This window comes from Phyllobates terribilis, unplaced genomic scaffold, assembly GCF_046119375.1.
Source record: "Phyllobates terribilis strain yellow unplaced genomic scaffold, ASM4611937v1 Scaffold_4__5_contigs__length_816908805, whole genome shotgun sequence".
Lineage (NCBI taxonomy): Eukaryota > Metazoa > Chordata > Amphibia > Anura > Dendrobatidae > Phyllobates > Phyllobates terribilis.
The window spans coordinates 708,152,113-708,296,291 of record NW_027362764.1 but is presented as its reverse complement, the minus strand read 5'-3'; the positions used below and the strand labels follow the sequence as shown (position 1 = coordinate 708,296,291).

At 44.4% G+C, this 144,179-nt stretch overlaps 1 protein-coding gene across 1 annotated transcript; it reads left to right on the top strand.

Annotated features, from left to right (window-relative positions):
• Positions 1-40,167: 40,167 nt before the first annotated feature.
• Positions 40,168-130,289, top strand: SDC2 (syndecan 2). Its single transcript, XM_073679640.1, has 5 exons — positions 40,168-40,602; positions 123,507-123,618; positions 125,690-125,832; positions 126,217-126,325; positions 128,701-130,289. Exons 1-5 carry the CDS (start codon positions 40,543-40,545, stop codon positions 128,862-128,864), a joined length of 588 nt encoding a protein of 195 aa, XP_073535741.1. The 5' UTR covers positions 40,168-40,542; the 3' UTR covers positions 128,865-130,289.
• Positions 130,290-144,179: the final 13,890 nt, after the last annotated feature.

Here is a 144,179-nt window from a genome sequence, read left to right as displayed (position 1 = left end):
CTGACCCGAAGAATAAAGCTGCCTTATCAATTTTACCACACGCGGAACAGAATAAAAAAAAAACAAAAAAAACAATTCCTGAATTGTTGGTTTTGTTTATTCTGCCTCCCAAAAATCGGAATAGAAAGCGATCAAAAAATGTCACGTGCCTGAAAATGGCACCAATAACAACGTCAACTCATCCCTCAAAAACAAGCCGTCACATGACTGTCTGCCAAAATCTGGAAAAATTATAGCTCTCAAAATATGGCGATGCAAAAACTAGATTTTACAAAAAATGCGTCTTTTAGTGTGTGACAGCTGTCAGTCGTAAAAGCCCCATATGATTCTGGTATCGCTGTAGTCTCACTGACCCAAAGAATAAGGTTGTCTAATCACTTATACCGCATGAGTAACGGCGTAAAAAATAAACTCTCAGGTTAGGGTTGTGGGGATTGCCTGCCATGCACGAGCGACCCCGCATGTTTTTTTATGGGTGTCTAATAACCTTGAAACATCCGGACGGGGACTCGAGCATGTCACTCGAGCACACGCAGTACATGGTGCATACCTGAGTACCCGATGCAAACTCAAGTAGCGAGCACTTGCGCTCAAGACTAATGACAACTTATTCAATATGATGACCTAATGTTATCAAATTCTGTGTCATACCTCTGGGTGCAAAATGTTCACTATACACCTTAATAAAAACCTTGAGGGGTATAGTTTCTAAAATGGGGTCACTTGTGGGGGAGCTCCACTGTTTAGGCACATCAGGGGCACTCCAAACGCGACATGGTGTCCGCTAACAAATTGAATGGAAAATCGGCTCAAATTGTTATCGGACGCCATGTTGCGTTTGGAGAGCCCCTGTGTGCCCAAACATTGGAGCTCCCCCACAAATTACCCAATTTTGGAAACTAGACCCCCAAAGGCACCTATCTAGATGCATAGTGAGCACTTGGAACCCCCAGGTGCTTCACAAATTGATTCATAAAAATGAAAAAGTGTTTTTTTTTCACTTTTTCATTTTTACGAATCAATTTGTGAAGCACCTAGGGGTTCCAACTGTTCACTATGCATCTAGATAGGGGTCTAGTTTCCAAAATGGGGTCACTTGTGGGGTAGCTCCAATGTTTGGGCACACAGGGGCTCTCCAAATGCAACATGGCATCCGCTAATTATTCAAGCAAATTTTACAAGCAAAAGGTCAAATGGCGCTCATTCCAGCGATTTCTCATTTTTCCAACAAAATTTACAAAACCATTTTTTTAGGGACCACATCACATTTGAAGTCACTTTGAGGGGCCTTTATGACAGAAAACACCCAAAATTGATACTATTCTAAAAACTAAACCCCTCAGGTTACGCAAAACCACATTCAAGAAGTTTATTAACCCTTCAGGTGCTTCACAGGAATCTTTGGAATGTAGAAGAAAAAAATTAACATTTAACTTTTTTCACAAAAATTTTATTTTAGACCCAATTTTTTATTTTTGCAAGGGTAACAGGAAAAGATGGACTCCAAAATGTGTTGTACAATTTCTCCTGAGCACGCCAACACCCCATATGTGGGGGAAAACCACTGTTTTGGCACACAGCAGGGCTCGGAAGGAAAGGAGCGCATTTGACATTTTGAATGTAAAATTTGCTTGAATAATTAGCGGACACCATGTTGCATTTTGGGAGCCCCTGATGTGCCTAAACAGTGGAAAGCCCCCACAAGTGACACCATTTTGGAAACTAGACCCCTCAGGGAACTTATCTAGATGTGTGGTGAGCACCTTGAACTCCCAGGTGCTTCACAGAAGTTTATAACATTGAGCCGTAAAAATAAAATTTTCACATTTTTGCCACAAAAATGTTTTTCAGCCTCTAATTTTGCATTTTTATAAGGGTAACAGGAGAATTTGCACCATACCATTTGTTGTGCAATTTCTCCTGAGTAAGCCAATATGCGGGAGAAAACCACTGTTTTGGCACACAGCAGGGCTCGGGAGGGAAAGAGTGCCATTTGACATTTTGAATGGAAAATTTGCTTGAATAATTAACGGACACCATGTTGAGTTTTACGGAGCCCCTGATGTGCCTAAACAGTGGAAAGCCCCCACAAGTGACACCATTTTGGTAACTAGACCCCTCAGGGAACTTATCTAGATGTGTGGTGAGCACCTTGAACCCCAAGGTGCTTCACAGAAGTTTAAAACATTGAGCCGTAAAAATAAAAAAATCTAACTTTTTCCACAAAAATGATCTTTTAGCCCCAATTTTTTTATTTTCACACTGGTAAGGGAGAAAATGGACCCCAAAAACTGTTGTGCAATTTCTCTTGAGTATGCCGATACCCCATATGGTGGGAAAATACACTGGGCACACGGCAGGGTTCAGAAGAGAATAAGCACTGTGTGACTTTTTGAACGCAAAATTGGCTGGAATCGAGAGCAGACGCCATGTCGCGTTTGGAAAGCCCCTGATGTGCCTAAATAGTGGAAACCCCCTACAAATGATCCCATTTTGGAAACTAGACCCCTCAAGGATTTTATCAAGGGGAATAGTGAACATTGTGAACTCAGAGGTACGACACAGAATTTGAAAACATTAGGTCATCATATTGAATAAGTTGTCATCAGTCTTGAGTGCAAGTGCTCGCTACTTGAGTTTGCATCGAGTACTCGTGTGTGCACCATGTATTGCGGGTGCTCGAGTAACATGCTTGAGTCCCCGCCCCTCATGTTTCATGGTTGTTAGACTCCCCAAAAAAAACATTGCTCGTGCATGGCAGGCAATCCCCGCAAGTTTTTTTTGGCCGTGAAGCATATGAGGCGGAGTCTCGAGCATGTCACTCAAGCACCCGTGATACTCGGTGCATACCCAAGCACCCGATGCAAACTCAAGTAGCGAGCACTTGTGCTTAACACTAGTCGCCATATCATTTTTTTCTTTACTTTTGAAAAAATCCCAACCCCAACACAACTCTAACCCTAGCACAACCCTAACCGTAGCACAACCCTAACCCTAACCCTAACCCTAGCACAACCCTAACCCTAGAACAACCCTAACCCTAACACAACCCTGACCCTAGCACAACCCTAACCCTAGCACAATCCTAACCCTAGCACAGCCCTAACCCTAACACAACCCTAACCCTAACACAACCCTAACTCTAGAGTTTATTTTTTACACCGTTCCTCGTGCAGTATAAGTAATTAGACGACTTTATTTTTCGGGTTGGTGCTATTACAGCAATGCCAGATTCATATCGAGTTTTTAAGTTTGGCAGCTGTCATACACTAAAAGACGCTTTTTTTTGCAAAGACTAGTTTTTGCAATCAGTTTTTTCCATATTTCCGCCGTCAGAGTCATGTAAGGGCTTATTTTGCGGGACAAGTTGACGTTTTTATTGGCACCATTTTCAGACATGTGACATTTTTTGATTGCTTTCTATTCCGATTTTTGGGAGGTAGAATAAAGAAAAAACAGCAATTCAGGAATTGTTTTTTTTTTAATGCCGTTCCACGTGTGGTAAAATTGATAAGGTAGCTTTATTCTTTGGTTCAGTACGTTTATAGCGGTACCACATTTATATCGTTTATATATATTTTCTTACGCGGCGATACCAAATATGTGTACTTTTATTGTTTTTTTGTTTTTTTTCATAATCATTGTCATGAACTCCAACACACACAGAGAGACGACACCGGGGAGATCACGCAATATCTCGCCGTTGCCTTCACGCCATCTGTCTTTCGTCCGGAGTCGTGAGCACGCGATCCAGACTATTCGTTACGTGGATATCGGCAAGCGACCAGTGAGCGTATGGTGCCACACCTCAGGGATTCCAAAGCCTAAAATCCGTGTTTAACGCCCTCCGTACGGTCACTGTCAGCTTCACGATAGCCCAATTATTAATATTCTCTGCCACCACCAGCCGAGTTTGAAATATAATACAGGCCTGGCCGGACGCCTGCGTTTTGGTAGCGTATATGGCTTTGGGGAAGGGAACGATTACAGAACAAAAGAAACAGAACTATTCCATTTTTATGCTTAATCCAAAAGGGAGGTAGTGTTTAGGAAAAATATATACATAAGGATGTTAGATGTTACAAAGGAGGCATTAAAATACATACGCAGTTACATAAAATAAACGGGAGCAAAGAAGATAACTTACTTACACTATACGATCGCTGAGACGATTCAATATAGGTGGAGGAGGGGCTCCCCAGTTAGATTATGCTGTTATTGAACAGGACCCATTGTGTAGCATCGGCGTCTCTGCCCCCTGCCAGGCAGAGACGCCGTCCCTCTCACCTCCTCGCTCCCCGCGCGGCGTCCTCCAGCGCTCCTTTTCCTGCTGCTGCTGTCGGCGCGCGCTGCTTCCCGGGCACTGTGCTTAGGGCGCGCGCGCTCCCTCTCTCTTAAAGGGGCCGCCGTCCTAAGGAGTCCCCGGCCAATAGCCGGAGGACCTCCCATATATAGGGCACCTCCTCCAAAATGGAGGCGCCCGAGCAATAGTTGTTGCACAGTATACTTACCTCTGCTTCAGCCATCAGGTCCAGTTGCCAGCCTGACTTCTGTTCCAGTCCGCCAGCCTGACTACTCTCCAGCCCGACAGTCTGTCTTCCGTTCTACCCACCAGTCTGTCTATGGGCAAGTCCGCCTGCTTACCAGGAAGCACCTGCCAGTTACCTGCCTGTTACCTGCCGAGCCTGCTAGCCCGCTCACCTGGGAGCACTCGCCTGTTACCTGCCTGCTATCTGCCGTGCCTGCTAGCCCGCTCACCTGGGAGCACTCACCTGTTAGCTGCTTGTTACCTGCTAGCCTACCAGGAGGCTCGGCCGTCACTTGCCGTGACCACCTGATAGCCTACCTGGAGGCTCCTGCTGTCACTTGCCGTGACCACCTGATAGCCTACCTGGAGGCTCCTGCTGTCACTTGCCGTGACCACCTGTCTGCTAACCTAGAGACTTCTGCCTGCTCTGCTGTCACTTGCCGTGACTACCTGTCTGCTAACCTAGAGACTTCTGCCTGCTCTGCCATCACGTGCCGTGACCACCTGTCAGCTAACCCAGAGACTTCTGCCTGCTTGTTGTGCCCATCCGCTATATAGGTCAGCCCCAGTCATCTGACCCGTGGGAGCCACCTGCTCTCTTACAAGGTCGTCCCCAGAGTAGCACCTGATCCCTCTGCTCGGTCCCTCCCTGGTCACAGAGTCGTTAGCCGCCGTACGACCAGGGTCGGTCTGAGTTGATACTTAGTTACGCCCCTCTGGGTGTCTCCTTGCACCGCGGTGCAGAGGTTCCACCTCCCGGACCCGTAACAGTTTGCTCGGGCCATGGAACCCGGTGGCACCCAAGCTCCCTCGCTCTCTGACCTATACCAGGAGGTGTCCCATCAGAAATCTCATCAGGAAACCATCCTGAACTTCCTGCGGAGTGTCAACTCCCTCCTGGACACACGGCCTGTTCCTCCTGCGTCCACCTCGAGTCGTACGACTCCCGCTCTGGCAGCGCCGCTGCCCACCAATACTATGGCATCCAGCCCCGATCCCCGGCTTTCTGCACCTCCTCGTTTTGGTGGCAACCCCGCCTTAGCTCTAGGTTTCATAAATCAGTGCACCCTGCACTTTGAACTCTTGGCACATCTGTTCATCTCCGACCGGGCCAAAGTGGCATTCATCATGTCCCATCTCACTGGGGAGGCACTGGCATGGCTAAATCCCCTGTGGGAGAGAGGGGATCCCCTGGGGTCCGACCTGTCGTCTTTCCTCACTGCTTTCCCGAAAGTCTTCGATGAACCAGGACGAAAAACCTCCTCAGCCTCCTCTCTGCTACGTCTCCGCCAAGAGAATCTCACCGTGGGCCAAAATGCCATACGGTTCCGTACCCTCACTTCTGAGCTTGCCTGGGATAACGAGGCTCTGGTGTCCGTCTTCTGGGAGGGCCTTTCTGGTCGAATTAAGGATGAGCTAGCTGGTCGGGACATTCCTACCACCCTGGATGACCTGGTGTCACTAGCCACCCGGATTGACATCCGGTTCCAGGAACGCACCAAAGAGACCACCCGGGAGAGAAAGTTCCCCGTCTTGCTCCCACTTTCCAGAGACCTGCCTCTCAACCAGTCACTCCCCGGGCACACTTGCCCGAACCCATGCAGATCGACCAGACCAAGATGGTCAAATCTTGCCAAGAGTTACGCCGAGCAGAGGGGAGCTGTTTCTATTGTGGTAGTAAGGAGCACCTGATACGTTCCTGCCCGGAGAAGCCGGGAAACTCCAGTGTCTAGGACCGCTCGGAGAGGTCATCCTAGGCAAAAGTAAGCCCTCTCCATCCCTGACTTTGTCCGTCTCTATCTCCTGGGGTGAAAAGCGTCACTTTGAAATTGCTCACCTGGATTCTGGAGCTGCTGGAAATTTAATTTCCCAGTCCCTGGTAGAGAGATACCGGATTCCCACCAAACCTCTGGCTGAACCATTGTCCGTCGCCTCCGTGGATGGAAGACTCCTTTCGGTGACCATCCTGCTCGTCACTGAACCCATAACCCTGCAGGTGGGAATTCTGCACTCTGAGAAGATCTCGTTCCATGTGCTACCCGGACTCTCCCACTCCCTATTGCTAGGTCTACCCTGGTTCCAGACACATGAACCCGTGCTGAACTGGCAATCCGGTGAAGTACTCCGGTGGGGTCAGGACTGCCACAGGACCTGCCTGGCTCTGGTTCGCCCGGCTCGTCCACCACCTACCCCAGCTAATTTACCCGGTCTTCCGGCTCCTTACTGGTCCTATGTGGATGTCTTCGGAAAAAAGGAAGCAGAGACACTGCCACCCCATAGGCCATATGATTGCCCGATCGATCTGGTACCTGGCGCCACTCCACCCCGTGGGCGTATTTATCCGTTGTCGGCGGCCGAAACCCGGGCCATGTCCGAATACATTGAGAAGAATCTGGCTAGGGGATTCATCCGGAAATCTACCTCCCCGGCTGGAGCCGGATTCTTCTTTGTCAAGAAGAAGGATGGCTCGCTACGCCCCTGTATTGATTATAGAGGACTCAATCAGATCACGGTAAAAAACAAATACCCCCTGCCGCTCATTTCCGAGTTGTTTGATCGCCTTAAGGGCGCCAGGATCTTTTCCAAGTTGGATCTACGTGGAGCATATAACCTGGTTCGTATCCGTTAAGGAGAAGAGTGGAAGACGGCATTCAATACCCGGGATGGTCACTATGAATACCGTGTGATGCCCTTCGGTCTCTGCAATGCTCCCGCCGTCTTCCAAGAATTGGTCAATGACATCTTCCGTGATCTTCTCTACTCCTGCGTGGTGGTATACCTGAACGATATCTCGGTCTTCTCTCCGGATCTTCCCACACACCGAAGGGATGTTCGTCAGGTCCTGCTTAGACTCAGGCAGACCTCTCTTCCATTTCTGGGCTATGTCATCTCCCAGACAGGCTTACGAATGGATCCTGAGAAGCTCTCTGCTGTCCTAAAGTGGCCCGGTCCGGAGGGGTTGAAGGCGATTCAGCGATTCCTGGGCTTCGCCAACTACTATCGTCTCTTCATTCCGCACTTCTCTTCCCGGACTGCTCCCATATCTGCGCTTACTTGTAAGGGAGCAAATCCCAAGGTATGGTCGCCCGAAGCTGAGGAGGCCTTCCTTTCCTTAAAGCAAGTCTTCTCCTCTGCCCCAGTACTGCACCGTCCGGACTGCAACAAACAGTTCTTCCTGGAGGTTGATGCTTCCTCCTCCGGAGCCGAAGCGGTGCTCACCCAAAAATCTTCATCCGGGAGAATGGTAACCTGCGGCTTCTTCTCCAAACTCTTCTCCTCGTCTGAGCGCAACTACTACATTGGAGACCGAGAATTGTTAGCCATCAAGTTGGCACTGGAGGAATGGCGTTACCTGCTTGAAGGGGCTCTATACCCGGTGATCATCTATACAGATCACAAAAATCTGGCATATCTCCAAAATGCCCAAAGACTCAATCCGCGTCAGGCCCAGTGGTCTTTGTTCTTTGCCCACTTTGACTTCGTCCTACATTTCCGCCCGGCGGACAAGAATGTCAAAGCCGACGCCTTGTCCCGATCCTTCCTGTCCTCTGACCAAGAGGAGGAGCCTATGCACATCATCGATCCCTCCAAGGTTATGAATGTGGCCCCCTTGGATCTGACTCGTCTTCCACCCGGTAAGACGTTTGTAGCAGTACCAGATCGGAAGAAGGTTCTTCACTGGGGTCATTCATCTAAACTAGCCGGCCATGCTGGCCAGAAAAAGACCTTCCTGCTCATTACCCGACATTACTGGTGGCCTACCCTGCGCAAGGATGTGATAGACTTCGTCTCAGCCTGTTCGTCTTGTGCCCGCAACAAAGTTCCCAGACATCTACCGGCCGGTCATCTCCTACCTCTTCCCGTACCTGATGCCCCGTGGCAACACATTACTATGGACTTTATTACAGATCTCCCTGTCTCTGCCGGTTGTATAGTCATTTGGGTGTTCGCCGACCGCTTTTCTAAGATGGCCCACTTCATCCCTCTGCCTGGTCTCCCGTCTGCATCAGAGCTAGCTAAGGACTTCTTCCTTCATATCTTCCGTCTCCATGGTCTACCCCTCCACATCGTGTCAGATCGAGGGGTTCAGTTCACCTCACGTTTCTGGAGAGCTACGTGTAAGCTGCTGTATGTCACCCTAGATTTCTCCTCCGCTTACCATCCACAGTCCAATGGTTAAGTGCAGAGGATCAACCAGATCCTTACCAGCTACTTTCGGGACTTTGTTAATGCTCACCATACTGATTGGGTGGACCTCCTACCATGGGCCGAATTCTCCTACAACAACCATGAGAGCGAATCGACTTCCAAGTCCCCATTCTTTATAGTCTATGGTCAACATCCCCGGATTCCATTTCCCGTCTCCGCTTCTGTGGACAACCCTGCCGCGGAGTCTCTGGTCAGTGAATTTTCCACCATTTGGGAGAATACTAGGACCGCACTTCTTCAGTCCTCCGAGCGGATGAAGAGATTTCCTGACAAAAGACGTCTGGATCCGCCTCAATTCTGTCCGAGAGACAAGGTTTGGCTCTCCTCCAAACATGTTCGGCTCAAAATACCCTCCTACAAGTTGGGTCCTCGGTTCATCGGTCCATTTGAAGTTCTTAAACAAATCAATCCAGTGGCCTACAAGTTAAAGCTTCCAGCCACCTTACGGATTCCCATCTCCTTCCACGTATCTCTCCTCAAACCAGTTGTCTTTAATTCTTTTTCCAACAATCCAGGTACTTCCCCTGCCCCAGTTTCCGCTGAGGACGTTTTTGAGGTAGTGAATATTCTGGCCACCAAGAGGGGAAGAGGAAAAACCTTTTTTCTGGTGGATTGGAAGGGGTTTGGCCCAGAGGAGAGAACTTGGGAACCCAAGGAGAACATCCATGCCCCGCTTCTCCTTGAAAGATTTCTTTCTGGCCTAAAAAAGAGGGGCCGTAAAGGGGGAAGTACTGTAGCATCGGCGTCTCTGCCCCCTGCCAGGCAGAGACGCCATCCCTCTCACCTCCTCGCTCCCCACGCGTCGTCCTCCAGCGCTCCTCTTCCTGCTGCTGCTGTCGGCGCGCACTGCTTCTCGGGCACTGTGCTTAGGGCGCGTCGCGCTCCCTCTCTCTTAAAGGGTCCGCGCTCGCCGTCCTAAGGAGTCCCCGGCCAATAGCCGGAGGACCTCCCATATATAAGGCACCTCCTCCAAAATGGAGGTGCCCGAGCAATAGTTGTTGCACAGTATACTTACCTCTGCTTCAGCCATCAGGTCCAGTTGCCTTTCTGACTTCTGTTCCAGTCCGCCAGCCTGATTACACTCCAGCCCGATAGTCTGTCTTCCGTTCTACCCGCCAGTCTGTCTATGGGCATTTCTGCCTGCTTACCAGGAAGCACCTGCCAGTTACCTGCCTGTTACCTGCCGAGCCTGCTAGCCCGCTCACCTGGGAGCACTCGCCTGTTACCTGCCTGCTATGTGCCGTGCCTGCTAGCCCGCTCACCTGGGAGCACTCGCCTGTTACCTGCTTGTTACCTGCTAGCCTACCAGGAGGCTCGGCTGTCACTTGCCGTGACCACCTGATAGCCTACCTGGAGGCTCCTGCTGTCACTTGCCATGACCACCTGTCTGCTAACCTAGAGACTTCTGCCTGCTCTGCCGTCAGGTGCCGTGACCACCTGTCAGCTAACCCAGAGACTTCTGCCTGCTTGTTGTGCCCATCCGTATATCGGTGAGTCCCAGTCATCTGACCCGTGGGAGCCACCAGCTCTCTTACAAGGTCGTCCCTAGAGTAGCACCTGGTCCTTCTGCTCGGTCCCTCCCTGGTCACGGAGTCGTTAGCTGCCGTACGACCAGGGTCGGTCTGAGTTGATACTTAGTTACGCCCCTCTGGGTCCCTCCTTGCACCGCGGCACAGGGGTTCCACCACCCGGACCCGTAACACATTGCTTATAATTCTTATTCCCCCCTGGCAATGTGTGCTCCTGTCTTCTCCATGGATTCTCTTATACCTAAGGGGAGATCTGGCCACACACCCCTGGTGGTGACATCATGTGGGCTGGTCTCCAGCCTGTACATTTTTATTAAAAACGCTAACTTCTGCGATAACTCACTGCTCGTTGATCGCAGAAGCTTGCAAACTACGCCATTTTTTCCCTTATGATTTTATCTTTATTTAGAGACCACATATCGCATAGCTGCAGTCTGCTATTCTGGTGTTTTTGCGCTACAGCTCACTGATTTTGGTTACAGCCCTGGAAAACTACCTATACATTCCTGGGCTGATTTTTTTCATTACACATATGGGTCCCTGACATTAATATTTTCCTTACAATCATATTTATTTATGGGTGTGACGCGTCCCCTAGGCCTGTGTTGTGCAGGGGAACCCGGAACCGGGCCTGTTGTAGAATGCTGGGGGTTGTAGTCTCCGTGTGGCGGTGACCCGGTCCGTGCCCAGGGTGGTCAAACCAGTGGCAGTCTTAATGTATAGCAAATGTCCGACTACGCCACCCGTGGATTGCGGTCAGTGGGGACCGCCGCTGCACTGCCGACCGCTGAGGCTGATGTTGTTTGCGCAGCCGAGTATGGGATAACTCCCCACGGGAGAAGTATTGCCTCAGGGCAGCTAATGTGAGAGATGATGGGAGTGATGGTGTGAGGGTCCCAGTGCTAATGGTGCTGGTGCGGCAAGGAATCACAGAGACGTGAGGTGCAGTTCAAGGTCTTTACTGATGGTACAAGGCAGACCCTCCCGGGAGTACTGGCTAGTATAAGGGGCCTGGTCAGTCTGCGAGCAAGCAGGAGTTCCCCTGGCCAGGTGGAGTTGTAGGCCTCCCCGTTTATCTGCACTCTTCCTGGCTACCTTGCTGTCAGCGGTTACAAGTAGCCCACGTCCCTGAGTATACCGTGTGGTGCTCACCCGTTTGGCTGGTGACTTGGGGCCTTCTGTTAGCCTCCGCTCCTGGATGGCGGCGCTGGTCCCTTCTTTGTGACTGAGCCTCCGGGCTTCTATGGCCAGAGGACCTGGAATCCCCTGCCGGCTGGTTTCTGCTGCTGGGTATATATCAGTCCCCACAGCCTCAGACTCCTGTGTCCGGTTTTAGTAACTTCAGCCAGGGCGAGCTATATCTCTGCTCACAGCCCCTGGCCTTCTGCCTCTGCTCCTACAGAGCTCCTGTTGTCACTTTCCCTCTCCAGGCTCTGATTGACTTAATCCCGCCCCAGACCCAGTTTATAAGGGCAGATTCCTCTCCTCCCAGGTCTGGGCGGGCAGTGTTGCATGCTTAGGGCTCCTGACCAGAGAAACCTCCCACTTGCTCTCAGACATAATATCTCTATTACTGTGGCAACCAGACCCCTGGGGTGTCACATTCCCCCCTAGTAAATTTTAGTACTCCGGGACTAAACACATTTTTAAAACATAATAACAGGGTATCAACAATAATACGATAACATTTTTAAAAGAAGCTTTAGTTCTTTAAAGGTCACGGCGTGTCCGCAACCGGGTGTCCATATCACCCAAGGTGAAGTTATTGAAACAAGAGGGTGTCCATGTCACCCAAGGTGAAACTTTAAGTGAAGTAAGGGACCTGTCCAAAGCAAACCCCTTGCGTTGGCCTTGGGCGTGGCTGCAAGGGTAGACTAACTACTTTGGGCCGCAAGGAGGCCACGCCAGACAGGTTTTCTCTTCCGCGGCCGTCTTCGCAAGAGGCACCAAGGTGCAACTATCTACAAAACTGTTCCGGTTATCCAGCGTCCATAACCTGTTAGTCCAAATAAATCTGCAGGGTAACTGAGAAACATAATTAATAACAGGCAACAACAAAAACCATAAACAGTTAACAGATAAATTCACAGTGCATTAGTTTAGATTCTCCAGCGAGCGGGCATCTGACCTCTAGTGACTCTAGCGGACCTACGAAGCTCACTAACTGGTTCTGCACTACAGGGTGTAGGAGGTGTTATGGGTAAGCTGGGCAGCTGTCTGCGCACTCTTTGGCTCACTAGGGGCACGGTAGGCTCACTACTAGCAGAGGGTTGATCCTCCTGTACTGCTGGTGTGGACTCTTCTGCCTCTTGGGCCGGCTGCTCTTCCAGCTCTACCGGTTCCTCTGTAGGCACTTGCAGGGCTGGCTGGAGAAAGGTGAGGACGGGTACCACGACACCACCGTTTACTTGTGTCCAAGACCGGGGGAAGTCTCCGAGTATGGTACTGATCATTTCTTCCCTTTCCTCTGCGGGTTGAGGGTTCCCTTGATCTTCTTCAGGGCTTTGCAGCTGCTCGGGACACTTCTTCAGGTGGTCTCTGGAGACAATGGCTGTGGTTTCTCTTCCATCATTACTGATTACGCAGATTTTTGGGTTCTCATGGCTTGATGGCAGTACGGTGTACGGGTCCTTCTCCCACTGGTCATCCAACTTGTGGAGCCGCCTCTTCCTCTTCAAGAACTGCTCTCCAGGTACCAGGGGAACAGAGGGAGCATACTGGTTATAAGCCTTCTCTTGCCTTTCTCTAGCTTGAGACAGACTTCGCTCGACGCTCTCCTGTACTTTCCGATACTGCTGCTGCCGTTCTGTATCCCAGTCTGCCTCTGGTGAGGTGTCCTCAGGCGTCAGGACTCCCATATCCAGGTCAATAGGCAGCTTACCAGGTCTTGCTCTCATTAGGTAAGCCGGGGTACAGTTGGTGGAACCTACAGGGATGTGGTTATACAGGTCCACCAGATCGGGCAGTTTCTCAGGCCACAGACTGCGTTCTTCCAGGGGCAATGTTTTTAGCAGATCTATCACCACCTGGTTCATCTTCTCGCAGAGTCCATTGGTTTGAGGGTGATAGGGCGTTGTTCTCATCTTCTTGCAGCCGTACAGGTTGCAGAACTCCTGGAAGACCTCCGCTTCGAAGGCTGGTCCTTGGTCTGTCAACACTTGGTCCGGGTACCCGTGTGGACGGCAGAAGTGCTGCTGGAAGGCTCTAGCTGCTGTTTGAGCCGTTAAGTCCTTGACCGGGACCACCACCAGGAACCGGGAGTAATGATCTACGATTGTGAGGGCGTAGACATACCCAGATCTGCTTGGAGCCAGTTTCACATGGTCCAGGGCTACCAGTTCCAGTGGCTGTCTGGTGATGATGGGCTGCAGGGGAGTCTTCTGGCTGGCTCGGTCTTTTCTTCTCAGGTGGCACGGGCCACAGTCTCTGCACCACCTCTCGATGGCTCCTCTCATGCCTACCCAGTAGAACCGTTCACGCAACAAGAACTCCGGCTTCTTCCATCCGAAATGCCCTGCTCCGTTGTGGTATGCCTCCAGAACCATAGCCGCGTCTCGTCTTGGGACCACTACCTGCCAGGTCAACTCATGTGTTCGAGAGTTAACCATTCTCCGGCACAGCTTCTCCCTGTAGAGGAACAGCTTACTTTTCTCCTTCCACAGTTGCTTGGTCTCCTCCGGAGCATCTGGGTCAAGACGGGCATCGGCCTGGGTCAGCATTTCCTTCACCAAATGGACTGCGGGATCACTGTCTTGCGTCTCCGCCCAGTTGTAGTGGGGCAAGGGATTGAACGTCACGGAGCGCCTGTCCTTCACACGGTGGGAATACAGGGTAATCCCATGACGGTGGAACGCAGGGAGCTCAACTTCTTCCAGATCTTCTGGATCTTCCCCTACGTCCGGTAAGTTCGGCATTCTAGACAGGGCATCCGCGTTGGCATTTGAGCGTCCTGCCCGGTATTTGATGGTGAATTCAAAGTTGGACAGGCGGGCCATCCATCTCTGTTCCAGGGCACCGAGCCTTGCAGTGTCCAGGTGTGTCAACGGGTTGTTATCCGTGTACACGGTGAATTTGGAGGAGGCAAGGTAATGCTTGAAACGTTCGGTCACTGCCCACACTACTGCCAGGAACTCCAGCTTGAATGAGCTATAATTCTCAGGGTTACTCTCCGTGGGCCTTAGCTTTCGGCTGGCATAAGCGATTACCCGTTCTTTCCCTTGCTGGATCTGGGACAGTACGGCTCCTAGCCCGATGTTGCTTGCGTCCATGTGGAGGATAAAGGGCTGGCTGTAGTCTGGATATGCCAGGATTTCATCCCCCGTGAGGGCCATCTTCAGCTGGCAGAAGGACTCCTCTTCCAGCTTTTCCCACCTAAAGGGCTGCTTCTGGTTTTTGGCTTTCCGAGATTGACCTATCAGGAGGTCCTGCATAGGGGCTGCCATTTTGGTGAAACCGGGAATGAATCTTCGGTAGTAGCCTACCAACCCGAGGAACTGCCACACTTCCTTTATGCTGGAGGGTCTTGGCCAGTCCTTAATAACGGTGATCTTATCAGGGTCAGGAGCCACTCCGTCAGCACTCACCACGTGCCCCAGGTATTGCACCTTTGGTTTCAGGAGGTGACACTTGGAGGGTTTCACCTTTAGGCCGTAGTTTGCCAGAGCTTCGAACACTTCTGCCAGGTGTTTCAGGTGGTCCTCGTAGGTCTTGGAATAGACGATGACATCGTCCAGGTATAACAGGACCGTCTCGAAGTTCCGGTGTCCCAGACAGCATTCCATCAACCGTTGGAAGGTTCCTGGTGCGTTGCAGAGCCCGAACGGCATACAGTTAAATTCGCTGAGACCCATCGGGGTGGTGAATGCGGTCTTCTCCCGGTCCGCCTCTGCTACAGGAACCTGCCAGTACCCGCTAGTGAGATCCAAAGTAGAGAAGAAGTTAGCAGATTTTAATGCAGCTAAGGATTCTTCTATCCTTGGTAACGGGTACGCATCTTTGTGTGTGATACGGTTGACCTTCATGTAGTCTACACACATTCTCATGGTGTTGTCTTTCTTTTTCACTAAGACTAGTGGAGCTGCCCAGGGGCTACAGCTGTCCCTGATTACCCCAGCCTCCTTCATGTCTCTAAGCATCCCCTTGGCGTGTTGGTAGTGTGCCGGGGGTACGGGTCGGTATCTCTCCTTTATGGGAGGATGGTATCCCGTGGGGATGTGGTGTTCTACCCCCTTTGCTCGCCCGAAGTCTAGCGGGTGTTTACTAAACACTCTCTCGTACTCTCGAACCACCCGATAGACTCCCTGTTTCTGGTGTGAGGGAGTGGAGTCAGTACCCAAATGCAGTTGCTGACACCAGTCCTCCATTGGTTTCTTAGAGCCGTTACCTTCCTCTGGTTGAGATGGAGGCAAGGGTTCCACAGCCTGTACAGAGTTCTGGGTGACGGTGAACAATTTGGCTAGCGTGGCATACCGGGGCAGGTGTACTTCTCTCTCCCCGATATTTATTATGCGAACGGGCACCCTCCCATGGCGTACATCGACCACCCCCCGTGCTGTCAAAATGGTGGGCCTACTGTCTGAGTAGATGGGTTCTACCATTGCTTGGTAGTCTCTACCTCTTAGACCAATAGCTGCCCGGCACCAAATCATCATCTCACTTTTTGGGGGCATGGCAATAGGGAACGGGTCACACATTCTCACGCTACCTATCTCACCACCAGATAGTTTCACCTGTTGCCGCTTCATCAGTGCCCGGATCTCTTTTTGGAGCACACGCTGCTGGCCGGAACTGGCGTTCTTGGCAACCTGCTGTAAAATGAGAATCACCTCTGCAAGACAATTTTCAATCACATTAGTTCCCAAGGTTATTCTAGGGTGACTCTCATGACGGTCTATGTCCACTATAATCAGTCCTTGTGCCGCCAGTTCGACTTTACCGATCTTAATGGTCACCTCTTTGAATCCCACCTGCGGCACGGGCTGACCATTGCTGGCGATGATACTCAGGTCGTCATCTGGGTAGCGGGTTATGTCCGAGTCATTCCAGTACTGTTTAAAGAGCATGTACGGGATGGTGGTCACCTGTGACCCAGTGTCTAGTAGGGCACTCATAGGAATGCCATCCAGTACCACAGGAAAGATTGGACGTCCCCCTACGTATTTATCACGCCAGTTTGATGGGCCTGATGGTCTTATGCCTGGGGGTTGGCCCTCTACCCCAGGTTGTGCCCGTTTAAATGACAGTACCTTGCCACATGTCCGGGTTGATTGCAGCGGCGGCAGATGGGTCATCCGTCCTCGTTGTATCTGTCGCTGGGTCTTCCTCTGGCCGGTGGGGTCCTCCTCAGTCGGTGCCACGGGACGTCCTCCGGTCCGGATGCCAGCTGGATCTTTCCTGGAGAAGAGACCTGTAAAGACTGCACAGTTCTGGTTAGCGCGGCAACGCTCTTAGTCAGCTCTTGGACCTGATGGTGCAGGTCTGTAGCCGGGTCACTGTTTAAAGCCTGCGCATCAGCTCCCACAGGCCCTGCAGACAAGGGCACCGTCTCCTGGTGGTAAGTGATAGCAGGGCGCCTGTGGGTCACAGCGCCACCTGGTGCCGGTTCTCGGAGCACCCGGATGGCTCTGTCCTTGAACTGTGCAAAGTCCAGGTCAGGGTCCTGTAAGGCCATTGCCCGCAACTGGGTTCAGTGGGCATTGCACAGTAGACCCTCAATAAATTGTTCAGTCAACAGCTTATCTTCATTTCCCACGCTGTCAGGGTCTGCCTGCTTAATGGCTCTCAGGGCCTCTTGTAGGTTTAGAGCATAGTCTCTTATACTCTCATGTGCCCGCTGTTTACACCCGTAAAATCTGAGCTTTATTTCGGCTGAGGTGCGGGTATCAAATGTGTCTTTCAGCCGGGCTAGTATTTCTCTGACAGTCCTCTTCCTCCCAGGTGGCCAGGACTTTACCTCCCTTTGGGCTGCCCCGATTAATTGGGCCACCAGGATGCTCACTTTTTGCTCTTCTGTGAGGGGGTACACCTGGAAGAGGCTATCCAGTCTTTCTCTAAAGTCATTTAGAGTATGTGACTCCCCTGAGTACTGGGGTAGCCAGGTTGCCCCCGGGATATAGGGCATGGTGAATGGCATGACTGCTGCAGCGGTTGCGCTGGCGGTGGCTGTGGCAGTGGAGCTCCCCTCGGTATCCGGCATCCTCCTCCCCCCTAGTGGACCGTGGCCTACCTTGCGATGCTCTTCTTCCGTAGGCCGCGGCTCCGCAGTCGATCATCGGGGTTGAGGGCCTGGCGTCGCGCTCCGATGACGTCAGCGTCGCTCTTCCTCCCTTCCAGGACCTTGCGCAGCGTCAGAGCGTGGGGCGGAGCGTGGGGCGGAGCTTCGGATCTCGCGCGCTTTCGGCGTCCACTCCCCTCTTCTTCCCGTGCGGCGTCCTGAAGATGGCGTCCGAAGGCGGGAAGCAGCTGCGGATGGCGGGAAGAAGGCAGAAGACGGCGGGAAACGGTCCAAGATGGCGTCTGATGGCGGGAATCGGCTCCGGATGGCGGGAAACGACTCCGGACGGCGGGAAACTTCACCACAGGTAAGTATAAAAGTCTCTTTTTCAGGCACGCAGTATCCGGTGGTTGCGGGCACGAAATCCTGCCGACTACGCCAAAGTTGACGCGTCCCCTGGGCCTGTGTTGTGCAGGGGAACCCGGAACCGGGCCTGTTGTAGAATGCTGGGGGTTGTAGTCTCCGTGTGGCGGTGACCCGGTCCGTGCCCAGGGTGGTCAAACCAGTGGCAGTCTTAATGTATAGCAAATGTCCGACTACGCCACCCGTGGATTGCGGTCAGTGGGGACCGCCGCTGCGCTGCCGACCGCTGAGGCTGATGTTGTTTGCGCAGCCGAGTATGGGATAACTCCCCACGGGAGAAGTATTGCCTCAGGGCAGCTAATGTGAGAGATGATGGGAGTGATGGTGTGAGGGTCCCAGTGCTAATGGTGCTGGTGCGGCAAGGAATCACAGAGACGTGAGGTGCAGTTCAGGGTCTTTACTGATGGTACAAGGCAGACCCTCCCGGGAGTACTGGCTAGTATAAGGGGCCTGGTCAGTCTGCAAGCAAGCAGGAGTTCCCCTGGCCAGGTGGAGTTGTAGGCCTCCCCGTTTATCTGCACTCTTCCTGGCTACCTTGCTGTCAGCGGTTACAAGTAGCCCACGTCCCTGAGTGTACCGTGTGGTGCTCACCCGTATGGCTGGTGACTTGGGGCCTTCTGTTAGCCTCCGCTCCTGGATGGCGGCGCTGGTCCCTTCTTTGTGACTGAGCCTCCGGGCTTCTATGGCCAGAGGACCTGGAATCCCCAGCCTCAGACTCCTGTGTCCGGTTTTAGTAACTTCAGCCAGGGCGAGCTATATCTCTGCTCACAGCCCCTGGCCTTCTGCCTCTGCTCCTACAGAGCTCCTGTTGTCACTTTCCCTCTCCAGGCTCTGACTGACTTAATCCCGCCCCAGACCCAGTTTATAAGGGCAGATTCCTCTCCTCCCAGGTCTGGGCGGGCAGTGTTGCATGCTTAGGGCTCCTGACCAGAGAAACCTCCCACTTGCTCTCAGACATAATATCTCTATTACTGTGGCAACCAGACCCCTGGGGTGTCACAGGTGCAGTATATTTTTATTTTTTTTAGATTTTTTTTTTTTATATTTTCACAATTTTTTTTTTTCACTTTATGACACTTTTTTTACTTTTACAATTTGTCCCACTATAGGACTTTGATTTTTTGCAGGCTGATCACTTTCATAGCATAGAGATGCAGCAGCATCTCTAAGCTATGCTGCGTGTCAGCGCTGCACAGGCAGAAGTTACTTTGATTGCGCACTGAACATGATCAAAGTAACTTCCAGCTGCCTGGTCACTCGGATGTCGTCATGACAACTACCGTGACCGGGCACAGACAGCGCGGGATGCCCGAGAGGAGGTAAGTAGGTCGCGCTTACTTCTCCTTACTCCCGGAATGCTGCGATCAACTTCGATCATAGCATTTCGGGGGTTAATGTGCTGGGAGCGATGCGGCACCGCTCCTGGCACATAGCACCTGGTGTCAGCTGTGAGATTTCAGCTGGCACCCGGCGGCGATCGCCCCGCACCGCTTGTGTGCAGGCGTGATCGCAGTGCGCATAATAGTACGTGCCTGGTCCAATAGACCCAGGTCAGTACAACGTACTATTACTGAGCATGTCAGAAAGGGGTTATAAAGCCTAATCGGCCATACATTTGAACCAAGGTGAGAGACTGTGATAAGGCAAACATCTATCCTCATTTGCCAATAAGATAATAATAACGGTCAAGGTATCGAAAAACAACATTAATGAATATGAAGCGCAGTGATAAATGAATAAGGTGGAAAGAAAAGCAGCCATAATAAAAAGAAATATCAATACACAAGAAATAATATGTTTGGAAGAAAAGTCCAATGTAGGACCCAATAACCAGGGACTTTCGCAGCCTGATAATATAAGCCCGCAGCTGTCTATTTTACCTTGACTGGTTATCAAAAATAGGGGGGACCCCGCGTCATTTTTTATTTATTTATTTAAGTTTAATAAGGCTAAAAACACCCTTTAGTGACACATGAAAGGCACTAAAGGGTGCTAGTTTATTATATGTAGGGGGCTTGTGACATGAAATATCTATCTATTAGTGATGAGCGAGTGCTCGCCACTGCTCGGTACTTGCCCGAGCATATACTGATCGAGATGCTGGGCGCTCCTCGAGTATTTCCTGGTTGTTCGTGCGGGAGCTCGGGTCCCCTCCCTGCATGTTTGGCGCTCTCTAGACAGCCAATGAACATGCAGGGATTGCCTGCCACTCTCTGTAATGCTGTAGTCATCTTGGTTGCGGCATTACAGTGATTGGTTGGCCGCACAGCGTCATCAGGTCTATATAAGACCTGGTGATCCTATGCTCATCACAGTGTATCCCGGAAACAGGCAAAGTAGGGAGAGGTGCTGCTGAGTGAGGGAGAGATTTGCTTGTTTATTAGTTAGTATAGGTATTCCACAACATATATACAGTTGAAACCAGAAGTTTACATACACTATATAAAAAGACACATACGCATGTTTTTCTCAATATCTGACTTGAAATCTGAATAAACCTTTCCCGTTTTAGGTCAATTAGGATTACCATAATTTTTAAAATTTGCCAAATGCCAGAATAATGAGAGAGAGAGAATGTTTTGAGGCATTTTTATTACTTACTGCAAATTCAAAAGTTTACATACATTTCATGAGTATTTGGTACCATTGCCCTCAAACTGAATGACTTGGGTTAAGCTTCTCACAATAGTTGGTCGGAATTTGGGCCCATTCCTCCTGACAAAAGTGGTAGCCAAATCAGTTCTCATACTTTGCAATGACGAGGGCCTACAGCCCAAAACTGAGATTCTGCAAATTGAGATTCTGATTTGGCTTTTATCCTAAGTCATATTGCACGACTCGTTAAAGGGTTGATTGTGACTTGTAGGATTGCTGCTTCCAATAGGTGGCGCTACAGAGTTCAAGTCCTCTTTTTCTCTGAAGAGGCAATTTGCAGACAAAACTGGTGTAACTGATCCAGCTTTGTAAGTTGCCTTGCTCGCACCAGCCTTTTCTGCTTTACCCATAAATTTTCATTAGGAATGAGATCAGGGCTTTGTGATGGCCACTCCAAAACATTGACTTTGTTATCCTTAAGCCACTTTGTTACCATTTTGGCAGTATGCTTTGGGTCATTGTCCATTTGGAAGACCCATTTCCGCCTAAGCTTTAACTTCCTGGCTGATGTCTTGAGATGTTGCTTCAGTATTGCCACGTAATCTTCTTTTCTCATGATGCCATCTATTTTGTGAAGTGCACCAGTCCCTCTTGCAGCAAAACAACCCCACAACATGGTGCTGCCACCCCTGTGTTTCACAGTTGGGATGGTGTTCTTAGGCTTCCAAGCTTCTCCCTTTTTCCTCCAAACGTAACGATGGTCATTATGCCCAAAAAGTTCAATTTTATATTCATCAGACCACAGGACATGTCTCCAAAAATTAAGGTCTTTGTTCCTGTGTGCATTTGCAATCATTAATCTGGCTTTTTATGTTTCTTTTGGAGTAATGGCTTCTTCCTGGTAGAGTGGGCTTTCAGCCCATGCTGATACAGTACTCATTTCACTGTGGATTTTGACACAATCTTATCATCTTCCGCCATCATCTTCACAAGGTCTTTTGCTTTTGTCTTTGGGTTGATATGCACATGTCGGACCAAAGCATGTTCATCTCTGGGACACAAAACCTGTCTCCTTCCTGAGCGGCATGATGGCTGGACATTCCCATCTTGTTTGTACTTGCGTATAATTGTTTGTACAGATGAACGAGGCACCTTCAGGTATCTTGAAATTGTACCCAAGGATAAGCCAGACTTGTGCAAGTCCACAATTCTATTCCCGATATCTTGGCTGATTTCTTTAGACTTTCTCATGATGCTACACAAAGAATCAGTGTGTTTCAGGTGTGCATTAAAATACATCCATAGGTATGTCTCTAATTAACTCAGATGTTGCCAAAAAATCAGAAGCTTCCAAACACATGACATCATCATATGGGCAGTCCAGAATTGGTTAAAGACATAGTAATCTTAGTGTATGTAAACTTTTGACTTTGTATTAAGTAATAAAGATGCCTTAAAAAATTATCTCTCTCTCATTATTCTGGCATTTGGCAAATATTAAAAATTATGGTAATCCTAATTGACCTAAACCGGGAAAGATTTATTCTGATTTCATGTTAGATATTGAGAAAAACATGCATATGTGTCTTTTTATATAGTGTATCTAAACTTCTGGTTTCAACTGTATATATATCCATCTGAACTAACAGTCCTTCTGAGGACTAATCCAGCTGCATATATTGCTGGTGATAGCAGGAGTTAGGCAGGCAGAGATTGTGGACACTATACAGCACAATAGGGTCCATTGCACGTTATGTCCGCTGCTGCCTGTTACAGATATACATTGGACTAGATATCAGGGCTAATTTGTTTTTTTGCTCTTAATCTTGATTATGTCCTTAAAAAGCAATACAGTCCAACATTTTACTGCTCCATTTGCTTGTTAGCACTGCAGAATACAGCCAGATCTTTTCCATCATCAGACGTGATCTCATATTACTGTGACACAAATCCATCAATTTGTAGGGAACGTGCAAGACATTATACTCCATTTACAGTTTAGCAAAAGTGTGCTGGTGAACCTATTCACACGTGGTGGTTGAGAAATGCTAAACTAGAAGGCCAGTGCTTAAAACCGTGGGCGTCCGTCAGATGTATCAGATATTACTGCAATACAAATCCAGCAATTTGTAGGGGACGTGCAAGATATTATACTGCATTTACAGTTTGGCAGCAGTGTGGTAGTGAAGCTATTCACACATGGTCGCTAACCAATAATAGTAAACTACAAGGTCGGTGATTAAAACCGTGGGCGTCCGTCAGACATATCAGATATTAATGTGGTACCAATCCAGAAATTTGTAGGAGACGTGCAAAATATTCTACTCCATTTAAAGTTTAGTAAAAGTGTGTTGGTGAACCTATTCACACATGGTCGCTGAGCAATAATAATAAACTACAAGGCCGGTGCTTAAAACCGTGGGCGTCCCGTCAGATGTATCAGATATTACTGCGATACAAAGCCACCAATTTGTAGGGGACGTGCAAGATATTATACTCCATTTACAGTTTGGCAGCAGTGTGGTAGAGACTGTGCAAGTGTTAGGGCTACAACAAAAGCAGCAGCAGCAACACCAACAATATATTTGACATGATGGACCAAATGTTTTTCCTGCCATTGTACAACCTGGTGCACTTCAGAAAACTCAGATGCACCATCTGAAAAGCCAGGTTCAGTCGTACTTAGACTATGTCCTTTTTCAGACAGATATCCTGAGTTCCAATCCTATGGATTTTGAGGCCAACAAATTGGACTGCTTCCAAGAACTTTCCAAGTTTGCAATGGAAGAACTGTCGTGTTTAGCCTCTAGTGTCATGTCAGAGAGAATATATCAGTGCGACTTGTGCATTTGTCACATCAAAGTGGACTAGGTTTTGGGCCACAAGTTTGTGCCACCAGTTTGTGGAAAACCTAACACTTGTCAGAATTAATCAGGCATGTGTAAGAAGGTGAGACATAAAAGACAAGAATCCCCAGCTCTATTTGGAATTTGTGCAAAAAGACTGCCATATACTTGCCAAACGGAGCCCTGCGGAACCGTCCGGAAAAGGGAGAATTTCAGGAAGGAAGAGTTTCGATGGAGCACCGAGTCAGGCGACCTTGATGACGCAGTTTACCCGATAGAAAATGGCAGCACGACAAAACGGGTGCACATTTGGCACCAAGTGAAGAAAAGGGGAAGGTGTGTGTCAAGGCTGAGGTGACAGGCCATGACAGAAAGCCAGAGGCAGCTGGTTCTGGTGTTTCTGGAAGCAGAACCCAGGCAGCGCCAGACAATTCCTGGAATCTAGACAACGCCAGTCAATGCCCATGGACCCAATCAACACCACGCAAGTTCTGTAATCCCGACTACGCCAGTCAAGGCATGAAAACCAGTCATGCGTCTGTCAAGACCTGGAGTCTAGACTACACCATTCAAGAACCAAGGACCAGATGTCGAGAGACATCCACCATTGGTCAAGTACCAAATATTTGTGAGGAGACTCAACTCGGGCGTGGATGCCCCCGGTGGGGGAAGGGAGGCGCAAGTCAGCCTGGCCGATGCTTTCAGCACTGATGTACGGCACAGGGTTTGGTCTGGGCTAGCACGACAGATGGAGTGGGGGCCGATTGAAGCGAAGGCGGCCCAGCGAGCCTTGTTAGATTTCGTCATGAGGACTTGCGGCCTAGCGGGAGAACCGGAGACCCCCGCTAGGGTCTTTGTTAGAAGAAAAGATAGTACAGTGACTTTTATGGTATATTTGATATTGCATATTTCATGTTGTAATTACACTGTTTTGCATTATTTACCATTGCTATAGTTACAGCAATTTACCGTCATATCAGGGAAATAAATAGTTTCATTGGTTACTTCAGCTTTGTCATTGTCTGTGACGCGCCCCTGGGCCTGCTGCTTCGCGCGGCATCACGCGCACGGGGGAGCTTACCCGGATCCGGATCAGATGGGGGTAGTAGTCTCGTGGCGGTGACCCGGTCAGTGCCCAGGGAGTCAAACTGTGCGGCTGAGTAGTAGCAGTAGATGTTGGACGACTACGCCACCCGTTGAATGCGGCGATGAAGCCGCCGCTGCAGGACAGTCCGCTGAGGCCGGTGTTATAGTTGTGCAGCGTAGATGGTATAACCCCCAACGGGAGGGGTACGGCCTCAGGGCAGATAGTGTAGAGATGATGGTGGTAGTGATGGTGCGGTAAGGAGGCACAGAGACGTGGGATGCAGTTTCAGGGTTTTTACTCACAGGTGTTGCTCCGGTCACTCCGGCCTTGAGTGACCACCCGAGTCGTGCTGCGTCCACCAGGTGCGGGACTCGGCCAACCCCCAGGCAAGTCCAGAGCGTGGTCCTGAGCTCCCTTCTCGTCCTTCCTACAGGCCGTCCTCACCAGGGACCCACCTATGTCCAGCTTCCTCGGGCCTTATGGGGCAAAACCTCTCTCCGGTTTTCCTGACCCTATGTGGCGTGCCTTCCCGGTGGATATGGCGAGGGGTCGCGCCAAAACTTGTCCATGACCTCCGGTTCCTGGCTAAGGATGGTTTGCCTCCACCAGCTTGGGATCCGGTACCCTTTACTGCCAACCCTTCACCCTTTTTGGTCTCTTCTGGGATCTCAGGGTTCCCTCTTGTTCTGCGTCTCCGGGCCTTTCTTCCTCCTCCTTTCCACTACAGGCCTGGCCCTGGAGCTGGGCCCAGCCGGAGCCACAGCTCCCTGTCAGCCCTCCTGGTTGAGCTCCTCTCTGAACTCACTGACTGACTCTCTCACTCTGTCTCTAGATGGTGCCCACCTTATATACTCCCTCTATGTGTGAGCCCAGGTGACTAGCACCCAATGGGCTCCTACCTCTATGCCCAGAGCCCCTCCCCTATCTGCCCCTACACTACTGGGATGTTCCACCCCCCTCCCCACTCCAGCCAGGGACAGACACTGTCGTACCTGCACATTCATCTAGTGGGAGTACCATTGATCTGTCCCCCGGAAATGGGGTGAATGTAGTGCATGCAGCTACTGAGCTCAGTCCCACACTCTATCCTTACCCGGGAGTGGAATACCACACCTCTGGCTTGAGGTGTAATACCCCTGTAGCAGCCGAGTCCTCGGGGTGCTACATCTGTGCATTGAATCCGGTCACCTGCTTACACATGGAACAGTGCAAACTTTCATATACCGACGGCTCATGTCAATGATTAATTGGACAAACCATCTGTCTGTCTGCCTGACTGTCCATTGACTGTAATGTACACCATTCTGCTGCCGGCAATGTCAATGGACCACACTCTGCCGGGCATCTATTCCCTGTCTATCATGCCATCTATACTGTGGTACTGCTGCTGCCGGGGCTGTCTTTGAAGGTCCTAAACTGCCAAAAATCTTCCTGCCTGACACATATTAATTTTCTACCATGCTGCTACAGCCACGCTAGCCACACACCTCTTAGTTGCCCAATTTGTTTCATAGTGCTAGACTGTACTGCTGCTGCCAGGGCTCGCTTAGCCGGCTCTAAACTGCCTAGCATTGCTATGCCCGTTCCATCTTAACTTTCTACCGTGCTGCTCCTGACGCAGCTACTGAACATCTACACCAGCCATATACCTTCTAGCTGCTCATTGTGTTTCATAGTGACAGACTGCTGTTGCCGGGGCTGCCATTGCATTAGAAAGGCTGTGTTTGCAAAGCTCAAAATGTGTTCAGTTGACTCCAAGCTGAACTCCCAGTATTCTACATGTATTTTCCAGGCAATTAGAGGCATTTTAATTATGCAATTTGCCACAAATCAATTTTTTGGAAAAAATTCAACAAATTTGAATTTCAAAAGATCCGTTTATGACTGATTCCCTTTAACCTCTGAACGGCCTTTGCATACAATGCAGTGATCTCTGAAGAACTGACAACCCGTGTCACTTACCCATATACATTTGCCAAGATTTTTAGATTATGATTCTACCTATTCCCTAGGACGCTATGTCTGGTACCTGTATTCCTGATCCTGACTACACCTTAGATATGACTCCTGGTACATGGGGTGCTTCTGATTTCCTAAACTTTCCCTGGACTGCTCTCCTGTCAATCCCCTTGTTGGAGGCCCATCCTGTTGAATATACCGTTTTTTCCCTCTGTCTACACTAATAGTTCACGTATTTATCACAACAAAATTGGCAATTATTTGGGGGGACTCTGACCTGGGGAATCTTCTGCAACCAAGTTCAATCTGTCATGCAGGAGGCAAGTGTGAAAATCAGGGAATCCTTTTGCACCCCAGTTTAGCCTGTGTAAGCTAACCTAACAATTCAAAATATGAGACTTCCACATTTAAGGGACCAATTCAGTGGTATAACTTGAAGCTTATGGACTTCAATGTAAAAGCTCCAGCGTGGTCCCCGAATATTGCAAGTCTTTAGTAGTATTAGTCTTTTCAAATGGGCTAAAAGGAGTTTTTGGGTCCCTTAGGCTCCAGGGACCAGGTGTGATTACAACCCCTACACTCACTGTAGTTATGCCTCTGGCCCTATTGCCGCAAGAGTGGTCATCTTTACACATACACCTAACAGTCCACCATATTTAGAAAATCTGTAATACTAGAATCAGACATGTAAAAATGCTCAACTATCATAACCGTGACCTCAATACAGTGCTGATATTGTTTCTCATCGGCTGAAGTAAAACTTTGTGGTATGAAGACAGGTTTTAATATACTGAGAACAAAGGAAGAAAGTAAGGAATTCCAAGAGTTCAAAGAATTCATTGAAATATAAATAAGAATTCTATTGCTAAACATATCTCGAATTCTCACCACTTGTTCCCTCCTGATGGTGCATTTAGGTTTAAACATGGAAATGGCCTCTACTGTGAAATAACTAAATATCAAAATGAAGAAAAAAAATGCCAGAAAATATAAGCACTAACTAATAAGACCACTAATAAATGTGATAGGGATTGTAACTGAATGTGCAGCAATAAGAAAGAAAGGTGCCCTTATAAGTTAGAATTAGAAAAAAAATCCCATAAAAAACACCAATCCCAACACAAACACAAATATTGCTATTACAACAATGAAAAGTGTTTCTTCCTGAAAATGATTTCAATCACAAATTCTTTGGTATTATTCTCTTCATTTAATTTGCTTGCAAGGAAAAAACACAAAAGAGAATGAAGCAAAAATCAAATTATTGATCATTTCACACAAAACTCCAAAAAAGGGCCAGACAAAATTGGCACCATCAGCCTAATACTTGGTTGCACAACCTTTAGCCAAAATAACTGCGAACAACCGCTTCCGGTAACCATCAATGAGTTTCTTACAATGCTCTGCTGTAATTGTAGACCATTCTTCTTTGGCAAACTGCTCCAGGTCCCTGATATTTGAAGGGTGCCTTCTCCAAACTGCCATTTTGAGATCTCTCCACAGGTGTTCTATGGGATTCAGGTCTGGACTCATTGCTGGCCACCTTAGAAGTCTCCAGTGCTTTCTCTCAAACCATTTTATAGTGCTTTTGGAAGTGTGTTTTGGGTCATTGTCCTGCTGGAAGACCCATGACCTCTGAGGGAGACCCAGCTTTCTCACACTGGGCCCTACATTATGCTGCAAAATTTGTTTGTAGTCTTCAGACTTCATAATGCCATGCACACGGTCAAGCAGTCCAGTGACAGAGGCAGCAAAGCAACCCCAAAACATCAGGGAACCTCCGCCATGTTTGACTGTAGGGACCGTGCTCTTTTCTTTGAATGCCTCTTTTTTTTTCCTGTACACTCTATGTTGATGCTTTTTCCCAAAAAGCTCTACTTTTGTCTCATCTGACCAGAGAACATTCTTCCAGAACGTTTTGGCTTTCTCAGGTAAGTTTTGGCAAACTCCAGCCTGGCTTTTTTATGTCTCGGGGTAAGAAGTGGGGTCTTCCTTGGTATCGGATAGTACGGGTTGACACTGTTGTACCCTCGGACTGCAGGGCAGCTTGAACTTGTTTGGATGTTAGTCGAGGTTCTTTATCCACCATCCGCACAATCTTGCGTTGAAATCTCTCGTCAATTTTTCTTTTCCGTCCACATCTAGGGAGGTTAGCCACAGTGCCATGGGCTTTAAACTTCTTGATGACACTGCGCACGGAAGACACAGGAACATTCAGGTCTTTGGAGATGGACTTGCAGCCTTGAGATTGCTCATGCTTCCTCACAATTTGGTTTCTCAAGTCCTCAGACAGTTCTTTGGTCTTCTTTCTTTTCTCCATGCTCAATGTGGTACACACAAGGACACAGGACAGAGGTTGAGTCAACTTTAATCCATGTTAACTGGCTGCAAGTGTGATTTAGTTATTGCCAACACCTGTTAGGTGCCACAGGTAAGTTACAGGTGCTGTTAATTACACGAATTAGAGAAGCATCACATGATTTTTCAAACAGTGCCAATACTTTTGTCTACCCCCTTTTTTAGGTTTGGTGTGGAATTATATCCAATTTGGCTTTAGGACAATTCTTTTTGTGTTTTTTCATTGAAGACAAATTAAATGAAGAGAATAATACCAAAGAATTTGTGATTGCAATCATTTTCAGGAAGAAACTGAGTATTATCTGACAGAATTGCAGGGGTGCCAATACTTTTGGCCAGCACTGTATATAAAATAAGTATTGTTGCTTTTCTAACGGCCCATACTATATGATCATCATTATTTATACATACATTTGTACATGCATATATTTGTAGATATGATGTACGTAGTAAACAAAAAATAAAAAAAGCCAAAAATTACTGCCTCCCAAAAATGAAATATAACCAAATATATACAGTGGGGAAAAAAGTATTTAATCAGCCACCAATTGTGAAAGTTCTGCCACTTAAAAAGATGAGAGAAGCCTGTAATTGACATCATAGGTAGACATCAACTATGAGAGACAAAATGAGAAAACAAATCCTGAAAATCACTTTGTCTGATTTGAAAAGAATTTTTTTTTAAATTTTGGTGGAAAATAAGTATTTGGTCAATTACAAACAAGCAAAATTTCTGGCTCTCTCAGACCTGTAACTTCTTCTTTAACCCCTTTACAGCCTGGGACGTATTAGTACGCACCAGGCTCCGGCGGTGAGCCCACACTGAACCGGGCACATGTCAGCTGATTCTTACAGAATTCTAACATCTGCTCATCACCTCTATTTAGCAGAGGCGATCAGACAAATGCTGCTTCTATTCTCCTATGGAGACTATAGAAGCAAGCAAAAAGTGAAAAAAAATGTTTTTAAAAATATTTAAAAAAATTTAAAAATATGAAAGTTTAAATCACCCCCCTTTTGCCCCATTCAAAATAAAATAATAAAAAAAGAAACCCACATACACATATTTGGTATCGCCGCGTTCAGAATCGCCCGATCTATCAATATAAAAAAATAATTAATCCGATGGGTAAATGGCGTAACAAGAAAAAAATTCTAAAAGCCAGAATTACGTTTATTTTGTTTGCCGCAACATTGCAATAAAATGCAATAACGGGCAATCAAAACATCAGATCTACCCCAAAATGGTATCAATAAAAACTTCAGCTCGGCGCGCAAAAAATAAGCCCTCACTTGGCCCCAGATCTCGAAAAATGGAGACGCTACGGGTCTTGGAAAATGGCGCCATTTTTTTTTTTTAGCAAACTTTGGATTTTTTTTTCACCACTTAAATAAAAAAGAACCTATACATGTTTAATGTCTACAAACTCATAATGACCTGGAGAATAATAATGGAAGGTCAGTTTTAGCATTCAGTGAACGTGGTAAAAAAAAAAAAAAAAAAAACATCTGTTGTATTGCACTTTTTTTGCAATTTTACAGCACATGGAATTTTTTTCCCGTTTTCCCGTACATGATATGGTAAAACCAGTAATCTAGTTCAAAAGTACAACTAATTCCGCAAAAAATAAGCCCTCACACGGCCATATTGACCAAAAAATAAAAACGCTATGGCTCTGGGAGCAAGGGGAGCAAAAAACGAAAATGCAAAAACGGAAAATCCCAAGGTTGCGAAGGGGTTAAGAGGCTCCTCTGTCCTCCACTCATTGCCTGTAGTACTGGCACCTGTTTGAACTTGTTATCAGTATAAAAGACACCTGTCTACAACCTCAAACAGTCACACTCCAAACTCCACTATGGTGAAGACCAAAGAGCTGTCGAAAGACACTAGAAACAAAATTGTAGCCCAGCACCAGGCTGGGAAGACTGAATCTGCAATAAGCAAGCAGCTTGGTGTGAAGAAATCAACTGTGAGAGCAATAATTAGAAAATGAAAGACATACAAGACAACTGACAATCTCCCTCGATCTGGGGCTCCACACATGATCTCACCCTGTGGGGTCAAAATGATCTCAAGAACGGTGAGCAAAAATCCCAGAACCACACGGGGGGAACTAGTGAATGACCTGCAGAGAGCTGGCTACCATCAGTAACACACTACGCCGCCAGGGACTCAGATCCTGCAGTGCCAGACGTGTCTCCCTGCTTAAGCCATTACATGTCCAGGGCCGTCTGACGTTTGCTAGAGAGCATTTGGATAATCCAGAAGAGTATTAGGAGAATGTCATATGGTCAGATGAAACCAAAGTAGAACTGTTTGGTAGAAGCACAACTTGTGGTGTTTGGAGGAAAAAGAATGCTGAGTGCATCCAAAGAACACCATACCTACTGTGAAGCATGGGGGTGGCAATATCATGCTTTGGGGCTGTTTCTCTGCCAAGGGACCAGGACGACTGATCCGTGTACATGAAAGAATGAATGGGGCCATGTACCGTGAGATTTTGAGAGCAAACCTCCTTCCATCAGCAAGGGCATTGAAGATGAAACGTGGCTGGGTCTTTCAGCATGACAATAATCCAAAGCACACCGCCAGGGCAACGAAGGAGTGGCTTCTTAAGAAGCATTTCAAGGTCCTGGAGTGGCCTAGCCAGTCTCCAGATCTAAATCCTATAGAAAACCTTTGGAGGGAGTTGAAAGTCTGTGTTGCCCAGCGACAGCCCAAAAACATCACTGCTCTAGAGGAGATCTCCATGGAGAAATGGGCCAACATACCAGCAACAGTGTGTGCAAACCTTGTGAAGACTTACAGAAAACGTTTGACCTCTGTCATTGCTAACAAAGGATATATAACAAAGTATTGAGATGAACTTTAGTAATTGACCAAATACTTATTTTCCACCAAAATTTGAAAAAAAATTCTTTCCAAATAAGACAATGTTATATTAAGGATTTGTTCTCTCATTTTGTCTCTCATAGTTGAGGTCTACCTCTGATGTCAATTACAGGCTTCTCTCATCTTTTTAAGTGGGAGAACTTGCACAATTGGTGGTTGACTAAATTCTTTTTTTTCCCCACTGTATCTTAAAATGACAACAATGAAAACTTCAGCTTATCTTGCAAAAAAAAACCAAGCCCTTGTAAAACTGTCTACGGAAAAATAAAAAAATTATGGTTCTCAGAATATGCCACCTAAAAGTAGTGTGAAACATCGCACTGCACTCGCATATCACCCTAGTACAATGCGATTCCCGCCAATGCCAGCAACAGAGGAGATGGAGAAATTATTTTCTCTGTCTCCTCCGCAGCTGTGCTGTAATTCTCTCTGTGTGAGAGGATCAGAGCACGGAGCACTGACATTCGACTCCCGCTTGCAGCAGAGCAGGAGCAGAATGTCATTAGCATATTGCATCGGAAGCCATACGCTAGTGGGACCCCGGCTTTATACTAACAGCGGCCAAGCATAATGGTGGCGATAAGAGCTAGCTCCGATTACAGCAGTTCAACTGCTTAGATGCCTCTGTCAAATGTGACAGCAGCATTTCAGTGTTTGGAAATGGTGGAAGTTGACCCTTCTGATTGCCATTTCCGTGGTGCAACATCATTGCAGAATACTAATGGGTGGGTGACCTATTGAGGGCCCTGTATCTGTCATTTCTGTACACTGTTTCATAGGCATGGCCGGCTGGAAAATGTTAGCCTTGGGGGACAAGCACAAAGCATTGGCCCATGAATGGCATGACACATCCATAATTTTGGGTCTTATATTTAGCACTCAGTGCGCGTCCAAGGAGCGGCTACTAACAAGTCATTTCATAAAAGTAACGTCCTCTTTCTGCTATATCATTAGAAATTAATTACAAATGGATTACGTATTGTTAATGGCTGAAAATCCACTTGACCATTAACAACAACCAAGCAATTTGCATTTAATTTCTAATTGTACAGTGGAAAGATGCTGCAATTTGAATCCCACTCAGTCACAATCACGTACTCCTTTGCAGTAATAATCCTACACAGTATAATAATATTTCATTCCCCCCTCATTATAATTTCATATTCCCTTGCAGTGATCATCTGTAGTATATTAATCAGCCCCATACAGGTTATAACATATTTCCCTGCAGGAATCAGCCATCTTTTCAGGATTATAATCACACACCCTCCTTACTATAATAATTAATCATTCCACCATCGCTCCTCTCAGCCCTCTGTATATAGCTCCCATCCTACAATATATCATTCCTCTAAGCCCCCTGTATATACAGCCCACATCTACAATATATTGCACTTCTCAAACCCCTGTATATATAGCCCCTCCTGCAGTACATTGCTCCTCTCAGCCCTCTGTGCACAGCATTGATCCTTTAGTACATTGCTCCTCTAAGCTTTCTGTATATACAGTCCCCATCTTCAATATATTGCTTCTTTCAGACCCCTGCTCATACAGCTCTCATCCTGCAGAACGCCACTCGGCTCAGCCTTCTGTATACACAGCCCCATCCTGTGTAGTACATAACTCCTCTCAGTCCTCTGTGAACAGCACCCATTCTACAGTACATCGCCCTTCCAAGTTTCTTGTGTTGTTATAGCCTCCATCTGCAATATATTGATCCTTACAGCCCCACTTATACAGCTTTCATCCTGCAGTAGATTGCTCCTCTCAGCCACTTGAATATACAGTACCAACCTGCAGTATATTGCTTCTCTCATCCTCCTCTACATACAGCCCCATCCTGCAGTACATCGCTCCTCTCAGCACTATGCACACAGCATCCATCCTACAGTACATCACCCCTCTAAGCCAACTGTATATACAACCCCCATCTGCAATAAATCGCTCCTCCCAGCCCCCTGTATATACAGCCCACATCCTGCAGTACTTGCTCCACTTAGTCTACTGTATACACAGCCCCATCCTACAGTAGATCACTTCTCTTAGCCCTCTATATACAGCACCCATCCTACAGTACATTGATCCTCTGAGCTTTCTGTATATACAGCCCCCAATCTGCAGTGCATCGCTCCTCTCAGCCCTTGTTTATACAGCTCCTGCAGTACAGTGCTTCTCTCAGCCTCCTATATATACAAACCCCATACTGCAGTGCATTGCTTCCCTCTGCACCCTATATACTGTAATGAGCCAGCATCCTGCAATACATTGCTCCTTTCAGCCGCTGTAAATACAGCTTCCATCATATTATTCCTCTCAGCCCCAGTATATAAAGCCCCCCATCCTGCAGTATATTGCTGCTATTGGCTCCATGTATATACAGCTCTCATAATGCAATGCATGCCTCCCATTAGTCCCCTCTATATACTATCCAAACCGGCACTACATTGCTCCTCAGCCCCATCATGCAGCACTTCACTTCTCCTCTACATATAGCTCCATCCTGAAGTATATCACTCTTCTCAGCCCCTCTATTTAAAGCTCCATCCTGCACTACATTTCTCCTTTCACCCCCTCTGTTTACAGCTACAATTGTGCAGTATATTACCCATCCCAAGGTATATTGCTCCTCTAAGGCCTCTGTAAATGCTGCTCCCATCTGCAGTATATTGTTCATCTCAACTCCTCTATACACAGCCCCCATCCTGCAGTATATTGCTGCTCTAAGGCCTTTGTACATACAGCCCCCATCTGCAATATATTGTTCCTCTCAGCCCCCTATACATATCTCGTCCTGCAGTACATTGCTTCTCTCAGCCACCTGTATATACAGCTCCCATCCTGCAGTACATTGCTCCTCAGTCCCATCATGCAGCTCATCACTTCACCTCTACATACAGCTCCATCCTGAAGTATGTTGCTCTTCTGAGCCCCTCTATTTAAAGCTCCATCCTGCACTACATTTCTCCTTTCAGCCCCCTCTGTATACAGCTACAATTCTGCAGTATATCAGTATATCACTAATCCCACAGTATATTGCTCCTCTAAGACCTCTGTAAATACAGCCCCCATCTGCAGTATATTGTTTATCTCAGCTCCTGTATACACAGCCCCCATCCTGCAGTATATTGCTGCTTTGTGCCTTTGTACATACAGCCCCCATCTGCAATATATTGTTCCTCTCAGCCCCCTAAATATACAGATCCCATCCTAAAGTATATTGCTCCTCTCAGCCTTCTGTATATACAGCTCCCATCCTGCAGTACATTGCTCCTCTCAGCCCCTTGTATATACAGCTCCCATCCTGCAGTAGATTGCTCCTCTCAGCCCCTTGTATATACAGCTACAATCCTGCAGTAGATTGCTCCTCTCAGCCCTCTGTATATACAGCTCCCATCCTGCAGTAGATTGCTCCTCTCGGCTACCTGTATATACAGCTCCCATCCTGCAGTACATTGCTCCTCTCAGCCCCTTGTATCCCTTGTATATACAGCTACAATCCTGCAGTAGATTGCTCCTCTCAGCCCTCTGTATATACAGCTCCTATCCTGCAGTGCATTGCTCCTCTCAGCCCCCTTCTATATAAAGCTTCCATCCTGAAGTACATTGCTCCTCTCAGCCCCTCTGTATATACAGCTCCCATCCTGCAGTACATTGCTCCTCTTAGCCCCTTGTATATAGAGCTTCCATCCTGCAGTGCATTGCTCCTCTCAGCCCTTTGTACATAGAGCTCCCATCCTGCAGTACATTGCTCCTCTCAACCCCTTGTATATAGAGCTCCCATACTGAAGTACATTACTCCTCTCAGCCGCTTGTATATACAGCTTCCATCCTGAAGTACATTGCTCCTAACAGCCCTCTGTATATACAGCTCCCATCCTGCAGTACAATTTCTCCTCTCAGCCCCCTTCTATATAGAGCTCCCATCCTGCAGTACATTGCTCCTCTCAGCCCCTTGTATATAGCGCTCCCATCCCGCAGTGCATTGCTCCTCTCAGCCCCTTGTATATAGAGCTCCCATCCTGCAGTACATTGCTCCTCCCAACCCCTTGTATATAGAGCTCCCATACTGCAGTACATTGCTCCTCTCAGCCCCTTGTATATAGAACTCCCATCCTGCAGAATATTGCTCCTCTCAGCCCCCAAAATATACAGCTCCCATCCTGCAGTACATTACTTCTCTCAACCCCATGTATATACAGCTACCATCCAGCAGTAGATTGCTCCTCTCAACCTCATGTATATAGAGCTCTCATCCTGCAGTGCATTGCTCCTCTCAGCCCCTTGTATATACAGCTACCATCCTGCAGCAGATTGCTCCTCACAGCCCTCTATATATACAGCTCCCATCCTGCAGTATATTGCTCCTCTCAGCCCCTTATATATAGAGCTCCCATCCTGCAGTACATTGCTCCTCTCAACCCCATGTATATACTTCTACCATCCTGCAGTAGATTGCTCCTCGCAGCCCTCTATAAATACAGCTCCCATCCTGCAGTACATTGCTCCGCTCAACCCCCTTCTACAGTTATATGAAAAAGTTTGGGCACCCCTATTAATCTTAAGCTTATTGTTTTATAAAAATTTGTGTTTTTGCAACAGCTATTTCAGTTTGATATATGTAATAACTGTTGGACACAGTAATGTTTCTGCCTTGAAATGAGGTTTATTGTACTAACAGAAAATGTGCAATCTGCATTCAAACAAAATTTGACAGGTGGGCACCTCACCAGAAAAGTGACATTAATATTTAGTAGATCCTCCTTTTGCAAAAATAACAGCCTCTAGTCGCTTCCTGTAGCTTTTAATGAGTTCCTGGATCCCGGATGAAGGTATTTTTGACCATTCCTCTTTACAAAACAATCCCAGTTCAGTAAAGTTTGATGGTCGCCGAGCATGGACAGCCCTCTTTAAATGATCCCACAGATGTTCAATGATATTCAGGTCTGGAGACTGGGATGGCCATTCCAGAACATTGTAATTGTTCCTCTGCATGAATGCCTGAGTAGATTTGGAGCGGTGTTTTGGGTCATTGTCTTGCTGAAAGATCCATGCCCTGCGTAACTTCAACTTTATCACTGATTCTTGAACATTATTGTCAAGAATCTGCTGATACTGAGTGGAATCCATGCGTCCCTCAACTTTAACAAGATTTCCGGTGCCAGCATTGGCCACACAGCCCCAAAGCATGATGGAACCTCCACCAAATTTTACTGTGGGTAGCAAGTGTTTTTCTTGGAATGCTGTGTTTTTTGCCGCCATGCATAACGCCTTTTTGTATGACCAAACAACTCAATCTTGGTTTCATCAGTCCACAGGACCTTGTTCCAAAAAGAAATTGGCTTCTCCAAATGTGCTTTTGCATACCTCAGCCGACTCTGTTTGTGGCGTGCTTGCAGAAATGGCTTCTTTCGCATCACTCTCCCATACAGCTTCTCCTTGTGCAAAGTGCGTTGTATAGTTGACCGATGCACAGTGACACCATCTGCAGCAAGTTGATGCTGCAGCTCTCTGGAGGTGGTCTGAGGATTGTCCTTGACTGATCTCACCATTCTTCTTCTCTGCCTTTCTGATGTTTTTCTTGGCCTGCCACTTCTGGCCTTAAAAAGAACTGTCTCTGTGTTCTTCCATTTCCTTACTATGTTCCTCACAGTGGAAACTGACAGGTTAAATCTCTGAGACAGCTTTTTGTATCCTTCCCCTGAACAACTATGTTGAATAATCTTTGTTTTCAGATCATTTGACAGTTGTTTTGAGGAGCCCATGATGCCACTCTTCAGAGGAGATTCAAACAGGAGAACAACTTGCAAGTGGCCACTTTAAGTAGCTTTTCTCATGATTGCATACACCTGGCTATGAAGTTCAAAGCTCAATGAGGTTACAAAACCAAAAAAAGTGCTTTAGTAAGTCAGTAAAAAGTAGGTAGGAGTATTTAAAACAAGAAAATGATAAGGGTGCCCATACTTATGCACCTGTCAAATTTTGTTTGAATGCAGATTGCACATTTTCTGTTAGTACAATAAACCTCATTTCAAGGCAGAAACATTACTGTGTCAAACAGTTATTACATATATCAAACTGAAATAGCTGTTGCAAAAACACAAATTTTTATAAAACATTAAGCTTAAGATTAATAGGGGTGCCCAAACTTTTTCATATAACTGTATATAGAGCTCCCATCCTGAAGTACATTGCTCTTCTCAGCGCCTCTGTATATACAACTCCCATCCTGCAGTACATTGCTCCTCTCAGCCCTTTGTATATAGAGCTCCCATCCTGCAGTGCATTGCTCCTCTCAGCCCCTTGTATATAGAGCTCCCATCCTGCAGAATATTGCTCCTCTCAGCCCCCTAAATATACAGCTCCCATCCTGCAGTACATTGCTCCTCTCAGCCCCTTGTATATAGAGCTCCCATCCTGCAGAAGATTGCTCCTCTAAACCCCCTAAATATACAGCTCCCATCCTGCAGAATATTGCTCCTCTCAGCCCCCTAAATATACAGCTCCCATCCTGCAGTACATTGCTCCTCTCAGCCCCTTGTATATAGAGCTCCCATCCTGCAGAAGATTGCTCCTCTAAATCCCCTAAATATACAGCTCCCATCCTGCAGTACATTGCTCCGCTCAGCTCACTGCATATAAAGCCCCCAGGGAGGGAGGTGGGCATCTGCTCCTCTGCCCCCCCGGCTCTGCCCACCCTGTTCATAGGAGATAGGTAATTTTAAAATACAATAACAGTGTATTGTAAAATTGATGAACGAAAACTAAAGCAATATAAACATTGATATCCCCCCTCTCCCGAGAGCAAAAATAAAGTCTAGAAAAAAAAAAAAGAACCCATCTGGTATTGCTGCAGCGTAACGGTCTGACCTAATAAATTACAAACACGAAATTAAAATAAAAATGGCAGAAATGTGGTTTTTGATCACTTTACCTCCCAAAATAATGGAGTAAAAAGCCATCAGAACGACCCGAGATGGTAATGATAAAAACGACAGAATCATACTGCAAAAAATCAAGAGCCGAAAAAACAAAAAAGTTATAGCTCTGGGAAGGTAAAGTGGAAAAATCAAAAGCGACAAGGGCTCTGCACTTTACCATGGCGTACACAAGAGGGCTGGGGGCCGGGCCTGGTGAGGCCACGGTCACACATTCAGTATTTGGTCAGTATTTTACCTCAGTATTTGTAAGACCACGTTCACATATTCAGTATTTGGTCAGTATTTTACCTCAGTATTTGTAAGACCACGTTCACACATTCAGTATTTGGTCAGTATTTTACCTCAGTATTTGTAAGACCACATTCAGTATTGGTCAGTATTTTACCTCAGTATTTGTAAGACCACGGTGACACATTCAGTATTTGGTCAGTATTTTACCTCAGTATTTGTAAGACCACGTTCACATATTCAGTATTTGGTCAGTATTTTACCTCAGTATTTGTAAGACCACGGTGACACATTCAGTATTTGGTCAGTATTTTACCTCAGTATTTGTAAGACCACGTTCACATATTCAGTATTTGGTCAGTATTTTACCTCAGTATTTGTAAGACCACGTTCACACATTCAGTATTTGGTCAGTATTTTACCTCAGTATTTGTAAGACCACATTCACACATTCAGTATTTGGTCAGTATTTTACCTCAGCATTTGTAAGACCACATTCAGTATTTGGTCAGTATTTTACCTCAGTATTTGTAAGACCACATTCACACATTCAGTATTTGGTCAGTATTTTACCTCAGCATTTGTAAGCCAAAACCAGGAGTGGGTGATAAATACAGGAGTGATGACGTGTTTCTATTATACTTTGTTCCACTCCTGATTTTGGCTTTCTGAGGTAAAATACTGACCAAATACTGAACGTGTGAATGCGGCCTTAATGACCACACCAGGTGCCAACTTTTTAAGCCACGTTCAGTATTTGGTCAGTATTTTACCTCAGAAAGCCAAAATCAGGAGTGGAACAAAGTATAATAGAAACACGTCATCACTCCTGTATTTATCACCCACTCCTGGTTTTGGCTTACAAATGCTGAGGTAAAATACTGACCAAATATTGAATGTGTGAATGTGGTCTTACAAATACTGAGGTAAAATACTGACCAAATACTGAATGTGGTCTTACAAATACTGAGGTAAAATACTGACCAAATACTGAATGTGTGAATGTGGTCTTACAAATACTGAGGTAAAATACTGAAAAAATACTGAACGTGTGAACGAGGTCCTAAGGAATGGGCTTTTTTGGTGCAAAGTTTGTCAGGAATAATGCTAATCCCTATTTGGTTGGTACAGGTGGTCCTGCGCCTGGACAAGACGCCCCCCACACCTGCACCTTAGTATTCCTCCCCCTTTTTCTTTTGCACCTCATTCAGTGTGAAATTGTAATAAGAAAAGAAAGAATTGTGGATTGTAGCGAATGTAAACTGCTGAGGAGGAGGAGGAGGAGGGTCATGGAGGGAGATGAGGAGGAGGAGGAGGGTCATGGAGGGAGATGAGGAGGAGGAGGAGGAGGGTCATGGAGGGAGATGAGGAGGAATGTCACTTCCTGCGCTGCTCATTCTCCCGGGTTTTAACTAGGAGTCGCACTACTCCATCTGTACAGATCGCGGAGGAGACTGAGGGAGGAACAGACTGAAGGGGGAGCGGAGCCTCATTCTGCAGCTGCAGCAGCCGCAGCACACTCCGGGGGAGAGCGGGAGAAGTGCGCTGTGCTATCAGTCCTCTCAGAGCTCTGCTCCACCAGAGCGGCGGCGGTGCGCTGTGCTGTGCGGGGCTCTGCTGCAGCGCCCGGGCACACAGGAGGCAGACATTGCAGGGGAGTCGTACAGCAACAAGTGAGAGCTGCACAAGTTTCTCCTGTGTCTCTGGTGTCACCCACACAGCCTTACTGGGGAATCATGAGGGATATGTGGATACTACTAAGCTTTGCCTTGCTGGCCCTGGTGTCTGCGGAGACGGTGAGCTTCATTGCCTTTATACACAATGTTCTATCTTTCTTTTGCAGTAGCGTTGAGTCTGGAAACAACTACAAGTCCCAGGATGCAGGCTGTCAAGGCATGCTGCGAGTTATAGTGTCATCAATAACCCCCGGGTTGAAGTCTCAGTGGGTTAATGTGTAGCATGTTGCGGAAAGTTTTGTTACTTTTCAGTCTGTGACAATTCTTCAAGCTTTTGATACATTTTGTAGAATCTATAATGAGTAAAGGGTTTTGGGTTTTTTTTTGTTGGGTCCCATAGAAAAGTTTAGGATGGTGGAAAAAGTGCAAAATACATTTTGGTTTGAAGGGTCTTTTTTTTTTCTTCCCCATAGTTAGATGTTTTGGTTGCTTGTATCAGTTTAGGATCATGTAAAAGGATTTTGCTTTGATATTTTGGATTTTAAAAGTTTGAGATTATTTAATAGAATTTCACTTTTACACACATCAAATCATTTTGCTAATAGGGGTTTTGACTGCTCACATTTTGTCAGTTTAGGTTTGTTTTTTACAGGATTGCATTTGTATCCAATCTGTTTGGGATTATTAGGGTTGGGTCTGAAAGGTTTGGGGTTTTTTAGGGTATCTCCTGGTCGGGTACAATCAGTTTGAGATTATTAGGGTTGCTCCTGGTCACATATTTGGGGGATTATTAGCATTGCACTTGGTCACATTTGATGCTTGAGGGATTAGGATTGCTTCTGGTTGGATACAATCTGTTTCGGATTATTGATTGCACTTGGTCACAGCTCATACAATTGGTAGGAATCATATTTTGTTTTTAGTTTGCATCTAATCATTTGGAGATCATATATAGATAGATATATCTCGGGGATTAAATTGATCCCGTCAGTAAAATTTCACCGGTCAGAGTCCTAAACACAGCAATTGTCGTCATCGCTCATTACGTATGAAAAGGAACCCAACCCTAACGGTAGATGAAAATGGTTATGTGACATCAGCCAGGGGAGCAATAGCTGTAATTGGGCTAATTCTGGTCTCATTTACTGAATATGGACTTCTCCAAATATTAATATTAAAGGCTAATTGGATCCCATCTACTTGTCTATGGGATGTCTTCTGATTGTAGGAAACTGATTCTCCCATCAATTCCCCTCCCAAAGTGATCTGCAATAACAATATAAAGTTTACCTTGTGTGGACTGGAGACCCCAGTGTCCGCTATGGTGTAGGTACCCCAGAAGAGTACACCCCATGCCTGTAGGGGCTATGCAGCACATTGTATGATCATAGCATTCAGGGTAACTTCATGTTATTTATTTGAGTCGGGGGCATGTGATGTGTTACCTTTAGTGACTGTCAGTCTGGTGTGATCAATAACCTGCATCCATAAAAAAAAATAATAATAATTCTTGCCCGGTTAATAGTTTTTGAGTCGTGGAATTGTAAATGCCTAAAGTTCCAAAATGCAGAAATGCCATTAGGATGTAAATATTCTGGATTAGGTTGATGACTGATCCTGTACACGCGCATTTCATGGTATTGGAAGGGGGTCCCTTTAAGAGCTGCTAAAGTTTCAGTAACTTATTAATTGATGGCTGGAGGAATTAAGCCCCCCTAGTGCTTCAGCTGTGTTTATGATATCCAGCGCCCCTCCCCCACTTCCTGCTGGAGCTTCATCCACTCCAGATTCCCCCCTTTGTTGACAGAGCCTGCAGACCAGCACTCTGAAAACTTGTTTGGAGAGTCCCAGTTTGTAAAGGGGGGGGGGGGGGGGGGGGGACTTGCTGCAGCTTTTGGTGCTGTTTTGGGTGTTTTTTCCTGCAGATTTGGTGGCAGATGCCCTGTATAGTCTGATATTGCTTGTGTTTACCAGGAGGAAATCAGATTTTTATTTTTTTATTTTTTGTTTTTTGCTGGTTTTTAGTGAATGTCATCTGAGACCCCAGGGCAGTTGTGAAAGTTTTCCAACAGACTTAAATCTCGAAGTTTTTTTTTTAACCCATTAGTTTATAGGAAAAACAGCACAGATTGCAGCCAGAATGTTGACTGCAGGGTCCTGCCCTGGAGTGCAGACTGTCTAGACTAAGAGCTTGTGAAATCCCTACAAACTGCAGCTCTGGATGAAACTGCACGTATTCAGTGCTTATTCTCCTAATCTGCCGTACAGAACATACTGGATCCTGGATTATATTCTTCTACATCTGCACCGCTGCTCCCGGGTTACAGGGGCAACATATTCTGCATTGTCGTCCCTGTTCCCAGTTGGACTTGATCTAAAGGTCCCGTACATTTCAGATTACAATCGTTCGATTACGGCAGTATTGGACTGGGGGGGAGCGTTCATTTCAACATCAGATTTTATTTGTTCCTGTGGGAAATAATCCTCAATCGGAGGTGTCTGGCAGCTGCTTGCACCCCCTTTCACTATCGGAAACACATGCTCATTCATCCCAACTAAGCGTGCATATGCATGGGCGTTTCTTGACGAACAGCTACCTATCAATTTTGGCTGGACTGAGTGATCCAAAGAGTATGGAGCCTCATGACTCTATCCTAGTGGATCATGTTGGAGATGAAAAGTTGGACATATTGAATTTCAACTCCAAGTCATTGGGAATTTCCTCCCATGGAAAAGAATCCAGCGCCCCAGGTGTGACATTCATTCCCTCCTTTATACAGAACACGTATATGGCCAGCAATGCCAAGTATGCATGGCTATGTGGCATCAGGAGAAATGGTCGTGAGTTGAGGAGGCGTTGCTGTTGTGGTGTTGATGGCCACTTGTCAGATATCTGCAGGACTTGTGCATGTCCGGTGTGTTCCTGCGCCAGTTCTGTTAATTAGAGTAGGTCGTGTACCTATACCTGCCAGATGGGCGCAAGACCTGACAAGATGCCAATGCAAAAGTGAGAGGTGCTGCATAATCCCTTTAATTTCAGAGTATTGTAGAGATCATGGAATAAAGTTGTCTTTTTACCAGCTCCTTCTTGTGTAGATCCTAATTTTCTCAGGTTGCCCAGCCACAAATATTGGTATTTTACAGCAGGCCTGGACAAATCTTGGCAAATTCTTGGAGCCAGCTGCACATTTTAGAAGCCAACACCTGATTGTGGACATCTACCCTTAAGGCCTCATTCAGACGTCAGGGATTTCTCAAGTATGCAAAAATTGGTCCAAGTGTCATCAGTGTTTGGTCTGTGTCAGTTTTTCATCAGTGAATTTTCACTTCTGGGGAAAAAAAAAAAAACCTTAGACGTTCTCTTCTCTTTAGGCCAGAGCGGCAAATACAGTATATTTCTGGATGACCATATAGCTGGGAATAAGAACTGGGGTCTTTTGCCCCATGGTTGAAATGGCGACACGTGATTGTTGGGACCTCCAGAAATCAGACACTTATCATCTACATTATTTGAGGAATTAGTCTTGTTCATATATTACTTTTATCCATGACTTTATAAAAGTCTTGATTAAAGGAAGCCAGAAAGAAAGAAAAAAAATCTACCGAGACCCCCCCCACCCCATCGGTAGTGAGAAACATGAAAGGGTCTGTGACCATCTACAGGATTATTTTTCATTCCAAATCACATTTTCTGCTAGCAACTGTTAATATAAAACTTTTTTTTTTTGGTAGTGTCTCACAGTATTCACTTTTATGCTTTTAATCATAGAGTATTAATTTTGGACTCTTAGGGGGCATTTACACTTTGCATGATAATTGAATGGGTGCGGTTTAAAAAAAAATAAAAAAATCTACTTTAGAAGCTGAATTGGGCTTTGCCTCTTTTTTTTTTAGTTTGATGTGGACTGAATGTCTTCTTAAATTCTGAGGAATTTTTTAGAAATGTCATATGTTCCTATCTATGAGGGAAGTATGTAGAGAGTAAATCAGATTAAAAACCTCCACATTCCAGAGTATGAAGTTGGGGTGGGGGGGTGGCTGTTCTGCGAGTTTAGTTGCAGAATTTTTTTATTTATTTTTTGTTTTAACAAAGGTTCTGGAAGCAATTGAGGGAAAATGAGATTCCTGAACAAAACCAGCTGTGCTCTTGGCCTCTATTGTGTCATCCACTGTGGAGACTTTTGGCTTCACATATGGGAATCCAAGGGGTAACGTTTCTCCTTGCAGAGAGTGACATGTCAAGCCTGACATGCCGAGGTGAGGAGACTTTAAAGCCACAATGCTCCTTTGGGAAATATGCAAATTGTCTCTTCAGAGAAGAAGAGGACTAGAACTCTAGTGCCACCTATAGGAAGTAGCAATCCTAAAATTCAATATCGACTCTAATGAGCCTTGTCACATGATTTAGGATTAAAGCCAAAACCAAAATCCCAATTTGCAAATTGGGGTTTTGGCTTTAATCCTAAATCCTGTGACAACGCTCTAAACTTCTCATATGGTATGAAGCTGGGGCATTAGGGTACCGCCAGATGGTGCTGCCAAAGCTCTGTCCACTGCGATGGCCAATTCCTGAACAACTTTTTTTCACGATCTTGTAGCCAGTGACCCCATCGCAGGTGGATGGATGTTTGGTCGTACTCTTATTGTTTGCTAATCTTGCTCACAATTCTCAATTTCACCTAAAGGCCCCCATACACGTTGGTCTAAAGTTGGCTCAACCGGCCGATTCCATCAGGGTATGCCAACAATCTGATATGTAAACTCTTCCCGAGCAGATGATGATGATGATGATGATGGGGAGAGATAAATCGTACAGTTTATATATAACTTAATTAAATTTGTGCTCAGGCAGGATAATGCCATGGGCCAATTGAGGGGTCATGAGAACTTTCATTCCTGATCGTTGACCTGTGTAAACATGGCAGCGATGCTGGCAATGAGCAAAAACCCGTTCATCAGCTGGTTGGTGTCCTTTATGGCTATGGTGTGGACAATATACAGACTGTATGGGAACCGATCAATTGTTTGCGCCCATAAAGTTTCTGTCCACCCGTGTACAAGGGGGCATTTAGCCGAGCACAGATGGATTTGTTATATCTTTGATCATTGCCTCTGTTGGTCAGAAAGCTGGCTGTGTAAAAAGGCCCTTACTTATTTACCTTGGGAAGTTAGTACATGATGTGTATGTATAGATGTTAAATGGGTCTATCTGCTCAAAACGACTCCTCCCGTGTACACAAACTATATGTTGAATTGAAGTTCATCCCAATTCAAGTGAGCAGAACTGAATTGAAAAACAATTCTCTGTGGGGCGGCCGGCCGCCGGGCTCTGTGGGCCGCCGGGCTGTGATACTCGGATGTCTGAAGTCAGCACAAGGTTTTACGGCTATATTAAAGATTGATGGTAAGCTGGAGATTTTTCCTTGATTTAAAAAGGGATCAGATCCCACTAGAGAATTGTTAACCTTTTCAGAACTACATTCACATGGCCGCATTTTGGGTACTGTGTTTTATGGTGTCATACTTTCGTATGGTCGGTCATATCTCCACATGCTGTACGGTGTAATGCAGCCAACTACTCCAGCTTGGGACAAGCTTAAAATGAGATGATTACAGCCAGGAACTCCAGACTGTCTCCTCCCGGTATCATCCGTGTCTGGGTAGCTACAAAACGCCGATGACACCGTGCAGTTTTTTTTTTTTCCCAGCTACATCCAGGAATGAATCCTAAAAATAGGATGTTTAGGCAAGCAAAAGTAAAGGAAAAACTGCACCGAACGGTCCGTGTGAACTAGGCCATCTACCTATGTGTGAATGACATTAGTGGGTCTTTGGATAAGCTGCTTTTTTTCTAATCTGTAGATTTTAGGATTAATGACCTTTTTAAGGCTAGTGTTACTGTCTGACTTTTTTTTTTTTTTTTTTGGACATATTGATTTGAAGGCGTTTTGACTTTTTCTATTTTCAGTTTCTTGTATTTTGCTATTTTTACAACTTTTAATATTTCTAATGAATGAGGAAACAAAGCTCCCATTATTACGAGTGCTCCCAGCTCGTTAAATATTGGTCTTTGACATCTCTTCAAGTGCAGTGAAGTCATCCAGGCCATATCGGTATAACTGGTCCTCTTGGTTAACATTGCATTAAACAGTTTCCATGATGTTCAGTTTGTTTTGCAACAGTAATTGCCTGTGCCCTGTCTGAAGAAGCCATGATGGTGGAGATCGCAATGTAGCCATGATGACCGATACCTAAATCTTTAGTACCTAACCATGGTGGACCCTAAAGAAGTAGTGACAAGTATAATTCAATCTGGAAAACTTTGGATAATTTCCCATCATGGTTGTCTTTAAGGCTGTGTACATGTCAACTTGTTTAGGTCACTTGGTTCAGTGCCTCCAAAACATGGGCCTGTCAACAGGACACCAACGCAGATGCTCCATACTCATGGCATTGGCAGAATCTCCTTTGGGAGCAGAATGGGTCAAAGTTACGAAACTGAGCAGGGGACCGCTTGGGGGTTTAGTTTTCGGCAAAAAACTGAATGATGAATGACAAGAGGAGTCAAAGCGCGCCGGTCACAGGGAGGAACCGGGGCAGCCAGGCTACTAAGTAGCAAGTTTTATCTTATTTGGTCAACCATTTTAAACATATTTGGGGGTAAAGATATGAAGTGGGACAACCCCTTTTAATGTTAATGAGATATTCTTTATAAACAGAAGTTTTACCTGCATTATAGTGTGCTCATTGTAAATCATTTAGCTACAGAAAACCACAAGCAGTTTAGGCCACGATGTGGGAACATGGCCTTGGCAATGGTTTTCAGGGAGTTGATGCCACCGTCCCGTTTAATGCATGAAATGCTGATCTTGTGGCATCCCTCTTTGGCTAAGTTCACACAAGCGTATAATATATATCTGTGCTATACTCTGCAGGTAAAACTGTGAAGACTCTCATATTGTGGATCCCTCAGGATCATTGTGGCTACTAGAGGACAGACCACCAGCGATCCTGTGCCATCGCTTAAATTGATTACATATTTTGTTATCAGAAACCCTTATAACAAAAGATTAGCGGACAACCAATTGTAAGGGTCCCCACAAAATAATTAGAATTTATTAGTGGCCTTGCACTTTAAACAGTGAGTACAGGACACCATCTTGTGTGGAAGCATTTATTGCTTTGCACCCTACAATTACTTTCATGTCACGTTCACACACTGCTTTTATCCCGGAGATTTGCTGTATGATCGCTTGTCATTCCGTTGCCCTATTTTGTCCTTCGTGGCTTCAAAGGTTCCGTGGTCCTCCAGGTCTCCATGTAATCCAGATGTCGGTGATCTCACTGGGGAGGGGTGGCCCGATGTTTTTGTGTAAGCCACACGATGAATCCAGTAAAAAAAAAAAAACCTTTGGAGTCTTATTTTCTTAGGTGTCTGCCTAATGGGAGGTGGTAAATTCCAGCTTGCTATAAAGCAATGATGGATGGAAAGAAAACTCCTGCAGGCGATAGGGGCTGTTTATGAGAAGCTTTTGCTTCAATTTAGTTCTCCCGTATGTTTTGGAACTTTTCTTGCCTCTCCCTTCTCCACTTTGAGGACAAAAATATTTTCACATATTTTTGCTTTTTACTTCCCAGGGTTCAGGGGATGAAAATTAAATCTGTTTTGTCTGTGACTGTTTATATTTTTAAAAGGGATGTGTGAGAAAAAAACATTAATGCCGCCTTTTAGACACCGTACCACTCCTGTCCATAGGATGAGTGTGGTATTGCAGTGCAGTTGCATTCAATTAAATGAGGCTCATCTGCAATATCAGACTCTGCCGATGGGCTAGAGAGGTGCTGTTTCTTAAGACAGATACCATTTTTTTTTTTTTTAAATCGCTTAAAGAGAATCTGTCAGCAGGTTTTGCTATTTAATCTGAAAGTAGCATAATATAGAGGAAGAAAGCCTGATTAGTGATGTTACTTATTAGCCTGTGTTGTAGTTTTAATGAAATCAGTGTTATCAGTAGGAGTTTATCACTTCAGGACTAGATCTCACATGCACAGCAGTCCAACTAATGTGTAACCCTGCCCCCACCACTGATTGGCAACTTGCTGACACTGTACACATGAAGCTGCCAATCAGAGGTGTGGGCGGGCTTATACACAGCTCAGCATTCTGAGCACTTCTACTTCTACAGCAGAGAAAACAGGGATTTTAACAAAACTGCACCAAGCAGTCCAGTAAGTGACAGATCCCTAGAATCAGGTTTTCTTGCCCTATATAATCCTGCTGACAGATTCCCTTTAAATCTTTTAAAAATGAGCTATTAAAAATTTTTCAATTCAAGAACAATTAAACCTAATATTTTGGTCACACTTGAAGGGATTTTCCAGGTTTATATCTTATCGTCCATATTGAATCAGAGTAACAAACGGAGCTATGCCAGCACAGTAGTTTGCACTGTAGCCTTACAGCTCTGGGGTCCAGTGTTTAAATCCCACCAGGGAAATGTTTTCCTCTTGTTTGTGTGGGTTTCCTCCTGGTTCTCCTGTTTCTTCCCACACTGCAAAGACAAACTCATGGGGAATGTAGATTGTGAGCCCCAACGGAGACAAAGATGATGTCTGTAAAGCGCTCCGGAATATGTTGGTGCTATATAAAGCAAGTAAAATAAGCATAATAAATAAAAACTATTCTCTCCTATCCTGCCATGGGAATTTGTCCTTTGTAGATGACTAATGGAAATTTTCTTCTGTTTTGGACACTTTAACATCTTTGAATATGAGCTCCATGTGTCTTATTTTTATGCGTCCTTTTTTACTTTTATTTACCCGCGCTCTATGAATGAATACAAGCTGCCAATTATTTTAGCACATCCTGAAAGGCTTTTCAGAAGAAACCTTTTGTAATGATGAATGATGTTGGCTGCGGTGCACAATCCTGCAAACGTCTCACCTGTAGACACATTCTTGGTGGACAAAGCTCCTATTTAAGAAATGCAGAAGGAGAACAGTGTGTATTCAGCTTTCTGATACCGTATTTATACCATGTTATTGCAGCAGTTCATCAAAAAAAGCTAAAGAAAATTATACAAACATCCTACTGCTTCATTTCTACAAAATGGGTTCTCAGATACAAAATGCACAGTGCCCTAAGAAAAAATCCTCATGCATCCATTTTGGCTAAATTTAAGTCATAGCTGCCAACTCTCCTGGATGAATTGCAGCCATGGAAGCCTCTGGAAACCAGTTGACACTTTCTTATTCCCTGGTGTCCCCAAGAATTTTTATTTTTTTTTTGTGGACAAATGTTGAGTTTTTCAAGGATAAACTGCTTCAGGAAATTTCTCTTGTTTTTGGGCATGTGCACACGACGTCTTTTACAGGTGGAGTTTTCCTGGAACCCACCTGAAAAAACACTGGAAAACCACCACAAAAAAAGCAACCAACCTAGTGCACAGCAATGTAAAAAACAATATTGCTGTGCACATGTTCAGTTTTTGTTGCTTCTTTTAACTTCGAAATTGGAAACTGTGAAGTGGTTAAAAGAAGTGACATGCTCATTCTTCAGACAACTTCCCTTCAGGAGGCTACTCACTAGTTTTAACTCATTCTGTAGAAAAAAAGATGCCAGGAGCAGAGCTGCCACTTAAATGACAGTAAGGCTATGTTCACACGTTGCGTTTTTGCTGCCTGTTTTTTTTTTTTTTTCTCCAGTCAAAATCTGCTCTCTTGGTGTTAAAAAAGCAACCTGAAAAGCAGGTTTTGATGAGTTTTTGCTGTATTTTTTTTACTGTGTTTTTGTCAGGGTACATTTTGTCTCTTGTCCATGCTGATAAAGTTTAGTGCATTATAAAATAAATAACCTGATTCAACTTCATCAGGTTTTGGCAGCAAAAGCGCAGTAAAACCGGATACCTGTGGTTTTTGGTTTTTTTTGCAGCATTTTTGCACTAATCATTGCTTTCAATGGGTGAAAAAACGCTGAAAGAAGACATGCTGCATTTTGCCAAAAACGCAGCTCTTTGACAAAACAGTCAGGAACAAAAAAAGTGTGTGCATGAGATTTCTGAAATCTCATAGCCTTTGTTGGTACTGTAAAACGTAGCTTAAAATTTGCTTAAAAAAAACGCAACATGTGAACTTCCAGTGAAACCACGTCAAGAAAAAGAGACCACCAGCTTTTTCCTCAAACAACTTTGCATAAAAACTTTAAGACCTCTCAGACGCCATGTGTGTAGACCCTTGGAGGGGAGGAGGAGGGTGTAATTTTTTTTTTTTTCTTTTTTAAGCTCAAAGAACCATATGAACAGGAAAGTGGATTCGACTTGAAGGGCGATATCAGTCCTCTACTATGGCCATACAGGGTATAGAAAAGTAAATCTATACTTACCTGTATGGCCCATACCAGAGGTCTGATTGCAGAGAAATCTGCTTTTAAACGAACTGGAAGATTTTTCCAAGCGGATTTTTAGGAATTTGGAGATGACACAAGAATAAGAAAAAAAAAAAAAAAAAAAAAATACTTGACAGAAAACTGTGTGAACATAGCCTTAAATAAAAAAAAAGGTTGTGGGTGACCTTCTCACAGTTGTAATGCTACGATTCTTTTTTTTTCTGCGACATTTGAGCAGCCAAAGGTCGACATGTAACCCTTTCCTATATTTAAAGCATTCCTTATAGGAATTTTAAGCGTTATTTGACGTGTGAAAAGTCGCACCCAATGGAGTAATAATGGGGTAGATTACAAGTAAGTGCCCTTTGGATCGCATTGGCCTAACTATTCCCCTCCTGATATCCATGCATAGTAATGTGGGGAGGGGTTGGATGTGACCCTCTGGAGTAAGGCAGGTGCCTCTGAAATTTGCAAATTTTTTTCTCTCACTTTTTTAACCCCTTTTTTTAGCCACTTCAGGGCCTGTGACAACTGGTTGGAAGCTGAGATGAAGATGATCAGAAAACTGCAAATGGGAAGCAGAAAACATGAATGCATTAGATTCATGGGGATGATGTGATCGCTGACAGTATAGGGGGCATTATGCAATCTGCATTTTATAAATGTTTTATTGGGTTGGAAATGAAAATTCTAATTTGACTTTGGCAGCGAGTAAATAAATGTTTATTTCCTCCGAAAGGCAGAATGTCACTAATTAAAGTTTTATTACATGTAAACGCAATTATTGCGATGGATCTACTGATATAAATATTAGATCAGTTCAGTTCTGTCTGTTTTATCTTTGCTGATGGGATAATCACTGTTCTTTGTTTCTGTGCTAGGTCTTATGCTGGGATTTTCACCCACATGCTAAATTGTAGCTTTTATTGAATTTTTGAACCAAAGCTCCCACCATACACATGAGATGGCTGTCGGCCGATCGTTCGGCTGGCAGTCATCTTTGCTGGTATTCTCAGACATGTCTGGTGACTGCTTATCTATGGCAGAATTCCGAAAAAAAAAAAAAAGGAAAAAATCAAAACGCAATGGGGTCTTATCTGGGTAAAAAAAAGTATAACACTTCACAATTGTGCACACAATCACTAATGAGGCTTGGGCTGCTGTAGACCCATGAGGAGAAATCAGGAGAAACTAGAAAGGAATGGGTTACCTCCACTGTCAATAATGATGAGATGACCGGATTCCAACGATATGCAGATTAATAGTCAACGCGTTTCGAAGTATACAATTTCTTCATCAGGACAAACCACAGTGATCGTGGTTTGTCCTGATGAAGTTGTATACTTTGAAATGTGTTGACTGTTGACCGGATTCCAAGCATATGCCGATTATCTCATCATTGACCGCGCAGGTTAAGCCATTCCTGTCCATTTTCTCCTGATATCTGTGGGAGAAGAAATGAATCAGCAGTTTGAAATCAGATATACCGAATAGATATCTCCCCAATAATGAATTGTCCAGAGCTCCCATGCACATTAGACGCTTGGGTGAAACGCGCGTTGGGGCACCAGGACCAAATGTCATACTAGCAGTTTGAAATGTAAGTGCATATCTTGTATTATTTGAACACTTGTTCCTCCACTATGGTCTAAATTGACTGATATAGACTAGCACTGTTCATACATAATCTAGATCTCACAGGTGATAAACATGCCTAGTATGTGGATTAACTAGACTATATTTATTACATTTCCTGTGGTCCTCCATTGGGTTATTGTGTTTGTATTTATCATATTGATTTTTTTTTTAATCTTATAAATTCAGTAAACATATTTTTGAGACTATGCACTTAATTTTTTTTTGTTGTTTTATGGCATTTTCGTGTAGAGGTTTGTCTTAAATTAGAAAATTCTAATATCCTCATTATGCTCTTACGTGGGGCAATGAATACGTAATATGTGTACTTGGGCTAAGAGGCCCAAAAAGGTCCCTCTGTCCTGTATGAGGAGATGAGTATAAAATGGCACGGAATTAATGGGGGTCCAGATTACAGATTTCAGTGAATGGATCCATGATATGAACGGACTTCACAGACCGCCGGTGCTGCATCCGTGTGCCGTTACAAACTCGTGAGAATTGGTCCTTGCTCGCTATGCTAAATCTTGTTTTGTGCCTTCCCCCACCCCGCCCCGCTTTTACTGATATGCATTTGTCACCAGCATTCGCTATGAAGTTAATACGTTGCTCAAGGCTTTTCATTTATCACCAACGTGGCTGGTGTATCGTGCGCTTTATGTCTCGCAGTAAGTTATAATGCACCAATAATGCAGTGTCTTCCTACGTCTTCGTGCCTGCAGGTTCCAGTAGATGTAATTTTACGCCTCTAAGTTATAATCCTCATCATCTCCCAGTGATGGTGATCACAGTTTTAACAGCCTTTTGGAATACAGCATAAAAAGATCTAATGCATGTGTGCAGATGGGTGGCCAGACTGTGTGATTGAGGATAACGCATCGTGCACTCACGCAGCCGTACTTGGAACCCATATCTCATGGCTCGTGAATATGGCTTTAAAGGGGTCGTCCTAGTTCATATGTTTATGGCATATTCGCCAGTTATTTTTGGATCTCCCATACAAATGAATGGAGAGAGTCACACGTTCGCTACAACGTCTAATGTGATGGGTCCCCGATCTGGAGACTGGCGGTAATCCCAGTGCTTGGATGCTGATCTTTCATACACTTATGTCTTATACTATGGCTATGCCATAGATGGGAATACAGTGTATAGCAATGGGGCTAAGCATACCTCCATATCAAACTATGGCGGCATACCGGGATTTTTTTTTATTTTTAATGCAGAGCCCATAAAATAAAAAAAATTGAGCGTGTCCCTGTAAGATGCCATACAGCAGAGTTCTCCCCTAGAACTGGGGCTTTCAACTTTATGGACACTCACATAGGCATTGATAAGGCTGTGTGCATGAGACAAGGATTTACTTACACGTACGTTCTGGTCTATATGGGATCTGGGTTATGGATGTGAATTGTGTTTTGTAGGTTCAATATGAGGTTTGTATTTTGCACCCTCTCCATTACTGATGTCACCTTTTTATTGTTTCCGTGAGGTTGTGTACGAAGATCTGAACGTCTGAATAGGAGATGTCAGAAGAGGACTGCTCCACTTCTTTTCTCCAGTCTTAAAAGCTGGAGAATACTTCTTCTCTTTTTATTTCTCATTCGTTTTTTTTTCTCTTCCTCCTCCATTTACCTGGAAGTGAGCTGATAAGTTTATTCTATTGTTTGGCTTCATAGTTGCTCCTAACAACCTGGTTTGTTTGTTCTAGTCATTATCTGTTGTCTATCTGGATACAAGGTCTTTTGAGTGCTGACTGCTTTCCATAGGATTTAATGATTAATCATCAGCCCAGGTATCTGTGTGTTCATTGTACAGAGAAATCAGCTTGCAAATAAAACAATTTGTCATAAAAAAAAGACTCCTTGTTTAAGTCAGGTTTTTTATTACATGTTTTTTTTTTCATATATATAATATAACAAACTTTTATTAAAGAAAATTAATTAATCTTTTAACTTTCACTCTGGCCACTGGATCCATGTTAGACTTATGCTTCCTGTCTTTTCAGAAAGCGTTTCCAGTAGGCTCCTTATCAGCAGAGGCAGGATGACGGGTGATGCCTCTATACACAGCTGATAACACAGGATCCACCAATCACAATAGGTGATGTCCCAGTGGCTCCCACTGCTCCCTTCAGTGATACTTGCACACGCTCATTAGATGCTTCAATACAAAACATGGGGTCAGTCTCTGACCATTGTGTCTAATGTACATGTAAATTTCCTGAAACAGGAAAGTAGTCTAAAAAAAAGCCCATGTGGCCAGTGTGAAAATTGCAAGATATACCGGTATTTACAAAAAATGTCAGTGTATGTATAGATGGAGATTATACTTTAGAAAGTTATTCCCAAAACTCCATACCATTCAGTCTCTATGGGACAGCGCTCATCTATCTCTGGCAGTCCCATACAGAATGAATGCAGGGGGGGTGCAAGTGTGTAGCCATTGCTCCATTTTGATGGGGCATTCAAGAGCCCTAATCTGTGCCGGCGGTCACAACTCCCGCTGATTTTAGAAAGTTATTATCTTTCCTGTGAATTGGTGATAACTTTTAACGTTTAAAATAACCCTTAAAAAAGGTTTAAAAAGTGCAGCCGATGGGATAAAATGCCAAAATACGCTCTACTTGCCTATTCTCTTTCCGTGTGATCCCATTTGGGAGCTCCCTGACATTGTGTCTACAAGCAGCTAGCATGTGACTCCTGTTGCAAATCATTTTTCAGTGGTGATGACTTTTTTTTTTTTTTTTTCTTCTTTCTAGACTTAAAAGGGTGTTCCCATCTCAAAGATCCTATCCAATATATAATCTTTATTTATATAGCGCCAACATATTCCGCAGCGCTTTACAATTAGGTGTAATAATATTAGATTAGCAAATACCTCCCAATTAGAAATGTAGTTTAGTTATTCTGATTCGCTATGTTGCTTACCCCATGTGCAGGGCATTGCAGTAGCTTAGGAATCCATGGTTACGACCACTCATATAGTGACAGTTAGTTGCCACTGGTCGAAACCATGGATACCTAAACTGCTGCAATGCCCTGCACATGAGGTAAGTGACATGGCTAATCGGGAGAGCTATGATACATTTCTAATAGGAGATACTTGCTAATACTGTTATTACACCTACTACATATTGGGATAGTATCTTGGAGATGTTAATACCCCTTTTTATTATGATTGTGCATACAGAGCTATTACTATATAGGGCCGCCCACTGGACTCCTAAGCACGGAAGGAATGAGATTTTTAATAAAAGGATTCAGTATAACTGATATTTTATCTATCTGCTTCTCTATAACCTGTCGCCCATGGATCGGACTACAATGTACGCTTTCCCTTTAAGGGCAGAACCAGCGCTAATCTGCCCTGCATATCATATAAAGTAAGCCATCCCTTATTGCCATCTGATCAGTACTTTGTGAGAGGGTTTCTTTCGGAATAATTCTGGCCGTGATGGGGTATCTATTCAGGGATTATAGTGAATCAATGAGTGAGCTCCCCACCTGCTGCTTCTGCTCAACTTTTCCGTGCCTATCACATTGTGACTTTAAGCATATCCCTGCTTTCTGTTCTGTCTGCCTCAAGCTGAGTCATACAGAAAATATAATTCCCTCTTGGACATGTTAATTAAGCCACACAAGATAAAATGTGCCGCAGCTTTTATCATGGGATCCTGATCCAGCACGCTCGCTCTGCGATGTGCCATGCTGTAAGGTGAAGCCTAAGGTTGCCTTTATTCCATGTGTTCCCAGTCATGTCTGACTTTCACTTAGGTCACATTCATGCTCCCTCAGTACAGTTAATTTTCTAAATATAACCCTGCTATTTTAAGGATCAGGACCACTCACCAGGCACCTCTTTTATCTGAAGGCACAGTCACCAGTAATACATAGATGAAAGCTTCAAAGCTGGGTCAAGATCAAACTGTAACAAAATATAGCCCGAGTGCACGTATCGCCAGCCATGGTGGAAGCAGCGAAAATGTGTTATCGAGTGATAGATATAAACCATAGGAACCTGTGCCCCGGGGCGCCACAGTCACAAAGTTTGAGAGGTTATCTGTGTGTGTGGGGGGGGGCTAAAAAACCCCCAAAAAACTCAGATTTTTATGGTTTGAGATTGTACTCGGATATCATCCAGCGCATCATCTGTTATTGGATATATATATATATATAAATAAATAAATATTATTGCGACATTTTTTATTTCTTTCAGAGCCTCCTGATATGCAGTTTGATCTAAAAATCAGATTTTTCTCTTGTGGGATTGTCCCCTCCCAGTAATACAGGCTGAATGCGAGGTCTGTGTGTATCCAGGGTGCTGCTGTCCTAATCAGCTCATATATCAGCACAGCTTCTATCCTGCAATTTTAATTTTCATGTTCATTCCTCTGTGACTCTCGAAGCCCTGCCCTGGGAAGATGGGGGGGGGGGGGGGTTACTCGGAGCCGGGTCAGATGTTTGGTGGGTTGCAGCCGTGGCCTGGAGCCGTTCCATGCCCAGGGCCGTCACATTAAAAAAAGATGTAATGGGTTATCAGGGTTGAGTGGTTGCTATTGATGACGCCACCTGTGGTACCTGGTGAAGACCACCAGCGCTGCAGCAGTCCTCTGAGGCAGGATGTTGTGGCAGCTGACATTGATACTACTCCCCACAGGCGGAGCAGGGCCTCAGGGCAGAGAGAACAATGGAGGGAGTCGTAGTGAAGGAGGTCTGGTGCTGCGCGGTGCGGTGTAGTGCAGAAATAGAGTCCAGAGGCCATAGGGGTAGACTTCCCTAGTTTTTTTACTCACGGTAAAAACGTGCAGCTGCAAGGCTTCTCCGTGCTCCTCACAGAGTTCTGCGGTCACCAGGAACGGGGGTCCGACAACCTCCGGGTAATTCCAGTGCTTAAATCAGGGCTCCGCACCATAGTGTTCCTAGACTTCAGACCGACTACGCTCAGAATAAGGGTACGGGTGGCGACTCTGCTTCTTCTGTTACCCGGTGGGGTCCTCTGGGCCTGCCGGGCTTCCCTGACTAGGACGTAGAGTAGCAAAGTCAGGTGACGGGGGCCGGTACCCCTCTTGCAGCCGGAATCCCTCTGACTAGGCCAGAAAGCGAGGACAGGTGGCGTATACCGCTCCGTCTGCATCCCCCTGGGATCCTTTTGTGATGGAGCTACACTCCTAAGCTCCAGGCCTTCTTGGGTATGGACCTTGACCGGGTTGAGACATCAGTTAACTCCAACCCGCCCCTCGACTCAAGGCCAGAGTACGAGGACCGTGTCTCCATCCACTGCAGGTTCACCCAGAAGCCACGGTCAGGGATGAAGATCACAATCAAAAGACCATGAGCCCAAGATGGCTGTTTATTAAATATGAAATATTAAGTGTAAACTAAATGTGCGTCCTCCACCCTCACCCTCTTCATTGATCATGAAAATGGACAGACTGAGCAAGCCCTGATCGCTGATGAAAATCGTTCAATTTTTTTTTTGCGTAAGGGAAAAATCGCTCACCTTGGAATGAAGCCTTAAAGGGAATGTCACCAGGTTTTTGCTACCCCTCATCTGAGAGCAGCATGATGTAGGAGCAGAGACCCTGATTCCAGCGAGGGGTCACTTACTGAGCTGCTTGGAGCAGTTTTGATTAAAAACAGTTTTTTAATCTGCAGATCTACCAGCAGTCTGAATGCTGAGCTCTGTGTATACCCGCTGTCAGACAAGGAAGTCAGAGCTGCGGCTGGCCTCTCCCTGCCTCTTGATTACTTATACGTTCTAAGGTGCTGATTGGCTTCAGGGCTCACGTGACATATCCTGTGACAGCTGAATAGAAATACATGAATATGTCCCGCTTGGGCCGGAAGAGCTGCCGGCCAGGCTGTGCGTTACTATTTATACTGCCATCTGACTGCGCCCTAATAGTCCTACAATTGCTGCCAGAATCCGCTGTCCATTGTAGGTTGTCCTTACTTGCTCAACTCCATATCTTATGCTGCAGCTGTGATTTTGGCTGGGTCCTCACTGCAGCACACTTATATTTTGTGACGTTCATAGGTGTCTTTGCAACTTTCCCCTTATGTTGCATTTTATACATTTCTTTCAAGACCCCTTATATGCCCACCCTTGCTCACATGCTGCTGCTCTTAACCTTTAACCCATTCTCATCCTGCCTCTGCAGAAGGGGCTTATATGGGACAGCGCAGAACAGACACTTATATTGCTGCATTTGCCTTATCTATATATATATATAATCTTATTCTGTCCGTCCGTCCAGGAAATCCCGCGTCGCTGATTGGCCGCGGCCGGACCAATCAGCGACGCGGGATTTGAGAAAAAGGCCGTTAGCAACTCATCTGCCGGACGGAGGTCAGCGGCGATGCAACAGGGAGATGACTGGCGCGAGGCGCTCATCTCTCCGCTGCTGGCAGCACAAGTACCCCGACAGGCGGCGCTGCTCACCTCCATGCGGCTAACATCGGGAGATCAGCGGCTTGGCCCGCTGATCTCCGGAGGGCAAGTGTGAACGGAGGACCGGGGAGCGGCTCCGCCGGTCGGGATGCTTCTGCTGCGAGTAGCCGCTCTTCTCCCGGCTTCTCGCAGCGGAAGTAGTTGCACAGGCAGCGCCGCTCCCCGATCCTCACTAATACGACGCTGATTGGTCGACGCCCACGATCAATCAGCGAGATTGGCACCAAATTTGAACACCGCTCTGCTGATTGGTCGCGACTAATCGCCAAATTTAAACAAGCTCTCCGGTCCTCACTAACAGTTCGCTGATTGGTCGCGGCCGTGACCAATCACCGATATTGCCGCCAAATTTAAACACGGTTTTGCTGCTTGGTCGCGGTTGCCGGCCGCGACCAATCAGCGATTTTTAGCGGCAAATTTAAACAACGTTCTGCTGATTGCGCCCGGTCGGCCGCATACATATTCTAGAATACCCGATGCGTTAGAATCGGGCCACCATGTAGTGATACATAATGGACTGGTTTTGATGCCATCCTGCAAGAAATAAAGCCACCGGGGGAGTTACAGTTCACATAGAAGAAGACAGAAGCCGGCCATATTTGGAGATGAGTGTAGGAGTTATGTAAACCAGCGTGTCCGTGCATGTAGCCTCCTAACCGATGGCTGGGAAGCATTGTTTTATAAGTGCGGAGGATGGCATGTTACCAGCCAGGTATAAATGGAGTATTGTGAAATGAGCTTTGCATGTTACGTGATACCAGCTATGGGGAACAATACTAATTACTTTGCGTACATTTGGCTATCGACACCTCGTAACCTGGTGTAGCTGCGTTTTCCATCTTCTGACCTTTTACTTTCTACTAGCTGACGTATTCTCAGGAAAAGATGCTATTTTAGACCACGTTGACTTGGTCTGCAAAGTCGGTCACGTCTGAGACACGGATATTCTAGCAGAGGCCGGCTGGACTCCACGTTATTTTAGCAGAGGGGGGCATCTTGTGTACTCAACGCTGACGTATTTCTTGTGTATCCTCCTTGTTACAGCCATCGCCTCAACATGTCCTGTGTATTCAAGAAAAGCCGTCACTGTACAGAAATATGCATTGTTGGATGCAGGGGGAGGCTTGTATTGTACCTAACTTGAGTCTCGATGGTAAATGTCTGAGACAAAAGCTCTGTTGAATTGCTTTTTGTGCCTATGCATAGAACGGCAAAGACGACTGAACCTGTCCATTTCGACAGGTCCAGTCCGCCTTTTCTTTTACAAGTGGGAGGAAGAATTGTTCATTTTCAGCATGCCCCGTCCCTTATTCTCACGGGAGATAAAGCGTCTCCTGGCAGACAGCTACTCTTATTTTTTTTACGCAATTGATAAATCATGCATGTTCCTCCGAGCGAAGCATGCATGTGAATGGAGAGGTTTGGGAGGAATAGATCTCAGCCCAGAGATAGTGAAGGTGTACGCTAATCTTTACTGTGAACTTTAAAATACATATGCCAATTTTATTTTTTTTCCTTCGAGCACTAAGGGGAAAAAAAACGCCTATTTTTTTTTTTTTTTCTTTTTCTCGTTTATGGGAATTTACAAATTGTTGGCAATCCTGGTAGGCGATTGGGTCCAAGGATCCGATATACAATAAAGTTGCCAAAAAATTGCCCATTTTTGTCAGGACAGACTGATCATCTGAGCTGCTTGGGGCGTCCCAAACCTCCCTTTACAGATACTGTTGGCGGAGGGTGAAATCTTTTAGTGTCTGGCGGTGGATTTCTCCCCATTTGAAAATATAAAAGCTTGGCTAAGCTGGAAGTTCACATGTATGATGGAGCCTAAAGAGGTTGGTCGGACTATGTATAGGCACCTTTTTACAGGCATCTTACAGTATGTTTTTGCTATGTAATCTGACAGCGGCATGATGTAGGGGCTTGAGACCCTGATTCCAGCGATGTATCACTTACTTTACTGGGTATAACCTTTGTGAAACAGTTTTCTCTGCTGAAGATCTATCAGAGCTCAAATGCTGAGCTGTGTATAACCCCGCCCACACCACTGATTGGCAGCTCTGTCAGTGTACACAGAAATCAGCCAATCTGTGCTGGGGGTGTGGCTGGACTAGGAGGCACAAGACACCTAGTCCTGTAGTGATAATCTCCTGCTGATAAAACACTGATTTTATTGAAACCAGCAAAACACAACCTAGTAAGTGACACATCGCTGAAATCGGGGTCTCTGCCCTTATGCTGCTCTCAAATGATATAGTAAAAACTGGCTGATAGATTCCTTTTAAGAGCCACTGCTTTATGATGTCCACATGTCCTACCTGGACCGAAGCTGTTGACCACCCCTTTTTAAAGTTAGTGGGTGGCAAAAAAAAGAAAGTAGCGGTGCCAATCCAGAACTATATTTACACAATACTATGATCTCTGGGGTGTCTGTTCTGTGCAAAATTCTGTTGACTATCTGGACCTGCTCTATAAGATGGAAATCAAAGCATCCATTTTTGGGAAGAATGCTGACAAGGGAGCTTGATGTCTTCCAGATTTCCCCTATGTCCCAGCCGTACCTGTATTTATCGCCCACATTACTCTGCTGTCTTGCGTCGCAGTATAATGTCCAGAGCCAGGTGTCTGACTATGGTTTTTCCTGGACTTGAGATGAAATTTTGTGTAGAGATTTATGGAGGCAGTGGATTACAGTGTGTCAGCCTTGTAAATGACTGCTGCTTGCCTGATCCCAGGTGTGATGGGCTGCTGACTCCATTGTGGAAGGATATTGCTTAATGTATCACTGCCACGGCCGCAGATTGTCCTCTTGCTCTGCCGTCTTATTGCCCATTTATACACATCAGCTTTCGCTTGCACCAAGCTAATAATATCCTATACATATGTCTATCTGGGCTGCTGAAACAAATCCACATCGCCCCAGTTGGTGTAATATTAGGACCGGCTTAATCGATCACATAGATTCTGTTACCAGCAGTGATTAAACCCCCTCGCGTCACATTGCAAATGAATTATCCAGGGTGAAAACAGGTGTCGCAACCAGACCTGTGATATTGACAACTGTCAGGCGCGTGATACCATTTCTGCCGAAAAATTACCGACTTCACAGCAGCTGTTTCCGCCACCAATCTGTGCTGCGTTGTGTATGCACACTGCGGAGAGTAATCACGCTTAAAGGGTTTGTCCACCTTTTTGAAGACCAGTCAACAGGTCATGAGGACAGGTTGTCTTACTTTGTGTTTCTCCCCTTTTAGTGTTCAAATATTTTTTTTTTAAATTCGCAATTCCAGAGATATGGGCCTATTTGCCTATTTAGTATTTAATTTTTGTTTTTTTACAACGGGGTGTGGCTCAGTAGCTTCCGTCTTTTAGGCTTCTCTTCACTATTACACTAAGCAACACTCCTTTTGAAAAGACCATAAAAATCTGGACTAAACAAAAAAAAAAAACAACTACCTGTATCTCTAACTGTATAGTGGATTAAAACAAACCAAAACTGCATGCTCAGGAAAGCAGCGAAAGTAAAATAAGGGCAAAAACTGACTACTTTTGACCCTGTGACTCTTTAGTCATCTGTTAACAGGTCACAACTGGACAGTTTTTTTTTTTTTGTTATAAATCTGTCTTGCAGTTCCAGAGATGTGGGCCTTTTAAAGAAGTGCTAATTTTTATGGGCTTTACAATAGGGCTGTGGAGTCGGTAAGCCAAACCTTCGACTCCTCAATTTCCCTTACTCCTGAGTCCTGCATTACTACTGAGCGTGTGCAGAAAGCGGCGCACTGCATCGCTACTGAGCGTGTGCAGAAAGCGGCGCACTGCATCGCTACTGAGCGTGTGCAGAAAGCGGCGCACTGCATCGCTACTGAGCGTGTGCAGAAAGCGCCGCACTGCATCGCTACTGAGCGTGTGCAGAAAGCGCCGCACTGCATCGCTACTGAGCGTGTGCAGAAAGCGCCGCACTGCATCATCGCTACTGAGCGTGTGCAGAAAGCGCCGCACTGCATCATCGCTACTGAGCGTGTGCAGAAAGCGCCGCACTGCATCATCGCTACTGAGCGTGTGCAGAAAGCGCCGCACTGCATCATCGCTACTGAGCGTGTGCAGAAAGCGCCGCACTGCATCATCGCTACTGAGCGTGTGCAGAAAGCGCCGCACTGCATCATCGCTACTGAGCGTGTGCAGAAAGCGCCGCACTGCATCATCGCTACTGAGCGTGTGCAGAAAGCGCCGCACTGCATCATCGCTACTGAGCGTGTGCAGAAAGCGCCGCACTGCATCATCGCTACTGAGCGTGTGCAGAAAGCGCCGCACTGCATCATCGCTACTGAGCGTGTGCAGAAAGCGCCGCACTGCATCATCGCTACTGAGCGTGTGCAGAAAGCGCCGCACTGCATCATCGCTACTGAGCGTGTGCAGAAAGCGCCGCACTGCATCATCGCTACTGAGCGTGTGCAGAAAGCGCCGCACTGCATCATCGCTACTGAGCGTGTGCAGAAAGCGCCGCACTGCATCATCGCTACTGAGCGTGTGCAGAAAGCGCCGCACTGCATCATCGCTACTGAGCGTGTGCAGAAAGCGCCGCACTGCATCATCGCTACTGAGCGTGTGCAGAAAGCGCCGCACTGCATCATCGCTACTGAGCGTGTGCAGAAAGCGCCGCACTGCATCATCGCTACTGAGCGTGTGCAGAAAGCGCCGCACTGCATCATCGCTACTGAGCGTGTGCAGAAAGCGCCGCACTGCATCATCGCTACTGAGCGTGTGCAGAAAGCGCCGCACTGCATCACCGCTACTGAGCGTGTGCAGAAAGCGCCGCACTGCATCACCGCTACTGAGCGTGTGCAGAAAGCGCCGCACTGCATCACCGCTACTGAGCGTGTGCAGAAAGCGCCGCACTGCATCACCGCTACTGAGCGTGTGCAGAAAGCGCCGCACTGCATCACCGCTACTGAGCGTGTGCAGAAAGCGCCGCACTGCATCACCGCTACTGAGCGTGTGCAGAAAGCGCCGCACTGCATCACCGCTACTGAGCGTGTGCAGAAAGCGCCGCACTGCATCACCGCTACTGAGCGTGTGCAGAAAGCGCCGCACTGCATCACCGCTACTGAGCGTGTGCAGAAAGCGCCGCACTGCATCACCGCTACTGAGCGTGTGCAGAAAGCGCCGCACTGCATCACCGCTACTGAGCGTGTGCAGAAAGCGCCGCACTGCATCACCGCTACTGAGCGTGTGCAGAAAGCGCCGCACTGCATCACCGCTACTGAGCGTGTGCAGAAAGCGCCGCACTGCATCACCGCTACTGAGCGTGTGCAGAAAGCGCCGCACTGCATCACCTCAACTAAAAGCCGAGATCCTTAGATCAGGAGTAGGACAGACATTTATAGGACATTTCATTACTTTCCCAAATACTTATGAAAACATTTACAGCACATCCTGCATTGTACTAATGACCCCAATTTATTATATATTTTAGGAGTCAGTCCATTTTATACCGACTCCACCAAAATGGACACCAACTCCGACTCCACAGCCCTTCTTTACAATTAGGCTGTTCTCACAGAGTATTAATGCAGAAAAAGACAGCTCCAGACGATCTTGTGAGTAATAATTTTTATGGTCATAAGGTGGTAACACAAAAGTCCCATATGTCTGAAACCACATATTTAAAGAGACTAAAAAGAAAAAATAATTCTCAGGGGAGCATCGAGAATAAAGTAAAGGCAAAAGCTGTCCACTTTTTGCAATTGGGTTTCAGTAAAAGAAAAATAATTTTTTGCACCATCCGCTTTCTATAGCCTTTGTGTCGCACTGTGTATTAATGGCTGCAGAGTGAGATAACTGAGCATCCATCAGTGAGTTAGTTCTCTCAGTCTCAGGTGAGAGTTTAACTCCTTTTTATTGGTCTTTTCTGAGCAGTTGAATGTGCAGGGAAACATTGAAAAAAATATATTTTTAGCCCCGAATGAGATCATTTAAGTAAACAAATTGTATCTAGGAAGTGGTGTTGCATAGTGGTAACTTTATTTAGGTTTCGTAGGTGATAATCTGGGGTCCTGTGTTTTATCAAAATAATCTTCATTTATTTATTTTTTTAATTGCAGTATGATTATATTTAGGGCTCATTCAGTTGTCCTAGCACGGACCGCTAATGCATGTACTGGCCGCGGCTCTCCCGATCCGAACATGACAGCTTGATATGTTTGTATGCAGCGGTCACGCTGAGGTCGGGAGACCTGCGGCCAGTACGTGCATTGTGGTCCGATCCCAGACCAGTTTGTGCAGATGTCTAAATGAACTTTAAGATGTGGAAAACACTTGCTAAGGGTAAATTTTGATTTTTTTTTTTTTCTATAAAGTACTTTTTTTTTTATTTTATTTTTGCATCTGAGGTTTGAAAAATGATGTAGCAGATAACAACACTAATGGAAAGGCCTTCAGATACCAATTAAGAAATTCTGTATTTCCAATGAGACATGTAAGAAGAATACGGCTTGTAGTGGCCGGCTAAGTGCACCGCCATGTCTTCAGAGTGTTGACTTTAGAAAGGAGGAGGGGGGGGAATAGACCCAGGAAAATGTGAACTTTTTCTTCCTCGCCTTTTGAATAATGACTACTTAGATGTATTGTAAAGAGGCTCTTACATGGCTTCCTGTCAAGGATCCGCAAATCTGTTTGTGAAGAGTTTTATTTTTTTCCTTTTAACAGGAGAACGGTCCTGCAGCTGAATCTGTTGCATTTGAGATGTTGTGATATTTCGGCCAGACTTTCCACTGCCCGTGCTCCATATTGACCACCACTGATCGCTTCCTCCAGCTATTACTCTGTGGAAATGGTAGTGACCATAAGGGCCCCATACACATTACATAGCTGTCAGCTAATTGATCATCCGGCCTGACAGCTATCTCTCCCAATTTCTCCCCCCCTCCCATACACAGGAATACTCAGCTCGGGGCTTCTGTGTGCGCTGCGGACAGTCACCTCTGGCATCGATTTATCTTCTGGGAGAGCAAAAAGTTTCGACATTGAAATGCAATAGACTGTTGGCTGATCCTGCCTATATCGACAGGCATGGCCTTAGTGCAACTGTGGTTTTAACTTTTATTTCATAAATTAATAGCACACTTGAAAATAAACTTTTTAATATATCTTATCTGAGAAATCTACTCTTGTCGCCTCCTAGCCTGATCTTTCACTCTCCAATTTATGCGTAATATCTCTATTCAGTGAAGACAGATTTTCCTATTAATGAGAATGTTAAAGGCACCAACTGTCATTTCCTATGGAAGGAGGAGCTAGAGGCAGAACACGGACATTCCACTGCAATTTCTCCATAGAAGATTATGAGCACCATCTGTCATCTCCTATCTCCGTAAAGGGAAAATATGTATTCACTGAAAACTGATTTTACCTAGGAATTGATCATTTTGATGTAGGCAAAGAGAAGCTGAATTCAATGATGTATCACTTAGATTACTGGGTGCAGCAGTTATGACACAATCAGAGCTTTTAGATTCAGCAATGCAGCAGAGCTGAGAAAACTGCCCCCGCCCACACCAGGCTCTTAGTGTACATAATCTATAGATAGTAAGCTGTTTATCACAGGAGGGGGCGGAGTCAGACTAGCATGCATGTGCTGCTTTAATCTAGGCTATGATAATCACCAGGTGATAAAATCTTCAGTGTAAGTAAACAGCAGCACGCACCCTAACATGTGACACCTCGCCGAAATCAGCATTTTAAACCTTACCTCATGCTGTCCTCAGATTACATAGAAGTTTTTTGCTGACGGATTCAATTTTAAAAGGGTTCTCCAGGCATATACAGATGACCTATTCCTAGGCCTTCAATAATAGCTGATCAGTGGTGGCGGCAGACCATGACCAACCTAATAATTATGATCTATCCTAGCAATATGTCTTCAATATCCTTAGCTTGGAGAACCCCTTTAAGTTGAATCTCATGTGTAAGTGCTTACGTTTCCCATAGAATTAAAGTTCTGGTGCATCTTTGGTAGCGTTGTGACTTTTTGTTATTCCTCCTTAAATCGTTGTTCCTTGTGTCATTAGGATGTGTCCTTCCACGGTCTGAAACGATCAGGACGGATTTACCAACAAAAGTAATGGTAACTCTCGGTTGTCAATTTTATACGAATATATCTTCAGGAGGAATAACTGGAACGCAAGAGATAATCCAGAATCATTTTATAGACAATGCAAGTAAATGTTAAACCAGACATGTCCGTAGTGGGGACGGATCCTCTCCAAGGCTCTGTTGGCCTCAAGGAGGGATAAACTTGTGATCTTGGATTGGTGTCTCCTACTCCAAAACTAATTACCGTGTGGAATTCGCCATGGAATAAAATGTATCGCATGCTTGCTTCATTGAAGCTTATTAAACGACCCTTAGGCTGCTATTCATAGAGAGAAGCCAAAGCTCGAGATTCATCTTGCCGTTAGATTGACAGATCCAGCTGACCTCCGTCCTTGAAAACGCATTAGATACGGCACGTGGTGGTCACACAGACAGCCGTGGGCATGGAGGTTAGTATGGAAACGTTCCACAGGTAAACGACACTGACATTTAGACTGGCCGACAGGTGCCTAAACTTTTCTCAGTTTCCTCAGACACCTCCTTGTGTCCAAGAAAATAATCTGAACCTGTGCAAGGTCAAGAAGGCCCCTTCTCCCACCAGTACACACAGCTGGATATTTGAGTTTCAGAAAAGTTTTGTCTTGCCAAATTCTAATGCAATTTGGCCTTAAAAATCTTCTAATATAGGAAATGGCCTAATTTACCAATTGCTGTTAGCGGTTCAGTTAAGGGTTGTGTGTTTAGGCTGTGTTCACACGTTACGGAAATAATGGCAAAAAGCGCTGCAATTCTACAAATTTAAAAAATATATAATACGCCTGCAATGTGTAAACGCTGCCTTATAGGTAGTAAATAAGTATGCGTTAGGGGTGACCTACTGTACACTTATTTATAAATATATAATTTAAAAATGTTAGTGCATTTAAACCATGTAGTAAGAAGCTCACCTAAAATGATTGTGGCTTCCTCATTAAAATCTGTAGGGAGGGAGGTCGTCGGCACAAAATGACTGTCCAAACCAAGCTGCACTGGTGCTTGGCGCACCCTTGGTGTAGCCAAATGGATGCAAAACCTAGGTGACTGGATGCACTGATCTATCTGCCCTCCTCAAGTTCCTATATCTGTCTTGTATCTATCTGTCCTCGGTCAATCAAAGGGGGAGATAGAAATGGAAGGAAAATAAATAGGTGGGAAGGTGCACTGAACTGTTTGGTTACACCGAGCGCTTGTTCTTGGTTTGACATAGCTTTTTCCCCAGTTAGCATCACCTACACTAGCTGGTGTACCCCATAAGAAGAAATAGTACCTGCCGGATCAGACTGCAGAGGATTTGTTTGTATTCTGTAACCATGGAGACACACAGGGCTCTAGTAGAGCTGCATACACAAAATAGGAAGAGGTTTTGATTTAAAAAATTTTTTTGCACAATTAGTCATTTTAGTTGAATTAGAGCAAAAAAAATGCAAATGTTGGATGTTTTCTTGTAAATTAATTTCTGGCAAAAGTCCGTTTCCCATTGTGTAGCTGCAGGTTTTTCTTTTTAGTTCTTTTGTTTGTCGTTTCTAGAGATTAATGACCAGAGAAGAAAATGCTTTTGGTTTCTGCAGTCTGTGAGGCACATGTTGTTCAAATAAGAACATTGGTGATTCACTGATGTACAAATCCAGACTCCGCATGAGCGACAGGAGCCAGGGTTTATAGATTTATTTTTTTTGGTCAAAGGTTGGTGTTCATAACATCGCTCCTGTGTATTGTATATTCTTAATTACCATCACATAATTACATTGCTGTAAAACATTTCATTATTTGCCATTATTGTAGAGAGAGGGATAAAAGAGGACTATTAAGATGCTTCATGTAATGGACTGATTCATCCTTTTCTAAAATAGACTATATACTGTGTGTATGTATATATTTTCAGTTGTTTCACACTTTTTTGTTAAGTATATAATTCCACATGTGTTAATTCATAGTTTTGATGCCTTCAGTGTGAATGTACAATTTTTTTATTTTTTTTTGTCTGGAAAAAAAAATTGAATAGCCCCATAAATTTATAATGGGTATGTGTTGTCATAAAAACAGACATGTAAATGGAATTTTGACTAAAGAATAAGATATAGAAGTTGGGTGAACCTGCAGAGTTTGGCAGGAGCAGCTGATCGTCTAATATGTTCGCCGTCAACAGATGAGGGAGAAGAGGATCGGACAAATTGAGGTTATATATCTTTGTCCTGCAGGCAGATAAACCACTGCAAATATGTCTGACCTCAGCTTTCTCTCCCCATAGAGAACACACAAACGCTCAGCTGTCCATTCACGTGGATTGTTCTGCTGACAGGTATCTTTCAAACTGCTCCTTCTAATCATAATTAACGGTTTATTCCATTTTAAAGATGAGTTGGTGGCTGCAGTGCCAATTCTGAATGGAGCACAGGCTGAGCATGTATACCACAGCTCAATTCATTGTCTATTGGACCCCCCAGAGAAAGCTTAGCGCAATACACCCCCTGCCAGTCCCTAGAAGATGAATGGAGTAGCATCGCGAGTCCCTCACTGTTTGGACCCTCAGCGATCAGGAAGTTATCACCCCCCCTCCCAAGGATAGTTGATGACTTTAAACATTGGTACAACCCAAACCCTTCATTACTTAAAAATTTGAGGTCCGTTTATTGCCAAGCTGTTGTCAAAATGTGAGACCTTGACCGTTTAATGACATTGCTGAATCCTCATGCTTCTGTATATACTCAGCATTAAATCTGGAGAAGGTCCGGTGCCAAATATTCACACGGACTACCAGTACTGATGTTACACAGCAGAAAGAGGACTGTGGCCCCCAGGCCAGCCCCACACTTGTTGACCTTCATTTTGACCTCGGTGTCGTTATAAGCATAGATAATGCAGTCTCATACTATATGTTGCCCTATTACTCTGTTTGGTAAAATCTTTTCCAATGTCTTTTGTGGTCTAATTCTTTGAAGAACTTTGTAATGTGATTACATGACTGATTAGCGCTGAGGGATCCTTGCGTGGACTCTCGTGCTCCTAATAATGGTGGATCTCGAGGTAAACTGTTTATCTGACCAGAATAGATTGAAGTAGAAGCTAAACAAGGATGACTCTAGTAATCTTGCTTCACACTGGCTGCTGTCCCGGGTACACTTTTATTGGTATACATGATATTGTGTTATAGTGTGTCCTTTGTATACTACAGTGCACCTATTAACCCATTGTCATTTTGTAATTTGAAGTTAAATTTACTTTTTATCTAATTCTAGGCTCTGTTGATGTACAAAATGTGCTGCTTCTGGTGCATTACTGCCCCTGTAAATTTTTTTGAGAAATGAGGTGTAAAATACCCCCCCCCCCCCCACCACCACCACCACCACCACCACCACCACCACCACCACCACTCATCTGATGTTGGTGTCCTATCTAAAGGATGTGTCATCAATGTAATCCCTTTTAAATGGTCTCTGTAAATGTCTCATGACCATGACTTAAGCAGTTCTCACCCCTGACAAAGCCGTGGGTGAAACACTCTCTTCGGGTTTGGTGGCTAAACCATGACCAGATACTGGGGCATTTCCCTGTTTTCAGAAGTTACTTTACTTAAGGTAAATTACCCTCTCTTTCTCTACATGGCTTTTGCATAAGATGGATTCTGGGTGTTTTTAACCCCATAACATCTGATTTCTATTCAATAGAACTATCGCTTTGCAATTGTATGGCTTTGTTCAGACATTCCTAGATGGTACAACAACTTGACTTATCTGTGTACTTTGTATATATTTTTTTTAATCCTTGCTTTAATGGATTGGGCATACAAATAACATTTTGTACAGTTTTTGATCCCACTTATCAAAGTATTTTTGTTGTAGTTGTCAACATCTGCTGAAGTATAGTTTTGCAAAGTGACCTTTTGAGAATTAGGGAAGTGGCGTCTACCCATGTTATCATTTGATGCCACCAAAATGCTCCCTAGAATCATTTTATGGCCTTTGAGCTCACGCGCACAAAAAGTGATTACATACTCTGAAGACCTGGGGTCTTCCATGGGCAGAACACTATTCAGACAACACAGGGTGAGAGTAAAACAGCGTGGCAATATTTTATTTTACCACCAAACGGACAATTAAACAGAACAGTCCCAGCAAATTCCCAAGATGGTACAACATTACACAGTCTCGCCCTTCCGCTGGCCCGCCAAGAATGGAGCAGCTGTGACTTTGGGACTTCCAGGGCCCACTACCTCAACCAGTGGCCCCCTGCTTTTGGCAGGCCCCCACAGAGAGGAGGTAGCGGCAAGCTTAGGAAGCTGACAGTCCATCAAGGTACAAGACCAGGAGACCTGAGGGTCCCACCCGGGCCTCTCCGAGAGTTTCCATGGGGCCAGATGACCGGCTGGTCCCAATCTGGCTTCTTCGAACATCTCCATGAGTTCCAGGCGACCGGAGGGTCCCACCTGGCAACCTCAAACATATCCATAGGGCCAGATGACCTTATTGTCCCAACCTGGTTTCCCCAAATGTATCCATGGGTTCACTTAACGTCAGTGGAGCAGATCTGTATCCTTCCAGTCAGGGCCGTGTACTCTTAGGCCAGAGTCATGTAGAATCCAAATCTGTGTCTCTGGATCGAGCCATGCTACCAAGCTGATGTCCTGAAGAGTCTGATCTTTGTAGCAGTCAGAAGTGAAAAAGATAATCAGAGGCATATATCCCTTAAATAGTTACAATTGTCCTTTCAAGTACACATCCACAGGTCAAGGGTTAGGGAAATTATTCCACAGGGCTCAGGTCTCATTGTTTGTGCATTTAATTAATTTACCTAGTTGGTATAGCGGGGGGGGGGCTCTTTTAAATCAGCAATTAGCTGACTTTAGTATAATATGTAATTAGCATATTAAACATCGTTGTTTCAAAACCAAGAGGAGTCAACCTTTAGGTTTATACACACAATAGTATATCCTTCTTGACCAATCACAGAAATACACATACACTATTGTGTTAACTTGTAAATGTATTTCTTTTGGCTTAACAAATCTAGATATCTGGCTGATTACTATAAGAAGCTGTTTCGTCACATATATTTGAGCCCGATATTTCATTCAAGGACAAAATAACTTGGGGAAAGACTTTATCAAACTGACAAAGCGGAATCTGATCCGCTTATCGACACATGGTCCCAAGATATTGCACCCTAGAATCTAGGAGAGAACTCCTCTGTATTACGGCATCCAATGGTGCCTACCACTATTTAACAGTTTCCCATGTATTTCTATGGGTTCCCTATTATGGCTCTGTACAAATTGTGCACATGAAACATAGCTATATTGTATTTGTAGTGAATTGTGAGAACTGGCCCAATTCTCCAATATATGGTCATAACAAAGTAGAAGTGTGTGCATGTCGCAAGCACCCAGCCTATGTGAATTTGAGATGCATGTACTGTATTTAGGAGACGCACAATCTTTTGTCTAGGTTCTCATAAAACAGTCAGTTTGCTGACGTACAACCGATGTCCACTTACCATTAAATAGTACATCTTCTCATCCCAGACAGGTGGAAAAGCCGAATTTGTTTTGCTTCCCCAACAAATCTATTTCCTAAGTAGAAATGCAAGAACGAAATAATTTGCTAATAAAATGTAAATCTATTCTATATGTTAATGTGGACTCATTAACACATTGTCTGAGCACAGAATGTGTGCTGCCTATAACAAATAAAAAATGGCTGCTGTGAAGGTGTAGAACTACTGGGGGAGGTTGTGACACGGAAAGGAGTGGAAGAAACTGCTTCTATGTTCTCTATTAAACTAATCGGGAAACTTTTTGGAATAAAATTCTAGCGTCGCTCATGCAGTCTGGAGTGGTCTTCTAATCCGTAAGTGGCTAGCTGGAACCATAATACAGTACATACGGACTTCTGTGCTGTCTTTTTATGTGCTTTAGATTTTGACGTGAAAATCTCCCATGTGTGGTGTCAAGCAGGTTGCAAAAAAATAAGAGTAATTTGAATTTTTTTTTTTTTTTTTTTGCAACTTGCAGCAGCATTTCTGCATCATGGGCACTTAGCCTTAGATACCGGTCTGACGCCTCTCACCCAGCCAAACCAGAACTCACACTTTGCACTGACGAGGGGCAGTACCCAGAAACACAGGATATAAGCCAGAATCAGAAACTCAATTTGCAGACACTAAGTCATGTGATAAGGCTCTTTTAAAGGGTCACTATTGACTTTTAGGATTGCTACTTCCTATAGGTGGCACTAGAGTTCTAGTTCTCTTCCTCTCTGAAGAGACAATTTGCATATTTCCCAAAGGAGCATTGCTGCTTTAAAAGTCTCCTCACCGTGACATGCTTAACATGTCGCTCTCCGCAAGGAGAAATGTTACCCCTTAGATTTCAGGAGTCTGTGATGTCTCCCCTTTTTCTCCTGGAACCTCCCAGACATTTGAGGATAGTTGGCAAGTAAGGGATACCAAGGCACTTGCCTATGTCTGTGTATGGCTCCATGCATACACATTTATTCTTGCCAGAAACTGACAATTATCCACACTGGGGGACCCAAGAGAACAATGTTATATGACCAACTTAGTAGTGATTTAATCCTACTGATAAAAAAACAGAAGGGAAGATTTATAAAAAGTTGGGAAAGTAGCTGAGGAATGAGTAACTGGAAAAAATGTTTTTTTTTTTTGTTTTTTTTTTCTTTAAGGTGCCATAATACTTTCCAAATTTGCCAGTGCTTTGTGATGTGTCAGGTAAACGGGTGAACATGTAATCTGCAGTACCAGTCCGTATTGTATAGAAAAGCAGTGGGCCCATATCCCTAATGTTTTATATGGTGGCATGATGGGGTAAAATATGTTATGTAATTTTTATGGAGGTTTCCTCCCCTCCTTCTTTTAATTAAGGGCTTCCATGCACACAGAGAAACATGGTGGCATCTGAACCAGCTGATAGTTTCCTCTTTGCTACGTCTATACATTGTTCCAACCATCCTTGCTCATAGACATTTCTACATGAATGTGACATTTCTAATGATTAATGCTAATATTATATAGCTATTTATGTACAGATCATGGCAGGACCATTAAGTCCTGGTCGTTGGCGTCTTTTTTATATATAATTGTTTTTCGACTCGGCTTTTGTAATCGATGAGAAGGATTGGTGTTGCTTGTTGCTCTTCCCATGGGAATCTGTCACAAACGCTTCAGTTCTGCTGCTGTTTGTAGAGTTGTCTATTTTTATGACCTAGTTTCTCTGTCAACTCCTATTGTTCACTATTTCCTGAATCACCTGAGGCCTGGGCTGCGAGGAAACCAGACGCAGTGATATTTATAGAACATTTATATTTCTTCACCTAATGCCAAGCAACAAACTGAATAAATATTCTTTTAACGTTCTATGATATTTGCTCACGGATACAAGTCACATACTGGTTCCTGTGAATAGAAAAGACCAGAGGATCTGTCAGCTCTCGTGTCTGTATTAGTGAACACCTATCATTCATGAAATAACCATTCTGATGCATCTTCTTATATCTTTGCATTGCGCCGTTCCTGTTTATTCATCCTAGAAATCTATGTTTAATTGACAACTGGGCTTTACCAATTAGGGGTGTGTCACTACACTATCTGACATTGTCCAATCGGAGTTGACCATTCCAGACAACGCAGGCTCCTCCCCCCCCACCCCCTCTCTCTCCCTCGGCCTCTCCTTCTTCTCTCTCCCTCGGCCTCTCCTTCTTCTCTCTCCCTCGGCCTCTCCTTCTTCTCTCTCCCTCGGCCTCTCCTTCTTCTCTCTCCCTCGGCCTCTCCTTCTTCTCTCTCCCTCGGCCTCTCCTTCTTCTCTCTCCCTCGGCCTCTCCTTCTTCTCTCTCCCTCGGCCTCTCCTTCTTCTCTCTCCCTCGGCCTCTCCTTCTTCTCTCTCCCTCGGCCTCTCCTTCTTCTCTCTCCCTCGGCCTCTCCTTCTTCTCTCTCCCTCGGCCTCTCCTTCTTCTCTCTCCCTCGGCCTCTCCTTCTTCTCTCTCCCTCGGCCTCTCCTTCTCTCTCTCCCTCGGCCTCTCCTTCTTCTCTCTCCCTCGGCCTCTCCTTCTTCTCTCTCCCTCGGCCTCTCCTTCTTCTCTCTCCCTCGGCCTCTCCTTCTCTCTCTCCCTCGGCCTCTCCTTCTCTCTCTCCCTCGGCCTCTCCTTCTTCTCTCTCCCTCGGCCTCTCCTTCTTCTCTCTCCCTCGGCCTCTCCTTCTTCTCTCTCCCTCGGCCTCTCCTTCTCTCTCCCTCGGCCTCTCCTTCTCTCTCCCTCGGCCTCTCCTTCTCTCTCCCTCGGCCTCTCCTTCTCTCTCCCTCGGCCTCTCCTTCTCTCTCCCTCGGCCTCTCCTTCTCTCTCCCTCGGCCTCTCCTTCTCTCTCCCTCGGCCTCTCCTTCTCTCTCCCTCGGCCTCTCCTTCTCTCTCCCTCGGCCTCTCCTTCTCTCTCCCTCGGCCTCTCCTTCTCTCTCCCTCGGCCTCTCCTTCTCTCTCCCTCGGCCTCTCCTTCTCTCTCCCTCGGCCTCTCCTTCTGTCTGTCTGTCTGTCTGTCTGTCTGTCTGTCTGTCTGTCTGTCTGTCTGTCTGTCTGTCTGTCTGTCTGTCTGTCTGTCTGTCTGTCTGTCTGTCTTTACTGAGACCTGGGGAAAGATGTAACTACTCCTCTTATTCTACAGCTAATCTACCAGAATGGTAACTGGTCTGCAAACCATGTCCTATGAGGAACGGTTGCAGGATTTGGGAATGTTTAGCTTGCAAAAAAGAAGACTGAGAGGAGACTTAATAGCTGTCTACAAATATGTCAAGGGCTGTCACATTGTAGAAGGATCATCTTTATTCTCATTTGCACAAGGAAAGACTAGAAGCAATGGGATGAAACTAAATGGGAGGAGACACAGATTAGATATTAGAAAAAACTTTTTGACAGTTAGGGTGATTAATGAGTGGAACAGGCTGCCACGAGAGGTGGTTAGTTCCCCTTCAATGGACGTCTTCAAACAGAGGCTGGACAGACATCTGTCTGAGATGATCTAGTGAATCCTGCTTTGAGCAGGGGGTTGGACCAGATGACCCAGGAGGTCCCTTCCAACTCTACCATTCTATGATTCTTAAGTAGCTCTGTAAATACTTTCTATTTTATTTTATTTATTTTTTTTCCCCCATCCTGTACTGTTTTTAGGTTTTGTCTCTTGTGTATAATTAAAGGTGTTTTCTGCTCCTTTCTCTAAACCTATAAATGACTCCAGTGTGATAGAAAAATAAGAAATGGCAAATACTTGCCTTCTCTTCCGATGTGGCTGCATCAGTCGCTTTCCGACCACAGTGAAAGTGGACAGAGGAGGAATGGGGCATTCATAGACGAGTAAGATCTGTAGTTTTATAGAACCGAAGAAGGGCGGCGAGAGATTAAAAACAAGTAGGTGGGAAAGTGCACTAAAATGTTTGGCCATACCAAGGGTGCACAGAGCGCCTGTACTTGGTTTGGACAGTTAGTCTATTCTGACAGACTACCCTTAAGAGATACGGAAGCAAGCTCGATAAAGACGTTGCTCCCGGCAGCCTCTGGCTTTGTCATGGGTGTTGGCCAGTGCAGCCTCAGTAACCACGCCCGAGCACTGACTGAGAGCAGCTCAGCATTAGAGCTGGCTGTTAATCAGGGCCGGGAGTGCAGTTAACTGCCGCCACTCACTATGCACGGAGTGGTGACTTAAGTCGTGCCGGCCCACACCCATGACTGAAAGCCTGAGGCTGCCGGAAGGACTAAACTTCATTTCTTCCTGGCTTTCTGTTTGGGCGCTAGGCAGGTTCAGAATGCTATTAACCTGGAGATTAGCCCCATATCTAACGGTTAGGGTATGTGCACACGATGCAGAAATGAAGCAGAAAATTTCTGCATCTCCCTGGCAGAAAAAACGCATGCAGATTGTGCATGCGTTTTTCCTGCGGAATACATGCGTTTCCACATGCGTTTCCGCATGTGGATTGACAAGCGCATTCCAGGCAATTTTAGCATCACCTGGAAAGTGCTTGACAACTTGGTCACACTATATAAATCCATGCAGCCGACATGGATTTATATAGTGTGACCCGAGAGAGTGTATATACTTACCTCCGATGGCCCCCGGTGTCCCGCTCAATCCATTCTCCCTCGCCGGCAACTTTGAATTGAAAGACCTGCCGACGTCAGCGCAGGTCCTTCAACTCACTGCAAGTGCCGGGAACCAAGAAGGAGCGGTGCGCGGGCCGACAAATGGTAAGTATACATTTATTTTTTATTTTATTCTTTTTTTACAGCTTTTTTAATGGTACCTGGGTGTGGAGGAGAGTCTCCTCTCCTCTACACCCGGGTACCATCCGCACATTAGAACGCGCCAATTACGCAAGTACAGATGCAGTCTTGCGGAATTGGCGCGTTCTAATGCAAGTCAATGGTGGCGAAAACGCCGCGTTTCCGCAAAATTAATTGACATGCTGAGGATTTTTGAGCAGCCAATCGGTTAGTTCCATGGCTCTGAGCAAAGCCGTTGAGCTTGCAGATTGACTGCAGCGCTATCTACGTGACGTCCGCACTGCAAACAATGGGAGTGGCAGAGGAGACTCAGCACCTGACCCAGTGAGGGTGAATAAAGCACAGCTTTTATTTTCAAAAATAAACTACGCTGGGGAACAGTGGTTTCCTGAAACCACAACTCCTTTTTGGAGTTGTTGTTTTTTGTCCTCTGAATATATGGTCACTGGGGGCCCCGAAGGAAAATAAGAGTCCAGAGTCCTACGTTCTCTAACTGTTGTAGGGCTGCAATGAGAAGACCTTTGGTTGGCGATCGAGCTGTGACCCCCATTTTGTACAGTGACCGAAGAGTGATGACTATCTCTGTACATCGCTGCAGTATGTGTTGTCGCTATGATCATAAAGGAAAATGCACTGATTCACAACTGGATGAGTTACACTGCGGTCATTATTTTGCTACATTTTTTGTCTTTTGTTTTATTTTTCTGCCTTCCGGAAGTTTTATATTGAGGCTTTTTCCCTCCTTTTCCATCCCATCACTTTGTTGGCATACTTGAGTATTGTCTAGAGGAATGTGCGCACATGTAGAGGAGCGCAGCGCTCGGGGACTGCTCACTACAGCCAAAGTGGAGGGGAAGTCTGCCAAGCACTTTGACCTTGTCATTGTTCTCCCAGAAGAAATCCATTCTCATTTGTTCTCTCCTTCATCCTACATGCGGCCCCCTCCCCCATATCACACACACGTGCGTGGGTTAATCCTGCCCTGCTCTGGTTGTTATCACTGTCTATGTAATGTTCTGTGTATCTTCGCTTTACCAAAATCATCGCTCACAGCTGGTGCAACCATCTGTTACTTACAAAGCAGATTTCGCTCATGTTTGACTAACAAATTGTAGGGCGAGCCGCCGGGATCCATAACACACACTGGATATCTGTGAAGCCATGAATATTGGGGTAGGACTAGACCCTCGAGAGTAGGTGCTCCCCGACCGGTGATGTCGGGGCAATGCTTTATCCTAACCCTAACAAATCCTTCTGAGATTCAATAAAGACTCTTTTGCTGTTTGTTACTTGAGATCTTTTAGGCTACGTTCCTTTCCACCTGCTTTTGGTGTGTTTTTGATGCTGATTTTCTGCACCCAGTGTTGGACTGGGGTGCCAAGGACCCACCAGTAACCAACTCCACTTTTCAGCTTCATGGAAATGTGACATTCTCCTCAATCACAAATTTATATAACAATGTACTGGATAGATTGTTACATGAACAAGATGCTGCCTTTTGTCTGTACATAGAGATTCAAGTATATGAGCAGTACTTGGCACAATATAAGTGGGTGGTGTCCCACCGGAGGATTCTCCTGATCTCCAGTGGGCCCGTCCAAGTCTGTCTGCACCCATAAAGTAAAATGGGTTATTTGCCTTTTTTTTTGAAAATGTGCAGTGTAAAAAATTCATTGTGGGAACGTAGTCCTGAAGTTTGTTACTTGGGGTTTATTCTCGATGCGTGGTCGTATGGTGTTTTTTGCTGTATGGGCAGCACGGTGGCTCAGTGGTTAGCACTGCAACCTTGCAGCGTTGGAGTCTTGGGGTGAAATCCCACCAAGGACAACATCTGCAAGGAGTTTGTATGTTCTCCCCATGTTTGCGTGGGTTTACTCCGGGTTCTCCAGTTTCCCCCCACACTCCAAAGACATACTGATAGGGAATTTAGATTGTGAGCCCCAATGGGGACAGTGGTGGTGATGTATGTAAAGCGCTGCGGAATATGTTGGTGCTATATAAAAATAAAGATTATTATATATTTTTGGCTGGATTTTCCTACTTTTTGCACTCTCAAGTCGCATTAAAACATTTTTAATATATCAATTTGTGTACGCAAAACCAGCATAAAAAAGGCAAGACACTGAGCTGCGCCAAATGTTAATAGCTCAGTTTACTCATTGGTTAGTGAAAAACCCCATGACTTCTCCTTCTCTGGTTAGCTGGAGGATCTCCGTAGGGTGTCCGCAGTTGACAGAAGAGACCTGAACAGACTTTATAGAAATTGGTGGGGTTGATTTAAAAAAAAAACGGATTAGCATTAGGCATGGGCGGGACCGCTGGAAGTTTCAAAAGTTTGGGTCAGGTACCAGAACAGTACCCGAACATTTGTAGAGGTGGCATTCCGCATTGGGAGGTGAGTGAGGTTGATATTCTGTTTACTAGTGCCGGCCAACTCGCATGCTCAATTTGGCAGAGATTGGGCACCTGTCTCTTACAGTGGGTACGGAAAGTATTCAGACCCCTTTAAGTTTTTCACTCTGTTTCATTGCAGCCATTTCTAAAAAGCTTTTTTTTTTTTCTCATTAAAGTACACTCTGCACCATCTTGACTGAAAAAAAACCAAACAGAAATGTAGAAATGTTTGCAAATTTATAAAAAAAATAAACTAATATCACATGGTCAAAGGTATTCAGACCCTTTGCTCAGACACTCATATTTAAGTCACATGCCGTCCATTTCCTTGTGATCCTCCTTGAGATGATTCCACTCCTTCATTGGAGTCCAGCTGTGTTTAATTAAACTGATAGGACTTGATTTGGAAAGGCACACACCTCTCTATATAAGACCTCACAGCTCACAGTGCATGTGAGACCAAATGAGAATCATGAGCTCAAAAGAACTGCCCAAAGTGCTCAGACAGAACTGTGGCAAGTCACATATCTGGCCAAGGTTACAAAATAATTTCTGCATTATTCAAGGTTCCTAAGAGCACATTGGCCTCCATAATCCTTAAAAGGAAGAAGTTTTTGACCACCAGAAGTCTTCCTAGACCTGGCTGTCCAGCCAAACTGAGCAATCATGGGAGAAGAGCCTTGGTGAGAGAGGTAAAGAAGAACCCCAAGATCACTGTGGCTAAGCTCCAGCGATACAGTAGGGAGATAGGAGAAAGTTCCAAAAAGTCAACTATCACTGCAGCCCTCCATCAGTCGAGCCTTTATGGCAGAGTGGCCCGACGGAAGCCTCTCCTCAGTGCAAAACATATGAAAGCCCTCATAGTTTGCTCAAAAATGCACGAAGGACTCCCAGACTGAGAAATAAGATTCTCTGGTCTGATGAGACGAAGATAGTACTTTTTGGTGATAATTCTAAGCGGTATGTGTGGAGAAAACCAGGCACTGCTCATCACCTGCCCAATACAATCCCAACAGTGAAACATGGTGGTGGTGGCAGCATTATGCTATAGGGGTGTTTTTCAGCTGCAGGGACGGTTCAACTGGTTGCAATTGAAGGAAACATGAATGCAGCAAAGTACAGAGAGATCCTGGATGAAAACCTCTTCCAGAGTGCTCTGGACCTCAGACTTGGCCGAAGGTTCACCTTCCAACAAGACAATGACCCTAAGCACACAGCTAAACTAACAAAGGAGTGGCTTCAGAACAACTCTGTGACCATTCTTGACTGGCCCAGCCAGAGCCCTGACCTAAACCCAATTGAGCATCTCTGGAGAGACCTGAAAATGGCTGTCCACCAACGTTCACCATCCAACCTGACGGAACTGGAGAGGATCTGCAAGGAGGAATGGCAGAGGATCCCCAAATCCAGGTGTGAAAAACTTGTTGCATCATTCCCAAGAAGACTAATGGCTGTACTAGCTCAAAAGGGTGATTCTACGCAATACTGAGCAAAGGGTCTGAATACTTATGACCATGTGATATTTCAGTTTTTCTTTTTTAATAAATTTGCAAACATTTCTACATTTTGTTTTTTTCAGTCAAGATGGGGTGCAGAGTGTACTTTAATGAGAAAAAAATGAACTTTTCTTTTTTGAACTTGCCAAATGGCTGCAATGAAACAAAGAGTGAAAAATGTAAAGGGGTCTGAATCCTTTCCGTACCCACTGTATATTGAGAATTGTACACCTACAGAATAGGACATGTATAATACCTGCCGATTGGCCATTTTTTTTTTTTTTTAATGATTTCCGTTTAAGCCGTGGTAGTCGAGACCGGACGGTGCGCTAATGGGGACCCAGCCATTGTGTACTGTCAATCCAAAGAACTAGGCACTCGTGTTGATATGTGATAGTAGGAAACTTATTTGCAATCCAAAAGTGAGCGCACAACTTTTTGATCATTGAAGACCTTCATTGGGTGCAGTGATGGGATTTTTCAGTGTCAAGGACTAAAACTCTGTATGCTTCCTTTTGGATTGCAAATAATTTCCTCCTATCCTAGTTCTTTGGGTTTACGGACCTGGCATGTTTGTTACCTGTGAATGAATGAATAATTCAATCTTTTGCGATGTGCAATAGTAAATGTTGAGCTCCTGTTTTCTGTATGTGTTTTTCCTGTTACCTTTTTTGATTTATTACTACTTCTGTTTTTCTCAGTTGACGTGTTATGGACTTGAGGTTCTTCGTTTCTGCATATTTTCCCTTCCTTAACCTTGGAACCTTTTTGCTTGAAATGCTTCCAGTCTTTGGCATCTGGAAAAAAAAAAAGTATTGTCTTGTTTAACAAAACCTGCAGTGTTCCTTCAGTTAGAGCCCAGGGGCTAACAATCTCTGGTGCAGGGAAAACTATCTGTGCCTTAAATAACCAATAGCTCAGACTGACGCGGGGGCTTGGCCTTAACTACTTCCATGCCAGACTTGGCTGCAATGGTTTGTCCACATTTAATATAATTCTACAAATCAATTATTTTAAGCTTCTTCGCACAGGTTCATGTTACAGAAGTAAGAGTTGCTTGTACATCACTACCGAATGTGTTGGTGCTTTTATAGAGACGGTCATCCACCTCCCCCAACGAATGCGGATCACTTCTTCTTTCAGCACACTATTCCTTTTTTTTCCTTAATCCATCCAATCTCAGACACAGGGAGGTGCACGGCGGCTCACCTGCTCGGATTCTCAGATTTCCACCCACGCTTCAAAAATGCACAGAAATAAAATGAGACAATGCGGAGAACCTACAAGTCATAGATATATTGTCCTTGGTTCTATCCACACTCAATGGTCCGCCGCTGCAGAGCAATTGTGCTAAGCTCTGTGTGGCTGTGCTCCTCCACTGCGGGGCAACCGTGCTAACCACTGTGTGGCTGTGCTCCTCCGCTGCAGAGCAACTGTGCTAACCACTGTGTGGTAGTGCTCCTCCGCTGCAGAGCAACTGTGCTAGCCAGTGTGTGGCTATGCTCCTCTGCTGCGGGGCAACCGTGCTAACCACTATGTGGCTGTGCTCCTCCGCTGCAGAGCAACCGTGCTAACCACTATGTGGCTGTGCTCCTCTGCTGCAGAGCAACTGTGCTAACCAGTGTGTGGCTATGCTCCTCTGCTGCGGGGCAACTGTGCTAACCACTATGTGGCTGTGCTCCTCCGCTGCAGAGCAACTGTGCTAACCAGTGTGTGGCTATGCTCCTCTGCTGCGGGGCAACCGTGCTAACCACTATGTGGCTGGATCAGTCGCCACAGAGGTGCTGCATCTCACCCAGAGGTGTGGTATCTCACTCTCTGGTAAGGATAGAGTACTGCCCGGGACCCTAATACCTGCATCCAACACTACACTACTCCAGACCAGCAGGAGGGGCAAGATGCGCTGCTCCTTTGCTGAGCCAACCAAAGTAGGGGGAACCATGTAGTGGGTGTGGGTGGAGTAAGAAGTGATATAAAAAGAGGGTGGAACACTCTAGAAGGGTTCTTCAGTGAGAGGAAGGAAGAGTTAGGAGCAGGAGCTCTGTAGGAGCTCTGCTCAGGAGGAGGGCCTAGCCAGAGATGCCCAAGACTGAAAGAGAGAGGAGCAGGAGAAAGGCTCCAGGAGTGAAGAAGGGATCCCAGGGGTACGGGCAGTGCTGGAGGCCACCCGTACGCCTGAATCTGCCAGACGGTGGAGGGATCAAGTCACTGAGGGGACCGGCCCCTAACTAGTGAGAATTACAAAGTTCAACTAGGAACCGGAGGCTTCTGTACTTTCAGGGAGCAGTTGCCACATCCAAGTCGCCAAAAAGGTAACCACATAGGATCCAGGGAACTCCAGGTTGCCCAGAAACATCTGAGGATACCGGCTTGGGACATTGTTTGGCGAGACGCAGGGAAAGAAGGGTGAGGGCCAGCGCAGGAAGACTGCTGAGAAGGTCCTATAGAACGCAGTCCTGTCAGGCACTCTTGAAACACCTGGGAGTTTGCTGAACCCCTGCCTGGTGAACGCAGCGCGACGTGGGAGGTCGTAATCCGGAAAGTGCAACCTGAGGAACTTAACTGTGCCTAAACCCTGAAGACTGCACCCCACTGTCTGTCAATTATTATTGCTGCGCCATCACCCCCTGCACTACACTGCACCACGGGTGCTACTTCCATAACAGAAACATCTACACTGCCCTGGAGCTAAGCTCTGCCTGTGGAGAGCTGAACCAACTCTGCTGCATTAACAGCTCCAGAGGACCTGCTCCGCTGCTGCGGCTCCCTTTAGCCGCATACCACAGGTGGTGTCACGAACTGTATATAAGAACTTTCATTTCCCTGTAAATATTCCCCTTTTGATTGACCGCCCTGGGTCACGGACCGGGTCACCGCCACTGTGACATCTCCCCTAGCAACGATCGGTCCGGCACAGAGTACCCCACGACCCAGGGGGCGCGTCACAGGACAACCGTGCTAACCACTGTGTGGCTGTGCTCCGCCGCTGCAGGGCAATTTGTAAGTCATATGTGCGAATATGATGGTTCATTTGTATTTAGTTTCCTTCAAACAAATTTCTGAGTTCTTGGGCACAATACACCTACATGATTATATTTAACAGGAATCTTTCACCAGGTTTACTCTATTCTGGGGGCAAAAAGTTGTGACACACACTCTAATTTTTTTGTGGACATGTTAATAACTCTGTATTTAATGAGTCTCCTCCCCTCTGCATAGAATGTTATGAGCACCAACAGATCTGTCCTATATCAGTAATAGGAAAATCTGTCTTCCCTGAATATACACATTTTACCTGTAAATTGAAAATGAAAGCTCAGTCCAGAAGGAGGAAAGATTTTTCGGATATATGAAGTTGATAAAATCTTCTTTTAAAACTACAGTTACTCTTTAAATGTGGCCACTTAAAATCTGCCTTAAGGGTATGTGCACCCGGTATCTTTAAGATGCTGGCAAAAATGCTTCAGGAAAACGCCATCGGTTGATTTTCCTGAAGAGTCTTCAGTCAGTTTTGCAGTGACTGACGCCACCATCTTTGCCCTATACTTTCAAGTATAGAAAGCAGACTGCTTCCAAAACTAATCACCTATAGAAGAAACATGTTACTACTTTTAACCGCTTCCAGGTTTCCAAACCCCAAAGTGATTAAGAGAAGTATAGAAAGCTTGAATATTTGAACAGCAAGGTCATTTTACCATTGCTATACATTATGTTCATGTTTCGCCGTGCTTTGTCAGGTGGATTCCAGGTGGAAATTGCGTAAAAAAAAAAAAAAAAAAAAACTGCTTGCTGATTCTCACACAGTATTTTAAAGTGGTTTTGTGGCATTTGTTCTTTAACAGCTTTGTTGTTTTTTTTGTTTGTTTGTTTTTTCAAGTACCGTATATTCCGGCGTATAAGACGACCTGGTGTATAAGACGACCCCCCTACTTTCCTGTTAAAATATAGAGTTTAGGATATATTCACCGTATAAGACTACCCCTTTTCCAACGCATACCAAACACCGGTAAAAATAAAAAAAAAACAGATTTGAATTTAACATGGTCCTTTTTTAATTTAAATTCTTATGACATGCAGGTATATAGCAGGAAAACTGTCACTCATAAACATATTAAAATAGGGGGGACCCCACGTCATTTTTTGGGGGGGTCCCCCATTCTAATAGCTAGTAAAGGCTAGGTATTCAGCTGGGGGCTGATATTAGTAGCCTGGGAAGCTCCGTGGGTATTACCCCCTTCCCAGACTTCAAACATCTGCCCCAGCCGTCTGCTTAACCTCCGCTAGAGACTATAATGATGGTGGATCCCACGCCAATTTTCTTTTTAAAAAATCCTTTATTTTAACACTAAATGACAATTGAGGGGTTAATAAAGATGCAGTCCCTAAATTATTAATAATTTTGTAATTAATTTTTCCCAAAAATGTTGACGTGGGCTTCGCCATATTTTTGTGTCCAGCCAGGTACAGCAGGCAGGAACGGGCTGCCCCCAACCACCAGCTGCCTATTTGTACCTGGCCGGACACAACAATATAGGGAAGCCCTTTTTTTTTTTTAATTATTTCATGAAATAATTAAAAAAAAAAAGACGTGGGGCTTCGCCCTATTTTTGTGTCCAGCCAGGTACAACTAGGCAGCTGGGGGCTGGAATCTGCAGCGCAGGGAGACCCAAGCTTTCTGGGCCCCCCCCCCCCCCGCTGCAAATTGCAGTCCGCAGCCACCCCGGAAAATGGCGCGTTCATAGAAGCGCCATCTTCTGGCGCTGTACCCAACTCATCCAAGGCCCTGGTGCGGTGGCTCACTGGGTAATAAAGGGGTTAGGGCCAGCTTGGCATTATCAGCTGGCCCTAAGCCCGAAATTCATAGGGTCACGCCAATATTAGACATGACCACCATGAATTTCTAGTAAAGTATTTAAAAAAAACACAACACCCAGAATAAAGTCCTTTAATTGAAATAAAGACACAATTTTTTAATGTTCTAAATTAAACCATACTTACCATCACGCCCATTCCAGCTGAAGCCAACGATCTCCTGCAATAAAAGTAAAATAATAAAGCAACCTCATCCTTACCTTTCCATGGTTCCCAGGACCGGTCCAGCTCTGCTACATTCACATGACAGGCTGCACCGCAGCAGAACGCTGCCGTTCAGCTTGCCATGCGGCAGACACTGAGAATCGCAGGCATGCTTGCGCTCCTCAGTGTCTGACTGTGACGGCATCCAGATGAGCCGAGATCATGTCCAATGAACTCGGCTCACCTCATGCACGTCACTGACAGCGTGGGAAAATTCTCCTGCTCCCCGCATGCGCAGTAGAAGTTTCCCACGCTGTCAGTGACGGACGTCCAGGAGGTGAGCTGAGTTCATTGTCGGCTCATCTGGATGCCGTCACAGCGAGACACTGAGGAGCGCAAGCATGCCTGCGCTTCTCAGTGTCTGCGGGATGACAGGCTGGATGGCGGCGTTCTGCTGCGGTCCAGCCTGTCATCTCGATGTAGCAGAGCTGAAGCTGTTGTGGGAACCATGGAAAGGTAAGGATGATGTTGGTTTATTATTTTTCTTTTATTGCAGGAGATCGTTGGCTTCAGCTGGAATGGGCGTGATGGTAAGTATGGTTTAATTTAGAACAATAAAGAATTGTGTCTTTATTTCAATTAAAGGACTTTATTCTGGGTGTTTGTGTTTTTTTTTTTAACTTTGACTATGGGGTTAGTAATGGGGGTGTCTTATAGACGCCTCTCCATTACTAACCTGGGCTTGATGTCAGCTGGCATTATAAGCTGACATCAACCCCAACCCTATTACCCCCTGCCACCGCACCAGGGCAGCGTGGAAGAGCGAGGCTAAGTGCCAGAATTGGCGCATCCTATGGATGCGCCATTTCTGGGGCGGCTGACGGCTGGTGTTTCTAGCCTGGGAGGGGGCCAATATTCATGGCTCCCTTCCTGGGCTATTAATATCAGCCCCCAGCTGTCTGCCTAGCCTTTGCTAGCTATTAAATTAGGGGGGACCCCACGTAATTTTTTTGGGGGGGTCCCCCATTTTAATAGCTAGTAAAGGCTAGGTATTCAGCTGGGGGCTGATATTAGTAGCCTGGGAAGCTCCGTGGGTATTACCCCCTTCCCAGGCTTCAAACATCTGCCCCAGCTGTCTGCTTAACCTCCGCTAGAGACTAAAATTAAGGGGAACCCCACGCCAATTTTTTTTTAAATAAATCCTTTATTTTAACACTAGATGACAAGTACAGTAACCAACACTATCACTGTACTTCATATATATGTGACTGACATGTTTCTATCTATCTAATCTATGTGTGAAGCTCTATTCTGTCTGTTATAAATTGTCGGGTATTGGTGTATGCCGCTGCTGAATTGCCGGCCGGCTTTTTTAAAGAGACGGTGCATGAAAACACTATTATTTGTTTTAATAAATCCTTTACACTAAATGACAAGTACAGTAAGCAATACTGTCACTGTACTTCATATATATGGGACTGACATGTTTCTATCTATCTAATCTATGTGTGAAGCTCTATTCTTTCTATTCTAAATTGTCGGGTGCCGGCTTATGCCGCTGCTGAATTGCCGGCTTTTCATATATTGTCACAGAAGCGATGCGAACTTCCCAGCTCCGGACACAGCGCAGCGCTTCTGTGACAAGTGAAAGCTGTCGGCACAGAAGCCCTGCGCTGTGTCCGGAGCTGGGAATACGCAGCGATGTGTCAGTTTCAGCACAGAAGCGCTGACTGTCTGGACCTACCGCCGCCGTATTTTAACTCCCTCCACCTTATATTAACTCCGACATGGCAGGGATACGGCCACGGCAGCTTATTAACACCCCCAGAGTATCCCCGCATGTCAATTTCTGAAAGTTCAAAAGCATTACCGGCGTATAAGACGACCCCAGACTAGACAGAAGATTTTTCAGTCTTCAAAAGTCGTCTTATACGCCGGAATATACGGTATATAGGAAATGATCACATGGTCTATATGCACAACATTTTTGTTTAGCAAAAAAGAAGCAAGACAAAAATATATCTCATACCCTACCATAATTATATATAAATGTAAAGCAAAATTGCATAATAAATATAGGGTACTTAGTGAACTATTTTTGATCAAAAAAAGTATACAAGCCGTCCCACCAGCGGCAAGGTGACCCTAAATTGGGACGGTACCTATACTGCCTATATTAAAAACCTTACTGTATATCAAAGTTGAAGTAATGCATATAAAAGGGTAGACAAATAGGACCGGGTCCCAACTCCAGACCACCTAGGCCCGTGGTAAGCTACATATACAAAGGGCATGCCACACCCTTAAATTGCACAGAATGCAAACAAGTCAAAAAACCAGACAATGTGAACTGAGGTCTAAGATGGCAGACATACAAGAAACAGAGGCATGTTCACACTAGCAAAAAAGAAGCAAGACAAAAATATATCTCATACCCTACCATAATTATATATAAATGTAAAGCAAAATTGCATAATAAATATAGGGTACTTAGTGAACTATTATTGATCAAAAAAAGTATACAAGCCGTCCCACCAGCGGCAAGGTGACCCTAAATTGGGACGGTACCTATACTGCCTATATTAAAAACCTTACTGTATATCGAAGTTGAAGTAATGCATATAAAAGGGTAGACAAATAGGACCGGGTCCCAACTCCAGACCACCTAGGCCCGTGGTAAGCTACATATATACCAATCAGCTCAACAAAGGGCATGCCACACCCTTAAATTGCACAGAATGCAAACAAGTCAAAAAACCAGACAATGTGAACTGAGGTCTAAGATGGCAGACATACAAGAAACAGAGGCATGTTCACACTAGCAAAAAAGAAGCAAGACAAAAAAGGAATTGAGGGTAAACTGATTAAATTTGCTGATGACACAAAGCTAGGAGGGATAGCTAATACTAGAGAAGAGAGAGAGAGGATTCAAAAAGACCTAAATAAACTGGAGCAGTGGGCAGCAACCAACAGAATGTTTTTTAACAGGGAAAAATGCAAAGTACTACATCTGGGCAATAAAAATGAAAAAAGCATATACAGAATGGGAGGAATAGAGCTGAGCAACAGTACATGTGAAAAAGACTTAGGTATACTAATAGATCATAGACTGAACATGAGTCAACAGTGTGATGCAGCAGCAAAAAAGGCAAATACAATTCTGGGATGTATTAACAGAAGCATACAGTCTAGATCACGTGAAGTCATTATCGGCCTTTACTCCTCTTTGGTCAGACCTCATCTGGAATACTGTGTACAGTTTTGGGCACCACATTTTAAAAAAGACATCGACAAACTGGAGCAAGTTCAGAGAAGAGCGACCAGAATGGTGACTGGTCTGCAAACCATGTCCTATGAGGAACGGTTGCAGGATTTGGGAATGTTTAGCTTGCAAAAAAGAAGACTGAGAGGAGACTTAATAGCTGTCTACAAATATGTCAAGGGCTGTCACATTGTACAAGGATCATCTTTATTCTCATTTGCACAAGGAAAGACTAGAAGCAATGGGATGAAACTAAATGGGAGGGGAGACAGATTAGATATTAAAAAAAACTTTTTGACAGTTAGGGTGATTAATGAGTGGAACAGGCTGCCACGAGAGGTGGTGAGTTCCCCTTCAATGGACGTCTTCAAACAGAGGCTGGACAGACATCTGTCTGAGATGATCTAGTGAATCCTGCTTTGAGCAGGGGGTTGGACCAGATGACCCAGGAGGTCCCTTCCAACTCTACCATTCTATGATTCTATGATTCTATATCTCATACCCTACCATAATTATATATAAATGTAAAGCAAAATTGCATAATAAATATAGGGTACTTAGTGAACTATTATTGATCAAAAAAAGTATACAAGCCGTCCCACCAGCGGCAAGGTGACCCTAAATTGGGACGGTACCTATACTGCCTATATTAAAAACCTTACTGTATATCAAAGTTGAAGTAATGCATATAAAAGGGTAGACAAATAGGACCGGGTCCCAACTCCAGACCACCTAGGCCCGTGGTAAGCTACATATATACCAATCAGCTCAACAAAGGGCATGCCACACCCTTAAATTGCACAGAATGCAAACAAGTCAAAAAACCAGACAATGTGAACTGAGGTCTAAGATGGCAGACATACAAGAAACAGAGGCATGTTCACACTAGCAGTATAGGTACCGTCCCAATTTAGGGTCACCTTGCCGCTGGTGGGACGGCTTGTATACTTTTTTTGATCAAAAATAGTTCACTAAGTACCCTATATTTATTATGCAATTTTGCTTTACATTTATATATAATTATGGTAGGGTATGAGATATATTTTTGTCTTGCTTCTTTTTTGCTAGTGTGAACATGCCTCTGTTTCTTGTATGTCTGCCATCTTAGACCTCAGTTCACATTGTCTAACATTTTTGTTTAGTGTTATGGTGCCTATGGATTTTTTTTTGTTCAGTAAGACTTCTGTATAGGACTTTAAAAACTAAAAAAAAGCACAATAAAACCATATTTCCAAGTAAAATAATAAAAAAGACGCCACCAATAAAGCTGCCGTACCATTTTTATTTTTTTTGCAAGAATTTAGAAACGCTGATAGAAAACCCGTGTGTGCAGACATTAGAATGGTTTTAGGCAAGTGGAATAAGATGTTCGACCAAAGGATTAACCTGTCGAGCCCCGGCTAATGCGGCGTCTGATTAATCGGCACTTTTGGTACAGTATCAGTATTTAACGGAGCTGTTTGTAAATTAGCGTGAAGTACCTCGTTTAGTTGCAGCGGTTGTTAATTTTACCTAAAAAAGCAAATGTTTGTCATGATTACTGTATTGTTGCCACATGGAGGAAACAGATAATCTGCCGGTCCGTGATCCATCTTTGTATCCAACTACTTTGCTTAAGCCGGGATAAAGCAAATGAAAATTCCTCGTGCTTCTTGAAGCATCCTTGCCTTTGTGAAGATCTAGTGTTTCTTCGATTCATTAAGCCGCTGAGTTCCTTGCTCCTGAATAAAAAGAATTGCTGGCATTTTAGGAATCTATGAATAGCAATATTGGCAATAAAAAGCCCGATCGGGAAGCGGCTTAGCTGCTGCAGAGAACGTGTGTTCCTTCAGACAGACACAGTCTTATTGTTGTCTTCCTGGTGGCTGGGTAATACTCGATTATCTGGTGCTGCAAGTTTTCTTTATGAAGAGGAAAGGCCTTTAAATTAAGTTTTCAGAAAAGCTAAGTCACTGATGCCTCATCTGGCTTTAAAGGATACGATATTAATCCGCTAAAGACTGGGAGTTATTGGCGGCAGTGCTTAAGTGCTAATCCTGAAATCAAAACTTCACTCAAGGCATGGAGTGGTCTAAATTTGAAAGAAATGTGTAGATATGATGTCGTCCATGCAGGATTCCTTCAAGATATCGATCTTTGAATGAAAGGAGTTTTGAACAAGGGGTTCACGTTTTGTATTGCAGAAAGTGTCTCCTTTTCCGTTTGCTGTGCTTGGAATTGCAGCAAAGTGAAATGGTCGTCTTGCAATTTACTTGATTTTTTTTTTTGTTTTAAGAACATGTTGGTCATCTCGAAACAGCGCCACACCTGTCTGCAAGTTGAGTTTAATTGCAGCTCTACCACATTGAGCTAAACAGCAATACCAAATACAAACCTAAGACAGGTGTGACCCTATTTTGGGGGATAAAGGCCATTATTTATTTTTAATTCTGGTCAATCCCTTTTTAAAGGCATTGTCTCATGTTTTGTTCAGAGGTGCGCCACTCTTCTGTCTCCGGATTCCTGTTTGCTGGGGGAACGGTCGGCTTCTAATTGATGGACAGATCAGGATGGTGACATTGGTGAACCGTTGACCCAAAACTGCATGCCTTTCACTACTGCTAGCAGAGGTAACGTTGCCTCTGCAGCATCGGAGAAGCGGACATGCATTGAAGCTGCCTGGATTTAGCTAGCTTTAAAGCAGCAATTGCAAGCTTTTAAGGGTGCGATCAGACGGCCGTATAAATCGGACCGCGATTGGAACGCAGTGCACGTACTGGCCGGCGGCTCTACCAATCTGAGCATGACATCTGCACAGAAATACATGAAGCGGTCACGCTTGAGTCGGGAGAGCCACCGGTCAGTTCGTGCATTGCGTTCCAATCGGAGTCCGAATTATGCGGCCGTCTGACTGCACCCATAAATTTTACAATTGCTACTCTTGCAAACCCAATCTCCTTACCTAGGAAACCGGGCACCGGATAACTCTCATCTCTGCTGTAAAACCTAGGCAACAGTAAGCTATAGATTAAAAAATCCTGTCACTCTTGAGAACGGAGAAGATTTTTAAAAAGAAGCAATTGCAAGCTTTTATTGTGTTTTTTTTTTTTCTAATAAGCACTTTGCATTTTTACCCATTTAACTAGATGCAACCTTTTAACCTATGAAAGCAGGGCTTGTTTGGGGTCTGACCTCTGGACCGCCCCTTTTATTGTTTGTTGTCCAGGGTGAGATTATGCCTTCCCAAGAGTTGAATTAGGGAGTTGGAAACTTGTCCAGGATTAAGTTTTGGGCTGCTTTCCCTTGGAAACGGTACCACCCCTGACCCAATCCCGAACCATGGGTTGTGTGGTATTGCAGCCCAACTCCACTGAATTCCATGGAACGGAGCTGCAATACCCTACATTTTTTGGTCACTTAGGCCAAATACTACCAAACCCATCATGACCGAGCCATATGTACCGGTTAATTTCATTGGAAAAATGGTCAGTGGCTGTAAGGAATGTTGCAATGGATATGCCCCTCGTTTATGCATATTGTAGTATAGTAACTGTGCTACTGTCTACTGGAGGAAATGGTGGACTGAAACCAATGTCTGGTGACCGTGCAGGGAATATCCCAGGATACTGATGGGATGTAGACTTTGATTCTGCTCCCTGTAAAACATTGTAATCAGTTACTTGCTGTACGTTATACCATGCATGAAGTTATAACAGGAAGAGAATTGTCTCTAAAAGAACCAGACACGAGCACAATTTTCATAAATTAGTCACAATTGTCTCCATTTTTATGGACAGACAAATTCACACATTTATAGAAAACCTTCTCCAGTATTTTAGAAATTGTGCACTCTAGAACCTGGTTCCATATAGTCGTTGATGGTACCAGACCAAAACTTCTTTAGAGTTTTTAGTTTGATTGACTTGTACATTTCTTGTATGATAATTTTTACATTAAATATGACTTTATGTGATCCCGTGAGCAATTTCATAGTTTATAGTATTCAAAAATTACTTTATTGCTACGTATATAGGCTCAGAGGAAGAAGACTCATGAACCCTATCTGCACACATACCTGACGGGTGGAGCAGATCATGTCCTCACTTTCCCTAATGCCATACAAGCCTCTCCGGGAAGTAGACATCGTGTGGTTGTGATCCTATTTCCATCAAGCTAGAGAACCATGTGGTTGGGAGGCAATGCACCCAGGAAAAATCCTTGATTTTTGGAAATCGGGACCTTCAGACTTTATTTTTATTTTTTTATTTCTTTTTAAGACTACTGACAGACATAAGAAGTTGCCCGTTTGCAAACCACCCCAGTAAAGGCCTGCTTGGCTGTCTTTCAATGTATGGCCATAGATTTACCTTTATAATGGCTTATAAGGTATGATCTCTGAATTGACTTAGGAGGGTAGATCCATCTGACAGATTCCCTTTAAGCAGTCTATATGGTCATGTAGGTCATGAAAGCTGAATAAAATGATACCTTGATTTTTGCGATCTAATGTCTTGTTTCCGAGAAATTCACATTTTTCTTAATATGTAAATGAGCCGTTAACCTCCGGTCCATAGATCTCATGTCCGGCCCATAGATTTTATTTTAAATGAAAGGGGGTATTACTAGTGTGAGACATGTAGATCAAGAGAGAAGACTGTCAGTCATTACATGTCTCACACTGGTAACTCCTCCTTTCATTGAAAACGAGCTCTGGAGGCAGATCCTCAGGGAGATCTATGTCCGGCCCGTAGATTTTAACAGCTCATTTACATATTAAGAAAAATGTGGATTTCTCTGGAATAAAAAATCTGATTGCAGATATCAAGGTGTAATTTCATTCAACATTTATTTACATGGGCATGTAGGTCATAGAGAGAGTTTGAGGGTTGGTCTTACAGACAGTGTTTAGGGGCCTGGAGGACAACTTTTTTGTACAACTGGACAGTCTGATACTCTGCAACATCTTAATCAACTTCAACAGGTTGTGCCAAAAGTGACCCAACATTTTATACAGCAATTCTGCATTTTTACCTTTCTTTAAAGCATTCCTAAGGGAGAACATCTGGAGCTGTTTTTAAGATATAACCCTACTCATTGCTTCCTAATCCCCAGCTATTCATTATCTATGTCAGCATTAGACCTGAGATAATGGATTGAAGCATCTTGCATTTAATGGTGTACACGCTCAGCAAAAATTGTAAGAAAAAAATGTTTTCTTCTAACAAACCAAAAAATATTGGCAATCCAGTACCAGTTCATAAGCAGTCAGTCACTTGCCTATAATCCCATCGATCTGGCCTTGCACATAGAAGAGGCCTTTTTCTGGTGGGCACGTTATCCTTTAGTGGATCTAGCAGCCTTTTAAGAAAGATAAACATTCTTACAGATCATTGGATCCATGAGTTAAAACTCCCGTGGGCAAAAGCAATTCTTTATCTTTCGGGTCAGCTGGGAAAGTGGATTTTTGCCTTATTGTTAACATTCATGTGTCGTTTGTGCAACATAATGTATGACGCTTTCTCCAGTCCTCCATGCTCTCACCCTCAGGTGAACTCTTAATAGCTTTTTCTATTGCAATGCGATGTCCGTGAGTTTTATGTCTTTTTTTTTTTTTTTTTTTTTTTCTTACCTCTGAAGGATTTGTGCAGCTTATTAACAAATTTGGAAACAAAAGAGGAGCCCCGTCTGCATGTTGTGTATCAAGCATTATCTTGACAGGCTTTCCTTTCAGGAAGTAATTCTGCCAGGAGAATGTTGAACTTAAAACATTGGGGAACATATCAAATCCCATTCTCTGCACTGCAGCTTGAACAATTTGGCAGCAAATCAAGTTATTTGATTTATTTTATTTTTCAGTGATTTGGTAATGGCCTTTATTCTCTTACTTCAAGAACTTGATTTGTAGGAGTGTTGTACACTCAACAGAGCTAGGAAGCTTGGAGGAGGAACTCCTTGGATGAGACTGATCAAGATGAGTTACATGGTAGATTGCTATGAGGATGTATTGGCTTAGAGAAAGTATCCCCTTCCTTCAGAGTCTCTAACCCCCTCTCCTCCATGTCTGTACAAAGAAAATATCCAACATCTATTTCCTTACCAAAGTCTTTTCAGACGGGCAAAAGAAGCACCAATGGAAGCCAAAAGTTCAATACTGTGAACTACTTTGGTCTTGTACAACTCAGTGCTTTTGACAAAGGCATGTCCGAACCTCATTTTTCAGGTATTGGCCCCGGGCTGCGGAAGCAACGCATTGTAAAACAGAGTGAACAGCTCTCTTCTGTGACATTGGACTAGACAGGTTAGCTTCTGCTCCTCACTTTCATCAACGAGCCTCTGCCGTCCATGACCCCGTTGCCAATTCATGGGTTGACCTTTCTTGAACTACTTCTGCCAGGTACCAACCACTAAACACCAGGAACACACCAGAGGACCTGCTGTTTTGGAAATATTCTGACCCAGTAGTCATCCTGATTAGGAAAACGCCATGAACACGCCAAAGGACCTGCTATTTTTTGGAGATGCTTTGACACCAGTCATCTAGCCATCACGATCAAAAATAATAATCCGTATCACTGATAATTTTTCTTGTTTCCAAAATCTTAAGTTCAAAAATTGACTGTTCAATTTCTGGCCAACATAATGCAGGCCCAACAGCTGCCCCCATCACAAGATAATCAACGTTTTTCTCATCTATCAGTGCTTTTTATTGTATGGTTGATCAGTGTATGTATGTGTATATTTTATATATTGAGATGCTGTCGTAAAGTGCTGCAGAGCAATGGTTGCGACTGAGCTGCTGTCCGGTTGCGCTCTGGCACTTCACAGACAATGGGTGTCCTAGTCCTAGTGTGCTGTAGGGCATGGGGTGCCTCATACTAACTTGTAGGCCACAGGCCTCCGCTACCTCCAGGCTTCTGTCCTCAGGAGCCGCTGCATACAATGCATGGGACACCAAGTTCTTTGCAACAGTTAAACTTTTTACTATATAGTTAAAGTTCATCAGGTGGAAACAGGTCACATAGGGTACAGCAATTCAGACTTCCTTCCTCCTTAATACAACTCCTTCTATTCTGCCACCCATTTGTTCTTGACTACCCCCAAGCCCACTGACTCAATCAGCCTCAGGGATTCATTGTACACTCCGGCAGTGCACCCAGGACTGGCCACCTGCCCCCCCACCTCCCATGTAACTCCATCTCCACCGACCTCGTGATGTGAGAATACCTGGCCTGAGCCCTAAGCTCCTGACGTTGGAATGTCCATCAGGGATCTCCATTTGGCCTCCCACTGACCTGAACGTTTGGCCCATGCTGCGCCTAGCATCCCACACCACCTGGACCTGAACTTGCCTTCACACTTCACTGGCTGACACTGAACTCCCCTCTAATCAGGAAGTGCCCCTCTTATCAGCACTAGTGCCCACCTACTGGGCTAAACCTAACCTTAACCATTTCCTATCTACATTCTAACCTGTTCTATATCCTATGCTGTCCTAAGTTTCATTATGCTATATTCACATTATGCTCTAACACTGCATATACTGTACATCACCACAATACATTATATCGCATTACATTAGACACACGTTACTTCACGTATAAAACCGCAGAGGAACAGGATAAAACAGTCCACATTCCTACTGTCAATGTGTAATAGAATGGGTTTGCATATTTAGTGAAAACCTCAGAAACCTTGGGCTAATTCATAATCATGTCAACAAGTATTCCTTAACCTAACCGTGTGCGGTGAATAGATGGTCAGTAATTCGTGTGGCTTGCATCAAGTAACTGAATGTACTGGATCCTTGATGCAAGTTTTCCTGCAATGATACAATTTGTACTCTTTAAAGAAAATCTTAAGAGAATTTTTCCCCAAAATATTGAAAACAAAGTTTTCGAAAAGTCTAGTGATACTCATAGTGCTACTTTACCAGACAGATTTACTGCCCTGAAGTTGGGGGAATCTTGCTGATGACCCCTGTGAGCTGTAAAAGTGGCAATGTTGGCATCCACTCAGTTTCCTGAAACAGATTAGACCACGGTGGTAAATGAGACATCCTCTGAGGTCCTCAAATGCGACTTTTCACTGCATAGAAGGCAGACAGGTCAACACAGAAATATTTGTGGCCACACATTTATATATTATATATGTTTTAAGTATGATAAGACATTTGGAGATGTAAAAAGTAACAGAGCCTTCATAACAGAGGAGCACTGCAAGATCACCATCCTGACTAAGGCAACGACTTTGTCATGCTTCCCAGGGCCGTCCATCAGTTAGATGATGGCTGTCTGTTCCTCCCGGGAACTAACGAGAATTCTAGATGCTGTTTTTGTGATTTTGATAGGTCAAAATATTAATAGTATTTCCTTCTTTCAGTCCTACATGAGCTCTTTTTTTCTGCTTCTGCATAATGCACAGAGGTTGTTTGCATAGCACCGTGATTAATCGCTTTACCCAAGTCTCTGGACAACGTGGTTGTTGATTTGTTGCATGTCAATTTTGTACACCCTGACTTTCCTTCCAAGGGAGAGAAGAGGGGAAAGCAAATCTAAAAATCTAAGCTCCACTGTCATTGCTTCTCGGAGGAGTTTTACACCCAGGTGGTGATTGATTGGTATTTTCTTCAAGCCATGGATTCACATCAGATGAGCTATGATCTAAGCGAGTCAGCTTTCTCCCACCACAAAAATGTTGCGTTAAATCGATCAGATCCTTTTTGTAAGAGGTGTTCTCATAATTCTCTCCCAGACCACATTCTGGTGAAGTGAGCCGCCAATTAATGCCAATGGTATGAGAAACATTGGGCTGTGTGAACAAATGACCTTCTGTCTTCTGGTGAACATATGCATGCCTTTGGTCTGTTTATTGATTTTGAGGGACAAACACTACTCTTGTGCCCCTCTCCTTACATTGCCCGACTGTTTTTATATTTGATGAGGAGGCCTGAATGGGGGGAGATATTTTGGAGTTCAGTGTTGGACAGAATGCGTGTTCTACAGATATCCTTGTTTGTATCAAAAATAGAAGGCCTAATTTGGATTTTGCTAACGAAATAAAAATAGATTTCTTGTTTTTTTACCTTACAGGCTAAAGTCATATTAACATTGCATTTTATCCACTCGTTAGTGTCTCCGTGGGAGCTTACATCTGAAGCCCTGAAAAATTATTCGGACGTTTGCGCTGACGGAGCCATTGACTTTAATGGTGCAGAAGGAGTCGCTTTCTGTTCTGTCGGACATCGTTTTTGGCAGTATGAGTCTTTGATGTGGGCACCAAAACTAATGTCCAAAAGAACACAAAGTGACTCCATCTGTATCATTACAATAAATGTCCCCATCAGTGCAAACGTCTGAATTCCATTTTTCAGGGCATCTGATGGAAGCCTCGACGGAGCCATTGATTTGTGGGTGAAAAAAATGTGAATCTGGCCCAAGGCTGATTTCAGACATTTGTAACAAGGATATCGTTAACATGCCAATTATTATGAGCCAGACCTCGTGCAGTTTTGGTGCAACGTAGACTTTCAGGTGAACCACTGGTTCCATTTTGTCCTTGATTGGGGCACAAAAAATACTTGTACTACATTCTTAAAGCTGGTTTCGTTATGGTTGTATAGTAACATCTGTACTATGGCTGCAAGACTTGAACCCCCGCAATTCTATTAAGTAGACCTTGGATCCCTATAGAACCCTCGTGGCAAAGAATTCCAGCAATATTCTAATTTAGGGCAAAACTTTTACTAGAGAATACCTCCATGTTGTGGTGTCCAATAAAGCATGCCACAATGCGGAGGCTTATTAAGGTACAGCAGATCATTATAGACTCCTACGGGTGCTTTATTACATCTCCATGTGACAGAGCTTTATACATAAGTTTGCATGAGGCCTGTGGTTTGATTTACACAAACATATGAGAGGTCCATGTAGGTATTGTACATTTTATTAGATATCTGAGAGTCGCGGAACCCTTACCTTTTTGGATATATGTTGGTCAAACCAACTAATTTTGGTGGTACTGGTCAGTTATCTAATGTGCGTGGTGGTGTCCTGATTTTTCCCACCTGGTGGAAGGTCTGGGGGAAAGAAGGGTTGGACATGCCTGATTCTTCTGTTCTCAGAGGTATGCTGGTGTCCAAGGCATCTGGAAGCAGTTTATTCTCTTCTTCCTATTGAGGACATGTTGACAATCGGATGATCCAGCCTGTGTATGGAGGAAGGGGGTCGGGAGGGATGGCTAATCTAATGTGCCTGGCCATTTTTAATCCAGTACTCCTTAGAGACAAAGATCTGTTATGTTCTGCCACATTAGGGAAAGTGGAAAGCGTGCCTGATGCTTTTTATTCATTCTGATTGACTAAATGTGTTGTAGCAACTCCATAAAAGCTTCCATTAACCGGCTTAACCTCCTTCCAGGACTATGTGCATATTTATTATCGCTTAAAACCTGTGGTTGGTTTAATTTGATGGATTGAAGGGTCAGTTTTTAAAGACATAGGCCCCGGGTTGGATTCATAACTGGCTTAGTGATCGGACTCAAAGGGTGGTTGTAAATGGCTTCACATCCAGCTGGATGAATGTCTCAAGTGGGGTACCACAGGGCTCCGTCCTGGGACCTGTATTGTTCAACATCTTTATCAATGATTTAGATGAAGGAATTGAGGGTAGACTGATTAAATTTGCTGATGACACAAAGCTAGGAGGGATAGCTAATACTAGAGAAGAGAGAGAGAGGATTCAAAAAGACCTAAATAAACTGGAGCAGTGGGCAAAACAAACAGAATGGTTTTTAACAGGGAAAAATGCAAAGTACTACATCTGGGCAATAAAAATGAAAAAAGCATATACAGAATGGGAGGAATAGAGCTAAGCAACAGTACATGTGAAAAAGACTTGGGTATACTAATAGATCATAGACTGAACATGAGTCAACAGTGTGATGCAGCAGCAAAAAAGGCAAATACAATTCTGGGATGTATTAACAGAAGCATACAGTCTAGATCACGTGAAGTAATTATCGGTCTTTACTCCTCTTTGGTCAGACCTCATCTGGAATACTGTGTACAGTTTTGGGCACCACATTTTAAAAAAGACATAGACAAACTGGAGCAAGTTCAGAGAAGAGCGACCAGAATGGTGACTGGTCTGCAAACCTTGTCCTATGAGGAACGGTTGCAGGATTTGGGAATGTTTAGCTTGAAAAAAAGAAGACTGAGAGGAGACTTAATAGCTGTCTACAAATATCTCAAGGGCTGTCACATTGTAGAAGGATCATCTTTATTCTCATTTGCACAAGGAAAGACTAGAAGCAATGGGATGAAACTAAATGGGAGGAGACACAGATTAGATATTAGAAAAAACTTTTTGACAGGGTGATTAATGAGTGGAACAGGCTGCCACGAGAGGTGGTGAGTTCTCCTTCAATGGATGTCTTCAAACAGAGGCTGGACAGACATCTGTCTGAGATGATTTAGTGAATCCGGCTTTGAGCAGGGGGTTGGACCAGATGACCCAGGAGGTCCCCTCCAACTCTACCATTCTATGGTTGTATGACTTTAAAATGAAAACACAAGGGGCCATTTCAAGCCAGGTTTAAGTCCATATATTGTATTAGAGGAGCAACATTTAAGGGAAGCGGTCCTGTTCAACTTGATCAAACCAAGCTAGACAGAGTGGCTTGAGCGGGAGCCGCTGATGGGACTTTTTATCCCTTGCATGTCTTTGTCAAACTGTTTTCTCTAAAATGACATCATGTTTCAGAGCAAAACCTAGTAAATTGCAGCTCATCAGAATTGTATGCCGCCCGTGGTTAGGGCAACATTACATTGATATTCTTAAAATTAATGTAAGGATTGTTGCTACTCGTTGAAATGTTTCAGACCACCGCATGTGTTCTTCAAAATATTATTTTATCTATATGTCCTTGGGCTACAGTTTCTGGCTTGATGGTCTGTCGGGATGATTTAATGGTGAACACTTTCCACCAGCTTGGATGGTACCTGTGGTATGCTTTCTCATGACAGATCATACAATATCTTTCTCTCATACAGCTTCTCCTAAACGAAGCAGTATTTGTTGTATGAGAGCCATGTCACGTGCTTTGTACCAGAAACTGGAACCAGTCCCATTAAAAGAGAGCACGGAAGCCATTCCCAAAGGATCAGGTTCCCTGCCTTGTTCTGATGGGATCTGATTACTATTTCTGTAATAAAACATACAGCTGTCATGAGGACCTATAAATGAGGCCATAAAAGGTGAATCCATGATTCCCAGTAAGGCTAGGTACACACGTACCCCACAATATACGTTGGGAGCTTTTCCATACATTAACGTTCCCATAGAACATCATGCACCAGACGGGGGCCAAATATGTATTCTTTTGGCCTCCTTCTGGCTGATATGTGACTGTTTACTGTTTAACTGTATAGAAAATCCCAGTAGACTGCTTTTCTATACAATGTACCATTGCTTAGAAACCTTTACCATGTGGTATGCGTTCTTTACAATGGATCTCTATAGTGAACATATGCCTTGGATCCATCCTGACTGTGGACATTTTTGGGCGTGTTCCTATGCCCTACAATGGCCATAAACATAGTGTAGGCCTAGTCTAAAGGACTGTGCCAAGAACCACCACAGTTCCTACAAACTAGGGTGTGGGGAATTAACCCAGGTCATGCTGAAGGGGTAATGCAGCCACTTAAAATTAGTTTGCCAACTGTTCACAATGGTCTTAAAAAATCTCCTCCTCCCGAGATGATGTCCCCCCTCCCCCCAACATTTGACCCCTTTAGCCAGTCACCGCTGCAGCCAGTGGTTAGCTGCAGCATGTTTGGGTCAGTGAATTCATTGCTGGCACATCGAGTAGAGACTGGCAAGGCAAGTGAAGTCAATGGAATAACCAATAGACTGCCTTATAAAAATATATTATGTTTATGATATAGCTGGACATTAGCAATATGTCAGCATCGTCCAGTATCCATGTGTTGGACTTGTAGTATAAGGGCACGTTCCTGTAACGCTGTGGGAAGATATCCGCACACACATTGATATGTGTTACAAATTTGAATTCCTCTGCTTGTCAATTCTTCGCACATATTTCACTTTTCGCAGTGCATTGGGTAAAATTCACAAGTGGATTCTGCTGCTTAATTCAATGTGAATTTTTTTTTTCCCAACCCACGTGGACAAGTCCTACAGGTTACATCACCTATTTACACCACACATGAAAATAATTTGTAAAAAGTGCACAGTGTAATGTTTTCATGGAGCACAGAGGCCAAATGTCACCTTTATCTGGCTCCACATGAAGCGAGCCACAGTGGGTGGTGATGGGAAATGGCCGTTTTACAATCTTTCCAACACTCAGGTCATAGGAAACAAAGCATAATAGTAATAATAATGCAATGATTATCCGAGCATTGTGAGACCACCCACCGGCAACAACACTTGTGTGTACACAAACGGGGAAAACGCAGAGCGCCAGTTTCACATTGGATACTTGGGCTGGTTTTCCTAAGTTTCCATGTTGAAAGCCGTCCAGTGGAGTATATGGAAAGCTGGAGAGAGATGTCTGATTTTGGAATGTAAAAAGAAGACCTTGGCATTTATTAAACCAACCAGTGTATAGCAAAAATAATTCCCAATGTTTCGGCCCATCCGGCCTTTATCGAGGGTATCTGCTGCTGTGTATGTCGGTGTCTCTCCAAAGGGAGAGAGCATTTTCCTTCTGAGCACGACAACTTTTGATAAGAGCGTGCGGGTTATTTGTACATCATTAACTTACAGACACTATCATCATTGTTCCCATTGGGACTCGCAATCTACATTCCCTATCCGTATGTCTTTGGAGTTTGAGAGGAAACCGGAGAACCCGGAGGAAACCCACGCAAACACGGGGAGAACATACAAACTCCTTGTAGATATTGTTCTTGGTGGAATTTGAACCCAGAACCCCAGCTCTGCAAGGCTGCAGTGCTAACCACTGAGCCACCGTGCTGTGCATGGCTGCATAACTACACCTCACTATGAGCCCTATATAATTCCTTGGGTTATACTGTTCATCTGTATCTGACTTCAGCATTGCTATAACATAAATTGAATCTGACGTTGCATTTCCATTTACTTTGTCTATAGTATGAGGGTTTACTTTCATCAGATCCAAATTGTGATGGTATAGTTCCTTTAAAGGAGTTGTTGGTTCACAAGATATTGACGACCAATTCTCAAGATGCGTCCTCAATGTCATCCGGCTCTCCCACCGATCATCTGTTATTAGCTCCAGCGCCAGATTGATATAAACACCTTCTTCAGAACTGCAATATGCAGCTCCATTCATTATGTAGTGCCTGCTGCCAGGTACTGGAGAACAGCTCCAGTTGTAAACACATTAAACAGAGTGACCAAACGTAAGTTTAGTCCGAAACTGAACAACAAACAAATTCTGAACAACTTGCTGGCTGGACTTGGTCACGCCACCTCCCCATTTAACTCCAACAACTTAAGTTGTGCAAAAAATGTTGTGCGATCTGAGTTCTGTCGAAAACTGATGAATCTGTGCCTTTTGAAAAGAGCTGCTATGGGCAGCTTTTTGCATTGTGTAGTGCCCACTGCCGGTTACTGCAGAACAGTTTGTATTCTCCTGAAGGTTAGGTCCTCAGTATTTTGTGACTGGACATCCCTTTTATTATGGTGCCGTAGGAAGGCGCCCTACATGGCAGCACATGGGGTGGCTATGGCTCCTTGGTACTGTGCTGCCTTGTGTATGAAGCCCCACTCTACAGTATAAGATTGCTATGTGCAAACTAATGGAAAAGTTGAATGAAAACCTCTAGGGACCTTTCATGGCGACCACACAGATGTAACTAACAAATGGCAGTCTAGAATTGCACTCGTCATGGCTGTTGTAATCCTGTTTTATTGATTTTTAACTCCATGGGGTGTATTGGGACTTTAGTTCAGGGAGTAAAACTGCTCCCATTATTGGACACATTTAGACCAAAGTCTCTATTTAGTTACGGAGTGAAGGATAGGTCTTCCTGGTGACCAGATGTTACATTTACAATATTTGCTGTAGCCGGTGGGTGATCGACAGTTGTGTCCATCTTCACAAATTACAACATTGCCCATAAGATAATAAACATAATTTTTGGCTGATATTTTTTGTCCCACCAAAGCTTGTCAATACAGTGGACATTGACCATGGGACGGAGATTAGACTTTATCACGATTTGGTCTCTGGTTCATTCATGTATCGTTTCTAAGCACAAAGCAATGTGAAAGTAATGTTGCTGTAGAGATTGGCGTTGATATCATGCTGTAATAGGGAGTGATAACTGGCCTGTCGGGTTTTACATAGAAATGTCACTTTCTAAAGCTCATTAGTTTGATTGTAGAGCAGCGTTTCCATAACACAAAGCAGTTCCCATGTGTTATGAGAATACATTAAGCAATGCCTTTGGAGTGGAATTTTATATTTTTTTCCTTGCAATTTTGCTAGAGTACACAATTTGTTTAAATGGACTGTCTGAGATCAGGAAAAGTCAACTTTTTAGTAGAAACAGGGCCACTCTCGTATAGGTTGGCTGCTATTGTCTTAATATTATCCACTTACAAAAAGTGGCTAATATTGCAAACCATACCCACTTATTTTATTTTTATTAAGGAAAAATGCAACCCCCCTTTTTTTTTTTTCTCTCAACTCCTGTGATAAGTGACAATATGTGTTAGCTGATCATACACGAGATACGGTAATTGTCAACTGAATGTTGGTTCAGCAGACCACTATCTCTCCCGACTCCTCAGCCAAGTCAGGTGTTTGTGTTTTCAATAGGGAGAGAGAAGTCCACTGCCAGACTCATCTGGCAGCATCTCACCTCCCCTAAAATAAAAGATATTGGGCATTCAACATCCAACAGCCCGATTCTTCTTTTCAGTCCAACATGATGCAGCCGAGGGTAGCCAGAACATCTCCATACATATATCTCCGACTATTCCTGCCAAAATTGGCAAATTCAGACAACTTCCATCCAATGTGTATAGGGGCTTTTAGGAAAATGTCACATGCTGTATAGAGAAGCCTCTCTGGAGGTTAAAGTGACCACCTACGCTGGGACTGAAAAGTGACAATACATTTCTCATATATGGTGGCCCTACCTGTTGTCCTCTGTTTGCCTCATCGTGCCATCTCTGCTCAGACCGGCCTGCATTTCCTACCGCAGTGGTGAGCCTAAACCATGCCGTACTTGGCTTTCCTGTGCCGTGCGAAAGGAAAGGCAGGAGATGTGTGGTTTAGACTCATCATTGCACCCTCATATGTAACTGTGGTGACCATCGTGGAAGCAGGAAGAATACAAGCCAGTCTGAGCAGAAGCATTTTGAGAAAAACTTGAGGGCATCGGATAGGGTGACTACACACATGATACAGTTGTGCTCAAAAGTTTACATACCCCGGCAGAATTTTTCCTTCCTTGGCCTTGTTTCAGAGAATATGAATGATGACAAAAAAACTTTTTCTCCACTCATGGTTATTGGTTGGGTGAAGCCAATTATTGTCAAACTACTGTGTTTTCTCTTTTTAAATCTTAATGACAACCAAAAACATCCAAATGACCCTGATCAAAAGTTCACATACCCTGGTGATTTTGGCCTGATAACATGCTCAGAATTTGACACAAATGGGTTTGAATGGCTACTAAAGGCAACATCCTCACCTGTGACCTGTTTGCCTGAGTGAGTTTCTGGGATCCAGACAGACTCTTGCATCTACTGTATATGTAGTGATTTTTCACTAGAATCAGACTCTCCGAGCTTTGCCTCTTCAGTCAGTGAGGAGAAACCAAGCTGTAGTGCGAATATTAGGGGGACTTTACATGCTGCAGAAATATTTGCAATGCATAGGGTGAATTGTGCAACCTAACCACATCATTCATGCAACCATTCAAAGGGTAAAACCCACAGTGACATCAGCAGCATAAATTGTGATGTTGAGTATTTAAAATGTGCAGTGGTGGCCAACATGCCCTGAGGATATTCCCTACTGAATGCACAGTCCTGGTATAATCATACATAGTAGATTTTCCATCCAGCGCACCTAGTGCTCGCTATAGCTCCATACTACCATATGAACTCGTGCCACCATTGTACAATACTGTTGGGATGCCACGTATGGCCTCCTTCACACGTCCGTATAAAACCCGTTCATGAAAAACTGGTACCGGTGTCATCAGTGTTTTTATGGTATAAAGAAATAAATTACAAAGCTTCTCCTATACTTTGTAATGTTGTACACTGATGCCATCCGTGTGCTGGGCTCGTTTCTTCATGGACCCATAGACTTGTATTTGCCCTTGTCCGTGCTGCCGTAAAAAAACGAACATTTGTCTGTGGTTTGCATGGACACATGCAAAATAAAAGTGCATAGCACCATATGTTATAACAGATGTGTAGTATCCACTGTGACAGAGTCACTGGTATGGTATATGAGGGGATGTATGTGTCACGCAGGTTGCTAGGCTGTGTGAACTAGAACTAATTAGCTTTTAAACTCTTTTAAAGGGCGTGGTTTTATGGGAATGACATAGAGATGGGAGGGAATTCATTCCCCATACCTCCACCTCAGGGTGTGGCTGAGCAACGTTTAAATGTTCAGTCCTGTTTTTTTTTTCTCAGTTGTGAGTTTGGAGAAGCAAAGACTCCAGACTGGAAGACCACAGCTCAGAGGAGGAGCTGAAAGCTGGGACTACAACCTGTGTGGGTAATCCCACACTGCTATGGACTGTGCTATCGTTTATATTTTGTTTTGTTGTTTTGCCAGTAAGGCTGTGTTTTCTCTTGCTGGAGCTGCAGGTCTTTATGCCACTAAATAAAGCCTGCAGAGGAAACACTGTTCCTGAGTCTTACTTCTGGAAGCCGAGTGAGGCGTCTTACCACATTGTGAAAAAAAAACAAAAACTGATACCACACGTACCGGCAACACGGCCATGTGAAGGAGGCCTAAGGGACATAGTCTTCAGTAGAAGTAATGGCTCGGCATATTTGGCATTCAGTGGAGCACTGTTTTTTGTTGTTTTTTTTCACTGTTGGTTTCTGTAGAACATCTTGAATCCATTGGATGTCAACAAGACCTTTGCGTTGCCCTCTGTGTTAGTGATTGTGTGTTTTTTCTTCTCCACCGGGATAATCATGTGGAAACTTTTACATTTGAGACTTTAGTTTTTAAATGCAAAAAGCAGATGTTTAGGAAGTGATGGCCAAAGCAGACCATGCACAGATTATTAGATTGAAGTCTTATTGTTTGGAGTCGAAGATTTCCAACTGACATTTGTACATGTAGTTTGGGCACTGGAGATGGCGGTACAGTTAAGAACCCCATTGCCATCGCACCAAAACTTGTGGCAGGAAATTTTACCCAAAATGTGCTTTTTTTAAAAAAAAAGTTCACATGCTTGTTTTTGTTCTGCTTAATCAATTGAAGACCATGGGGAATCAACAAAAGTAGGGCAGTGAGTGGCACACTGGTCAAATGCACGATGGGTCCAGTTTTCCTAGCACGACATGTTAGGGAAAGGTAGTGAAAATGCCACATATATATACAATATATGGCATATGTAAAAACTTGGGGTCCCCCTCTACAATCCTGGGGACTTAAATCTGATGGTATCTTTTTTAGCTCTTGCAAAAATACATGGTATGCCTTTAAAGAAGTAAAATAAACACCAAAAATGAGAAATATTTCTCTTCACTTCTTCTGACTGTATTTAACCAGATAAAAGCAATTTGCACTTTAGGAGCAGCGGGAACATCCAGGATGTATGAAGCCGCTCCAGGAGCCGGCACGCATGCTTGCTTTATAAAAGGCTGTCTGCCATTATTTTGTTAGTATTGATCTGTGTTACTCAGAACTCGATCGGTAAAAAGATTACACCTTTTTATGAAGGCATTTAACTTGCATGGGCTCAGTGGCAAAACATTATGATGTTATTTCCTGGAGCAAATGAAAACATTTAGCAAGTTGTCAGATTAGATTAATGGATTTTTTTCCTACTAGGGTTAGTGCTGGTGTAGTATTTTTTAAATGGATTTGTATTTGTCCTTGTTGTCACAATTTTATTTTTAATACATTTAAAATAAATAAAAAACCTGGCCCCCATCTTTTAGAGGTTTTTAATTAAAATACATTTTTCTTTTATTTTTTCTTAATTAAAAGTTTTAAACATTTCTGCCACTAATATCCTAATGGTTCCCCCATAACATTTACTTGGGCTTTTAAGGTTATCTCTTGCCTCTTCTTCCACACACTTGTGACTTTCTAGCTACTTTTTTTTTTCTTTTTTAATAACTTGAGCCAAACTAGTACCCCACAATGACCACTCAGCCCAGAACAAGCTAGTCGACAACAGAAGAGAATGGTAACAGAAGGTTTCAGCCCGGTAGGCTTCCTCAAGTGCAACTGCTTACACTAAAGGCCCCTGGCCGATCTTAGAAATTGTCAGTTCTGATCTTTGCCCAGTGATCAACCAACAAGAAGGCAAACTATTATTTTGACAGCTGATCTCATCCTTAAGGGGTGGTCTGAAACTAACATTTATTTTAATCCTAAATCCCTATCGATTTAATGAAGTAATCTCTTTTCTAATATATACTGTAAATAAAATTCCCTACTGTTTCTGCTCAAATCTGCTTTATTTTTTTATAATCTCCTTCCTGTTTTTGATGCTGCTTTGTTTGAATAACTCCCCCCACCCCACCAGTTCATGCTGGGAAGAGAGCGCACTGTCAGTGTGCATTGTAAGGAGAAAAGGGACGTCCCATGTGGGTGCGGTGCTGGTCTCTGATTTTCCCACACGCCAGTTTTTTTGCTTACTAACAGTGCACTCTTAACTGTTCGTCACTTTTCATCAGCATCGGTGAGCAAGCGCACCGTCACTGTGCATATTGCACTCGTCTGAGAAAATCAGTAGTGCACACAAGCCCAAAGATTAATATTTTTGCAATTTTATTTTGACTGTGATTCTTATAGGAAAACGGTATGACTTATGGCACCATTTATAAAACTTTCTCAGAGTAGCTTTTTTTTCTTTTCAAGTTTTAGTTGTATCAGTTTTATTTTGCACTTTGTTCTGTGACTTGCACATTGTAGAACGGTCTTGCTGTGACCAGTAGTTATATGGATGACCGAGTGGGACTACAGTCTCAGAAGTGTTCACAGAATAAACCAAATAACATTGCACCATCAACATTACACAGAACTAAGAAAAGAAGTGACAAAGGCGACTTCAAAACAGGACAACGGCAGCTCAGCTGCAGCCGGCAGAAGATGTGGAGATGAGAGGGATATTTCTTCATTGTATTCCTGGTTGGAGTCCTCTCTCCAGCAGTGAGAAGATAAAGAAAATAACTTGTTTCACATCAGACCGGATTATTTTTGCAGATGAAATGCAACAGATTGAAGAAAACCTAAAGGTTCACTCTGATTGTCGGGTGATTTTCAACGTTTTACATCTTTTTGTAATTTGTATGATTACAGGCTTTTTTTTTTTTTAATCTTTAAATGACAGAGTAAGTGTGGGTTCTATTTTAGAAGGTTTTTTTTATGCATATAGTTAACATTTTGCAGCACTATGCTAGGAAGACACTTGTGGGCTGTTCACAAGCAAGCAGCCCAGTAAGTGATACATCACTGGAATCGTGGGTCTATGCCCTAACATTATGCTGCTCTCAGATGGGGAAGCAAAAACCTGGTGACAGATTCCCTTTCACTTTGCTCTAAAGAAATTAGTGCCCCTACAATGATCCTTCATGCATTTTGGTGGCAGCCGGGAGCTTGGATAGTCCTCTGATCTATTCAGGCTGCACATCAGGGCCACCTGCTGGGGGAGTAGTATAATGCAGGCGACTCAGCTGAAGGTCACCTGTACAAGAATTGTTACATGCCCAAATATAGGGCTTCACTTTGTGCATTGGCTGATTGCAAGGTACCTCCTAAATATATCAGCAAAGTGTTGATCTCTGCAGGATTTGCAGTGGAAAATTCTATTGCAAATCTTGATATGTTGGCAGGAAAAACAATGCATAAATTAATCACATTTTTTGTTGCACATTTTTATGAGGGAAATATGCTGCAAAAATGCTGAAAGAATTGTCATGTTGCAGAATCAAATCGTGTGCCTGAGGCTTCAGGGTTCTCATTCAGGGTTACAGGGTTTCTAGCACTAGATTATTTTTTTTTAACCTCAAACAGCGCCTCTGTTGTACAAAAGGACACATCTGGTATTGCAGTTCTACACCACTCATGTAAATTAGGATGGGTTGCAAAGCCAGACACAGAACATGGACAAGAGTGGCATTATTACTCCGAAAATGGGATTGTTGGGGATAGACAACCTTCATACTCCAGAAAATTGTTGTGCTTCTGAAAGCTGTACAGTTAGATGTTTAGAAGTAATTGTAAGTCCCGTGCTGCTAACAATGTGGAAATTGGTCTGTAAGTAGCTTTGAAGAGGATACGACAAGAAAGCGAGCACCGTTCATTACGGCAACCACTGTACGCTGCAAAAAAAGCATAATCTTAATAAATAGCCGTCATCGGTATGGGGCATGATCAGTTGCAAACTGTGTTTCCATGGGGCTGCCCTGAAATGTGACCACAGGCGGTAGAATAGCGATCACTAGAGGATAGAGCCGGGGATGTGGGACAATGGCTGGTAGGTGAGCGGCTTTTATTCTGCGTGCCGGAGTTGTTGTCTCAGTAGCTTTAATCATGTGTCCACAGACTGGGACGGGAAACACAAAACTCCATGTCAGTTAATGCCTTTTGAAAAGTGCAGGGTGCGGGTACACTGTGGCGTATTTGTCTGTCGCACTACAAAACATTAATGCCCTTCTTTTTTTTTTTCAAAGTGACTCTAAAGAAATGTCATTTCTTTAGAAATGTAAATGTGCCCTCCGTTCTACAAACGACCTAAGACTAGCATCCCCCATAATCCGAACCTCGCACCTCTGTCTCCAAGACTTCTCTCGTGCTGCGCCAGTTCTCTGGACTGCATTACCCCAGACGATCTGACTGATGTCTAGCCCCCACGCCTTCAAGCGCGCTTTAAAAACCCATCTCTATAAACAAACCTACCACCTCAACTACACAGTAAACTAACTTTCCCCTGTTCCCTCCTTCTAAATATTATTCAGAATCTGCACCCTACTATTCATCTGTCTCCACACCCTCCATGCCCACGATAACTGCACTCGGTACTTGAGTATTGCACTTAAACATACAGGCTGATGACCGGATCATGCAGCTTTATATGAAAATCCCTATTTATTATAATCGCCAGACCTGAAATAACAAGCACTTTTCACCTAATGTGTCCCCCCATTTCCTTGTAGAATGTAAGCTTGCAAGCAGGGACCTCACTCCTTATGTATTTAACTGTCTTACCTTATATTGAATTTATTGTCTATATATGTCCCCGCTTAATTGTAAACTGCTGCGGAATATGTTGGCGCTATGTAAATAAAAATTATTATTTAATTTATTTTTTAATTCTGGTTGAGGCTAATTTATGATTTAAAAAAAAAAAAAAATCATGAAAACTTGACTGATCAACATTTCCTACAAAATCTTGGCTGTAAGAACCACCCACCGGTTCATTTATATTAAGAATAAACTACCATGACTGCACTTTGCTTACTTCCAGTCTACAACATCTGCAAACACCCTTCTTCCAAAAAATAAAAAATAAATAAAAATCTTTGGGGGGTGGGACCACAATAACCTTGGGAAAAATAAATAATAATTTCAGGTTAATAGATTTTCATGATTTATTTTGTGGTTTGATCAAATAATTCCACCAATTTCAACTAATCTATCCAATTACTTCATCGGTCACCATGTTTTTGCTATCCCATCTGAAAAGCAGCATAATGTAGGGGCAGAGAGACCCTGAATCCAACAATGTATCACTTATTGGGCTGCTTATTGTAGTTTTGCTAAAATCCAGTGTTTTATCTGCTGCAGATCTAGCAGTTCCCTGAATGCTGCGCTCTGTATAACACCACCCACACCACTGATTGGCGGTTTTCTGCCTAAGCACAGTGTACACAGAAAGCTGCGAATCGGTGGTGGCGGGGTTATACAGAGCTTATGAATATGGAGGACTACGTGGCAGCAGTCCTCTAGTGATGAACTCCTGCTGATAAAACAGTGATTTCATCAAAACTACAGGAAGCAGCCCAGTAAGGGACCGCTGCAAACAGGGTCCTTGGCTCTGTTATGCTGTTTTCACATTGTGTCAAAAATCTGATGACCGATTCCATTTCATTTATCAGTCCATATCAATATTTAGTGGAAAAAAGGTCCCAAAAAGTAAAAAATTGAAAAAGCTAAAAAGAAAAAGTTGCAAAATGTTCCAAATTCTGCAACTTTTTTCCTTTCTGTACCATGCTCACCAAAATTTATAAACCTAGACGTGAAGCATGGTTGTGATCTTTTTAGGGTATGTGCATGCAATGTTTTTTTGCTGCACAGTGACCGCAACAAACGAACAATGGTGTACAGCAATATCAAAACGACATTGCTGTGTACATGTTCCATCTTAAATCCCTTCTTTCAACTGCTTCAGGTTTCGCGAAACCATAAAGCGGTTAAAGGAAGCAATATGGTTATTCTTCAGGCAGCTATGTGAACATACCCTTTATATTCAAACTTTTTGAAATTAATTGCGAAGTTTATGCTGATGCCGATCAATTGAATTCATTCTGTTGGTGCAAATGGGCTTTACCTTCTGCCAACCCCATACGATGGGCCTTAAAATGGCACGATGACCTGACTGCGGATTCCCTACTCTGGAAAGCTTTCTGTTAGCTAAAGCTGACACTTTCTTCCAGCGCAGTTCTTGGGAATTTAGCGCTAAAGACACCCCTTCAAACCAATAAATCTTAATTTGCACCCTATAAATACTCATCACTGTTGGCGCCCTCATGGTTGTAGCTTGACAAACAGCCAAGAACCTTAAATAGGATTCAAAGCTATGAGACGCCTAGTCAGGTAGCATGAATTGGTGAAGACATTGGGGGACGACGGTCTACTGATGGTCATGAATAAATCCTCTATAGAAGATTTGAAGTAGCAGCCTCCTGGTTCCAACCGCTCAATGGTTTGATTTCCTGTGATAAAGTACTTTGCAGGCACTTTGTAAGGTGCATTTTATCATTTTCAGAATTTATTGGCCTGCTTGATGTTTAATCACAAAATGATGGCATCTTGAGAGCTCGGAACAAACCTCTGATTTATAGCCGTAACACTTGGCAGAGATCTCCTGATTAGCACCCAACTTATTCAATTATAGGAGTCAAACATCACCTCCGTGGACTGGCTTATAAATACTAACTGACTGGGGAATAAAAAACGAGAGAAGGGAGGAAAAAAATAGGGAAAAATATTAAAGGAAAAGAATGAAAATATTGACCAAATAGAACATTACTATCTGCTTCGGAGAGGGATCCAGTAGGTCTTGCACTGAGGACATCGAGTTGTCCTCTTGCTAGGAGAGACCACCTTCTGGTCGTGTCTTGCATGTATATACATGTATTGCATCTGATCCTTCTTTCCCAAGATATGTGTCATTGATGTACATTTGGGAGGCCCCCTAACACTTAACATGGTCAAGCAACATTTTGTAATGTGCTATATATGGGAAGTATTCGTTTTCAGATGTGGCCACGTTACACATTAAGGCTGTGTGCCTACTAAGCGTTTTTAAGCGTTTCCACAGCGGCAATTCTGCTGCAGAAATGCTTAAAAACGCTGCGGATATCATGCGGTTCAATGTGCGGATGGTACCCGGGTGTGGAGAAGAGGAGACTCCACTTCAGACTCAGGTACCATAGTACATGTAAAAAAATATATATATATATACATTATACTTGCCTTCCGATGGCCCCCGGTCTCCATAGCGATCCGTCCTGGCTCGCGATGGTCTAAAAGGACCTACCATGACGTCATTTAGTCATGTGATGGGTCACGTGACCCGTCACATGGCTAAATTACATAATGGAAGGTCCTTTTAGACCACTGCGAGACACCGGAATGATCGGATAAGGACACCGGGGGCCATCAGAAGGTAAGTATAATATATAATATTTATTTTTTACCATTCTTTTACGGTCACACTATATAAATCCATGCCCGTTGCATGGATTTATATAGTGTGACCAAGTTGTCAAGCACTTTCCAGGTGATGCTAAAATCGCTTGGAAAGCGCTTGACAACTCGCATGCAGAAATGCAAGTGAAGAACGCTTCACATCCGCATGTCCCTGGCAGGAAAAACACATGTACAATCCGCATGTACAATCCGCATGTACAATCCACATGCGTTTTTTCTGCCAGGGAGATGCAGAAACGCTCAGGAAAAATCTGGAGCATTTCTGCATCGTGGGCACTTAGCCTAACAGATCTCACCTAAGTTGGCTGGATCTACCAACAAATGTCTCCAGTTCATGGCCAGAACAGATGCTAACAAAGTCCTTTTTACTGTTGCACTGCAGACAATAAGAGGTAGCTATGGAGTCAAGAAGATGTCTGGATAAAATTCTATTGCGCTAACAATGTTGATCATATAAGCAATTGTATGAAACACGACACTAAACTGGCATGGATATTGGGGATCCCAGCTGCTGCAGCACCTCAGGTTGGAGGATCCAATATAATAGTAGATTAGTAATGGAAAACTGGTATCCTGCACTGCTGGTATCAGTACTATCAAAAATTCAGTTAGCCATAGGTTTTGTTTTTTACACGTTTCCAAGTTATCCAATTTCAGGAAAAAAGATTCTTGGTGGGGGTTTTTTTTCTGAAGAAGTTTAATTACTTCAAAACGCGTAGAAAATAAAACCATTGGCTAACTGCATTTTTGATTGGATTGATACCAGCAGCGCAGGATACCAGTTTTCCATGCATAAAAAATGAAACCGTTTTACCATTTACCAATGGCTAATTGAATTTTTGATCGGAGCAATAGCACCAGCGCAGGATAAGCGTTTTCCACTGCTGAGCTGCAGACAATGAAGCACATTTATAAAAGCTAGCAATTAATACACCATTCTTTAAAAAAAAAAAAAAAAAAAAAAAATGTTGGAGTACGGTACGCTTGCCTTGAGCAGGATTGAATGTCCATTATTTTTTGCTTTTAGAGAAAAAAAAATCTTTTTAAGGTGCACGCCTCTTAATGTATTGGGTGAGGAGCGAAGTGGCGTGCAGTCAGGGTCTTGAGTAAGATTTGTGACGTAAGAAACGCCACAGCTCATCCTGAATTTGACAACTGGGAGTCTCTGCCTCCCGTCCTGCTTCAGTACTTTGTCAGAGTGGGACAAAAATTATGTGAAAGCCCATTTTGAGCAGCAAAAAATTTTGGGACTTTTTAATCGCTTTTTTACTCCAGTTCTCTGGCATAAAATCTTTGATGAATCAGGGCCACTCTTTGAATAATCTTCCTATTGATTTCAATGGGAAATGTTCAAAAAGGCACATTGCAAAAATGACACCATGTACACTTGGAAATCAATAGGAAACTTATTCAAACTTTAAGTAACTGCTCCAAAATCCATGTAAGAAAATAAGTGTGAACATATGTTACCGGAATATTAATGTATATATGTGACCTCACATCTATTATATGCATACATCATAATAATAAACCAGAAACCTAGGTATCATATGCAAGTACAGGCAGTTTAGGAGACAATATGTGGCATTTGGACCCATTCCACAGTTTGTATTGGCTCGGAACAAGTCGAATCCTTGATAACGATCTCTTTGAAAAGTCAGACTGGGTATGATGCCAACTAAACAGATTGCCATTGAAGCTGGAGTTGATCTCTCCACATCTTTTTGAATTGACATTCTCTAGATGCAATGCACATGTACAACAATAAGTTGTTCCCAAACTGTATAATAATTCTGGCCAAAGGATTCACTTAAAGCTCCTGAGCCCCAATGCAAAATCTTAAGTGCCATGTCCTCTTACCATGTGCCCTTCATAGTTTTTGTGACTTTTTTTAAAAATTTTTTATATGGCTTAAGAGATTTTGGCTCCCCTGAGGCAGCCTGGCTTGGGAGTAACAACCATGTATGTACTTCTCTAGCTTTGACCCTGAGCCTTGATCATCTGTGAAAATCAATAATGGAACTCGTACGATAAAAAATACTGTCTGAATGAGCCCTACCTGTGTTTTTCATGGTTGTAACTCATAACTATTATACTCATTGGGGCTGCTCACGTGTCCATGTATATATGCGGACCGAATGATCCACACAATCAGACTTTTCCGATCTTAATCTCTCATCAAATTCACCAATACAAGTCTATGGGTTTGTGAAAAAAAAATCGGATAGCACTCTGATGCCATCTGTGTGCTGTCCATTTTTTCAAGGACACTGATAGAAGCTTGAGAAACCTCCCATCAGTTTTGTTTTTTCATATGGCTAAAACTGATGCCGCTGACCAAACTCTGGTTCAAAAACTGATGTAGCTGACCAAACCCTGGCAAAAAAAAAAATTTTATGCGTGAGAAAAATCAGACATCAGAGGCTATAGTCACATACAACAGCAGCACTACACTGATGTCTTTTATTATTTTTGTTAACCACCTTAATCTCTGCTGTTCTTAAAATCTAAAAAAAAAAAAAAAATTACGTAAGATGTTTTTTGTTTTTCTTTTTAATTGCATCAACTAGGCGTAATTGTTATACGCTCACAGCACTATAAGCAATAAATTAGCTGTTTGGTGTGAGATCATACGATTACATGAAGCTGTAAATCACAGAATGACAGTGGAATTAATTGTGCAACATGTGAAACTACATGGGTCAAACAAATGTTTGTCAGGCAAGACAGCCGTGAAATATTGATCCACGTATTAAAGTTTCAGGGGAAGACACAGTGATGTGAGATCATAAGGGGATTAGTTGACTACATGGTGTCCTCACTGGTTATGTGGGATGTATATTCTCATCATGCATATCTCTGGTTGTATCATGCAGCTGTAGAAAGATGGTCTCGGCTGATGGTAGCATCCTTCTACACCACTGCCGGGCGTTTCCTTCTCCAATACTTGGGGGCAAGAGTATTGGTGCAGTCTAAAAGCGCTTCTATATTATTCCAAGAAAAAAAAATGTCCTCTGTAATAGACGGCAGACATAATCCGCTATGTTTTAGGGCAATGTCCAGCCAGTCCCTTTTCCTTAATATCCTTGGTCTTCAGAAAAGCAAAGAAATCCACTCGCCTACTGTCGCTGCAGGCTTTATAGTTCTGCAACACACAATTGTTTGGACACTTTTTGGGGTCTTAAGGGCTCCACACTCAAGTACAGTCTCAAGATAGCCTTAGATTTAAAAGTTTTGAGCTTGTTTGCCAAGTGCTGTAAGGGACAAGGAGACAAGCTGCTGCCAAACCCTGTTGACCCCGATACGTTGGAAGGTAGGCTGATTCGCTGAAATCGACAGATTCACAAATTTCCAACACTGTGAAATTGAGAAGAGAACCCGCAACAGAACGCATGTGTATAGTTTAATTGATGATTTGGGCATGATCAAGTGGCCATTTGTATTCAATGCTCGGCCAGCCTTTATTGGGTGGAGGATCAGGAATATTTATTATAGCGCCATTTATTCCATGGTGCTTGACATGTGAAAGAGGGGTATACATAATAAAAAACAAGTACAATCATCACGAATACAAGTCACCGACGACTGGTACAGGATGAGAGAAGACCCTGCCCACGAGGGCTCACAGTCTGCAAAGGATGGGTGGAGATACAGTAGGTGAGGGTAGAGCTGGTCGTGCAGCGGTATGGTGGAGCAATGGTTACTGCAGGTTGTAGGCGTGTCGGAAGAGGTGGGTCTTCAGGTTTCTTTTGAAGGTTTCCACGGTAGGCGAGAGTCTGATATGTTGGGGTAGAGAGATCCAGAGTAGGGGAATGCACGGGAGAAATCTTGTATGCGATTGTTGGAAGAGGAGATAAGAGGGGAGTAGAGAAGGAGATCTTGTGAGGATTGGAGGTTGCATGTAGGTAAGTACCGGGAGACTAGGTATGTTGAAATTAATCATGCCCGATCCTTTGTTCCCAAGGTATTTTGCAGTGGCTTAAGACCTTTTTTGCATGGGCCAAAATTCTGTCCAACCAGGCTTGGAAAAATGGTCATTCCCAAATACTGACCCAGTTAAGGCAGAAATCCACGAACGCTAATGGCATCTTTTATGGAACTTTAACATTCGTTGCCGTCAGTAGCTCATCTCTCTATGTAAACAGGGAATGAGCTGCTGACAGCATGCAAATGGTATAAGGACTGGACAATTTAGTTAAAGTGTAACTAAGCTTTGCTTTATTTTATGCTTTTGTAGCCCCTTAAATTTCTTGTGGATCTGTGAGGGTAGGGCTTTGAAGTCTAAGTCTGAGTCGGTGCCCATTTTGGTGGAGTTGGAGTCTGTATAAACTGGACCGACTCCGAAAATATATAATAAATTGGGTACAGTAGTTCAATGCAGTTTGTGGGGAATATCTTTTCATAAGAATTTGGGAAAGTTATGAAATGTCCTATGTATATCTGTCCTATTCCTGATCTAAGGGTCTAGACTCTTAGCTGAGAAAAATGTGTCCTACCGTAAATGTATCACTTAAACTTAAAGCCATGTATGAGGGAGTTGGAGTCATGGAAATTGAGGAGTCTGAGTCGAAGGTTTGGCTTACCGACTCCACAGCCCTGTGCGGGGGTCCAGGTTCTGAGACGCCCATCGATCACTCAAAAGAGCCAAGCTCAAGAGACAAATACTCACCAGCTGCCTGAGCGTGCGCACAGAGCTCAGTACGGACCCAGTGGAAAACTCTGATCAGACATGTAATTTTGAGGTTGAAACTGATGCATAATTGTGATCCTAAATTGTGCAGTTCTACGACCGCAGCGGCTTAGGCTTGGTGCGTTTTTTTTTTTTCTTTTTTTGCTCACAAGCATGACCGCAATGTATGAACAAAGCTTTAACGGGTGTAAGTATATTGTTAATCAATGATTATTCTGCGCAGAAATGTGCCTTTACCCATTCAGAGAGGAGAGGGCGTTCAGCCAACATCTCCCGAATGTGTGAGAGCTGCAGATAGTAGTTTATTCTTTTTATTTTTGTGTGGAATAACTAGTAAAGGCGATGGATTGTTGTAATATTTTCAAAGCCTACCAGGATAAAGGCGTTCTAGTAGGGTCATTTCTGTGGAGTGATGGTTTGATAGTGACGTAATGAGATAATGAAGGTAATTAATCCCATTTTGTCAGGTACTATGGTAGCTCTTTAATCCTCCGCTGTCAATTTTCGAGATGAAACGCTGATTCTATTTTTGTTTCTCTTTACATTGTCTGACGAAGATGGTAATTGTGCCTCGTGTGCTCTGGGGAGTACCGGGAATTGTTGTGATCAGAACAATTACTAACTTCACAGTAAAATAATTCGTAATAATTTAGTGCGTACATAAATGTTAGCAATTTCTCACTGCACAAGTCTTTTATTCTAATCCTTCGAGGTAACTGAAGGTCTTCATGACCATTGTAATATGAGCAGGTGATCACTTGGAGCAAAAAATGAAAACTACTAACTTTTTTAGTTTTTTGGTGTTGGGTTTAGCTGGATGAAAACATGGGATAGTCAGATGAGGGGAGGTGTCAGACAACGGATTATTCCTCAAGGTTGGCTGCTCACCATTTCGGAGCAAGCACATCTATGGGATAATTTAGAAATGGATGACATTACTTCACCTCATAATTGATATGTTGAAGAGTTGGTGCAAATTTCTTTGTACATCCCAGTCTATTGGGCACAACAGTCAATGGAAGTCTTCAGAGGCTGGACAGACATCTGTCTGAGATGGTTTAGTGACTCCTGCATTGAGCAGGGGGTTGGACACGATGATCGTGGAGGTCCCTTCCAACTCTTAACATTCTATGATTCGGCCACAGACCACTATTGTGGCTGATGGACTGAGATGTGCAGATCGATTTGCACCAACCTTAATGTGTTGCATATATTACCTTCTACTTTTTTCCTCCAGGTTATTGAAAGTTAATGTCACAATAAGGCCCACTTCACATGCCAGTTTTCGTTGCTGAAATACATGTCAGATTTTATGCTTAAGTGAGAACATATCCATAAAGGGGTTGTCTGGTTTATAAAAGCCCCTGTGTGAGCTGATGGGGAACCTAATTGGGGCCCCCTAAATTCAGCTAGTACACAGACAGCCCAATGATTTCTATGGTGAACATGCTGTCATATCGGAGACCACTCTTTTCAGAATGTGGCCCCTTGCTCGGCCCGGGTTTCCGCCTCTCCTGGGAACCCCAGCAGACAGCTAATTTTGATGGGGAAGCTGAAATGTATTTACTATATGGTGGCTATTCAGAAGAATGGCTGACCTTGTAGTACGGCGGCTGCTCAAATCTGCCAGTAGGGCAGCCGCTCATGCAAAGTGGGTCTCTGTCTTGGCTCCTAGATGACAATCCCAAGAAGAAAATCTGTCTCTCCTTTCATTATGTAAACAATGGTGCAGCGGTCTCGGGGAGCGCCAAAGGAATACTGGACAATTTAATAGATGATAACCAACCTTTTATTCTTCCTCCAATACCACTGCCACAACGCGTTTCGACTGTCTAAGCCGTCTTCATCTTCATCATCCTTTTATTATGTCCGTATGACCTTATGATGCACACTTTAAAGACGTAAAAGGTTGTAGGGAACATTTTCTTCACCCTAGAAAGTGTCGTCATATGATGGTTTATACATACATAAAGTGATTTTATTTTCAATGGGTATGTGGACGTATTAATACTGTATTGACATCAGTGTGTGCACACAGCAGTACAGATTGCATTTATGCGCTCTTGGTCTGGTGACCTACAAGAACCTCCATGACTAAGAGCAGACACCATCCATAATTGTCTCAAGCTTTGTGTTGCTACGGTATATAGATACACTGGGATAGAGGTTATTTCACCTATTTAACAATATGAGAAAACTCTTTGCCTTAACATTTACCATCTTTTAAGACAGATTATATTTTTTAAGTAAAGCAGCTTTGCATATTCAAGAAATTGAAATGGATAGCGAAGTTTAGTAAGCAGTCAGCATTATGGTGCTTCTTCACATAAATCCATAGCCGTTCTCCGTGATTTCATTTTAATCACTGTGATGACCACAGAGCCAATTTAATAGCGATGTGTAGACCTGGACATGAGCGTAAATCCCCATGGCCTCAATCCTAGCAATTTTCCAATGATGTAGGTCAGGTTTGTGTTTATTTTGTATACTCAATGGGGCTGCCAACAAAGTTGGGCTCCGCAGCTTGCCGTTTTAAGATGGCATTCCTTGATCATTTAAGCTCGTAGAAGAATAGTTGTGCCACCCAACTATTTTTTTTTTTGTGCTTAAAGGGATATTCCAGGCTAAACAAGTCCATTGGCTAGATGATAAATGTTAGATCAATGTGGGTCCACCGACTGCAAGGACAGAGGACTGTTCTGCCCTGACTGCAAGGTGACAACGGAGGAGTTGAATATTATGGCAGATCATGCATGCACCTCGACCATCCATTACAGTATGTCATTGATTGATGATACCTAAAGATAGCTGAGCGTTGTGCTGCTCTTTGCCATCTTTGTCCGTGTCAAAGACGACAAAGAACAGCAAAACACTTAGCTATGGTCAGTGTCCTACTTTAATGGAGCTTCGAGGTGCATGTGCGACTGGCCATAATATTCAGCTGCCCCTAGCCATGATCTTGCAGTAAGGGAAGAATCTTCCTTTCTGCTAATCTGTGATTGTCACAGTAGTGGGACCCACATTCATTTAAATGAGTTGTCCGGCCTGAGGTCACAAGTCTGCACTGCAGTCACTCTGTGACATCGCGCGCTGTCAGGATTGTCTGGTGCCGGGAGCAGGCAGTGATGTGACAACAAGTTATGTAATTTGCATACTTCCAGCCACATTCCAACTAGACTTGCCCGGCCTCGTCCAATACACTTGCATTCGGCAACGCCGCACCCATTTAGTCTGCATGTGACCACATGTATGCAAATCTCATGCGCCCGCCATGTGAGGATTCAGAAGTCTGCAGTCACATAGGCTACAAATCTGCAGTCACTTGAAGACCGGACAACCCCAAGGGTCAGCACGACCCCTCCATGGTGTTTCTAGCATTGGCAAAGATTTATACTATCTGTGATGAGTGTACTTTGTCTGTAGTCACTGTTGGAGTACAGAACACATGGAAAAGTGGTGTTTATGGGTGGTGTACCTCTAAATATATGGTAAACGGCAGGTATACAGGATACCGCTCCCACTTGTGTGACCTCACACTTGGAAACCTGAATTTGTGGGGAAAAAAAATGAGGCGAGTCCCTCTAATAGTGTGTGAACTTTACAAGTGTTAACAGGTTTCTGGTGCTCTTGCATAGGAGTAGCCTGCGTTTTCTCTATAGATTCGCTTTTAATTGGCACCTCTGGGCATAGCGCAGCTTTGTTTATATCTTGTTATAGCAGTCAGACAAGAGATTAAGAGGATTCTTAATTGATTCACAACAACATAAATCTGATTTTTTTTTTTTTTTTATTATTTTTACTCCTTTTAAATCTGCATAGGAGCTGAGGCTTGTCTGCCTTAATTATTTTCTGTACTGTCACACAGCATGACATTTATAGATTTGTTTGTTTGATTGTGCCAATAACAAAGCAATTGCTACTTGCCAAAGTACAGCGAAAGATGAATGAAGTATTGTTCTACCTCAGCAATTTCCAAAATGTGTTCATGTAAAAGACAAATTATGACTTGTACCTTGGGGCTCAACCAACGCCTTTTTATTTTTACATCTTTCTTCAGTTTTTATTAACGTTTTAAAGATGTATTAGTACTACCTGTATCCGATCTGTGTGTTCATACAACCACCTATAATATCCATGTCTGATCTTGCAGATGGTGGCCACAACATCAGACAAAGACTTGTATATCGACAACACTTCGGTTGAAGAATCCTCCGGAGTATACCCAATTGATGATGATGACTACTCATCTGGTTCAGGATCAGGTACAGTAATAAAATCTTGCTCCAAAACTGTTAATTGATCTACTAGTCACTTAACATGTTCACATTTGTCACCCGATTCCCCCCCAGACTTGTACAATAACCCTTCCTCACTTGTAAATGGTTGAAAGATGGAAGGTTGGCAAAGTTGGAGCAGCAATATTGTAATTTTCTCTTGCTGGAAATGGTACATCAAGCTATCAAAATCTCGTCTCCTAATCAACATTTTATGACTTTTCTCTAAAACTGATCCCTAAACCTCTGTGAATAGGGTTGCCACAATGTACTAATATAGTCTACTAATTAAAGGGGTTAAAAAACCAAGCAATGTGAACTGAGGTCTAAGATGGTAGACATGCAAGAAATAGGAGCATGTTCACACTAGCAAAAAGAAGCAAAACCTACAAAAGACAAAAGACAAAAATATATCTCATACCCTACCATCATTATATATAAATGTAAAGCAAAGTTGCATAATAAATATAGGGTACTTAGTGAACTATTTTTGATCAAAAAAAGTATACAAGCCGTCCCACCAGCGGCAAGGTGACCCTAAATTGGGACGGTACCTATACTGCCTATATTAAAAACCTTACTGTATATCAAAGTTGAAGTAATGCATATAAAAGGGTAGACAAATAGGACCGGGTCCCAACTGCAGACCACCCAGGCCCGTGGTAAGCTACATATATACCAGTCAGCTCAACAAAGGGGATGCCACACCCTTAAAGGGGTTAGGCTGACATGGCATAACAATCAGCGGCTCCTAATGGGCTGAAGTTCTCGCACTAAAGAGGTTCTTTCGAATTAGCAGATGTGTAATTATTTGTAATTTTTTAGTGCTAGGGTGGAAGGCAGCTTTAAGAATTGTGGTATAATCAATATACCGGGTGCCCTCCTGCCCCTCTTTCTCCATTCTGAGGCCCCATTCTCTTCACAACCTGACCACCACGGTCTTAGGAAGCCTGAAACATGCCCCTTCTTCCACCACAGTGGCGATGAAGTCAGCCCTGGTTCTACCAGAGGGCAGTGGAGGGGTTGAGTCTTGGGAGGTCTAAGATCACTTTCGATAGGGAATGTGAGAAAGTGGTGGCCAGTTTGTGAAGAAGAGAACAGCGCTCCAACTGAGCGGAATGGTGTCTCATGAAAAGATACCTGTCCCACATATAATCACAAATTATGTGGTTTACAAAATGCATCTTGATGGAATTTCTTAATTATCAGCATCCGTTCTCTGGCTTATCCTACTGGTCGATTTGGTTTAGCTTCCCGCTAAACTACATCCACATGTTTTTATGGCCAAAAAGTCTCTACAACGCATAATCCATGTGATGCATGGAATATACACCAGGTTTGGCATAAATGAGATTTATCTTGTCAAATCTCCCCACTCAGTTCTATTTTTTTCTAAACTCTGAGCGGAGGGTGAACTTTCTCAGATCTACAGTCTTGGGGTAGGTGCACAAATGGAGTTTTTTGAAAAAAAAACTGAAAAATCGTTTACAAATATAATGGGAGCTGTTTTTTAAAAAAAACACTTTGTTGTTCATATATTCAGTTTTTGGAGTGGCGTTTTTTTTTTCTGCTTCAAGTGTTTTTCAAAACAGGTCGGGAAAAAAAAAGTGTATGTTATTCAAAGCGTCTCGTGATGGAATCTGCTCCAAAGTAGGCACTGTCCAATCAGAAAGCTGCAAAAAAATGCTTTAGAAAACACTCTTCCAATCCGCTTTAGGATACAAAAAACTCTTCCAAAAACAACCTAGAGGAGTGTTTCCCAAAGCCGTTCATTCTAGAAAACTTGTTGTTTTTGACCACCTCAAAAAAACCTCGGGGTGCATGTACCCTTATAATGCCCTCAAATTCCATCTAGAAGTAAAGGGGCCATTAATATCTATTCGTTGATTATGATGAGGAGAAGATTGTAGTATTAGGACCATGACGATTATGTCTTCGTTTTTCTACATGGTCTCATGAAATATTACAGACAAACTAATTTTGTTGTGTAATTTGTTTGTACTAGATGTCTATGAATCTCAAAATCATTTTCATAATGTTCATGGTAATGTTTTATCAGGAGTTGTAGACGTTGATGACCAAGACATGGCAGTAGAACTTACGACCCTTAAAGCACTTCCAGAAGATCTACCAACCAGTCCTTCTCCAGTAGTGGAGATGACTACGCCAAAGATGCAGACAAACATAGTCGTAAATCCAGAGGTATGTCCTTTCTCCAACACTATATATTTTTTTGTCATTTGGCCCAGTGATCCTTCAACATTATCTTCTAATATGGCAGGGTCAACTTCTCAAAAGTGACAGATCTACTTTATATTTACACAGTAACACAGACTTCATCAACTCGAGTAAAAAAAAAAAAAAAAAACGTTGGCCTGGTATTTGTTTGTTTCACCGAATAGAAGTGTTGAAATGTAAATGGCTCGCCTAGTCACCTACCTGCGTTTACCAGACTCCCTCTATCGCCTATACGTACACTTGCCATTTGGGTCTACTGTTTGTTTTTCCATGATAAGTTAAGGAATTACATTTTCAGGGCTGGCCACTTATGTCGCATTGTTAAATCAGTACGTATGTCTTGTTTAGGAGCCTGTGGAAAAGAGTAATAAAGAACTATTAGAACGTAACTCTGAGGTGGAGGTGTACACAGAGAAGCAGTCAGAGAACCTATTCCACAGAACAGAAGTACTTGCAGGTGAGCATTGAAGTTGGGTATAAATGTGTTTTATGTGTCACTGATCACACACACACACACACACACACACACACACACACACACAATTTTTGACATGACTACAATAAGCACAAGTTTATTCAATCTATTTTACTTTGCGAACGTATATACTTCCTGTAAAATATGGGTAATGTCACACGACAGTTTTCTTGACATCTGAGAAACTGTCAAATTTTTTTCTGCTCAGTGGCATCAGTTTTTTCCTCAAGCATTGAGAGAAGAAAAAAAAATTTCTCCACTTTGTCAGTCCATGAAAATCGCATCGCACTCGGATAACAGTTATCAGAGCGCTGTCAGATTTTTTTTTCACAGGCCCATAGACTTGCATTGATTATTTTGAGCTGACACTCAGTGTGTCCAATTTTTTTTACGTAGACTACTCGGTCCGAGGTAAAAATCTGATCTCTGCAAAACCCCATGGAATATCATGGGTACGAGTGCTGTCCATGAAAAACACTCGAATAGCACTCGGATGAGCTGGTTGGAAGAGAACAACGGCACTCCTTTGATGAATAGGTGCACGGATAGGATCCCATCACTTACGATACAATAAATCGGTATAATCCGGCACGCTCAACAATTGATATTTATTGAAATTAAGAAATGGTGTATAAAAATGACGTTTCAGTCTAATCTACTTTCCTCAGATGTACACTAGAGACATATTCATAAATGCATGGACATTTGACTCCAGCTGTACAAAATTCAAAAATGGCAGCCCCCATTCATTGGTTATGAACTTATGGTTAAATGCCTGGTGTGATGGCGTCATCCGTTTGCAGTGATCGCTGGTTCATGTGACTCGGGTGAAATAATCTGTTGTGTGCACAAGCCCTTAGAGTGTAATAATACTTCACAGCCAAACTACCACTGTAACTTTTTATGGATAGGAGACTACAGTCCTGGCATTAAACTCTCCTTTCTACTGATCACCAGATGGTTTTAGTTTTGCTGCTCCAGAAGGTGAATCAAAGTTAAAAACTAAAAATTCAGCCCTGGGACAAAGTCATTGAGCTACACATACTTCCAAAATTGAATTTCTCCATAGTTGATATAAATACTTTTATGCCCCAAAATGACAAAAGTATTCTCAGAGTGATACCTTTATTGGCTAACCAGAACAAAATATATATGCAAGCTTTCAGAGCGAAGAGGCTCCTTCCTCAGGCAATATTACGGAAAGAAAAATTAATATGCAATATTGCCTGAGGAAGGAGCCTCTGTTCTCTGAAAGCTTGTGTGTATCTGAGTCATATATATATAATTTTCTGGTTGGCCAATAAATGTATTTTTGTTAGCCAATAAACATATCACTCAGAGAATACTTTTATCGTTTTTGGAGATAAGTATTTACATCGATTTTTCTGGTTAACACGGTACCACAATATAACTTTGTATTGTATATCAACTATGGAGATATACAATACAAAGAAGTCAAATCTAGAGGTGAACAAAAAGATTTGCAGGACCCATATAAGGTGTCTATGTCAGTACTCCTTGGCAGCCGGACCAGGGCATTGAGAACTGGAATGATTTGGGACCTTTTATGATTACTAGCCCCCACAATGCCATGAGGTGTGTGGCCTCACATGATATCACAAGATGGGACAATAATCACAAGAGATGTTCAGGATGCTGGGGCATTTCAGTGCCTGATCTAGGAAGGTCGACCTGGCCCAACACCACAATGCATCGGCATGCACACCAGACCAGGCTACCCGAATTGTTTTTTGCTCCGTTTTAGTTGGAACCACTCCACACGTTCAATTTGAGCTAATGCAGTTACAGAAAGAAACTTTCCTTGATTGCAGCGAAATGGTGACTGAGGATCACATGACTTCTGTTTTCACAGATTCATGCCATCTGCCTTCACCATAGAATTCAATAGTGAGTTGTTCTTCCAACAGATACAAATCCCACCTATTCAATTATCCCATTCCATCCCCGCGCTGACAGAGTGATTACAGACAGCTCCTGCCAGTGATTCTGCTGCCTCCGCTGACGTCATGTTGACAGACCAACGTTGATGGAGGCGTGACTGCTGACGTCATGTTGATTGACAAGCTGGCTCCCCGCTGCCTAACTGAGTGGAGTCGTCAGTCAGCATTACCATCAGCAGCAACACCCCGTCAACAGAGCAGCCTGGAAGAAGAAGCTGCTCTGTGGACGTGGAGCATCTGACTTGCCGGCTGGAACATTAGAACACTGATTGCATACTCTTGTCTAGTGTAGGGCAAGCTGAACATGAAGGACAACCATTCAGTGTGGCACTTGGGGCCCCGACTACAAGACTAATGCTACTTCTAAGATAACACGCATCTAATCTTGTTTTGCAGCGGTCATTGCTGGTGGAGGCATCGGTTTCCTTTTTGCAGTTTTCTTAATCTTGCTGCTGGTTTACCGCATGAGAAAGAAGGATGAGGGCAGCTACGACCTTGGAGAACGAAAACCATCCAGTGCTGTCTACCAAAAGGCACCAACTAAAGAATTTTATGCATAAAATCTACTATAGTGTCTCTTTTTTATGAGATTACTGAACTTCTTTTTTTTTTTTTTTTTTTTCTTTTAAATAAAGCTTTTGCATAGAATAATGAAGATTTCATTTTTTTTTTTTTTTTTTTTTCATTAAAGAGCCTCGGAGGCAACTTTATAACATGAGAAAAAAAAATCCCATTGTATTTAAAAAAAGAAAAAAAAATGAAAACACTTTTCATGTATTCCTTAATATAAAAAAAGAAAAACAAAAAAAAATCCCTGAATTTTTGAGTGGGTAGCAGTGGCAGAGTATTATCTTCTAAGACCATTGGTTTTCACCAAGATGTCTCAGACCTTTATGCATAATCATACAAACCAAGCCCTGAAAAATGGTTTCTTTTTCAATAGTCGGGTCTATGGCAGGTTGTTGAATATTTCTAGCATGTCTCGGATCTTTCAAAATTTAGTTCTATTTCATTAATTTATCTGTTTCCAAATAAATGCCTTTAGTAGTTGTCATGGTGCAATTGTCTTAGAATTCAGATATACGGTATAATAGTGTAAATGTACTTTTTTTTTTTTTCTATGTAAACAAAGGAAATCTGTATAAATCTGTGTAATGATATTCATTTTTTTTTTACACTTACGCTGTTTTTGTTTTGTTTTTTTTTCAGTGTACTTTCTGACCGATTTATGCTGACTAATATGTAAAAAGAGAAATGGAATAGCTGTATACAAGCGGTTACTTACAGTAGTAAAGCTACTCTTTTTTTTAAAGGTGCATTTTCTCTTAAAGGGGATATCCGGGACTTTGTAAAAAAAAAAAAAAAAAAAATGTGCCAAAGCGCTAACAGGCATGTAGTTTCTACCTACCTTACCGGCCTGTTGTGCACAGTGCCGGTCTTCTCACAGACCGCTCCTGCCGGTGATTCAGCTGCCTCTGCTGACGTCACGTCGACAGAGCGGCAGCTTCTTTTCCACTATTGACAGGGCGTGACTTCAGACCTCATTCTGATTGACAGCTGCATCCCCAAGTTAGGCAGCGGGAATCCAGCTGTCAATCAGAATGACGTCGTCGGCAGTGCGGAAAAGAATCCGCTGCTCTGTCGACGTGACGTCAGCAGGAGCGGTCTGTGACCGACCGGGAAAGAACGGCGCCGCTACTTCATGCCTGTTAGTGCTTAGGCCCTTTTTTTGTTTTTCAGAAAGTCCCGGATATATACCCTTTTTAAGTGAAATTGGATTTTGGATATTTTTGGAATCTTCTGCAGTACGCACGTTCTAACTGAGGTTTACAGGAGAGAATTTGTTACATTTTTCACCTGTTCAAGTTCACAAAACTTTATATTTTTTATAAAAAATTTAGTAATTTGTAGGGGGAAAGTATTTTTTCTTTGCAAACTCAATAGTTGTGGCTCTTCCCATACTTCCTGAAATTTTTTTTTTATTTTCAATAAAATGGAAGCTGTAGTTTCTATTCTTTTTGTTTACATTGTTTTATGTAGGAATATTTAGTTGAGTTGTATTTTTTTAATTTACTTTATGGTTTTCCAATTTGGACATTTACATGCTGTGACTAAAGTTGGGATAAAAAATAAAAAAAAAACTGTTGGTGGAGGTGCTGGAATTTGAGGGAGGGAAGATCTAGCACTTTGGCAATTTCCTTTGGCCGCGATGGTAAATTTCCTCAAATTACACTGTAGCAAAACTTTCATATCGTGTAGGAACCTATTCTGGTTAACCCCCAAAAAGTTTTTTTTTTTTTTCTTTTAATTGGAAGAATTTGGCTCCTTTTTTTTTTAACCAGTTAGGTATTCTAGTTAACAATAATTTTTTTTTTTTTTTTGTAAAAGTAGAGATTATAGGTGTAGATTTCAGAGAGGTACTTTCATTTTGTCTTCTTGATGGCAAAGATTTACTTTCCGCATATCTACGCAACATTTAAAGTCCGTTCCTTTAAAAAAGGACACGCTATAATTTTTTTAGGTATGATATTGGTATGAAAATAGAAAAATGGAAACTTATTCTCTCCAATCCAAACCCAAGCCTTAGAAATGAGGTTCAGTTAATTTTTAGGAGTGGATGCACCTTTGCCGACTCCCGTACAGGAGCGGGCCAGTCATACATTGCATATAATGATGTGCGGATGAATCTGGCTACTAATGTATTACATATGTGATGAACCAGAATGAGACAGTAAGAGGCTCCTCAGGAGTCTGAAAGCCACAGGATGCCTAATCCTGGTATGGACAATGGGGATGAGCCAAATCCAAAGACTACAACAGTATTCTGACAAAGTTGCAGAAGTCCACGGCCACTGTACAAACTCCTTCCCATTCTATTTACTTTTTCTGAAGGTACGACTAGGAGTTTTAAGAGCAATTTTTGTCGTTTTCACCATGCATTTAAGTTGTAAAGTCTTTTTAAGCCTTTAAAGTGCCTATGATTCCATGTAAATTGTTGCAGACTGTGTTACAGAGTGTATGACGGTAAAAAAAAAAAAAAAATGTTGGTATTTTATAAGCACAGAAAAAAATATTGGTAATTTTGTAGTCTTACATCAATAGACAAAAAATGTAACTTGGGAACATAAACACTACTAAATAAAAAAAAACATGTGGCCTAATAGCGACTGTTACGTGTCATTATTTCTCATCACACGGCTTTATAATAATCTGGAATTGGGTTTCTATCTTAGTTTATGGGCTTTTATCAAATGTGTGTGAATTTTAAATAAAAGGTTGGAGGAAACAACAAACCTATATTACCAATAGGGTGGTGATAAAGTAAAGATCTGAAATGTTCTTCAAAGGGAATGCGGAAAACAAAACTTGAAAAGAAAAACTCTTTACTATTGAATATGTGTCTTCTAGAGCAGGGGTCTCAAACTCAGCTGGGCATATGGGCCGCACACGGAAAAACATTTAATTTGGGGGGCCGCATTATTTGCATGACAAAGTGACATTTTTAGTGATACCATTTTATTTTCTATACACCTTTTGAACTGGTCCTCATATTGCAGACATGGTCTCCCCTCCAGGTCCCCCATATTGCAGACATGGTCCCCCATATTGCAGACATGGTCCCCCATATTGCAGACATGGTCCCCCATCCTGATCCTTATGTTGCAGACATGATCCCCCATATTGCAGACATGGTCCCCCATCCTGATCCTTATGTTGCAGACATATCCCCCATCCAGGTCCCCATGTTGCAGACATGTCCCCCCATACTGCGCACAGGGCCCCCGCCCCCCCATACTGCGCACAGGGCCCCCGCCCCCCCATACTGCGCACAGGGCCCCCGCCCCCCCATACTGCGCACAGGGCCCCCGCCCCCCCATACCGCGCACAGGGCCCCCGCCCCCCCATACCGCGCACAGGGCCCCCGCCCCCCCATACTGCGCACAGGGCCCCCGCCCCCCCATACTGCGCACAGGGCCCCCGCCCCCCCATACTGCGCACAGGGCCCCCGCCCCCCCATACTGCGCACAGGGCCCCCGCCCCCCCATACTGCGCACAGGGTCCCCGTCCCCCCCCACCCCCCCGTGCTGCGCTCAGGGTCCCCGTCCCCCCATACTGAGCGCTGTATTTCACAACAGAAAAAAAAAAGATTCTCACCTATCCTCCGTTCCCTCGGCGTCCTTTCTGCACCTGTGGCTCGCAGGCACAGACCCCGTAACTATCGCGGCTCTCTCCAGCAGCCGCCGACATCAGCGCTGTAATGCAGAGTATTGCCGCGCAGAGACCGGCTCTCTGCACAGCAATACCAGTGTCAGCCGCCGGCCTATCAGAGGCCAGCAGCTGACATCTGCGCATGGCAGTGACGTCATACACCGCTGCTCTGGGACGCAGATGTCAGCTGCTAGCCTCTGATAGGCCGGCTTGTATTAGTATTGCTGTGCAGAGAACCGGTCTCTGTGCTGCAATACACTGCACTACAGCGCTGATGGCGGCTGCTGGAGAGAGCCGCGATAGTTACGGGGTCTATGTGCCTGCAGGCCGCAAGAAGCAGCCGGAGGGGCCGCGTGTTTCAGACCCCTGTTCTAGAGGATCTGGATTCTGAGGTTTTTTTTTTGTTTGTTTTGTTTTTGTTATTTTCATATTTTATAAAATCAGATTAATAGTCTATAGGCGTGACAAACTTTTTTTTTTTTTTTTTTTTTTTAATCCTACTACAGTTATGAAGTTTTGTAATTAGTGATGAGCAGAAGTACTCGCTACCTGAGTTTGCATCATGCATGCACCGAGTATCCTTAGCCGCAAAACATGCAGGGCGGGGACTCTAACATTTTACTCGAGCACCCGCAGCACTTCCGCTCTTCACTAGTAATAATCATTTTGCTGCATTCTCTTCGAAAACACCATGTTGTAGTGCTGTTTCAGTGTCGTATACAGGTTTCTTTTAGAAGCTCCTTTCAACTGCTGCTCAGCAGGATTCTAAACACTATATTCAGAGTACAGTGTTTTCCCTACCTGAGTATGGTGCAGAGAGGCTCAGCCAGGGAGAATCCCATACACAGATTGTTTGCAATGTACAGATCTTGCTGAGCAGCAGTTGAAAGCAGCTGCTAAAGGAGCAGGAACTGGGCATTGAAACTGCACTGCAGCAGTGTGTTTGGGGAAAGAGGCAAAACTAGGTGTAATGAAGTAGATTTCAGAAAGTAATAACTTTGCAATGCCTGATGGGTCAAAAGGTAAAAAAAAACAAACCACAAAAAAAACTGCCTGTTCGCTCGGTTAAATTTTTTATGGTGATTACTGTGCGCTAGAGAAGGGCAAACATAACTGGCCACTTGAGCAAAAAGATTTGCAGGAACCTGGTCAAGTCTAATGTGCAGAAAAATAAAACACCTGCTGACTTTATTCTGTGGGTCAGTACAACTACCAAATTTGGTTTGCTGCCATATTTTGAGACCCATGACTAGTGTTGAGCATTCCGATACTGAAATATCGGGTATCGGCCGATATTCGCGGTATCGGAATTCCGATACTTAATTCCGATACTTTTGCAATATCGTATACCGGAATCGGAAGTTCCCATAATGCAATGAGACATTTTCATTTTATTCAGCCAATGAGGATCCTAAGAAGTGTGGGCACATCCTGTTAGGCATGTAGGCATCTTAACTAATGGCATGGCTGTGATTGGCTGCTGAAATGATGTCATGATGCACTATAAAAGCCACCGCCGCCATTTTGAGCTCACTCTGCTGTGAATTCAGTTAGGGATAGGACGCTGTTGTTCTGAGGGACAGTTTTAGCTACCTATTTGCTCTATACTGCTTTACCCAAGCTACTTTCTAAATCACTGTGCCTTGCAGTGCTAGTGCACAGTTCCCTGTGCTGTTCACCGCTGTCTGCAAGGTCTCTGTGTGTGAGTGCAGCTCACCCTGTAGTGTGTGCTTCAGCCAAGTCTGGTTGTAGTGCACTCAGTGTGTGTCACTGCCTCATACATTGTCCTTTTTTGCCAATTCATAATTTTTCCTGATATCTCCTATTAGTGTGGTGGTTCCATCTGTATTCAGCTAAATTGGTTCCAAACACACTATATAGGAGTAGATAGACATTTTTTTCCGTCTTGCAGCGCTAGTGCACAGTGCTCTGCATCTGTACTGTTCACCGCTGTCTGCAAGGTCTGGTGTGTGAGTGCAGCTCACCCTGTAGTGTGTGCTTCAACCCCGTCTGGTTGTAGTGCACTCAGTGTGTGTCACTGCCTCATACATTGTCCTTTTTTGCCAATTCATAATTTTTCCTGATATCTCCTATTAGTGTGGTGGTTCCATCCGTATTCAGCTAAATTGATTCCAAACACACTATATAGGAGTAGATAGAGGAGCCTTTCTGCAGCCTTGGGCCCTGCAGCCCCAGCCAGATTAGTATTAGCCTATTTTTTGCAGCCTCATCTATTGCATTGTAGGTTACCTTCCTACATTGTAATAGCTACAAAAAGTTTGTGATACTATCGTTATTACATCTTTAGGCACATCCAGTGTCTTTTTGTGACAAAAAAAAACGTAAATAAAGTTCACCAAACACTCCACTTTACAGTTGTGTAGGCCACATTAGCTCATATTAAAGTCTAGTCCACACTTTATAAAATTAGTGTTTCTTATACCTGTTAGCAGCTGTTCAGGAATAAGCACACTAAGCCCTTAGGCAGAAAAGTACTATCTTTATCAGTCTACCAAGATGAAGAAGGCAGGGAGTAAGGCATGTGGTCGTGGGCGTGGGCGTGGAGTTTCTGCAGGGAGAGGACGTGAGGATTCTGTGCCTGCAGGGAGAGGACGTGGGGATTCTGTGCCTGCTGCGGGCACCAGTGACTCGGCATCCCCCAGTTTTACCAGGGAACAGTCCTTTATGCGCAGCTTTGTAGGAGCTAGCCGTACCCCACTGCTGCGCGAGGACCAAATTGAAGCCGTTGTCGGATGGATGGCAGCTAACGCATCGACTTCAATTAGTTCCAGATCCTCTCAGGTCCTGAGCACTGAAGAGCACCCATCTGTCTCTTCACCACCTGCCAAATTGCCCAGGCAGTCAGAGAGCCCTGGACAGGAGCCATCTCTACTTCTGTTCTCTGAATCTCTTGGCTTGGAAAGAGGGGGCCAGCCAAGCAGAATTCGAGAATTTGAAGAAGAGGTAGTATGCAGTGATGCGCAACCGTTTTGTCTCTCTGAATCTGAAGAGGCGGGTGGGCCAGTGCCTATGGTCAGCAGCACACCTCAGTACGCATCTGATGATGAGACTCAGGTGCCACTTTCTGGTGCGTACTGTGCTGTCGAGACTACCCAGGAGAAGCAGTTGTTTGAAGAGGGTGGTGTAGATGATGAGGTCCTTGACCCATCATGGCGTGAGGGACAGGAAGGTGGTGGGAGCAGCTCTGAGGAAGAGATTCCCCGAACGGCCCAAAAAGGAGGGAGAGGGAGGGGGCAGACTTGGTTGCCTGTAGCCTCCACTTCGGCACCCATTAGGAGCATGGCTCTTCCAAAATCCAAAGCGGGCGCTCCCAAGACTTGCAGTGCCTGGTCCTTTTTTGACACCGTTGCAGATGACATTTGCTTTGTCAAATGCAAGCTGTGTAATCAGAAGGTGAAAAGAGGGAAAAGTGTCAGCAACCTCAATACCACAAATATGTGGAAACATGTGCGGACCAAGCACGTGGTGGAGTTACACAAACACACTGAAGACCTAGGCCAACCTACAGCGCCACCTACCACCTCTTCAGCTCGTGTTGTAGCCTCTTCCTCCAGCTCACACACAGCTGGTTCGGCTTCCTCACAGGATCGCCATGGAAGAATCTCTGGCACTGTTGTACAGAGACACAGTGTAATTCCACCCACAGCACCACTTTCCCAGTCATCCTCACACTCCCAGGCCAGTCTACAGCCATCGTTAGCACAGGCATGGGAGAAAAGGCGCCCATACTCGGCAAACCACCCCCGAGCACAGGCTCTGAATGCTGGCATTGCTAAACTACTGGCCCTTGAAATGCTATCATTCAGGCTGGTGAAAACTGACACATTCCGTAACTTTATGGCATTGGCAGTCCCACAATACAACGTGCCCAGCCGCTTTTATTTCAGCAGGCAAGCCGTCCCTGCCCTGCAACATCATGTGGAGGGAAAAATTAAACATGCGCTACAAAATGCCGTCAGTAGCAAGGTCCACCTGACCACCGATGCGTGGACCAGTAAGCATGGACAGGGACGATACCTTTCCCTCACTGCCCATTGGGTAAATGTTGTGGAGCCGGGTACAGATCTTGAGAGTGGCGCTGTACGTGTTCTGCCAACTCCAAGGATTGCAGGAATCCAGTCTGTACACATTGACTCCTCCTCATACTCCAGTTCCTCTGAATCAGCGCTGCAGGAGCCGTCACGGTCTACCTCCACATCGACCCGTGAACGGGTTACCTGTTATGATGACCGATATGAGCACAGCCGTGGCCAAACGTCAACAGGCCGTATTAAAATTAATTTCTTTGGGGAATCGAAGCCACACAGCGCAGGAGCTCTGGAATGCCATCAAGCAGCAGAGTGACGTGTGGTTTGTGCCAGCGAATCTCCAGCCAGGCATGGTAGTGTGTGACAATGGCCGAAATCTGGTGGCAGCTCTGGGCCTAGGCAACCTCACTCACATCCCATGTCTGGCACATGTGCTCAACTTGGTCGTGCAGAGTTTTTTGAGGGACTATCCGGATCTTGATGCACTGCTTCACAAGGTCCGCATAGAGTGCGCTCACTTGCGGCGTTCCAGCAATGCAAGATCACGCATTGCAGCTCTGCAGCGCCGATTATGTCTTCCGGAACATCGCATCATATGTGACCTACCCACCAGGTGGAATTCAACGTTACATATGTTGGAGAGGTTGTGTGAGCAGCAGGCAGCAGTAATGGAGTACCAGCTGCAGCAGGCGCAAACAAGTCGCAGTGTGCGCCGTTCACACTTCACCACCACTGAGTGGGCCTCTATGAAGGACATTTGCCACGTTTTGCGTGCCTTCGATTATTCCACGCGGATGGCGAGTGCAGATGATGCACTAGTCAGCATGACTATCCCCCTTATCTGCCTGCTTGAAAAAACACTGCAAGCACTAAGGGACGAGGTTTTGGAAGAGGTGGAGGATGAGGAGTCACAAATGCCATCTGCTTCTCTACAGTCTGCGCAACGTGGTTCCTCACAAAGGCCTAGGCAGGGGACACTTTGTGAGGAGGATGAGGAGGAGTCAATGGATGAGGAAGACATCTGTCCAGAGGAGGGAGGTACACAATGCTCTAGTAGTCAGTATCTAGAGCGAGGGTGGGGTGATGCAGAGCAGGCAGAGATCACGCCTCAAGCAGGGGACAGCGTTTCTTGGCCAGTTGGCAGTCTGCAGCACATGGTTGATTTCATGCTGCAGTGCCTGAGAAACGACCGCCGCATCGCCCACATTCTCAACACGGCTGATTATTGGGTGTCCACCCTCCTAGATCCTCGCTACCGGGACAACTTACAAAGCCTCATAACACCGTTGAACCGGGAGCGTAAAATGCGGGAGTACCAAGACGCACTGGTGCATTCCATCATGTTCTCCATTCCAACCGAGAGCAGTGCTGCTAGTGCTTTACAAAGCAGCTCAGTGCGTCGAGGCAGTGGAGGAAGCTCTGCACAAAGAGGGAGCAGAAGCAGCGCCTCAGCACAAGGCAAGACCAGTATGGCCGAAATGTGGCAAAGTTTTGTGTCCCCGCCGCCACAAATGTCTACACCATCACAGACGGCTCCAGTCAGCAGGAGGCAACGTTTCCGTCAGATGGTGACAGACTACATGTCTTGCCCTCTTAGTGTACTCCCAGACGGCTCTTCTCCCTTCAAGTTTTGGGTCTGTAAGCTGGATACATGGCCAGAGCTTAGTCAGTATGCACTGGAGGTGCTAGCTTGCCCTGCTGCTAGTGTATTATCGGAACGCGTCTTTAGTGCCGCAGGTGGTGTACTAACAGACCGTCGCATGCGACTATCCTCCGATAACGTTGACCGGCTTACTTTTCTCAAAATGAACAAGGCCTGGATCTCTCATGAATTTGCCAGTCCTCTTCCAGAATAAATAATTGGTTGGCAACAGTATCCAGGTCTCCTGTTCTGTTCATGTTTCTACCACCTGAACTGTAATCCCTGAGCTCCAACACCGCCAGTTGGCGCTCGGAAGTGCCGTCTGCACAGTCAACACTTGCTGCCGTGTTATTGGGGTTCAGTAACGTCAGCTGTTCCCCTGCTGTGCGGACGGCAATTTCTCCTGCTCTGTCCACATCCACTGTACTACTGATTTAAAACCTCCTCCAAATACACCTCTGGCTCCTCTGTTTTCAGTATTATCCCTGAGCTCCAACACCGCCAGTTGGCGCTCGGAAGTGCCGTCTGCACAGTCAACACTTGCTACCATGTTATTGGGGTTCAGTAACGTCAGCTGTTCCCCTGCTGTGCGGACGGCAATTTCTCCTGCTCTGTCCACATTCTCACTACTACAGATTTTAAAGTTGCTCCAATTACACCTCTGGCTCCTCTGTTTTCAGTATTATCCCTGAGCTCCAACACCGCCAGTTGGCGCACGGAAGTGCCATCTGCACAGTCAACACTTGCTGCCGTGTTATTGGGGTTCAGTAACGTCAGCTGTTCCCCTGCTGTGCGGACGGCAATTTCTCCTGCTTTGTCCACATCCACTGTACTACAGATTTTAAAGTTGCTCCAATTACACCTCTGGCTCCTCTGTTTTCATTCTTATCCCTGGGCTCCAACACCGCCAGTTGGCGCTCGGAAGTGCCGTCTGCACAGTCAACACTTGCTGCGGTGTTATTGGGGTTCGGTAACGTCAGCTGTTCCCCTGCTGTGTTCACGGCAATTTCTCCTGCTCTGTCCATATTCACTGTGCTACTTATTTAAAACTTGCTCCAATTACACCTCTGGCTCCTCTCTATTTTTATTCTTATCCCTGGGCTCCAGCACCGCCAGTTGGCGCTCGGAAGTGCTGTCTGCACAGTCAACACTTGCTGCCGTGTTATTGGGGTTCGGTAACGTCAGCTGTTCCCCTGCTGTACGGACGGCAATTTCTCCTGCTTTGTCCACATCCACTGTACTACACATTTTAAAGTTGCTCCAATTACACCTCTGGCTCCTCTGTTTTCATTCTTATCCCTGGGCTCCAACACCGCCAGTTGGCGCTCGGAAGTGCCGTCTGCACAGTCAACACTTGCTGCGATGTTATTGGGGTTCGGTAACGTCAGCTGTTCCCCTGCTGTGTTCACGGCAATTTCTCCTGCTCTGTCCATATTCACTGTGCTACTTATTTAAAACTTGCTCCAATTACACCTCTGGCTCCTCTCTATTTTTATTCTTATCCCTGGGCTCCAGCACCGCCAGTTGGCGCTCGGAAGTGCTGTCTGCACAGTCAACACTTGCTGCCGTGTTATTGGGGTTTGGTAACGTCAGCTGTTCCCCTGCTGTGTTCACGGCAATTTCTCCTGCTCTGTCCATATTCACTGTGCTACTTATTTAAAACTTGCTCCAATTACACCTCTGGCTCCTCTCTATTTTTATTCTTATCCCTGGGCTCCAGCACCGCCAGTTGGCGCTCGGAAGTGCTGTCTGCACAGTCAACACTTGCTGCCGTGTTATTGGGGTTCGGTAACGTCAGCTGTTCCCCTGCTGTACGGACGGCAATTTCTCCTGCTTTGTCCACATCCACTGTACTACACATTTTAAAGTTGCTCCAATTACACCTCTGGCTCCTCTGTTTTCATTCTTATCCCTGGGCTCCAGCACCGCCAGTTGGCGCTCGGAAGTGCCGTCTGCACAGTCAACACTTGCTGCGGTGTTATTGGGGTTCGGTAACGTCAGCTGTTCCCCTGCTGTGTTCACGGCAATTTCTCCTGCTCTGTCCATATTCACTGTGCTACTTATTTAAAACTTGCTCCAATTACACCTCTGGCTCCTCCGTTTTTAGTATTTACCCTGGGCTCCAATACCGCTAGTTGCTGCTCAGAAGTGCCGTCTGCACAGTCAACGCTTGCTCCAGTGTTATTGGGGTTCAGTAACGTCAGCTGATCCCCAGCTGTGTGTCCGGCAAATTCTCCTGCTTTGTCCACATCCACTGTACTACGGATTTAAAACCTCCTCCAAATACACCTCTGGCTCCTCTGTTTTTAGTATTTACCCTGGGCTCCAGCACCGCCAGCTGGTTCTCGGCAGTTCCATTGGCTCTTGTACCTTCTGCTACCCATCCGGGTTCCAGTACCGTCAGCTGGTCCTCGGTAGTTCCATTTGCTCTTGTATCTTCTGCTATCCATCCGGGTTCCAGTACCGTCAGCTGGTTCTCGGCAGTGTCTTTGGCACGGGTACTCCCTCCTGCCCAGCCTGGTTCCAGCATGCCAGCTGTTTCCGGGTAGTGTCAACGTCACTTTGCCTCCAATGCGTTGTCCTGTCGTGTTGCGGTCGGGTTAGCCGACTCTATGGTGCCTGCAGTTTAGGTGACTCCTATGTGGGCTGCGGGATCTGGCAATGAAGGCTGGTTCCATAGTGCCAATAGGACAAGCACCCCTTGTAGGACTGTGGGTTTTGGTAACTGCGGCCGGCTCGCGGCCTTGAACTTTTTTTTACATGGGTACCTTCTGCTACCCATCCGGGTTCCAGTACCGTCAGCTGGTTCTCGGCAGTGCCTTTGGATTAGGTGCCTCCTTCTCGGTATCCAAGTTCCACCAACGTCTGCTGGTCCTTGGTAGTGCTTTCTGGCACAGGTACCTCCTGCTTAGTAACCGAGTTCCAGTAACATCAGCTGGTCCTCGGTAGTTCCATTGGCTCTTGTACCTTCTGCTACCCATCCGGGTTCCAGTACCGTCAGCTGGTCCTCGGTAGTTCCATTTGCTCTTGTATCTTCTGCTACCCATCCGGGTTCCAGTACCGTCAGCTGGTTCTCGGCAGTGTCTTTGGCACGGGTACTCCCTCCTGCCCAGCCTGGTTCCAGCACGCCAGCTGTTTCCGGGTAGTGTCAACGTCACTTTGCCTCCAATGCGTTGTCCTGTCGTGTTGCGGTCGGGTTAGCCGACTCTATGGTGCCTGCAGTTTAGGTGACTCCTATGTGGGCTGCGGGATCTGGCAATGAAGGCTGGTTCCATAGTGCCAATAGGACAAGCACCCCCTGTAGGACTGTGGGTTTTGGTAACTGCGGCCGGCTCGCGGCCTTGAACTTTTTTTTACATGGGTACCTTCTGCTACCCATCCGGGTTCCAGTACCGTCAGCTGGTTCTCGGCAGTGCCTTTGGATTAGGTGCCTCCTTCTCGGTATCCAAGTTCCACCAACGTCTGCTGGTCCTTGGTAGTGCTTTCTGGCACAGGTACCTCCTGCTTAGTAACCGAGTTCCAGTAACATCAGCTGGTCCTCGGTAGTTCCATTGGCTCTTGTACCTTCTGCTACCCATCCGGGTTCCAGTACCGTCAGCTGGTCCTCGGTAGTTCCTCAGCTTTCTTGTACCTTCTGCTACATTTCCAAGTTCAAGCTTTTTGAAATGGTTCTTGGTAATCACTCTGGATCTCCCTGACGAGGACCCTGAAGACGAGGACCCTGAAGACCAACCCTAAGAAGACGAGGACCCCGAAGACAATGACCCTGAAGACGAGGACCCTGAAGACCACCCCGAAGAAGACGAGGACCCTGAAGACCACCCCGAAGAAGACGAGGACCCTGAAGACCACCCCGAAGAAGACGAGGACCCCGAAGACGAGGACCCAGAAGACCAACCCGAAGAAGACGAGGACCCCGAAGATGAGGACCCCCGAAGACGACGACCCTGAAGACCACCCCGAAGAAGACCAAGAAGATGACCCTGAAGAAGTTGACCAAGAAGACGAAGAGAAGACAAGCACCAAGATACAGAAGAACAAGAGACAGAAAACCAAGAAGCAGAAATACAAGAAGCTGCAGAACAAAAAGCAGAAGAACATTAAGCATAAGACTAAAAATCAGAGCAAAAGATAATATCTAAATTATAAGCAGAAGATGACTAAGCAGTGTATGGGGGTGAGTCCGTTCCTCCTCGTGGTGCCCCTGGAAAAGACCTGCTGCTGCAGGCCAAACTGAACGCGGACAAATCCTGTTGTAAATCTTTTGTGACGGGCAGAACGAAAGGTGTAATGTCCAACCTTTTATAGATAACAACTACAGGAATGCCTGTCACAAATAAGAATATGATGAAGAAGAAGAATATGAAGAAGATGAAGAAGTAGAATATGAAGAATGTAAAAAAAAGAATAATACGAAGAAGGTGAAGAAGAAGAAGGTGAAGAAGAAGTGGATGAAAAAGATGCTGAGGATGATGAAGGAGAAAGTGTGGGAGAAGTAAAAAAGAAGGTGAAGAGCATGGAAGTAGTGAAACATAAATATCTGACAAAATATAAAAATACTTAACATAGTTAATATTTCCGTAACTCAGAACATAATAAAAAAATAGTAATTCCTGCTATTCCATTTGACTGGGCTAAACCTCTATGCCTTTATTGTCTCCCCCACCTCCCCCAATACATTCTACATTATTCTTAGTTGTTTTCCTTCATGTAGAAATAACCTACAAGGAAAGAAAGGGTTTATTTTAATTCCGATATTTATGTCCCATTGACTTGCATTGGTTTCCGGTATCGGAATCGGCGATATCCGATACTTTTTCGGTATCGGTCCGATCCAATCCGATCCGATATTTCCCGATATCGGAAGGTATCGCTCAACACTACCCATGACCTTTTTATCAATCGATGCAGTTGTGCGAGGGATTGTTTTTTGTGGGGTGAACTGTAGTTTTTACCAGTACCATTTTGGGGTACATTGATCTTTCTTGCGTTTACACCAATTCTGACAGTTATTTTCTTACAGCATTCAAGTCCTTAGGGAATTTGTCATCAGTCACCTGTAGGGTACACTGCTACTCTTTTATCAATCCCCTTGCAGGACCCCTGCTGCCTGACATTCCACCTGTATCCATATATAAAGTTTCAGGGGGAACTGATGGCCAGGTAGAAGAAACCCCTACCCCCTCCCACTCTATTTAAACACTTAGGTGCCATGGTCACATTTGATCCCGGCATCTAAGGATCTTTTGAACAACAATCCTAAATCTGTCAGATCACATGGATTGTGGTTTATCTTAGGCATCATGAACATGATTGTACACGAGACCTCTCTTACATGGATGTTGAATATGGAGCCCATACTGTTCAGCACATATAGTTCACTATGCCTCCAATTTTATATTAAAGGGACCCTGTCAGCAGGATTTATCACTATAAAGTAAAGGTATGGCCATAATGGTGCTATTACACTGATTAAATTGATACCTTTGTGGAAGGAATCCGATCAGTGGGGGTTTTCTTCATCATGGACTTAATCATTGGGTGGACAGCGCATGTGCACTATGAGATTCCACATGTGGTCTTCAATAAAATGGTGCCGTAGTCCGCACACGCGCTGATTGAGGGCTGAGCGGAGATGTCAATCTATGCATATGCCGACTTGGAGGCAGGCGGAAGGGATGGAGCAGAAGACCCAGGCCTGCCCCGATGCACAGAGGACATCATCAGAAGTAAACTTAAAACCATGATTAAAAAAGAACCACTTGAATGGCTTCCTTCAACAAAGGTATCAATTTAATCAGTGCAATAGCGCCATCATGGCCATACCTTTTACTTTATAGTGCTAAATCCTGCTGACAGCTTCTCTTTAAATCTTTGTGAGGGAGGGAAGCACAGCGTGCCATGTTATGGAGGTATTCTCTACAAATAAATATTTCTTTTAACAGAGAAGATGGCGCTTCTTAGAATCTGTGCAC

Bases quoted from the DNA above. Each gene is read 5' to 3' on its own strand.
- SDC2 (XM_073679640.1), top strand. From the start codon at position 40,543: ATGAGGGATATGTGGATACTACTAAGCTTTGCCTTGCTGGCCCTGGTG. The intron at 125,833-126,216 runs GTATGTCCTTTC...TGTCTTGTTTAG, and splicing joins ACATAGTCGTAAATCCAGAG to GAGCCTGTGGAAAAGAGTAA. The intron at 126,326-128,700 runs GTGAGCATTGAA...CTTGTTTTGCAG, and splicing joins CAGAACAGAAGTACTTGCAG to CGGTCATTGCTGGTGGAGGC.